The 120,571-nt window shown below is 43.9% G+C and overlaps 2 protein-coding genes and 1 non-coding gene across 4 annotated transcripts; 2 read left to right on the forward strand and 1 right to left on the reverse strand.

Annotated features, from left to right (window-relative positions):
* Positions 1-10,916: 10,916 nt before the first annotated feature.
* LOC102408664 (interleukin 18 receptor accessory protein) lies at positions 10,917-40,835 on the forward strand. Of its 2 annotated transcripts, XM_025260774.3 has the most exons (11): positions 10,918-11,246; positions 16,666-16,842; positions 17,627-17,948; positions 18,382-18,565; positions 25,796-25,946; positions 31,259-31,324; positions 33,185-33,308; positions 35,321-35,472; positions 36,558-36,695; positions 39,170-39,343; positions 40,074-40,835. In XM_025260774.3, exons 2-11 carry the CDS (start codon positions 16,770-16,772, stop codon positions 40,445-40,447), a joined length of 1,758 nt encoding a protein of 585 aa, XP_025116559.1. In that variant the 5' UTR covers positions 10,918-11,246; positions 16,666-16,769; the 3' UTR covers positions 40,448-40,835. The 2 variants fall into 2 exon arrangements, with proteins under 2 accessions (XP_025116560.1, XP_025116559.1); XM_025260775.3 differs by lacking the exon at positions 36,558-36,695 and having other exon boundaries at positions 10,917-11,246.
* A 7,160-nt stretch (positions 40,836-47,995) lies between these two features.
* Positions 47,996-112,906, forward strand: SLC9A4 (solute carrier family 9 member A4). Its single transcript, XM_006060664.4, has 12 exons — positions 47,996-48,865; positions 66,199-66,662; positions 83,696-83,955; positions 86,248-86,465; positions 89,884-90,086; positions 90,638-90,724; positions 93,001-93,071; positions 95,929-96,090; positions 103,060-103,156; positions 106,653-106,784; positions 108,044-108,131; positions 112,078-112,906. The coding sequence occupies exons 1-12, from the start codon at positions 48,610-48,612 to the stop codon at positions 112,431-112,433; spliced, it is 2,394 nt and encodes a 797-aa protein (XP_006060726.4). The 5' UTR covers positions 47,996-48,609; the 3' UTR covers positions 112,434-112,906.
* Positions 83,530-83,635, reverse strand: LOC112578307. Its single transcript, XR_003102599.3, has one exon. It is a non-coding gene; the product is annotated as a U6 spliceosomal RNA (small nuclear RNA).
* Positions 112,907-120,571: the final 7,665 nt, after the last annotated feature.

Genomic DNA, 120,571 nt, shown 5'->3' on the forward strand with positions numbered 1-120,571 from the left:
CAAACTCATGTCCATTGGATCAATGATGCCATCCAACCATCTCATCCTCTGATGTGAGGCTGGACATGACGCAAATAATTTAGGCCTTAAAATAAGGGCAGGTTTTAAGAGCTTTTTAATGCTAAAAGTTGAGCTAAAGGATTTTAAGTTTACCTTGTGGTGTTGCCTATGCAGTGGGTGACACAGGAACTGGAATGGTATCTCCCAGCTCTCGCAAGAGCTGCTACCTCTACACACCTCAGTGCCTGGGATTGGCTGGGGATGGGGCTGCAGGGCTGTGTGCAGGGCGGGGTGTGAGGTTTGAGCTATTGTAACAGTGTTTCAACCTCAGGGCATCCTTAATTATCCTTGCTACAGTTGCAGGCCTACCGTTGAAATCCCACTAAGATGCTACAGAGGGCTTGCTTAATTGGACCTATTTGTGGAAACTTCTTAAAAAGGAACTGCAAACAACCTTTTATCTTTCATGCCAGACACAAATCATTTTCTGTTTTTTTTAAAAAACAGTCTCAGACATTTATTGATTTTGAATGTTTAGACATGGGATAGGGACCAGATCAAATTAGTTATTAAGCAGCCAAAAAATTGAAGGTCACTTGCTCGATTTTTTTTTTTGAACCTTTTATTTTATATTGGGGTATAGCTGGTTAACAATGTTGTGATAGATTCAGATGGACAGCAAAAGGACTCAGCCACACATACACACGTATCCATTCTCCCCTAAACTCACCTCCCATCCAGGCTAACGTAGCCCATAATGTTACATAACATTGAGCAGAGTTTGCTGTGCTGTCCAGGAGGACCTTGTTGGTTATGCATTTTTAATATACTTGCTCCATTTTTAAAAGGTTACAAATTTAAAATGCTCCTCAGCTCAGCAGTAAAATAAATCAGCCTACCAATTTATTTGATCGGAGAAGGCAATGGCACCCCACTCCAGTACTCTTGCCTGGGAAATCGCATGGATGGAGGAGCCTGGTAGGCTATAGTCCATGGGGTCGCAAAGAGTTGGACACAACTGAGCAACTTCACTTTCACTTTTCACTTTCCTGCACTGGAGAAGGAAATGGCAACCCACTCCAGTATGCTTGGAGAATCCCAGGGACGGGAGCCTGGTGGGCCGCCGTCTATGGGGTTGTACAGAGTCGGACACGACTGATGTGACTTAGCAGCAGCAGCAGCAGGATCAAACCTACCAAGGGAGACACAGGTTCCATCCCTGGGTCGGGAAGATCCCCTGGAGAAAGGGCAACCCACTCCAGTATTCTTGCTGGGAAATCCCATGAACAGAGGAGCCCAATGGGCTACATTCCATGGGGTCTCAAAGAGACAAGACTGAGCACACAAGCGCAGACCTCCGATGGAGGGCAAGGCTGGGGCTGTGCAGCCAAGACACTTGAAGTGGGTCCTGGGTTTACTATTACCATGACCTCTGGCATCTCCTCTGACTCACCTGTGATGAGTTTTCCTCATCAGTAAAATTAGAATTTATAAGAATTGTACAGGGGGACTAAATGAATAAATATAAATGAAGCACTTACATCAGTTACTGGCACAGAATTAACACTCTGTAAGTGTTGGTCCTGCCACTTTTGTTATTAGTTGTTGCTTTTATTATTATTAGTTGCTAAGGCGTGTCTGACTCTCTGCAGCCCCATGGACTGCAGCTTGCCAGGCTTCCCTGTCCTTCACTGTCTCCCTGAGTTTGCTCAAATTCAGGTCCATTGAGTGAGTGACTTGAGGATATTCGTTTATTCAGAGAAGCATAGAGGAGAAGCATAGCTGTAGGATAAGCTTCATTGGAAAGGATATTTCCTCACTGGATGTGTGCAACTTTCAATGTCTAAAGACATATATCTGTCTCCTTAAAGTGAACCCAGTCCTCTGGGCCTTCCTGATGGCCTTAGTGGTAATGGCTGGGCCTGAAAATCAGTGAGAGAGTGAGAGCTACCAGCCTTACAGAGAAAGGAAAGAGCTGGGTAAGCTTGGAAGCCTAGTTGGATATATGGGTGCAGTATGACAATTCCAAAAAAATTTAAAGCAGATACTGTTTAAAACAGCTGTAGTACTACTGTATATAAAATAGATGATCAGCCAGGACCTACAGTACAGTCCGGGAAACTCTATTCAGTATCCTGTAATGACCTATGTGCGAGAAGAATCTGAATGGATATATGGATATGGATACATGACTCACTTTGCTGTACACCTGAAACTAACACAATATTGTAAATCAATGATACGCCAACATAAAATAAAAAATTAAAAAAATTAAAGGCAACTTAAAAAATTAAATAGAACAGCTGTGGTAGATACTACTGAAAATGAAAAATAAGATTTTCAGTATAAGAAAGTGATCTAACTTTTGTAGCACTACTTACAACTTTGTATGCCAGTTGTGTGGTTAAAAATGTAAAATGATTTAATTGCTAAGATTTATATGTGAAAATATATGGTCGTGAGAAATTTTATTCCTATCATCATTATCTCTAACACACAGAATGATTTGCTTTCTTATTATGTTTCTTTAAATACATTAAATGGATTTTGTAATAATGTGTTAAATGTATATATTAAATATGTGCTTTAAAATACATTAATGAATCATTGATGTTGTGCTTTTATTTTTGAAACATCTCAACATCTTTTTCACTTATTTTAAAATTTCAGGAACTTCTTTGGCAGTCCAGTGGTTAGGACTTTGCCTTGCAACGCAGGGAGTTCGAGTTTAATTCCTAATCAGTGAGTTAAGATCCCATATATCTCTCAGCCAAGAAGTCAAACATAAAACAGAAACAATATTGTAACAAATTCAATAAAGACTTTAAAAAAATGTCAACCCCTCATTCTCTGTGGATTTCCACCTCTTTGATAAGATGTGGGTCATTCACAATGAACATTTCCATCTATCTTTTTTTATGTCAGATTACTTTGTACATACTTTCTCAGTTTCACCTTCCATCCAGGAGCCAAAACTGAGCTTACTGTCATAAGGCCACCCAATGCCCAGCAGGAATATCAGGTTATTCACATGCCAGTTAATTCACGTGCATATTTTAAAATGTAAGTGCAAACATTTCCAACCAGGACCAATAAGTAACTGGCTGATAAAATAATGTCATTCTCTTTTATGACTTCATATGTCCTTACATGTGGAGTCCATCTCAGAAAATCAGAGATGAGTCCGCCACCTAAGATGTACAAAGAAACACTCCGTGTGTGTCCATTATGTGCTGGAAGTATTTACTAAATTATTCTGACAGTCTTTTAGAGCAGGTGGTGGTTAAATCACTAAGTTGTGTCCGACTCTTTGTGACTCCATGGACTGTAGCCCACCAGGCTCCTCTGCCCATGGGATTCTCCAGGCAAGAATACTGGAGTGGGTTGACATTTCTTTCTCCACCTTGCCATTTCCTTCTCCACTCTGAGAGCAGAGAGAGACCTTATTACCCAATATTCTAAAGCCTGGAACCTGAGACACAACCAATCCAGGGGCCAATCCTGAGCATACAGGTAGCTAGTGTGACAGGCTGGAGCAGAGAGGGTACCAAGCCCTCTCTTTGGAATCACCTGTTGGACAGTGAGACTTGAGGGAAGCTGTGGGCACTTCTTGGGGAGATCCATTGTACCAGAGGGTCTAGACAGTCTTGCAGAGAGGAAGCAGGGCTGCTTAGGACTGGCTCATGCTACGCAAGCTAAGTTGCTTCGGTCGTGTCTGACTCTTTGCGACCACAGGGACTGCAGCCCGCCAGGCTTCTCCGTCCATGGGATTTTCCAGGCAAGAGTACTGGAGTGGGTTGCCATTTCCTCTTCCAGTGGATCTTCCCAAGGTTATGGCTCAGAGGAGGATAAAAGAGTACAAGGGTTCTTCTAGGGTACTAGGGTAGGGATGGAGGGCAATAACACCCAAGTTCTGCACAGGATGGGAATGTACACTCGGCCGTGGTACCTGCTAAGATACAGGGAGTCAGGCCCCTGACAAGTACTAGCAGCACATCCAATACGGATGCTATTGGTTGACCAGCTGGCTCCAGAGGACTGTCAGCCAGGCATAGAGGAGGGTGAGCTCCCTGCAGCCATCATCAGCATGCTTGTCTGAACGAGACACCAGCACAATCGAGTTGAATCGCAGCTCTAAATGCTCAGGGGAAATAGCTCATCGCATCACCCCGGGACGAGTGCAGCTCTGAGGGAGGAGACCTGGGCTTTGGGGGGAGCCAGCTTCCTGAGCAGAAGCTGCTCTGAGAGATGGGCTTGGGAGCCTTGCAGGGCTCTTCAGAGAGTGGCCAAACCACAGCTCCAACAGGAAACGGGCTGTGTGCGCTGAAGGCAGGACACAGGGTCCCTGCAGACCCGCCTCCGGACCACACTGATAGTGATCACAAGCCGGGCTGGGAGGGCTGAGACCAACACTGTGTATCTGCGAGAGGCTTATGAAAACCAGCTTTCATCTCTTTGTAGCCTACCTTGTGGTTGCACATACCATCCGGGAAACATGTGATGCCCCATTTACACAATAGCCACAACTTGATGTGCAAGTTTAATAATTAATGGTGAGACCCTAGAGAAGCTGTCATACAGTGAAGTAAGTCAGAAAGAGAAAAACAAATATTGTATATTTATACATATATGTGGATCTAGAAAAATGGTACAGACGAACCTATATGCAAAGCAGAAATAGAGATACAGACATAGAGAACAAGTGTATGATTCCAAGGGGAAGAGATGGGATGGGCTGGGAGACTGGGATTGACACATATACACTATTGATACTACGTATAAAATAGATAACTAATTATTGTATAGCACAGGAAACCCCATTCAATGCTCGGTGGTGACCTAACTAGGGAGGAAATCCCAAAAGATGGGATATACCTGTATGTAATAGTGATTCACTTTGTTGTACAGTAGAAAGTAATGGCATTGTAAAGTAACTATACACCAATAAATAATAATAATACTTAATGGTTAACATATTAAAATCAACTTTCAAATTGGGTTTCAGGAATCCCAGGGCTCATGAGAGGTGTCTTATTGCATATCCAGGAAGAGGGATGGAGTGAGGCGGGCATATGGGTGTGCTGACTCCAGACCTCTCCCCACCTCCCACTCCCTCCAACCTGTCAACCAGACCAGCACTGCTTTTACCCATTTTTATTTTGAGATTTCATGTGACAATTTTATTTAGCAAAATCCAACATGTCTGAATAAGCCATGTTTTAGATGTAATGAATGCAATCAATCCTTTCTAACTAGATAGAAATGATTATAGAATTGTTTAGAAAGGGAAACAGACTCTAGGCACCGCCCTTATGGCAGAAAGTGAAGAGGAACTAAAAAGCCTCTTGATGAAAGTGAAAGTGGAGAGTGAAAAAGTTGGCTTAAAGCTCAACATTCAGAAAATGAAGATCGTGGCATCTGGTCCTATCACTTCATGGGAAATAGATGGGGAAACAGTGGAAACAGTGTCAGACTTTATTTTTGGGGGCTCCAAAATCATTGCAGATGGTGACTGCAACCATGAAATTAAAAGATGCTTACTCCTTGGAAGAAAAGTTGTGACCAACCTAGATAGCATATTGAAAAGCAGAGATACTACTTTGTCAAGTAGAATCTAGGTCTGTCTAGTCAAGGCTATGGTTTTTCTAGTGGTCATGTATGGATGTGAGAGTTGGACTGTGAAGAAAGCTGAGTGATGAAGAATTGATGCTTTTGAACTGTGGTGTTGGAGAAGACTCTTGAGAGTTCCTTGGACTGCAAGGAGATCCAACCAGTCCATCCTAAAGGAGATCAGTCCTGGGTGTTCTTTGGAAGGACTGATGCTGAAGCTGAAACTCCAGTACTTTGGCCACCTCATGTGAAGAGTTGACTCATTGGAAAAGACCCTGATGCTGTGAGGCATTGGGGGCAGGAGGAGAAGGGGACGACAGAGGATGAGATGGCTGGATGGCATCACTGACTCGATGGACATGAGTTTGAGTGAACTCCGGGAGTTGGTGATGGACAGGGAGGCCTGGCGTGCTGTGATTAATGGGGTCTGAGTCGGACATGACTGAGCGACTGAACTGAAGGCTAATCTTCCAAGGATATCTTCCAAAGTGTTAAGTGTTAGTCACTAAGTTGTGTCTGACTTTTTTGACCCCAAGGACTACAGCACATCAGCCTCCCCTATCCTTCACTATCTCCCAGAGTTTGCTCAAATTCATGTCCACTAAGTCAATGATGCTATCTAACCATCTCATCCTCTGCTGCCCCCTTCTTATGTCTTCAGTCTTTCCCAGTATCGGGGTCTTTTTCAATGAAAAACATTATATAGCATTATATGGCTCAGCCACACATAGTATTCACCTGGTCACAATGTTGTAAATATTCAACATTTAACTAAAATTATGGTATAGTATTTGGAGGCAGAAAGGGAGGGAAAATGTGTTTGTGGTAGTGGTGGGTTTGGGGGTTAAAGCACAACTTTCATTGTTAGGAAGCCATCAGGTTATATCTACAACTTTGTCCAAAGTCAAAGTTCTTAGAAAGGCAGGCTATGCTTGGCTTACTCATTAATCCCTCATCCATTTGCTGCAGCGTTTCTCACACTCTGCAGGCTCTGGATCCCCGACTCTAATGGAAACTCTTCACTCCCTCTTGACTGCTCTGCTATAGCCCACAGCAGCCACCTCTCTTTTCTTCTGAAACTTCACTTGGTTTTGTGAGATTCCCTCCTTGTTTTCATGTGTGAAGGTGTGCATGCTCAGTCCCTGAGTCATGTCCAACTCTTTGTGAACCCGTGGACTGTAGCCTGCCAAATTCCTCTGTCCATAGGATTTCCCAGGCAAGAATACTGGGCTGCCATTTCCTCCTCCAGAGGGTCTTTCCTACCCAGGAATTGAACCTGTGTTTTCTGAATCACCTGCAATGGCGATTATAGTCTCCCGTATCTTACTGAGACCAGTCAGCACGCCTGTCTTTTCTCCAGCCATATTTGGTGGTACATGTTTAACTAGGGGGTAGAGTTAGTATTTTTCACGCTAATACAATAAAATAGAGTGTCAAGTGAATAAGGGTATAGGCAAGTGACTGATAATGCTGAATGATGATAAAATTTAAGTTGGAAAATGCAGAAATGGCGGGTATCATATTGGTAAGATCAACAAAGATTCATCTGTGACCACACGATGTCACAAATGAATCCAAATTGGAGTGTTTAAGGGAATAAGCTGATAGGAGGAGACTGTCAGGGTGGAGGATGCTTGACATGGAAATTACAGAGGCTTGTCAATTACTAGTAACGGCAGGTGTAGGAATAAATGCCTGAGGTTGGTGTGAAGGACAAGACACTTAGAAGAAAGGAAGTTGAAGAACTGAGAGATCAGGGTGTTCCTTGGATCATCTAAGTGAATATGAAAATTCACTTCAGTTCAGTCGCTTTGAGACCCCATGAATCACAGCATGTGAGGCCTCCCTGTCCATCACCAACCCCCGGAGTTCACTCAGACTCATGTCCATCAAGTCAGTGATGTGATCCAGCCATCTCATTCTCTGTCGTCCCCTTCTCCTCCTGTCCCTAATCCCTGCCAGCACCAGGGTCTTTTCCAATGAGTCAACTCTTCACATGAGGGGGCCAAAGTATTGGAGTTTCAGCTTTAGCATCAGTCCTTCCAAAGAACACCCAGGACTGATCTCCTTTAGAATGAACTGACTGGATCTCCTTGCAGTCCAAGGGACTCTCAACAGTCTTCTCCAACACCACAGTTCAAAAGCATCAATTCTTCATCACTCAGCTTTCTTCACAGTCCAACTTTCACATCCATACATGACCACTGGAAAAACCATAGCCTTGACTAGACAGACTTTTGTTGGCAAAGTAACATCTCTGCTTTTGAATATGCTATCTAGGTTGGTCACAACTTTCCTTCCAAGGAGTAAGTATCTTTTAATTTCATGCCTGCAATCACCATCTGCAGTGATTTTGGAGCCCAGAAAAATAAAGTCTGACACTGTTTCCACTGTTTCCCCATCTATTTCCCATGAAGTGATGGGACCACATGCCATGATCTTCGTTTTCTGAATGTTGAGCTTTAAGCCAACTTTTTCACTCTCCACTTTCACTTTCATCAAGAGGCTTTTTAGTTCCTCTTCACTTTCTGCCATAAGGGTGATGTCATCTGCATATCTGAGGTTATTGATATTTCTCCCAGCAATCTTGATTCCAGCTTGTGCTTCTTCCAGCCCAGCGTTCCTCATGATGTACTCTGCATAGAAGTTAAATAAATAGGGTAACAATATACAGCCTTGACGTACTCCTTTTCCTATTTGGAACCAGTCTGTTGGTCCATGTCCAGTTCTAACTGTTGCTTCCTGATCTGCATACAGGATTCTCAAGAGGCAGGTCAGGTGGTCTGGTATTCCAATCTCTTTCAGAATTTTCCACAGTTTATTGTGATCCGCACAGTCAAAGGCTTTGGCATAGTCAATAAAGCAGAAATAGATGTTTTTCTGGAACTCTCTTGCTTTTCCCATGATCCAGCAGATGTTGGCAATTTGATCTCTGGTTTCTCTACCTTTTCTAGAACCAGCTTGAACATCTGGAAGTTCAGGGTTCACATATTGCTGAAGCCTGGCTTGGAGAATTTTGAGCATTACTTTACTAGCGTGTGAGATGAGTGCAATTGTGCGGTAGTTTGAGCATTCTTTGGCATTGCCTTTCTTTGGGATTGGAATGAAAACTGACCTTTTCCAGTCCTGTGGCCACTGCTGAGTTTTCCAAATTTTCTGGCATATTGAGTGCAGCACTTTCACAGCATCATCTTCCAGGATTTGAAATAGCTCAACTGGAATTCCATCACCTCCACTAGCTTTGTTCGTAGTGATACTTCCTAAGGCCCACTTGACTTCACATTCCAGGATGTCTGGCTCTAGGTGAGTGATCACACCATTGTGATTATCTTGGCCATGAAGATCTTTTTTGTACAGTTCTTCTGTGTATTCTTGCCACCTTTTCTTAATATCTTCTGCTTCTGTTAGGTCCATACCATTTCTGTCCTTTATCGAGCCCATCTTTGCATGAAATGTTCCCTTGGTATATCTAATTTTCTTGAAGAGATCTCTAGTCTTTCCCATTCTGTTGTTTTCCTCTATTTCTTTGCACTGATTGCTGAGGAAGGCTTTCTTAGCTCTCCTTGCTATTTTTTGGAACTCTGCATTCAGATGCTTATATCTTTCCTTTTCTCTTTTGCTTTTCGCTTCTCTTCTTTTCACAGCTATTTGTAAGGCCTCCTCAGACAGCTGTTTTGCGTTGTTGCATTGTTCTGGTGAGCATAACAGTAAGTGGAGGGCTAAACTTCAGGGAATGTGAAACTGAGAGGACCCCTGGAGGCATTCCCAGGGACAGAACCCCGAGTCCCCCACTCTTGTCTGTAGGAGAGCTTTAGCTGCCTAGGCTTTCCTTGAGTTCCAAAGAGCAAGTATAATCAAAGTGAGAAAGTGCAAAAACAAAGGATAGCAATAAAACAAAATGAAATGCTAACAGTTCAGCCATAAAACTAAGTCAAGGACCTTTAGTTCTTCCTCAAGGGCTGTAGATAAGATTGCCTCTCCTGTCAAGCCCTCTTCATTCTCAATTTGAGCTGTCAAACTCACTTTATTAATCACCTCCCTGAATCACTTTAGACTCAACTCCTAGGTCTGCATCAGGATCTCTGAAGCTTCACAAAGCCAGCTCCCATATCGCAACTCACTTGAATCTAGTTCAATTCAACAGGTATTGAGTACAGGCCATAGACAACCCTTATGTTTGGCCTTTCCCTTCCAATCTAGACACATCTCTTCCCAGGTCTTTCTTCTTCCTGCTGTGTTGCTCCCTCATGACACTGTGAGCCTGGAGCCTCATGTGCTTGCAATATTGTTCATCTGCTCCCTGTGACCTGTCTGGAAACAGGCCTGGAAGAAACCTCATTTTCTCTTGGAATTCTAGGCAGATTTGTGACCTGGGATGGATATGTTTTGGGGTTCATTCCTAGTTATAATAACTCACTCCCTTTTTTCTCCTCCATCTCGGGTAAACACTTATTTCGCCTTCATCCCAAAGTGAATGTAGTCTTCTTTTGCATTTTACATCATCCGCTAGATAAATGTAGAAAAAGCCCTGGAGCGTTCAGATGCTCAATGAATCAGTCTTATCTTGAGGAAGGATGGTTTCTAGGCTTAACCAAGAAGCTTAATCAAAACTCTTTCTGACCAGGGTGCTCTCAGAGAGTCCTCAGGTTCTTATTAAGTTATTTTATTTGTTCTATGAAAGGAACAGTAGTATTCTTAATTGGGATTTCCCAGGTGGCTCAGTGGTTAAATAATCTGCCTACCAACGTAAGAGACGAAGGAGACGCAGATTTGATTGCTGGGTCGGGAAGATCCCCTGGAGTAGGAAACCGCTCCAGTATACTTGCCTGGGAAACCCCATGGACAGAAGAGACTGGTGGGCCACAGACCATGGGATCACCAAGAGTCAGACACAACTGAGCAACTGAGCACACGCCACACAGGCTGTTCTTAATTATATGTTATATTTTGAATCTTTCCTTAATAAAAATAGGCACCAAAAAACCTTTGTGATTTTAGACTTTAAATTCGTTTCCATGTCTATATAAATAAATTATTGTTTCAAATAAATGTTGATAGAGTTTTGTTTTTTTTTTCTTTTGCAGAATTAAAAAAGTTAATCACAAGAGAAGCTTTAGATTATATCATAAAGGTTACATTTTGGGGAGTTTTACAAAACAAAACAGAAAAACCCAAAACCCACAGTTGAGAAGTTGAGTTGAATGCTAATAATCTGTACAGGAAATTCCTGTAAAGGAAGTAGGCTTACTCACTCTTTCAACTAAACCTAACCGCAAACCTTATCTAGTCAAGGAGGTTGGTCTGGAGAGAATTTTAGATGCTTCATCTTTCGGTCATTTCCTTCTACTGATAGAGGCAGTTAATTTGATTTTTCTCATTATGATCATGAATTTGACTATGTCAATGGTCATTTTCCTTTAGTAAAAGATTTTCCTTTTTTTTCTCTCCAGTTTTAGCTTATTATTTCTAAGCTTGTGTGAGTTAAGTGTATCTCTCTGGGCAGGATGACATACTGTATTCCTCTTTCAAAATGGATATGCTCATATTTCTTCATCAGATAGAAAAGCCGGCAGTCACTGAAATAAAGCCTTGAAGTTCCTTCCTCCTTTTCAGTGGCTTAAGGACAGGAAGTACAGGTAAGACATGAGTGTATTTTTTTCACTAGATTTCCTAACCAGCAAATATAATTTGAGAAAAGAACTTGAAACATTTTCAGGATGGGTTGCTAGCACAGTTCCTTTTCATAAACTATTTTATACTGATAGGTGTGGTATTGAAGTAGCAAATTTTATACCTCTCTATATATGGAGGCTTCACGTTATTAAAAAACTTGTGGTTACCAAATAAGCCTTTCTATAAAGCTTCAAGTATGTTGTGGGAAAGCTGGAGAGTAGAGGGGTTTAAGGTGGCTGATGAATTTCAACGCTTGTCTTGACCGCCTTAAGAGCTCTGAGAGTGTGAGCTACACTCTTTAAAAAAAATCATGTTTGGCTGCAGCAGGTTCTAGTTGGGGCACATGAATGAGATCTTTAGTTGCAGCATGTGGGACCTAGTTCCCTAGCCTAGATCAATCCCAGGGATTGGACTCTAGTATTGAATCCCAGGCCCCCTGCTTTGGGAGCTCAGCCTCTTAGCCACTGGATCAAGCTATACTCTTGATCTTCTGTAATTCCTAGACAATGGTATATAAAGCTACCATGCATTATGTGAGAACCATAATTATAGTAGTTGAATTAAATGGTTGCTATTACACCAGATCAGATGTCTACATGTACATGTGTTCTCTGTGTATAGTCACCGATGATCCCACGGGAAATTGTCTTTGACGGTGGGATTCCCCTACTTGAGTCTCAGATTCTTTGTTGATGCCTGCCCTTTCCTCTTCTTATTCTCCCACCAAAAGCCTGGATCAGCAAAAGAATAGTTTATCATCAACCAAAGATATTGAAAGCGTAGTCTTGACCAACTGATTGGGCAGAGGGGAGGGATTGTCAACCTCTGACAAAGGAAATATGGAAAGCAGGTGTGGAAGCTGTTTTGGAGAAGAGACCATTCAGATACTTGAAGTCACCCTGTGACTCTCATTTCCACTTAAAAATTTTATTTATTTGGCTGTTCCAGGTCTTAGTTGCAGATTGCAGGATTCCTAGTGTGGCATACAGACTCTTACTTAGTTGAGGCATGCGGGATCTGGTTCCCTGACTAGGGATGGAACCCAGGCCTTCTGCATTGGGAGCACAGAGTCTTAGCCACTGGACCACCAGGGAAGCCCCCTCTCATCTGCTCCTCTGAGATGATGACATATGGTGATAGGAAAATTAGTCTCTGAGACCCTCTTCATATGGACACAGATTGCTCTTCTAATATTTCTAAGATGTGCAATTATCATTAATAGTGGGGTCCCCTCTTCAAGCAATGTGAGCCTTGGTTGTCCATCAGTAAAACCAGAAAGACAACAGCCACCTTCCCAAGTGTGAGCAGAAAGTATGTAAAAGGGCAGGACCCTGTTAGATTCAGAGCTCCCTGGCTATTGTTTTACTCCTGTTTTATGAACAGACTTGCAGCCTGGTTTGGTTAAGTTGCTCAGTGCATGATAAATGTTTGATAAAGGCATCTTGGATAATTCCTTATGATTCTTGGAAGTGTTTTGGTGATGGTGGAATGGAAGGCATCTCATAGAAACTAAAAGATCTCAAAAAGGTAGATGTTGACACACAAAACCCATTGAGTTATCCCACATGGATGGGGTTTCCAGAATGGACCGGCTCTCATGTTCAGTTGACGGCCGTGCTGGCAATAACCGCCGTGCCCGAGCACAGACCCGCCTCCCCAGGCTCTATTCTTGCCCTTGAGCAGGGCTGCCCCGGGACGCTCTCTGGGTCACGGTGACGTCCCTGACACTTGTTTGTTTTTTCATTTATTTATTTTTGGTTGCACTGGGTCTTCACTGTTTCACGCAGGCTTTTCTCTAGTTGCGATAAGCAGCGGCTCCTCTTCATCGGCGTGCACGGGCTTCTCACTGTGGTGGCTTCTCTTGTTGCCAGCACAGGCTCGTGGCTCGTGGCTCAGTAATTGTAGCACGCAAGCTTTGTTGCTCCACAGCATGTAGGATCTTCCCAGACCAGGGATAGAAACCCTGTCCCCTGCATTGACAGGTGGATTCCTGTCCACTTTACCACCAGGGAAGTCCCCTGACACTTGTTTATAATATACAGCCCAATGTTCTTCTCTTTGAGAATCTCATTTAATATGGTTTGAAGAGCTCAGACATCTGAATTTGTAACAAGCGTTCTGGGTGATTCTCATAATGGAGATCATTTGAGAAACACAATCCCAGAGACAAAGGCATAGCCTAGGGACAGTCCCAGGCAGCCTGAGGTCCTATGCCAGCAAGTGAGCTTGTCATGGACAGAACATCTGTCCACTCAAGATTTGGATGGGAATTTCTGAGGGCTGGAGACTTACAGGTGTCGTGGTAGCCGATTTTCTATGATTGGTCATTGGTCATTCAATCATGGAACCATGGAATGTTAGAGCTGAGATAATCTTAGAAATCATAGAGGTTCATGATTTCCCCAGTCAGGGAGCTTTAAAAAAAAAAAAAAAGCATATTTCCCAGCCAAATCCCCAGAAGTTTGAGTCCCCTAGCTCTAAGGTGAAAGAACAGCTATTACAGTCCAAATAATTTATTTTGCAAATAAAAAATCCCGAAATGCAGAAGGAGGCTAAGTGTCTTAGCTAGAGTCACACAGCAAGTTAAGTGTCAATATTGATTTATTTTGACTCCTGAATTCTTCTGCATTTATTTGGACAATAGAATTGATTATAATTTATGCACGAAGATTTGTCCTAGGCTGTGCAGCCTACGAGACAGGCTCAGTTCCTGCCAGCATGGAGCTTTGATTCTAGTTAGGGGGAAAGTCTCTAAAACAAGATGTTTTTCAGACAATAATGAGTGCTAAGACAAAGCAATCCAACACGCGAGTAAAAAGAGAGATGGCTGCTGGCTGGGGCAGTGGGGAAGAGGGAGGGAGATAGACCACTTGATCATGCTGCAAGTGGTCAGTGGAGGTCTCTCTGGGGATGAAGCACAAGATAAGTCACGAGGGAGCCACATTAGGTCATACAGGGTTTGGTGTCTGATGCTTTGGAATGGACTCTTTATCTCATGGGTGGAGGGCTGGTGAGGTTATCAGCACAGAAATTACATTCTCAGGCCTGTTGTCTAGGCAGATGCTTCTAGGACTTGTTTCCAGGCAGTGACTGGAGATGGAGATATTGTCCCTTCAGTGGCTTTGTGGGCAAAGGAAAGGCAAGCAGAGGTGAGAGGCAGACCGCATCTTGAAAGGCAGTTGCTTATCCTGCCCTATTCCTTGATTACAATCTTGGTAAGAAGATAAGAAGAGCCACCCCTCACCCCCGCATTGTTACCACTGGGGAAAAGTGATGCGGTGACTCTGGTCCCTGTCCCTGGCACCCTAGGTCTTCCCCCATCTTGTGAAGCCCTTTCTTTGCTGAACATGCCCTCCTCTCAGCGGATCAGCCACCAGGTGGAAACATCCTGACTTCAGGTCCCACCTGGGCAAACGGATCTGGAGGGACCTCCCACTGTATATGACTCTGTTCGCCTCCATCCAAGATAATGTCTCTGTGGTTTTCTGGGTTTGCCTCTTCCTGCCTCCTCAGAGAAGTTGGTGCATGCTCTCTCTCCTCACCCTCACTTGCATTTGGCCTGCTCCCCCTCCCGCTCCTTCTCCTCCAAGGTGGAATGAAGTCAGCACAGGAGGAAACATTTCCCTGTCCTGTCTCCTGTGCGCAGGGTAGCCTGGGGAGGGCGTGGCTTGCCCCACTCCCCACCTTCCTTTCTGACTCCCTCGTCCCGGTCACCCTAGGCGCTCCACACTTGCGGGTCTGATGGGCTGTGGCCAAGCCTCACAGAAGCTGTCCAGTACTGCTTGTGCCCAGATTCTCTGTGGCTTTTACCATCAATACCGAGTCTTTCCTCCAAACTTCCTCTGTGCTTCAGGTCAGGGTGGTCTCCGTGTTCTGTTTCGCTGACATGGGTAGCCCCTTCGGCCATATGAGGATGCTGGGAAGGTGTCACTTACGAACCAGGAAAAGAGGCCTCACAGAAGGTGATCCTGCTGGTGCCTCGATCTTGGACTTTCCAGACCCCAGAATTTTGAGAAAGATGTTTCTCTTGGGTATATCACCCAGTCTTTGGTTTTCTGTTATGGCAATCTGAATGGCAAGAATACACGAAAGACCTGTGCCAAATAGGTCTTAATGACCAGGATAACCACGATAGTGTGATCACTCACTTAGAGCCAGACATCCTGGAGTGTGAAGTCAAGCGGTCCTTAGGAAGCATCACTACAAACAAAGCTAGTGGAATGATGGAATTTCAGCTGAGCGATGTCAAATCCTAAAAGATGATGCTGTTTGAGTGCTGCACTTAACATGCCAGCAAATTTGGAAAACTCAGCAGTGGCCACAGGACTGAAAAACACCAGTTTTCATTCCAATCCCAAAGAAGGGCAATATCTTCGAAGAATGTTCAAACTACAGCACAAACCATGGGGTCACAAAGAGTTGGACACGACTGAGCGATTGAACAACAACAACCTGAATGGACCCGGGTACGCACCCAGCAACCTCATCTCTCCTCTCTTTCAAATGGTTTGAAGCGTCCAACAGCCACTCTATCAACAAGGTGGACAAAACCACCGTGAACACAGTCCAGGGTCTGACATTCTACCCTGGGGTGACCTTCTTTCCTTTTCAGACTTCAGAGAATCCTTAGAAATGCCACCCAGCGACAATGCTCTCTGTTTTACTTGGGGCACAAGTCAGACATCCTCTGTTCTCTAGCATCTATTACAAACCAGCAAAGCACAGACATTCTCATTTATACACATGAGCTACAGGCCTAGCTTCCCTAACAAGAATCTGACATTTTCACTCAACTTGGATCATCTTTTCAGGAAAACTTTCTCTTAACTCTTTCTAAGCTGCTCACGAAAATATATGTGATTAGAAGTGAAGTCAAAGTCGCTCAGTCGTGTCTGACTCTGCAACTCCATGGTCTGTAACCCGCTAGGCTCCTCTGTCCATGGGATTCTCCAGGCACGAGTACTGGAGTGGGTTGCCATTGCCTTCTCCAGGGGATCTTCTCGACCCAGGGATCAAACCCGGGTCTCCTGCATGGCAGGCAGATTCTTTACTGTCTGAGCCACCAGAGAAGCCTGAAAAAATATATATTTGGTGAGAAACTTAAGAAAAGAAAAAAAAAAGTTTTCCAGGAAGAAATAGCATCAAAAGAACACACTGTACAGAGTATAAATTCAAGCAGGACCCAGAGTCGGAGATGCCCTTCCTCCTTCAGTTGAGTAAGAAGTGACATACACAGGGACTACCACACATCGCTGAAAATACCACTTGAGTGCAGGCATGTGAGGGCTCTTTGGGTAGGACCTGCCCTTTCAAAGCTTCCTGTGTGACTTGCATTTTGATCGCTGGTTCCAATTTCTTCATTTCCCATTTCTTGATTTACAGAAATGAAGAAGATTCTCAGGGTGGAGCTCTGAGGGGCAATATCCTCTACTCTGACCACAGAACCAATGTCCTGAGGCTGAAGCGATGACAGGGACGCAGGGAGAATGATGCTCTCTTTGGGCTGGATATTTCTTTGGCTTGTCGCACGAGGGAGAATTAGAGGATTGAATACTCCAGGTAGGGGTTTTTCACTTTTCCTGCTGACCCTATGAGTCTTATGTTCCAAGTTAAAAGTGACAGATATTCTGTAACACATGAGAAAATGATATAATTATACAGAGCACTTCCTTTCTGCTGTTAAAATGGGGGTGACGTTTTTGGGGAGACATGATTGGGCTGAACAGCTTTGAGTTGATCCCAAGCATTGATGGGGAGCCCAGTTACCCTCTCTGAGTGTTCAGTGGATGCAACTGAAGAGGAATTACAGGTGGGTTGGCCATCTCTAACAGGAAACCTCCATTACTATTAGTGATGCTGAAGACCAGTGGAAGGGAATTAGACCTGAACTTCTTTTCCTCACAAAATGGGAAATAATAAGAAGAAAGACCCATGGGAGCTTAATTCTTTGTGAAACCATATACTCTTTGGAAATATAAGTTAGAGTGTCTTCTTCTTTTTTTTAATTACAACTTTCAATATTTATTTAACAGAATAGGCAATTTTCCAGTCAGTGTTGGAAGATAAAGAGTTGCTTTTTTTTAATTGGAATGTAATTGCTTTACAATATTGTGTGGTCCTGAATCAGCCATATGTATACACGTATCCCCTCCCTCTTGGACTTCCCTCCTACCTCCCACCCCACCCCTCTGGGTCATCACAGAGCACCGAGCTGAGCTTCCTGGGCTGTGCAACTGTTTCCTGCTAGATATCTATTTTATTCTTTATAGTGTATATGCACCAACACTATAGAGTTTCACCTTCTAATGTGTTTCTGGGTTGTTTTGCTTATTGTGGTTTTCAGATTGCTTCACTGAAAAGCCGCTTAGAACATACTCTGCAAGGTGTGGAGAGGAGTTTGTCTTGTTTTGTGATTTGCCAGAGCCACAGAAATCCCACTTCTACCACGGAAGTCAACTCTCACCCACCCGAGCTTCTGAATACCTGCCCTGTAGTGGCAGTAAGAACCTATCTGATGTCCGGTGGTACCTACAGCCTCAGAATGGAGACCCAGCAGTGGAAATCACTCAGAATGCTCCTCAGGTCATCCAGGAGAAGAGCAGCCTTCATTTTCTGAGCACGGGGATAAATCATGCCGGGTTATATATTTGTAGACCTAGGATGAGGTAATGTCTCAAGTGCATTTCTCTCTGCAAACATCTCCACATCCTTTACTATCTGAATATAGCGGCTGTGTTCATGTTGTTGTTGTTGTTGTTCAGTCGCTAAGTCGTGTCTGACTCTTTGTGACCCCATGGACTGCAGCACGCCAGGCTTCCCTGTCCTTCACTATCTCCCAGAGTTTCCTCAAATTTATGTCCATTGAGTCGGTGATGCCATCTAACCATCTCATCCACTGTCGTCCCCCTTCTCCTCCTGCCTTCAATCTTTCCCGGCATCAGGGTCTTTTTCCAATGAGTCAGCTCTTCCCATCAGGTGGTCACAGTATTGGAGCTTCAGCTTCAGCATCAGTCCTCCCAATGAATATTCAGGGTTGATTTCCCTTAGGACTGACTGGATTGATCTCCTGTGTTCACGGGACTTTATTAACTTCCCTAGGAGCCCCCAAGAGAATGCCTGCTGTGTCCGGATGATCTTAGAAGTTAAGCCCCAAACAAATATGTCCTGTGAGAGTTCTGTCTCACATAAGCAACACCTTCTTCTTGGTAGTGTGAGCTCCATTTACTGCCCAGGTCTCAGCCACCAAAGTGATGCACAGAGTCCAGAGGTGACCTGGTACCAGGTAAGAATGACTTCTCTGAATCTGATGCCAGAGTTTGTTTTTTATGGTAATAGCTCCTTACGTACATTATAGAAGCATGGGTTTGAATCTGAGGTCTAGGGCAGGGGTCCCCAACCCCCAGAATCTAACACCTGATGATCTGAGGAGGAGCTGATGTAATAATGATAGAGATAAAGTGCACAATAAATTTAATGTGCTTGAATCATCTCAAAACCACCCCCTCCCCCAACCCTGGTCCATGGAGAAACTGTCTTCCATGCAACCTGCCCCTGGTGCCGAAAATGCTCGGGACCACTGCTCCAGAACTTCCCAAAGTGTGGCCTCATGTCTATGGAAAAGACCTGACTTCCTAAAGCAGTCTATCCCCTAGCAGCCACAGAGTCTGCTGTCCCAATCATTAGAACCACCCTCTTGATCAGTGCCAGAAAATCTTCTAAAACTCAAGTCCATGACATGGGAGGTTAAGACATAAACTATGACCACTCGCTCATGCAGAAAACCTGATTGTTCAAATTTACCGCCTTTGGAAAGCAAAGGGTATGGTTAAAGTGAAAGGTACACCCAACAAGTGTGTCTTGAAGGGTTTCTAGAAGAAGCAGGAGACTAGAGTACTTTCTGAAGAGGGCACATCTGGGCAGACCAGACAGCAAACACAAGGCCTCCCAGGTGACAGGTGTCTCGCACTGGTGAGTAGTGGGTGGGGGGAGGGCAGTGTTAAGCCAAAAAGGGAACAGGAACTAGGGAAAGACAAGTTACCAAATGATTCTGAGTTAGGAACAACATGTGAGTAAACTTCATGACAAAAACATTTCACATCTCCACTGAGTCTTATGGTTTCTCTAAGTCCTATCAGATACACAAATGCTGCATGAGCATCTCTTGTGATGTCAGTTGACCCCTGGGTGGCAGAATCTGGGAAGAGAGTTTAAATTGCCTCCTGCACTTGTAATGCTTGTTTGAAGTTCAATACTTTGCTTTAAGAAAGCATGCAAAAGTTTAAATTCGACTTCCAAATACATCTGTTTATTCATGTAAAATCATTATTTCAAATTGCCACTGATCAAATAACTTTTATGATTTCTTTAAAAAAATGTACTTATTTATTTGACTGTACCAGGGCTTAGTTGCGGCCTATGGGATCTAGTTCCCTGGCCAGTGATCAAACCCGGGCCTTCTGCATTGGGAGCACAAAGTTTTAGCCACTGAACCACCAGGAAAGTCTCTACCTGTTGGCTTTTTGTATTCCCAGACTCAGCATCAGATACTCCTGGAGGTAAAATTTTTGTGGGGTGAGATGCTATTTCCTCACTTGACTCTCTTGAGATTCAGTGACAGCCAGTGTTATGGCCATTGTAGACGTAAGTGAACAGGGAGGGTGAGTGTGTGCTTAAGGTCTCAATTTTATATTTTAAAGCAACACTGAAAACATACTGCCCCAGTGAAATCCTAATTTAAGAAACACCTTACTACAATGAACTATCATTTCACACTGGTCACCATGGCCTTCATTAAAACGTCTACAAATAGAAACTGCTGAAGAGAATGTGGAGCAAAGGAAACCCTCCGACGCTGGGGATGGGAATGTGAAGTTGGTGCGGCACTATAGGCAGCGCATGGAGGTTCCTCAGAAGGAAAACAGAGTCGCCATACAACCGCGCAACCGCGCTCCTGAGCACACGTGCAGACGAAACTCTAACTTGGAAAAATACGTGCATCCCAATGTTCATTGAAGCACTATTTACTATAGCCAAGATATGGAAGTGTCCATCCAGTGAATGGATAAAGAAGATGTGGTGTACACACACACATGCAGACAACACAATATTACTCAGTCGTAAAAAACAATGGAACATTACCATTTGCAGGAGCATGGGTGGACCTAGAGATTGTTTTACTAAGTGAAGTAAGTCAGATAGAGAAAGCCAAGTATCATATGATATCACTTATATGTGGAATCTAAAATATGACAAAAACGAACTTATTGATGAAAAGGAAACAGATTCGCAGACACAGAAAACAAACTTATGACTACCAAAGGAGAAAGGAGGGGAGGGATAAATTAGGAGTTTGGGATTAGCAGATACAAATGACTATACATAAAATAGATAAACAACAAGTTTCTACTGTATAGCACAGGGTCCTATAGTCAATATCCTGTAAAAAGCCATAATGGAAAAGAATAGGAAAAAGAGTATGTATATGTATATGCTGCTGCTAAGTCACTTCAGTCGTGTCCGACTCTGTGCAACCCTATAGACGGCAGCCCACCAGGCTCCTCCATGCCTGGGATTCTCCAGGCAAGAACACTGGAGTGGGTTGCCATTTCTTTCTCCAATGCATGAAAGTGAAAAGTGAAAGTGAAGTCGCTCACTCGTGTCCGACTCTTTGCGACCCCATGGACTACAGCCTACCAGGCTCCTCTGTCCATGGGATTTTCCAGGCAAGAGTACTGGAGTTGGGGGCCAGTGCCTTCTCCGGTATATGTATATGTGTATATATATATATATATATATATACACATACAGATGGCACCACCCTTATGGCAGAAAGTGAAGAACTAAAGAGCCTCTTGATGAAAGTGAAAGAGGAGAGTGAAAAAGTTGGCTTAGAGCTCAACATTCAGAAAACTAAGATCATGACATCTGGTCCCATCAATTCATGGGAAATAGATGCAGAAACAATGGAAACAGTGAGAGATTTTATCAGTTCAGCTCAGTCGCTCAGTTGTGTCTGACTCTTTGCGACCCCATGAACCACAGCACGCCAGGCCTCCCTGTCCATCACCAACTCCTGGAGCTTACTCAAACTCATGTCCATTGAGTTGGTGATGCCATCCAACCATCTCATCCTCTGTCATCCCCTACTCCTCCCACCTTCAATCTTTCCCAGCATCAGAGTCTTTTCAAATGAGTCAGTTTTTCGCATCAGGTAGCCAAAGTATTGGAGTTTCAGCTTCAGGATTGGTCCTTCCAATGAATATTCAGGACTGATTTCCTTCATGATTGACTAGTTTGATCTCCTTGCTGTCCAAGGGTCTCCCAAGAGTCTTCTCCAACACCACAGTTCAAAACCATCAATTCTTCGGTGCTCAGCTTTCTTTATAGTCCAACTCTTACATCCATACATGTATAGTGTGTGTGTGTATGTGTGTGTGTGTGTAACTGTTTGCTATACACCAGAAACTAACACAACATTATAAGTGAACATCCTTGAATTAAAAAAAAAACATTAATTTCATAACCTCTAAATTGTAGTAAGAAAAGTCAGTGGTTCTGTTCATTATTTTCAGTTCTCTCTTAAGAGCAAAGCTTCCCACGGTTCAAATGAATCCATCATCTGGGGTGATCAACATCTTACTATGTCAAGGTGGCTGTTCCCAGTCCTGGAAAGTAAGCTTGTCCCCAGTTATTTAAGTTGAAAATGCATTTGAAGTTTCAATGTTCATGTCCCTGAAATGAAAGCTATTGTTGCTTTCTGGTAAGCACAATCCACAGGGTAGTTGACAGCTTTCTGTATAAACCACTCTTACGGACAAAACCCTAACACCGTGTGACATGCACGAAAGGAAGTTTTATTTCTTTTCTGGCTTGGCTGCAAAGGTCAGGATGTGTTCAGTGGTGATGTAGCATCTGTCTTAAAAGCAGGCAAACAATGACTGTTGTTAAAATTGTATCTTTTTTTAAAGTTTTTATTTTGTATTGAAGAATGATGCTAAAGCTGAAACTCCAGTACTTTGGCCACCTCATTCGAAGAGTTGACTCATTGGAAAATACTCTGATGCTGGGAGGGATTGGGGGCAGGAAGAAAAGGGGACGACAGAGGATGAGATGACTGGATAGCATCACCAACTCAATGGATGTGAGTCTGAGTGAACTCCTGGAGTTGGTGATGGACAGGGAGGCCTGGGGTGCTGCAATTCATAGGGTCACAAAGAGTCAGACACGACTGAGTGACTGAACTGAACTGAACTGAACTGATACCCGATTAACAATGCTGTGATAGTTTCAGGTGGACAGCAAACTCATACATGTATCCATCCTGATAAAGATTTGGACAGGTCGTTATTTAGGTTATGTTTCATGAACTGCATGAAATGCATGCATTGCATGTGTGTGTGTGCACCTGTACTTACACACACATGCACACACACACACACACACACACACAGTATCATGGAAAGTCACAGACCTCCTGGAAGCGGCATATCACTAAAAGTGATGACATTAGACAAATGGGGCTTCCCAGGTGCTAGTGGTAAAGAAACAGCCTGCCAGTGCAAGAGACATCAGAGATGTAGGTTAATAATTTAATAATAAATAAATTAATCATAAATTTAACATTAATGATAAATTAATCAATTAACTCAAATGGACTGGACTGTAGCTCACCAGGCTCCTCTGTCCATGGGACTCTCCAAGCAAGAATACTAGAGTGGGTTGCCATACCTTTCTCCAGGGAATCTTCCTGACCCAGGGATCAAACCCAGGTCTCCCACACTGCAGGCAGATTCTTTACCGTCTGAGCCACCAAGGAAGCCCTAAATAAAAATATAAGGACAAATAACTGACATAAACAGAATTCATCTAGAGATGATGTTATATTGAGCTGGTCCAAAAGTTCCTTTGGATCTTTCTTTGAGATGTCATGGAAAAACCCAAATGAAGTTTTTTACCAAGTCAGTATCACTGGGAGAGCTTCCCTGATGGTGCAGACGGTAAAGAATCTGCCTGAAATATGGAATACCTGGGTTCAATCCCTAGGTTGGGAAGATTCCCTAGAGAAGGGAATGGTAACCCACTCTAGTATTCTTGCCTGGAGAGTCCCATGGACAGAGGCCACAGTCCATGGGGTCACAAAAAGTCGACACGACTGAGAGATTCATTTTTTTTAATATTAAGGGGAGTGTGTTTTTTGTTCAATCTTTAGTGAATCTTTGACCCAAGGCAGAATTAGAGCAGTGGGAGAGGCTCTTCTGGAAGGGCTTGGGGCACTGAGCCTTGGGTGCCCACGACACAGCCGTGACCTCCTGCTGGTAGGACTGTGCCCAAATGACTTTTCCATTGGTGGTTTAAGATGGCCTCACTCACACACCACAGCACTGACGTGGCTGCTGCATCCTCTCTGAACCCTGAGTTCCATGGAATTTTCACACATAGACCGCCACTTCTTTTCATTTCCTCTGGCCTCATTCTTCTTGTCCCTGGTACCCAGTGACATCCTGTGAGCCCAGGCTCATGGGGAGCTGGTGAGCAGATGAGACTCGCCAGACCAAAGGCTGATATGATGCCAGGGAGGGAGGGCGTTTTGGAAATTATTTCCAAGGTCCATACATTGGCCTATTCAATGGTTCTCACTGTGAAACTTCTGAACCCTTAGCAGCTTCCTACCCTCTGTGCAACGCTACCATCCACAGGGTATCAGAGGTGTCAGTTCTCTGTAGGACTCACTGATGCTCTTTACACACACTCACACTGATCCGCTCTCCTCCTTCCCTGTTTTGTTCATGACTGTTTCATGTCTGAGCAAAACAAAGAATTTCTCATGAGGCCCCAGCGGCACCTTTTTCTACTTGGATCATTTACGATTGTCTTTTTAGAAGGGCTTCCCATCCCTCTTGAGACAAATGGTTTATCTCTTTTCTTTGATGTTTCGCTGGAGTTCTGTCTCATAAAGTCTTGTTTTTAAATTTTAGTTTATTTTCGGCTATGCTGGGTCTTCGGTGCTGTGCAGGTTTTTCTCTAGTTGAGGCAAGCGGGGGCTACTCTCTAGTTTAGGTGTGCAGGCTTCTCATTACTGTGGCTTCTCTCGTTACTTCAATTGTTGCTGCACGGCTTAGCTGCCCCTTAGCGTGTGGAATCTTCCCTGATCAGGGACTGAACACTTGACTCTTGTGTGGGCAGGCAGATTCTTTACCACTGAGCCACCAGGGAAGCCTCCATCTCATAAAATCTTAATGATACACACTCAGCCATACTTACTTTTCATTAAAATAAATCAGGCTCGCTTAGTAATTACTCATCTTCCGCATGGCCCAGCTACAGTCTGGTTCCAACTCTGCATCCTCTTCTCTGTACTACTTTCTCATATAATTTAAAACCTACCTTCACCAATTTCTGTTCTTCAGATATATTACCATCTTCTCTAGAAGTTTCATCTCTGAGTTTTACCGCATGCTCTGAAGCTTCCTTTTAAAAGCTTCTTGATCCTTGAGATCCACTAAACACTGTCTAACCTCATCTGTCCCCCTTCTTGGTCTTGTTTGACTTCCTACCTGCAGTTGCCCAGCTCTGACCAGCTCTGATCTTCTTCTCAGCCCCTGGCCAACCTACTGGAAATTCTTTCTGGGGCCACAGGAAACACACCAGAGACTTGAGGAGGGGAATTCCTGCTTCTGCGAGTCAGCAGGCAAAGTGGAAGGGAAATTCCTTAATCAGAACATGAAACTCAGAATCAGAAAAATGTAGATGGATTCTCAGGTCTCTCATGAGCTGTACAATATGCAGTAAAACACAGACTTCAGAACCTCAGTTTCTCATCTGTAAAATGGAAGCATAGAGTCTGTGCAAACCCAGTCAGAGAATCCTTAGAATAATCATATGAAATATGCAGAGAAAAAACTTTGCAGTCTACATGCATTGTGGTTTAGTGGCTAAGTCATGTCCAACTCTGTTATAAGCCCATGGACTGTAGCCTGCCAGGCTCCTCTGTCCATGGGATTTTCCAGGCAAGAATACTGGAGTGGGTTGCCATTGCCTTCCCCAGGGGATCTTCCTGACCCAGAGATCGAACCCGCATCTACTGCATTAGTAGGTTGATTATTTACCACTCAGCTACCAGGGAAGTCTCTACATGGGTAATAGGTTATCATTATTTTATTACTTTTGTTTTTTTATCTCTTTTCCTTTGACTGCAGTGGTGAGAAATATACCATTGGAGTACTTGTTAGTACACTCTTAGTGGGGAGTTGGAAGGCCAGGTGCTATGTGAAGGTTAGAGAATTAATGATTACAAGACTAAAGATATACTGATATAAAGATATACTGATCAGTAAATATTACAGTGCCCCTAAAGAAACAAATACAGAATTTTTTCACAATTTGAGGGTATGAATTTCTGCAATATCCTTATACCTGACTGACCTCTGGTTCAAATTTGTGAAGTTTGGCTATAGCTGAGCTTAATATGAATAGTAATTCTCTGGTTATTTAATTTTCTTCTGTCTCGCATTAGAATGGAAAACTTCTCTCTGAAAAGAGGAGCAACGCAATTGAAGTGGATGAAGTTTATGTCTATCACCAGGGCATGTATGTGTGTGATTACACTCAGACAGATAATTCAAGTTCATGGACAGTAAGAGCTGTTGTTCATGTGAAAACCATTGGTAAGTGAGATTTTTTGGTTTCAATATTTGATATTTCAAGTCCAATTACTCAATTAAAGTTATCTTCTTTGGCTTAGTGATATTTTTCCTTTTGGGGGCTGAGGGGAAGAAGATAGTCATAGACTACAGTCATGAAAAGCCTGGAATATTGGTAAACATCAATTTTCCATTAACCCAGTGTCCATCCTCTGAGGAAGACCTTGTTGTGGATTATATTCAGTTGTCACAATTTGGGTTTTCTATGTACTGATTCTTTGTTTTGTGATAATATATATATATATATATATATGACTTTCCTGGTGGTTCACTGGTTAAGACTTTGCCTTCCAATGCAGGGGATGTGAGTTCAATCCCTGGTCAGAGAGCCAAGATCCCACATGCCTGCTGGCCCAAAAACCAAAACATAAAACAGAGGCAATATTGTAACAAGTTCAATAAAGACTTTTAAAATGATCCACCTCAAAAAAAAAAAATCCTAATTAAAAAATGAAAGATTCATGCACAGAAACAAAAAAGATTAAGTATTTCACACATGAAGAGATAATATGTTTGAAAATAATACTAAATGTTTCACACCCAGAGTTAAGCGACCCTCATGTGCCTGTCACCAGCTTCAACAGTGGCTTTTCCATCCCACTGTTTCTTTACTGAAACAAACGCTATAGATAGAGCTTGAGGTCTGGGTCCCCAGCCCTTCCCACTTCCTCTCTTTGTAGTTGTAGCCCACTGTTTCCATCTACGTGTTTATGCTTTTGCTACATATGTATATTTCCATTAATAAAGTAGGATATTGTTTCATGTCATAAAATGAAATTTGTGCTATAAACACATGGGATTGTTCTTAGGCATTATTTTGCTAAATTATACCCCCATGAGCAATGTACAGATTCCTATTTGTCCCAAATATTAATAATATTTGGTGGTTTCAGGCTTTCTATTTATTTTATTTTTTGAATTATGAAAGTATGATAATACGTTTATAAGAAACTTAGAAAATGCAGAACAAAGTTACATATAGTTCTACTATATACTACAATTACATTTTTAAGTAGATAGATGGAGATTTTTAGTTGGAGTTTGAATATCAAACTCTCAAAAATTAATAGAATGAATATACAGAGAAGCAGAAGGATATAGCAGACCTGAAAACCACTGTGAACCAATTCAACATAATTAAGATTTACACAATTTTCACACAACAGCAGAATATACATTCTATTCAAGTTTCCATAGACTATAAGCCGGGAGACATTGGGACATATCCAAGGACATAAAACAAGGTGCAAAAATTTCATGGTCTAAAGGTATTGAAATCATACAGAGTGTGCTCTCTTATCACTGTGGAATCATGTTAGAAATCAATATCAAAAGATATTTGAAAATAACCCATGTAGTTTCAACTGCAACGTGACACTTAGCAAGAGAGATCTTTGACTTGGCCATTGAAAGCCTCAGTAAAGTTAGAAGAGGTTGCAGACTTTCTGATTTGTCTCAGGTGGACTCTCTTTTTCCATTCCGATTTACGTTTCTCTGACGACTATCAAAGTTGAATACCCCGTCACTCGTTTCTTGGCCCATTGGGCTTATTCTTCCGTGACTTGTCTATTTTCACCCCAGGCTTTCTGTTGGGTCATTCTCATTCGATTTACAAATATCAGCATGGATAAACTATATGATATAATTTAAGTATGGCTGATCTCAAAACATAACCACACAGAATGGTTGACTTAGCTCTGAGTAAATCCATTAATTACTTTTACTTCCTCTTCTTTCATTACGAGATACAAACCACATGAGGCACCCCGAGACCTGTCTCCTTCCTGGCCCTGCACTCGCCACCACTGTCGACGTCAGAGATTTACATTTATAAGAGGTTGTTCCTTGGGTGAGGGCTTAGAAGGCAAATAGCCCACATGGAGCACTGGCTGCTCCTCCAAGTGCAGTTGCTCTTTCATTCAGGCATGATAACTCGCCCCATCAAACTTTCAGTGGCAGGATTTGCTTTTCTCTCTCCCAGAGGATACCTTGAAACATCCATTGCATCTTTTCACGCCTTCTCTGTCATCATTTCTGTCTTCCTCACTTACTCGTTCATCCTCTCATGTATTCATTCTCACACAAGTATTTGTAGAACATCTAATACATTTCAGGCACTGGGCTTGATGCTAAAGATGTAAGAGTGAGCATCTGGACATTTCTCTGACCTCTCAGAACTTTCTATCTTGTGGGACAAACCAGGAGGATTCAGGCTGCTACGGTTCAGTAGGATGAATAGAGAGAAAGGGAAGCAGTGAAGCACGAGGGAGGCCCATCAAACCCACACCTGGGTACCGAGGCCAGCCGAAAAGTGAGGGGCAAAGATAAATCTTGCCCACTGAAGATGGGCAAGATGCTATTCCAGCCAGAGTGAGCAGCACAGCTAATGTGCGAGAGATGAGAGAGAGCATGGTGCATTCAGGGCGCAGAAGAAAGTGAGTTGAGGGTATCTGGAAGCAGAACTGACTCCACACTGTTCTAGTAAGTCTGGACTTTGTTCAAGGAACAACCGGGAGCCATTGAGGGTTCTATGAAGGAGAGTGTCATGAATAGATCTGGTTTTGACATAGATCTCTCTGCTTATTGTGCAGAAAATGTGTTTGGGGGAGCAACAGTGGAGGCAGGAAGAAGAATTAGGAGGCTGCTATGAGGCAAGCAGGCAACTGCTGATGGCGGCCTGAACTAGGAGGGACGGAGGGATAGAGAGAAGTGAATGAACTCCAGAAATATTTAGGGAGTTACACGTAAAGGGGCTTGGGAATCAGGAGTGAGGAAGAGGGAAAAGGAGGAGTCCAGAACGAGAGCCAGGTTTTAAGTTGGGCAAGGAGGTGGACTTTCTGTAATACACTGAGAGAAGATGAGATAGAATGGGGAGGAATGGGGTGAGCTGGGATGGGATGGAACAGAAGTGGAAGGGCAGGATGTGGTATAGGGGGCTGGTAGAGGGAACAGGAGAGAATCAACAGGTTTGAATTATGCTCTTGAAAGATGTCTCTTGTCACTTTTGGTGGGGAGGGGCTGTGCTGGGTCTTCATTTCAGTGCATGGGCTTCTCTAGATGTGGCTTGGGCTTAGCTGCCCCATGGCATGTGGGGTCTTAGTTCCCCAGCTAGGGTTGGAACCTTGTCCCCTGCATTGGAAGGTGGATTCTTTACCACTGGACCACCATGGAAGTCCTCTCTGGTCACTGTTTGAGCAGACCTAGCAGAGGTGATTAGAAATGGCTTTATATGTATGTAAAAAACATGTGGATGGAGTTTAAGTGCAAGATGAAAGAGGAAACTCAAAGACGGTTTACTTTCCTGGCACGATGAGTTGGTAAACTGTGGCACCGTGCCATGAGACAGACGAACAAGAAGTGAGTATGAGGAAGAAATTCAGTGTTAGCCTTGAAAGGACTTTCAGTCACCAAGTCACCGTGACAAGTGGGTGTTTGGATAAACCAGACTGGGTGTAAGAGCTGGAGCTGTGAATGTGGGAATGGTTGGCATACAGTCCAGGGAGACGGGGTCAGGCTGGGAGTGAGGACAGAGAGGAGAGAGCCAGATCATCCAGCGCTGGGGGATGTGGGGGACGAGGAGCATCCTCACAGGAATTGAAGCATGGGTGCGAGGACAGAGGAAAACTGCCCCGGAACTTGGGGATAAGGTGTTACAAGAAGGAGGGAGTGAGGCTTGGCCTCATGTGGTGAGACCCGGGAACAGATCACTGGCTCTGGGAAGAGAAGGGTCATTATTTGCATCAGCAAGTGGGTATCAGTGGAAGGGCAGGGAGGGAGCAGTTAAGGAAGTGAAACTGATGACGCAGGAGAGAGAACCTTTCAAGGGCAGAGACGTCTCACGGGGAAGGTACCTGGAGCTGCCCCACGTGGAGAGCAGGTGGAATGAAGACCACCCGGAGAGAACCGCAGAGTGATATTCACCAGAGGCAGAGCGGAAGGAGGAGCCCACAGCGCTTAGTGCAGTGAGCAGAGACTGGGAGGACAGGCCAGCTTCGGGGCCCGGAAATGTGCTGCCCAAGGAGGAGAGGAGAGCATGCCCGGCAGCAGCCAAGGCTGCTTGCTGTTGTTTAGTCGCTCAGTCATGTCTGACTCTTGTGACCCCACGCAGGGTCCCACCAGGCTCCTCTGTCCATGGGATTTCCCAGGCAAGAACACTAGAGTGGGTTGCCATTTGCTTCTCTGACCTAGCTACTAAGAGGGAAAGCAAGTTAAAAACTCAGCTGTGCCCAGCAGATTTTTGTGCAAGGAGGTCATGGAGGTCACTAGCAACTTTGGCTAAAGGGCTTTCAGTGGAGAGATGGGAGCAGAAATCAGATGCGTGGGAGGGGAGGGGGAACAAATGAACACACGGTGCTCCTTGCAGAACTCAGCGGGGAAGGAAGGAGAAGGGGTGGGGACGTGAGCTGAAGGGTGTTTTCCCTCCGTTTTAAGATGGAGAGACTGGGAAATTCCCTGGAGGTCCATTGATTACGGCTCTGAGCTCTCACTGTCGAGGTTACAGGTTCAATCCCTGGTCAGGGAACTAAGATTCCTACAAGCCACTTCGGGGAGTGGCAAAAAAAAAAAAAAAAAAAAAAAAAAAAAAAAAAAAGATGGAAAGACTGAGCAAGGATAAATGCTGATGGGAAGACAGAGAGAGAGAGAAAGTCAAAGATACAAGGAGTAGGTGGTGTAATTGAAGGAAGGAGGTCCCTGAGAAGTAGGAGAAGAGTAGGAGGTGCCCAGAGTAGAAGAGGTGGATTTTCCTATCTTAGGAGATGAGGCATCTGCAGGAGGGAGTTTGACAGTGGAGGCACATTTGAAAGTTTGTGACAGGAAGTTGAGGGATAAATGATTCATGAAGGGCTGAACTCACCTTTATTTTGAAATAAATCGTAAATTTGAGGATGGAGGAAGAGGTGAACTCCAATCTGGCTGACCTGTGCATTTCCTCAGGTGGGTTCTCCTTCCTGTTCCATTTCTCCAGATGGACCACAAACCAATCTTGGAGGGTAAAGATGAGGGTTCAAGTCTGTGGTCAGCAAGCAGGCTGGCCTGGAAGAAAATGTACCTGGGCAGATATGGACTTATCAAGGACTCATGTTTTGCCAAAACCTGCAATCTGATGTCACAGTCATTTCTGGAAGCATGATTTTCACATGCAGACTTGAATTTCTAGCCTTATGGATTATGGATAAAATCTGGAAAAGTTCCCCCAAATTAGATCAAAATGTGACCCTGCAGACCAGGCCTTCAGATTTCCAATGCAAATAATGATTTCTATTTTTATCTTTTAGTGAAGAACACTAATCTCAAACCAGATATTCTGGATCCCATCAAGGACACCTTGGAAGTAGAACTTGGTAAGATGGGTGGGGTCATCACCCTTGAATGACCTTGTGCTTCTGGGAGCAGGTCTAAGTGTGGTTCAAGGAAGAGCATCAGGATTTCAAGTCAAACAGAACCGGGGGTGAATCTAGACTCAGCCACTGACAAGTACTGTGACCTTATACAGTTGCTAAATGTATAAGGTTCCCTTTGATTTTGTCAGCTTCAATAATATCTGCATCTTCCCACATAGCCAAAGAAGAACTGCTGTCTTCAAAACCAAGTGCTGATTGTGCCAGTAAAATAAATGCTACTTTAAGTGCTAATAAAGTATTTATCCTTGTAGAAAGAAAAAAAGTAATATTATCGTAAAAGACCACGGCGTAGCAGTTTCTTTTAGATGCGAATTACAGCTCCCCTGATGGCTCAGGGATAAAGAACCCAGGAACCAAAGCAGGAGACACTGGTTTGATCCCTGAGTCAGGAAGATCCCCTGGAGGGGAAAATGGCAACTCACTCCAGTATTCTTGCCTGGGAAATCCCACAGAGAAGATTGGTGGGCTACAGACAAGACTTGGTGACTAAACAAGAAGAAGATGATATTATCTCATTATAGAAAGAAACGTCAAAATGGATATGGTAAATTACCACTAGGTGGCGGTAGCGGTATACCCTGATAATGAACTAGAGCTACTGGGCTGGCTAAACGGCTCATTGGGTTTCCCCTGTAAGACCTCATGGAAAAACCCAAATGAAGTTTTTGGCCAACCCAATAGTACAGGCAACATCACAAGAATGAAAGGAAGGAGGAAAGAAGGAAGGAAAGCATTAATTAATATAAAAATAGCCAAGTTACCTATGTGCTGTGCTAAGTAGCCTCAGTCGTGTCTGACTCTTTGCGACCCTGTGGGCGGTAGACTCCTCTGTCCATGGGGTTCCCCAGGCCGGAAGACTGGAGTGGGTGGTCATGCCCTCCTCCAGAGGATCTTCCTGACCCAGGGCTTGGACCTGAGTGTCTCATGTCTCCGGCATTGGCAGGCGGGTTGTTTATGGTACCAGTGAATGTTAAAGTTATTACTTAAGGAAAAGCATTATCAAGGTGTAAAGGTGAGTTTTCAAATGAAGTCCCTAAACTTTATATGGTTAAAATACTGAATTTCTGGATAACCCTTCCCCAGAAAATGGGTAGAAAGAGGGCAGTATAGTTACGTGCACACCCATCCACAGAGCACAATTCAAAATAGAGCTGAATATCCAGATAATCACCAAAACCTCAGGATTTTCATTTAGCATGCAAGTGCTTTTGGCCACCTGATATGAAGAGCCGACTCATTGGAAAAGACCCTGATGCTGGGAAAGATTGAGGGCAGGAGGAGAAGAGGGTGACAGAGGATGAGATGGCTGGATAGCATCACCAACTCAATGGACATGAGTTTGAGCAAACTCTGGGAGATGGTGAAGGACAGGGAAGCCTGGCAAGCTGCAGTCCATGGGGTCGCAAAGAGTCGGACAACAACAAGAAATACAAATACTGCCTATAAAATATTCTTCAGGAACACCCTTGTAACTACTTTAGCAGCAGCGTCGGAAGACAGGGCTAGTCACTGAAACTGCTCATTTTCCTGGTGTTTATCCTGAAACCACATCAGAACTCTTAGTGTATGACCATGCCAGTCTTCATCTGGGTAAATATAGCCACAGGTTTGAGATCTATTCCTGGTTTTACACGTTTCTCAACGAGAGACGGGTAGACGGTTGGCTATGTCCGGCACGCCTGCTCTACCTGTGAACCTGACCGCCTCAGGGGACAGTTTCCAGGTGGCGTCTTCCTCCTTCACAGGGCACATCATTCTCACCAGCGGCCTTCCTATTTTCTGTGGCCCCTTCCTTTTCAGGAAAGCCTTTAACGCTTAACTGCACGGCACGATTTGGCTTCGAAATAAACTTTAATCCTGTGATAAAATGGTACATCAGAGATTCTGACCAGGAGTGGGAAATCAAAACACCCAAGGGCAGAAGGTAAGAAGGAAATGAGCCAACTTATTCTTTGCAACTCCCACGAAAGGCTTTCACCTTTAAAAAAACCCCTCAAATGTACACCCAGAGCTGCACACACACCCCCACAGTTGATGGTGTGGCCACTAGCACCAGCTAGTGGAGCAAGCAAAAGCATAGATGTGCAAAGTGTGAGTTAATTTTAAACTTGGGGGCCAAAGGCAGTTTTGTATGGGCTTCCCTGGTGGCTCAGAAGTAAAGAATCTGCCTGCCAAGACAAGAGATGTGGGTTCCATCCCTGAGTTGGGAAGGAGGAGGAAATGGCACCCTCCTTCAGTATTGTTGCCTGGGAAATCCCATAGACAGAAGATCCTGGCGGGGTATAGTCAAAGAGGGTCATAGAACTAAATATTTCAGTTGTTTTATTACTTTTTAAATCTATTTTTTATTTTTGGCCTTGTGACTTGTGGGATCTTACTCCCCTGACCAGGGATTGAACCTAGGAACCTGGCAATGAAAGCCCAGAATCTTAACCACTAGATTATTGGAAGTTCTCCCCTATCTCCTTTTTTTTTTTTTGGCTGCGCTGTGCAGCATGTGGGATCTTAGTTCCCTGACCAGGGATCAAACCTGCGTTCCTTGCATTAGAAATGCAATCTTAACCACTGGACTACCAGGGAAGTCCCTGAAGTCCCTTTTTAAAAATTACTTTAAAAGTTTTTATTTTTAAAAAAATTTTATCAGCTGTTTCAAAGTTCTGTTTGTAGAACAGTTTGCTGTGGCTGCTTTGCCCACCATGCTAATAAGCAGGCACACTGACCCAGGCTGCTTGAATAGACTCGGTGTGTCCAACAGACCGGAGAAGACTCTGCACCCATGCCAGACACTCCCATCCCCCGTGTGGTCCTCCTTTCACAGTGGGGTGAGTCAGGGTCCACACTCTGTAGTCCTTAATGGTCCGAGTGTATCCAGAGGAAAAGGCACAGGAATAAGCAGTCTGACCAAAATTATGAGACATGAAGGAATAGTCGACACAATCCGACCTGGAAAATGAGACCCAGAGATGGGATAGCTATTTTTTTCTTATTTTTTTATGCATGTCCACAGCAGCTTTATTTACAATGCTGTTGTTGTTATTGTTTAGTTGTTCTGTCGTGTTGGACTCTTTGTGACCCCATGGACAGTAGCCCATCAGGCTCCTCTGTCCACGGGATTCCCCAGACAAGAATATTGGAGTGGGTTGCCATTTCCTTCTCCACGGGATCTTTCTAACCCACGGACGGAACTTGCGGCTCCTGCATCTGCAGGCAGATTCTTTACTGCTAAGCCACCAGGAAGTCCTTCAGTAGAAGTTAGACATTTATAAATTGTAGTATCTCTTCTCAAGGGGAATTTGTCATGAAAGAAAGATCAGATGAGGCCCACAAGCAATTATCAGTTCGGTTCAGTTCAGTTGCTCAGTAGTGTCTGACACTTAGTGATCCTATGGACTGCAGCACGCCAGGCTTCCCTGTCCATCACCAACTCCCAGAGCTTGCTCAAACTCATGTCCATCAAGTTGGTGATGCCATCCAACCATCTCATCTTCTGTTGTCCCCTTGTCCTCCTGCCTCCAATCTTTCCCAGCATCAGGGTCTTTTCCAATGAGTCACTTCGTCGCATCAGGTGGCCAGTATTGGAGTTTCAGCTTCAGCATCAGTCCTTCCAATGAAAATTCAGGACTGATTTCCTTTAGGATTGACTGATTTGACCTCCTTGCAGTCCAAGGGGCTCTAAAAAGTCTTCTCCAACAACCAATTATATTCTAGTATAAGTGCTTAGTATGATGCTTAGCCAACTCCATCATTTTTAAAAAGTGGGTCATCCCTGAGTATCCTCCATCCTTCCAGCATCTCCTTGTACTATCTGACAGCTCTTCTGAAAGCCAAACAGTTTGTCTGCTTATACAAGTTCCAAAAACTGTTTAATGCATGTCAATCTTACCCAATGCATGTCAATGTTACCCAAGCGGTGTGCTATTTTGCCTCTTTTCCTAGTGTTAAATCCACCTTAAAGGATGAAGTCATAGAACGTGTTGTCCTCTTGGAAAAAGTTACTCAGAGTGATCTTCGCAGGAAGTTCATTTGCTTTGCCCAGAACTCCATTGGGAACACTACTCAGTCCATCCAGCTAAAAAAGAAGACAGGAGGTGAGCCTGAAGGGGGATGCAGAATGCACACAACTGCTTTTACCTAGGAGGAGAGGAACTTCCCTAAAAAGCAGTCATGGTGATCATAGCCACAAACATGCACTAGATGCCAAACTAAGCATGCACTTTGCTTATGTTGATTCACTCAATACCTTCACCAAGGCCACACAGCTGTAAGTTTCACATCGGTGGCCAAGAGCTGGTCCTCTTACTAATATTTTGCATACAGGGGCTGTGCTGGAGAAACCTATCATTTGTTCACTCACTCCTTAGTTCATTCACTCATTCATTCTTTCTGTAAAGACCTACAGAACATGCCCTACATGACAGGCATCACGCTGGGACCTAGCCCTCTTTCTTATTTTCCTCCCCTGGCTTCCAAATCCAGAGCATGTGATGGTCTGGACTTGGAGAGTGGAGGAGAGAAAGAAGGGAGATGGAGAAAAACGCCCAGTTTAGGAGTTACATGTATATATCACAGATTGTGGCTGGAGAGGAAATTCCTGATAAGGAATGGCTTTCAAATTTCTTTAAGAAGTTCAGAGTTGAAGGTGATATCATTCATTCACCGATGAATAGAGATGAGACAACAAGCACATTTGGAATGCTTGTGGGGCTTAACTAGGACGCAGGTAATGCCTGGCGCCTGTGGATGCTCTTAGAGGTGTGGGTTGAAGGTGCCGGGTGTTAGGTACTTTAGAGGTGAGAAAGCAAGCTGGAAGTAGCTCTGGGCTTCAGGAAGTTTAGATTTTAGTAGATTTGATAACACATGAAAGTAAATTATAATAAATGAGAGGGAAGCTTATCAGGGAAAAGTAAATAAAAGTAGTTTTTGTCAGCTTCCCCAGTCACCCCAATCAGGAACTGGCCATTATCCTGGGTTCTCTTGAGTTTATTTTATGACAGTTCCTTCAAGATGTGATTTAAGACATGTCCGGAATCAAGAGAAATGTTTTCAATGGCAGTGCTTCCGGTAAATCACCTCTGGCAGAGGTGCCGGGCAGGCGCTGTGTGAGTGTGAGTGTGTGGGAGGGCGCTCTGCCTCTGTGACTGCTCAGCTCACAGCCACGCGTCTCTGCCCTCAGTGGTGTTCCTCTACATCCTCTTGGGCGCAGTCACGGGCCTGGCAGGCGTGCTGACCGCGGGCGCACTGCTCTACATGTACTGGATTGAAATAGTGCTGCTCTACCGAACCTACTGGAGCAAGGACGAGACGCTCGGGGGTAAGACGGCCCGCCTCGCCTCTGCTGTTTCCCCTCTGAATGGACCTAGAGGGAGAGAGCTTGGGACACGCACATTCCCTGAGGGGCAAAGTCATGACCCCCAGCCTCTGAGGTCCTTCTGCTGGTCTGGTGGCTTTACACCTGGGAGGGTTAGGCCCCCGGGGGAGAAATGATCTCTTCTCATTCCAGTTACTAGGAATCTTGCCAACGATGCTACTGTAGGACATATTGGACTTAAAAATGACTCTCCACTCAACATCCTAAAGCAAGATGGTGGATGACTTAACATCTCCATGCCTCCTTCGTTCTCTCTTCTGTAAAGTAGGGTTGTAATCACAATGAATGCCATGTGGGCTTGGTGAATGGACACACTGAGGGTTAGAATAGCATGTAGCACAACGTAGGCACACAGGACATGTCTGCACCAGGCTTCCCAGGTGGCACTATTGGTAAAGAATCTGCCTGCCAATGGGGATTGGCAGAATCCAACCCCCTGGGTCGGGAAGATCCCCTGGAGAAGGGAATGGCAACCCACTGCAGTATTCTTGCCTGGGAAATCCCATGGACAGAGGAGCCTGGTGGGCTACAGTCCACAGGGTCGCAAACAGTTAGACACGGCTGAGTGACTGAGCACGCACCCATAGCTGCTTTACAGCATTGTGTTAGTTTCTGCCGTACAACAAAGTGAATCAGCTATATGTATACATATATCCCCTCTCTCCAGTAACACTATTTGAGAGGCATTATGCAAAGGGCTGGAAAATGAGCCAGTTGTGTCCAATTTCAGAGCCCAGAGGCTAACTTTTGAGATGTTCTAAAGTTTCCATTCGGAGAAGACAATGGCACCGCACTCCAGTCTCTTGCCTGGAAAATCCCATGGACGGAGGAGCCTGGTGGGCTGCAGTCCATGGGGTCGCTAAGAGTCGGACACGACTGAGCGACTTTCACTTTTCACTTTCATGCACTGGAGAAAGAAATGGCAACCCACTCCAGTGTTCTTGCCTGGAGAATCCCAGGGACGGGGGAGCCTGGTGGGCTGCCGTCTATGGGGTCGCACAGAGTCGGATACGACTGAAGCAACTTAGCAGCAGTAGCAGTAGCAAAGTTTCCATTTAGTTCTTCAGCACACCTTAGAATCTATGTGTATTTATAATAGTTGAGTCAACAACAGCATTTGTTGTTATTGTTATTTGGTCACTAAGTCCTGTTTGACTCTGTGTCCTCATGGACTGTAGCCCACCAGGCTCCTCTGTCCACGGAATTCTCCAGGCAAGAATACTGGAGTGGGTTGCCATTCCCTTCTCCAGGGGATCTTCCCCATCCAGGGATTGAACCCACCTCTCCTGAATTGGCAGGCAAATTCTTTGCTGCTGGGAAGCCCCAACAGAATCTTATGAGACCTTGCTGCTGCTGCTAAGTCACTTCAGTCATGTGCGACTCTGTGCGACCCCATAGACAGCAGCCCACCAGGCTCCCCCGTCCCTGGGATTCTCCAGGCAAGAACACTGGAGTGGGTTGCCATTTCTTTCTCCAATGCATGAAAGTGAAAAGTGAAAGTGAAGTCGCTCAGTCGTGCCCGACTCTTAGCGACCCCATCGACTGCAGCCCACCAGGCTCCTCCGTCCATGGGATTTTCCAGGCAAGAGTACTGGAGTGGGGTGCCATTGCCTTCTCCGTATGAGACCTTAAAATATCCTAAACAAGTTCCAAAATATAGTTCTCTATCTGAAAGGGAAAGGAATAAGCCTGCTGTAAGTGACACTAAACTCTTCATCTACATTATCCCAGGAAACTCTGGCAGCAGCCCGCCAGGGGTTGTTCGTCCCTGATTTTACACTTGGGGGTTCAAACCCAGGTACGTGTGCCGTCAGCGTGCTAGCGTGTTGGGCCCTCACGGGGCTTTGCTCTCTGGATATTATCATGCTTTGATGGAGCAGACTGTCCTTTGATGTGTACCTAATGAGACAGTGGGGCTGCAGCTACAGAGACAGTCTGGAGGAACTCCGGAGTGCGTGTGGTTTAATCAGAGAAAAAGCCCTGGCTGTTTGATCTGACCTCAGGGAAGACGCAGGAGTGCCTCATTGATTAGAATCTGATTCTGGGTGTACAGTGGATGCCCCTCAGCAGTGTGGTTCTGAAAAAGTGAACACAGATGCTGCTTTTGACTTTCAAAATCAGTTCAGGGCTTCCCCAGTGACTCAGTGGTAAAGAATCTGCCTGCCAATCTTGGAGATGTGGGTTTGACCCCTGGGTCGGGAAGATCCCCCTGGAGGAGGAAATGGCAACCCACTCCAATATCCTTGCCTGGAGAATCCCGTGGACAGAGGAGCCTGGCAGGTTACAGTCCATGGGGTCACAAAGGGTCCGATCCAACTGAGTAACTAAACAAGGATCCCAAGTCTCAATTCTTCCCCACTTACCATAAGGCTGGAGCTTAGGTAGGTATTCACATTCTTTCTTGTTCTCTTTCTCAGACCAAAAGGAGTTTGACGCCTTTGTATCCTATGCGAAATGGAGCCCCTTTGAGAGCGAGGCCTCTTCATCTCTGAGTGAGGAAACCTTGGCTCTGAATCTTCTCCCTGATGTTTTGGAAAACAAATATGGATATACCCTGTGCCTGCTTGAAAGGGACGTGGCCCCCGGGGGAGGTAGGTCTGCAGCTGGCAGAAAACGAGGAACAGGAGGAGAGCTACAGGCATGCACTCTCCGTGTTGTCCTCCATTCTTTCTCTTGGGCTACGTATCTTCTGGAAGGACTCATGAGCTTAGAATATCTTGGGCAATGACACAGAAAGCCATGTGTTGCAGAGACATGCTTCATCATGAAAAAAAAAAAAAAAGTCCGTCTTCAGAAAGCCCAGAGAGACTTCCAGAACAAAGATATCTTTTCTGGCTCCTCAACCGGAAGTTAGTTCTGTCTTCCCAAATGAGTGGTCCCTGTCCTTCCTGGGACTCTGCCAGCCACAGACTCAGCATTGGGCCCAGCAGGCTCCCGGGCCGGGCACCCATCAGATGTGTGGACCTCATTCATCCCACCATCCTCCTCTTCCTCAGAGGCCCCAACCCAGGAGCCAGGGACATTGCTTGCCCCTCCCTCATTCCAGTCAACCTGGTTCCAGTGAGTTTTGATCCTGGAGGGACTCAGAAGTTGAGGGGAGAGAACACAGGGGAGGAAGCTGAACTGACAGTCACTAGACATGGAGTATAATCCAACTGTCTGTAGAGTTAGTTGATGCAGTAGAAGTGATCGAGAAAATCAGGCTTCTTCTTTCCTTCGCCATCACAAAGACCCCTGCTGGGTGGATCTGGGAGATTCAGGGTTATGGTGACTCAAGGTGTAACAATAACAATTGCAAATAATTAAATTCTTTCTCTCCAGTGTACACAGAGGACATTGTCAGCATTATTAAGAAAAGCAGGAGGGGAATCTTCATCTTGAGCCCCAACTACGTCAGTGGACCCAGCATCTTTGAACTACAAGCAGCGGTGAATCTGGCTTTGGAGGATCAAACACTCAAACTGATTTTAATTAAGTTCTCTTCCTTCCAAGAGCCGGAGTCCCTACCTCATCTAGTGAGAAGAGCTCTCAGGGTTTTGCCTACCATCACCTGGAAAGGCTTAAAATCAGTTCCTCCCAACTCTAGATTCTGGACCCAAATACGCTACCACATGCCTGTGAAAAGCTCCAGGGGAGTCACGTGGAACCATCTGAGAATTATGCCATGGATTTTTTCTCTGGAAAAGACGCAGTAAGACAGAACCCACTGGGAGGAGCTCCCAGCCAGAAGGATAGTAAAATGGATGTGAACCGCCTCCCTCTGCCTCCCATCCTGCCCCTAGTGAGCAGAGACCTTGACGGATAGAACACACAGCTCACACCAGGCTGATATCACTGGGAAGGGTCCCGCCGGCCCCGAGCAAGCTTGGCCGGCACTGGAAGGAACGGAAGCTGTGGTGCAAGGCTCTGATTCCCTGGACAGGACAGAGAGAGGGCGAATTCTCCAGACTCCTGCACACATTCAGCCCACAAAGTCCCTTAGATTTTCCTAGTGGTGGCTGTGGACTGTTGTGTCTGTTTTGTATCATACACATCACTTTATATATCTTTGCAATCAAATAAAAACAAGTGATTAAAACTTTGCCTAAAGCATCTCTGTGAAGAAGACAATTCTTACTCTGTGTTCACCATTCACTGGAGCCCAGTACGCAAGGAGGAAAAGAGAAAACAGAGGTCAAGGACCAGACAGGACCTTGGTTCATCTCTAGTGTGTCCTTGTGGGAACTAGAAGGAAGATCCCCTTCTTCTGGGCTGACACAGCCCTGAGTCAGGACACAGGCCTTAGGGAGCAGAGTGGGGCTAATGTCAGCTCCTCCTTGTCGCCTGGCCTTTGTGCAGGGCCTGAAGTTCATGCTTTACTCTGGACCACAGGAAGTGGGGAACAATTAAGCCAACATGATCTGGCCAATGAGGAGACAAGGAATCGACCAGTGGTTTTGCATGCGTGAGTGTGTGTGTGTGCGCATGTATGTGTGAGTGTGTGTGTTAAGTCACTTCAATCATGTCTGACTCTTTGCAACCCTATGGATGGTAGCCTGCCAGGTTCCTCTGTCAATGGGATTCTCCAGGCAAGAATACTGGAATGGGTAGCCATTTCCTTCTCCAGGAGATCTTCCTTACCGAGGGATCTTAAGTGCAAAATATTGTGTTGGCCTGAAAGTTCATTCAGGTTTTTCTGTAAGATGTTATGGAGCTTTTTGGCCAAGCCAATAGAAAGACAGTGGCAAGAGGCAGCAGCCAAGACAACAGTCTGGGAAATAATTGTCTACACTGGTTGACAGATAGCAATATTAGGGCTTGAACAGTGCTTAAGTCTGAACTGTTGGCCCATTGAGACTGGTGGTCCCCATGTGCTTCCTGACCCACTGGTCTCATTGAGATCCTCATAAGTGATGGACCATCAGCTGGGGGACCAAGTACCTGTTTCTCCTAGACAAGGCTCATTTCATTCTCACCAGTGTGTTTTCCTGATGAGAGTTCAACCTGCAGTTATAACAGTGTTCTAGTCACAGATGGATGTGCACATGTCATGCTCTGTCTTCCCCATTTGTTGTTATGGTTCAGTTGCTAAGTCGTGTCCAACTCTTTGCAAACCATGAACTGCCAGGCTTCATGCCAGGCTTCCCTGTCCTTCACTCTCTCCTGGAGTTTGCTCAAACTCAGGTCTAGTGAATCAGTGATGCCATCCATCATCTCATCCTCTGTCGTCCCCTTCTCCTCCTGCCCTCACTCTTTCCCACCATCAGGGTCTTTTCCAATGAATCAGCTTTTTACATCAGGTGGCCAAAGTACTGGAGCTTCCCCAATAGAAGGGAACGATTCATTTGTGCAGTAAAGCAAAGCACCTTCTGGGCTGATTCACACATTCTGTGCCCCACTCACTGGTGTGAGTGTGATCCAGGTTTAAAGTCATTGTCATCTGGCCACTGCTTAGTGCCGGTGGGAAAGGCTCTGAGGTTTCTTTGCACAGAGGCACCCACATCACACAAACCACGGTGGCTTGGCCTCGAGCAGCATCCTTGTTGGGAATTTCAGTGATAAAGTTAAAGATGAGTTCAAGGGTACAAATTATTTCTGGACAGAGTTTCTTGTGGGAAGCCTCATTGCAGGGTCTCAGAAAGGAAGGAGGCACACTCTCATTGTCCCATGGTGTCATGGGGATGACCCGAGTCCTTGGTTTTCCGGTCGGTCACTCTCAGAGACCTAAGCCTCAGAAATCTCTTTCGGCCAGTTTATCCAGGTTTCTTTTATTCTAGAATAAGAATGGCCATAGCTGATATTTCCGGAGGTCCGGAGTTTTGTTCTTTTTAAAATACTTATTTATTTATTTGGTCTTAGTTGCAGCACTTGAGATCTTCAAACTTCGATTTGGCGTGTGAGATCTTTAGTTGAGGCATGTGGAATCCATTTCCCCGACCAGGGATCAAACCCAGGCCCCCTGTATTGGGAATGCTGAGTCTTAGCTTCTAGACCACCAGGAGGTCCTTGGAGTTTTGTTCTTAGATTAACCAAAGCTTATTTCTGCATACACACAAAAAAGAAACTAGGTCTACCATTTACAGAATACACTCTTTCAGGTGAATCGGTGCACTGAGAATGACAAATGAACATTTAGGATAAAGCTTTATTAATATTTCTTACAGGTAATTCAATCAAATAAGGTGGACAGCCAAAACAAGTTTGTGATACAGGAGATTGATGGCAATTAAACAATTGATCTTGGTAAAATGCAATGTGAAGGAATAATTTTTTCCCCCACCGCACCTTCTAAATAAGGTGCCCATAAGCTCTGCTTCTGTTTCACACCTGTTGTCCAAGTACAATTTTCATAGTGAGAGTATAATTTCTGATTCTGAAAATATGACCCACTTTAGATGGTGGTCATCTTACCTCTAGAGCACGTTGTAGAATGGTCTTTACTGACCCTGGGTGATATCTCAGGCAGATTGACAGTGTCCCTGGTCTCACCTGGGTTTTAATGCCCACACTTAGTATCTATATTATCACCTTTCCAGACTGCAGTACCAGATAAGATGGAGTAAGCATTCAACCACCTTTTCCCCACTCATTGTGGCTATGAAGCTTGGATTAGATGCATATAGAAATCAGTTTGGTTTTTCAAATATGACACAAACGAACCTATCTATGAAACAGAAGCAGAATCACAGAAAGAACAGACTGGTGTCTGCCAAGGGAGCAGGGGTTGGAGGAAGGATGAAGTGGAAAGTTGGGATTAGCAGATGTACGCTTCCATATACAGGACGGATAAACAAGGCCCTCCTGTACAGCACACAGAACTGCATTCAATATCCTACGATAAATCATCGTGGGAAAGACTATTGTCAAAGGTACATATGTACACATACACTCATAACTTACACTACTGAGTACCTGCTTGGTTTCAAGAGCCGAGGTCTCTGTGGTGGAGGGCGGAGGGGGGGGGGTGGCGGGGATACCGTCCGTTTTGATTCGTGGAGCTGTGGTCTCAAGAGGGCGTGGCTAACATCTCTTGACCCTTCCTTCTTTCCTCTTACCACCTGGTGGGGGCGCTGGAAGCCACGACGGGAAACGCACTGCAGGGTGGGGCGCTTAAGAGCACCGGCAGTCTCGCAGAGGGAGCCACAGGTGTATAGAACCTGAGAGTACCTTGCTGAGTGTAGACAGGAAGGCACTCAGGAAAGCAAACTCACCGCCAAGCCTCAGAGGCGTGAATCTGACCCTAAATAGAACAGCATAAACTCTGAGAACTGCACTATAGGATAGACGGCTTCCTGAGCTCCAGGGACCAGCCCAGACAGAACTGAAGGACAGTGAAAAAAAACTGACAGTGAAACCACAAGGCTGGTTAGCATTTTGGGCTTGAGTCCAACTAGGTCAGTTGCCTGATTAAACAAAGTGGCATCCTACATAGGATTTCATAAGATCCAGAGTTGCATGACATAATATTTCAAATATCCAGGATACAGTCCATTGAGAGCAAAACAGTGACATTTTCTGATGGAATTTTCAATGTAGGTAGACGTAATATCAACATACAAGGGACAAGGTAGGGGTCTTTGTGTGGTGGTAAGGCACACACAACTTGAAGTAGTAAAATATTATTTCCAAGTAGAAAGTGAGAGCGTAAATATATTTTTATTCCTCGTGTTGGGCTGTGCTCAAGTCATACTCTCTGCAACCCCATGGACTGTAGACCTCCAGGCTCCTCTGTTCATGGACCTTTTCAGGCAAGAGAACCAGTGGGTTGCCATACCCTCCTCCAGAGGGATCCTCCCCACCCAGGGATCGAACCCATGTCTCCGGTACGGGTAGGCGGGTTCTTTACCACTAGCACCACCTGGGAAGCCAGTGTGCAGGTGAGTCAGAGTTATGTGGCCGTGCACAGGGGCAGGGGAGGGGTCGGGGGGTATCCATCATGGGCCAGAGGCTTAAACTGCATGGTGTCCAGGACAGATGAGAGGCGGTTTCCTCTGTGTGTACAGCCTTGGAGGGGCACCAGCAGACATCACACACCCATGCTGCTGATAGATGGGGCAGCAAGAGGAAGAAAAACACGGAACACAGCAGCGGGAAACAGGAAGGCTCTCCGGCATGGTCCCTCCAGCTCCCTCTGCTGACGGAACTACACGGTGCTCACCATAAGGGATAAATGTTTCAGAAACTAAGTCCATTCCGTGGAGCAGATACTGAATGGTGAATCTGGGGCCAAGAGGTAATCGAGTGATTCCTGGCATAGTGTGCACCAATCCATCAATAGCTGTACATGCAAAAATTAAGTACTTCTCAGCAATAGAAGAGAATGTACCACTGAGACACACAACAGCTTGGCTGAAGCTCAAAGCGTGATGTGCGTGCATGCTAAGTCACTTCAGTAATGTCCGACTCTTTGTGACTCTGGACTGTAGCCCGCCAGGCTCCTCTGTCCATGGAGTTTCCCAGGCAAGAATAACCATGCCCTCCTCCAGGGGATCTTCTGGACCCAGAGATTGAACCTGAGTCTCGTATGTCTCCTGCATTGGCAGGTGATTTCTTTACCATTAGTGACACTTTGGAAGCCTGTTGTTGTTTAGTTGCTAAGTCGTGTCCAGCTCTGCCACCCCATGGACTGTAGCCTGCCAGGCGCCTCTATCCACGGGATTCTCCAGGCAAGAATACTGGGGTGGGTTGCCATTTCCTTCTCCAGGAGATCTTCCTGACCCAGGAACTAAACCCACATCTCCTGCATTTGCATGCAGATTCTTTACCACTGAGCCACCTGGGAAATATATACATGTATAAATGATTCAATTTACTGTAATAACACAGCATTGTAAAGCAACTATATGCCAATAAATTTAAAAAAAGAATCTAAAATGCATCTGGTGTCTATTTGTACTAAGCACTTTCCTCTCAGACATGTGTTATATCACTTAATCTTCACATCACCTTTAAGATAGTCACCATCATCACCACCATCACCATCAGAACCATCATCATCACCATCAATAAGGCAGTTGAAGCTCTGTGGTGTTTAGGAGACACCCAAGATCACACAACTTCAACTTTCTTCTCTCTACAAAATCCCTATTCCCTTAGGAAAGTGATCACATTAGAATTGAAGGCCGAGCCAGGAGCCACACTCTGGTGTGAAGACATGTTTCATTTCAGAGCTCATATTCACACCCGCCCCATCCACCAGCAGCACCGTGGTGCCTCTCCTCTGACGATGCGGAATCTCCCAGAGTATACTGCACCCTTCCACAGCGTCTCTGTTCCTCCCTGAGTAGTGGAAGTTTGACTTTGGGGAGCAGAGACACAGCTCAGCTCTTCTGTCCTGAGAGCAGGGTCAAAGCTTTTGACTTCACTCCAGCGCGGGATGCAGGCTTTCAATTTAGGGTGTGACGTGCCAGCCCTTGATCCGAAGCCATCCAGCTTAATTGCTAGTTGCGGGCTTGGAAAGCAAATGGTGTTTCTGGACAGCACTGGCCAATTCTCTATCACTGCTTTCTTCTCCTTTCTTCCTAAAAAAAGAATCAAATTTGAGCCCCAACAAAGCAACAAGAGCTTTGGGGCAAGCGATGGATACTTCAATTCCAGAAGCGCTGTGCGGTAAAGTCAATTATGCCGCCTACTAGGGGAAAGAAGAAAAGATGTGCTGATCATTTTGTTTAAAACTATTCTTGGAGGAAGGTGATTATCTAATTAACCATGGGCATGCACAGAAAAGTCAATTCTGCTCTTTCAGAACAGAAGTGGCTTTGTGAAACTGAGGGTAAAAAGGAAGAAAACCAGCACCCCCCACCTCAAACTTTGTTTCCAACTGTGCACAGCGGAGGTCCTAGGTGAAGAGAGACTTCTCTGCTGGGTACATCACCCCTTAATTAGTCTCTTGAGGGTGGACCGGATTTGGTCACTTAAATTACAAGGGATCCACTGGGAAGAGGATGTCCTTCCCTCCACATCACTGGACTCCACGAGCAGATGGGTTTAGAAGAGCAGATGACAAGGATCACAAGGCTTCTTGGGACCTGGCACCAAAAACGGTCAGAGGAAGCCAGGTTTCTACTGCTAATACAATAATCAGATGATTAAACCAAAAGCTTCAGATGGGTCATTAGTTTGCTGACCTAAAATGCCATAAAAATTCCTTTGGTGCTCTGCTTTGCAAGCTGAGTTTTCCCTCCATCATATTTCAAATCTATTTGTCTATGAACCTGGTTTAGATGACGATTACATGGTCACCTTAATCTCTGGGCTTCCCTGGTGGCTCAGACAGTAAAGAATCTGCCTGCCATGCAGGACACCCAGGTATAACCTCTGGGTAGAGAAGATCCCCTGGAGAAGGGAATGGCAACCCACTCCAGTATTCTTTCCTGGAGAATTCCATGGACTGAGGAGCCTGGGGTGATACAGTCCATGGGGTCACAGAGAGTCAGATACCACTGAAATGACGAATCAGTTCAGTTCAGTTCAGTCGCTCAGTCGTGTTCGACTCTTTGTGACCCCATGATCCGCAGCACGCCAGGCCTCCCTGTCCATCACCAACACCCAGAACTTACTCAAATTCATGTCCATGGAGTTGGTGATGCCATCCAACCATCTCATCCTCTGTCATCCCCTTCTCCTCCTGCCTTCAATCTTTCATAGCATCAGGGTCTCATTGGAAAAAATGAGTCAGCTCTTCACATCAGTTGGCCAAAATATTGCAGTTTCAGCTTCAACATCAGTCCTTCCAGTGAACACCTAGGACTGATTCCCTTTAGGATGGACTGGTTGGATCTCCTTGCAGTCCAAAGGACTCTCAAGAGTCTTCTCCAACACAGCAGTTCAAAAGCATCAATTCTTCGGCGATCAGTTTTCTTTATAGTCCAACTCTTACATCCATTCATGACTACTGGAAAAACCATAGCCTTGCTGCTGCTGCTGCTAAGTCACCTCAGTCATGTCCGACTCTGTGTGACCCCATAGACGGCAGCCCACCAGGCTGCCCCGTCCCTGGGATTCTCCAGGCAAGAACACTGGAGTGGGTTGCCATTTCCTTCTCCAGTGCATGAAAGTAAAAAGTGAAAGTGAAGTCGCTCAGTCGTGTCCGACTCTTAGCGACCCATGGACTGCAGCCTACCAGGCTCCTCCATCCACGCGATTTTCCAGGCAAGAGTACTGGAGTGGGGTGCCATTGCCTTCTCCGTTGACTAGTACTTAATCATTAATTGAACCTTCCAAGGTGTAGTACTGAGGCTGCCCACTAGGTGTCAGCAGTGTAACTGCCAGAGAACTCAGGGAACGCATTTCATTACAGAAGTCAAATCTGAACAAATAATTAAGTGTGGTTCAAGAGCTACCTGCAGCCTTGGCCATTCAAAACAAGGGAGCTAGCAGAGGGAGGAGAGAAGGAGCAAGTGCAACCCAGGTTTCTGGGAGAGAGGGAAGAACCCTCTTCCTGGTTAGGAGGGCCCTAGTGACACCTGGAATGAGAACCATGGTGTTCTTTTTAATTTTCGCTCACAAGATGAAACCAGTGTGCAGTGACGTGAGGAAACAGCTTTAAAGGAACAGGTATTTCTGCTTCATAAATTGCTCTTCGAATCACAATCGGATGGAAGTCACACAGGTAGTTAGTTCCCTGGGCTTTCTCGAGTCTGCTGAGTGACAGGATGCATTGAGTCAGAAGCTGTGTTGCCTGAACACAAATGCTCTAAAGGTGACTTGAAAACATCTGTACTTGGAACTCAGTGACACGCTTGGACTCTTCCTGGAATGACCCACGGGCTGTGTGTACATCACCTGTGACCCAGGTGGCGGCTGGTACACTCTGACAATCCTCCTCTCTTCACAAGAGTGGCGCATCAGGGCGCACGCCCTGAGAGAAGCCCACAGCATGGGCGTTCGGGGGCTTGTGCCTTTCTGTCCTTGGAATTGGTGCCTGTTGCTAGCGACCCTCCAGTGTTGCGGAGCATCTTCTGAGTTGAACAGATCCACAGATTCCTCTGCTCGGCGTGAGCTTAATGTCCGGTTTGCTGCTGCCAGCTCCCAGCCAGCCGAGACAATATCTGTCTTCACACTGGATTATGACTACGTGCAAATTCCCTACGAGGTCACCCTCTGGATACTCCTAGCATCACTTGCAAAAATAGGTAAGGCCCCAAGTGTCTTACCTGGTTTGGGGAGTTGTTTTCTATGTGAGATAATGTGTATGAAAATGGCTTGTAGATGGTGGGTCAAGTGGATATTAACTATTGCTGCTCTTAGATAAAAATTGTATTCTCTTGACTCAAGGGAAAGGCATTTTTGTCTGGCCATTTATTGCTTCAGGTTGTGCCATGAAATTTAAGAACCTACTTCTGGGCTCTGGGTTGTTTCTATTTCATCTCCTTTCAGGGTGATAGCCATGTGACATTATTTGGTATGTAAAAATCTCAAGTTCTGTGCGTTAAGAAATGCGGAGTAAAGTATGCTGACCTTGGGGTGATGCCCACTGGAAATTTTAGGACCCACATAATGATTCTTCTGTAAAATGTGCTTTCTTCATTCTTGGCCATGGAACCATGGGCTTCATCAATGACTCTTTGTTCATTTTTAAAAGTGGTGTGTGCTCCTTGAAAATTGACAGAAAGCAAGAAACAAGGCAACCAGTGGCAACTCATATCCCTCAGTGATGAGGGAGGGTGGGATTAGAGTTGGTATCTGTCAGTAAAATCTTGGTTTACACCTGAGCCAAGAGGAGCCAAGGGAGCACTTGTGGTTTCTTCTGCGATATAAAGTGGATTCAAGCTAATGGATGAAATTCTAGCCAGGGTTCTTAGTGCCTCCAGCCAAAGTGATAGATTCCACTCTGAGACCATTTAATCCCCAACTTCACCCCCTTGTCTCCTTAAAAACAGGTATTCCAGAGCGGAAAGCGGATACAATTATCTCAATGGTCAAGCATAGCATCTCCTTTGCCTTAGTGATAAACTTTGTTATTTGAATAGATTGTCTCACTGAAGGAGACACAGTGAAGTATGTGGGTGGCTATTTATATGTTTTGTCTGGAATGGCTGTGAAGTGTGGGTTAAGCCAAGAAATCAGACAGTTACCTCAGCATCCTGGCTATTTCATTGAACTCGCTCCTCGTGGATGTTGGGGGAACTGGCATATTCATTAGGCGCCCTTCATAACTGCCATTCATTTTGAGCTCGTAAGGTATGCAGATAAATTGTCAGTTTGAAGAACTCTTGTGTGGTCACATGACCCAATGACACAGAGGGTCTCACATTATTTCTGAGAAGTGCTCAAGTAATCATGGAGTTTCCCAAGGGATGATATTCTCGCTTCAGAGCTAGGGGTCTATCACCTTTCCTGCAACCACACAGATGCTAAGAACAGTCCAGGTGATCTTCTGTGACCTTGAGATGTCCTTTGTCAAAATGCCAGCGATCAGGAATGCGTAAAGTTGGTCCGGAACCAGGAAACTAAATCTGCCCCTGACTAGCTAGTCACGCTGTCTTTTTTTAATCTAAATTTGTTCATCTATGAAATTATTCCTAAAATCTCTTCTTGGTGCAAATAAGGATTTTCTAACGGAAAAGAAGCTTCCATTCTATACCACTAAACATTTCAATGCACACAGTGTATGTTTTATACCAGCAGAAAACACAGATAGTCCTTTAGAGGTGTTGCATGTGCCCAGACTATGTCTACAAGTTGAGAGTCCTGTGAGGATGCTGTTGTTCACTGAACTGCTGCCTAAATGTTCTTGATTTTCATGTGGATGCAACTCAACATGCTATAGAAAAAGAAAACTAAAGTAAGTTATCAGTTGGAGCATGCCTATTGAAAAACAATGTCATCTTTGCTGGCCTTTAAGAATTCAAATTATTTTTGTATTGTACATGAAAAGAGGGATTCCCTGATAGCTCAGTTGGTAAAGAATCTGCCTGCAATTCAGGAGATGCCAGTTCGATTCCTGATTTGAGAAGATCCCCTGGAGAAAAGAAAGGCCTGGAGAATTCCGTGGACTGTATAGTCCATGGGATTGCAAAGAGTCAGACACGACTGAGCGACTTGAAATGAAGGTCAAATTTAGTGAATGCATAGTGTGATCCAAGCACTGGGCTTGTAGCTTTACTGTTGTTGCTGTTCAGTCGCTAAGTCGTGCCCATTTCTTCACATCCCCATGGACTGCAGCACACCAGGCTTTCCTGTCCTTCACTACCTCCTGGAGTTTGCTCAAACTCATGTCCATTGAATCAGTGATGCCATCCAACCATCTCATCCTCTGTCGCCCCCTTCTCCTCTTGCCCTCAGTCTTTCCCAGCATCACGTCTTTTCCAGTGAGTCGGCTCTTCGAACCAGGTGACCAAAGCATTGGCGCTTCAGCTTCAGCACCAGTCCATCCCATGAATATTCAGGATTGATTTCCTTTAGGATTGACTGGATAACTTTATATATGATAGCAAATAATAATAATAATAATAATAATAATGACATAAAACTTTAACACTTAAGGAGTCCATAAAGATTTTTTAGATTCTATATTATAAAGCTTGAATCAAAATCTGATTAATAATTGCTAGTATTCATTCTTTTACTCAGTCTTCTACCAAGACACATGAATTGAGCGCCCAGGCAATGTGTGGGAATCATTTCGGTCCCCAGCTTCAAAGGAGAAGATTGGTGAGTCTAGCCATGCCTCATAGGTGCTCCAACAAGGGCCATCTTGGACTTTCAGGCAGGACTTAGTTATCTGTGGCCATTTAAGTTTCAGGCCCTGAAACTGTAAAGTCTAAAAGTGAGTGACTGTTTTGTCCATTATGGAAAGGGAGAAGAGTTGAGAAAGGTGAAATTCACAAAGTATTTCCCTGAAAGGGCCCTGCTTACAGGCTGAACCCTCTTGCTGCTATCAGTGTGTAGATGTGCCTTAGTTTCAGGCAGGTGATGTGGGCTCATTTCAGGAAACTCAATTCCTGGAAGCAGGACCATCCTGGGGGAGACACAGGGCCTGAAAATCACACTGGGGGCTCTTCTGCCTACCTTACATATTTTGAAAGTTAAGTGTGATTAAAATAAGCACTCATTGAAGAAGGAAGAGGAGCAAGAGAGGGGAGAGGAGAAGAAGGAAGCTGTTACTAAGAAATGGAGAGCGCTTCCCTGGTGGTCCAGTGCTTAAGAATCTGCCTGCCAATGCAGGGGACACGGGTTTGATCCCTGATCCAGGAAGATTCCACATGCTGCAGGCAACTAAGCCTGTGTACCACAGCTGCTGAAGCCTGTGCACCTCAGCCCGTCCTCTGTAACAAAAGAAGCCACCACAATGAGAAGCCTGGGCACCGCAACTTGAGTGTAGCTTCCACTCACCTTAACTGAAGAAAGCCCTCATGCAGCAATGCTGCACAGCCAAAAATAAATAAGAAAAAAAAAGGAAGAAACAGAGAAAGCAGCGCTCTAGAAGGAGAACGTAAACTGGTCTCGAAGCCAGTGGGCTGGGTGTGTGGTTTGGCGTGTCTCTGGATACCAATTAAAGTCCATTGTATTAGTTCAGTTCAGTTCAGTCGCTCAGTTGTGTCTGACCCTTTGCAACCCCATGAATCACAGCATGCCAGGCCTCCCTGTCCATCACCAACTCTCGGACTTCACTCAGACTCACGTCCATCGAGTCAGTAATGCCATCCAGCCATCTCATCCTCTGTCATCCCCTTCTCCTGCCCCCAAACCCACCCAGCATCAAAGTCTTTTCCAATGAGTCAACTCTTCGCATGAGGTGGCCAAAGTACTGGAGTTTCAGCTTTAGCATCATTCCCTCCAAAGAACACCCAGGGCTGATCTCCTTCAAAATGGACTGGTTGGATCTCCTTGCAGTCCAAGGGACTCTCAAGAGTCTTCTCCAACACCACAGTTCAAAAGCATCAATTCTTCGGCGCTCAGCCTTCTTCACAGTCCAACTCTCACATCCATACATGACCACAGGAAAAACCATAGCCTTGACTAGACGGACCTTTGTTGGTAAAGTAATGTCTCTGCTTTTGAATATGCTATCTAGGTTGGTCATAACTTTCCTTCCAAGGAGTAAGCGTCTTTTAATCTCATGGCTGCAATCACCATCTGCAGTGATTTTGGAGCCCCAAAAAATAAAGTCTGACACTGTTTCCACTGTTTCCCCATCTATTTGCCATGAAGTGATGGGACTGGATGCCATGATCTTCGTTTTCTGAATGTTGAGCTTTAAGCCAACTTTTTCACTTTCCACTTTCATTTTCATCAAAAGGCTTTTTAGTTCCTCTTCACTTTCTGCCAAAAGGGTCATGTCATCTGCATATCTGAGGTTATTGATATTTCTCCTGGCAATCTTGATTCCAGCTTGTGTTTCTTCCAGCCCAGCATTTCTCATGATGTACTCTGCATAGAAGTTAAACAAGCAGGGTGATAATATACAGCCTTGACATATTCCTTTTCCTATTTGGAACCAGTCTGTTGTTCCATGTCCAGTTCTAACTGTTGCTTCCTGACCTGCATATAGGTTTCTCAAGAGGCAGGTCAGGTGGTCTGGTATTCCCATCTCTTTCAGAATTTCCCACAGTTTATTGTGATCCACATAGTCAAAGGCTTTGGCATAGTCAATAAAGCAGAAATAGATGTTTTTCTGGAACTCTCTTGCTTTTCCCATGATCCAGCGGATGTTGGCAATTTGATCTCTGGTTCCTCTGCCTTTTCTAAAACCAGCTTGAACATCTGGAAGTTCACGGTTCACGTATTGCTGAAGCCTGGATTGGAGAATTTTGAGCATTACTTTACTAGCATGTGAGATGAGTGTAATTGTGCGGTAGTTTGAGCATTCTTTGGCATTGCCTTTCTTTGGGATTGGAATGAAAACTGACCCTTTCCAGTCCTGTGGCCACTGCTGAGTTTTCCAAATTTGCTGGCATATTGAGTGCAGCACTTTCACAGCATCATCTTTCAGGATTTTTTTTTAATTTAATTTTATTTTTAAACTTTACAAAATTGTATTAGTTTTGCCAAATATCAAAATGAATCCGCCACAGGTATACATGTGTTCCCCATCCTGAACCCTCCTCCCTCCTCCCTCCCCATACCATCCCTCTGGGTCATCCCAGTGCACTAGCCCCAAGCATCCAGTATCGTGCATCAAACCTGGACTGGCAAGTCGTTTCATACATGATATTTTACATGTTTCAATGCCATTCTCCCAAATCTTCCCACCCTCTCCCTCTCCCACAGAGTCCACAAGACTGTTCTACACATCAATGTCTCTTTTGCTATCTTGTACACAGGGTTATTGTTACCATCTTTCTAAATTCCATATATATGTGTTAATATACTGTATTGGTGTTTTTCTTTCTGGCTTACTTCACTCTGTATAATAGGCTCCAGTTTCATCCACCTCATTAGAACTGATTCAAATGTATTCTTTTTAATGGCTGAGTAATACTCCATTGTGTATATGTACCACAGCTTTCTTATCCATTCATCTGCTGATGGACATCTAGGTTGCTTCCATGTCCTGGCTATTATAAACAGTGCTGCGATGAACATTGGGGTACACGTGTCTCTTTCTCTCCTGGTTTCCTCAGTGTGTATGCCCAGCAGTGGGATTGCTGGATCATAAGGCAGTTCTATTTCCAGTTTTTTAAGGAATCTCCACACTGTTCTCCATAGTGGCTGTACTAATTTGCATTCCCACCAACAGTGTAAGAGGGTTCCCTTTTCTCCACACCCTCTCCAGCATTTATTGCTTGTAGACTTTTGGATCGCAGCCATTCTGACTGGTGTGAAATGGTATCTCATAGTGGTTTTGATTTGCATTTCTCTGATAATGAGTGATGTTGAGCATCTTTTCATGTGTTTGTTAGCCATCTGTATGTCTTCTTTGGAGAAATGTCTATTTAGTTCTTTGGCCCATTTTTTGATTGGGTCATTTATTTTTCTGGAGTTGAGCTGTAGGAGTTGCTTGTATATTTTTGAGATTAGTTGTTTGTCAGTTGCTTCATTTGCTATTATTTTCTCCCATTCTGAAGGCTGTCTTTTCACCTTGCTAATAGTTTCCTTGGATGTGCAGAAGCTTTTAAGTTTAATTAGGTCCCATTTGTTTATTTTTGCTTTTATTTCCAATATTCTGGGAGGTGGGTCATAGAGGATCCTGCTCTGATGTATGTCAGAGAGTGTTTTGCCTATGTTCTCCTCTAGGAGTTTGATAGTTTCTGGTCTTACGTTTAGATCTTTAATCCATTTTGAGTTTATTTTTGTGTATGGTGTTAGAAAGTGTTCTAGTTTCATTCTTTTACAAGTGGTTGACCAGATTTCCCAGCACCACTTGTTAAAGAGATTGTCTTTAATCCATTGTATATTCTTGCCTCCTTTGTCAAAGATAAGGTGTCCGTATGTGCGTGGATTTATCTCTGGGCTTTCTATTTTGTTCCATTGATCTATATTTCTGTCTTTGTGCCAGTACCATACTGTCTTGATAACTGTGGCTTTGTAGTAGAGCCTGAAGTCAGGTAGGTTGATTCCTCCAGTTCCATTCTTCTTTCTCAAGATCACTTTGGCTATTCGAGGTTTTTTGTATTTCCATACAAATTGTGAAATTATTTGTTCTAGCTCTGTGAAGAATACTGTTGGTAGCTTGATAGGGATTGCATTGAATCTATAAATTGCTTTCAGTAGTCTACTCATTTTCACTATATTGATTCTTCCAATCCATGAACATGGTATATTTCTCCATCTGTTAGTGTCCTCTTTGATTTCTTTCACCAGTGTTTTATAGTTTTCTATATATAGGTCTTTAGTTTCTTTAGGTAGATATATTCCTAAGTATTTTATTCTTTCCATTGCAATGGTGAATGGAATTGTTTCCTTAATTTCTCTTTCTGTTTTCTCATTATTAGTGTATAGGAATGCAAGGGATTTCTGTGTGTTGATTTTATATCCTGCAACTTTACTATAGTCATTGATTAGTTCTAGTAATTTTCTGGTGGCGTCTTTAGGGTTTTCTATGTAGAGGATCATGTCATCTGCAAACAGTGAGAGCTTTACTTCTTCTTTTCCAATTTGGATTCCTTTTATTTCTTTTTCTGCTCTGATTGCTGTGGCCAAAACTTCCAAAACTATGTTGAATAGTAATGGTGAAAGTGGGCACCCTTGTCTTGTTCCTGACTTTAGAGGAAATGCTTTCAATTTTTCACCATTGAGGATAATGTTTGCTGTGGGTTTGTCATATATAGCTTTTATTATGTTGAGGTATGTTCCTTCTATTCCTGCTTTCTGGAGAGTTTTTATCATAAATGGATGTTGAATTTTGTCAAAGGCTTTCTCTGCATTTATTGAGATAATCATATGGTTTTTATTTTTCAATTTGTTAATGTGGTGTATTACATTGATTGATTTGTGGATATTGAGGAATCCTTGCATCCCTGGGATAAAGCCCACTTGGTCATGGTGTATGATCTTTTTAATGTGTTGTTGGATTCTGATTGCTAGAATTTTGTTAAGGATTTTTGCATCTATGTTCATCAGTGATATTGGCCTGTAGTTTTCTTTTTTTGTGGGATCTTTGTCAGGTTTTGGTATTAGAGTGATGGTGGCCTCATAGAATGAGTTTGGAAGTTTACCTTCCTCTGCAATTTTCTGGAAGAGTTTGAGCAGGATAGGTGTTAGCTCTTCTCTAAATTTTTGGTAGAATTCAGCTGTGAAGCTGTCTGGACCTGGGCTTTTGTTTGCTGGAAGATTTTTGATTACAGTTTCAATTTCCGTGCTTGTGATGGGTCTGTTAAGATTTTCTATTTCTTCCTGGTCCAGTTTTGGAAGGTTGTACTTTTCTAAGAATTTGTCCATTTCTTGCACGTTGTCCATTTTATTGGCATATAATTGTTGATAGTAGTCTATTATGAGCCTTTTTATTTCTGTGTTGTCTGTTGTGATCTCTCCATTTTCACTTCTAATTTTATTGATTTGATTTTTCTCCCTTTGTTTCTTGATGAGTCTGGCTAATGGTTTGTCAATTTTATTTATCCTTTCAAAGAACCAGCTTTTGGCTTTGTTGATTTTGCTATGGTCTCTTTTGTTTCTTTTGCATTTATTTCTGCTCTAATTTTTAAGATTTCTTTCCTTCTACTAACCCTGGGGTTCTTCATTTCTTCCTTTTCTAGTTGCTTTAGGTGTAGAGTTAGGTTATTTATTTGACTTTTTTCTTGTTTCTTGAGGTATGCCTGTATTGCTATGAACTTTCCCCTTAGGACTGCTTTTACCGTGTCCCACAGGTTTTGGGTTGTTGTGTTTTCATTTTCATTCGTTTCTATGCAAATTTTGATTTCTTTTTTGATTTCTTCTGTGATTTGTTGGTTATTCAGCAGCATGTTGTTCAGCCTCCATATGTTGGAATTTTTAATAGTTTTTCTCCTGAAATTGAGATCTAATCTTACTGCATTGTGGTCAGAAAAGATGCTTGGAATGATTTCTATTTTTTTGAATTTACCAAGGCTAGCTTTATGGCCCAGGATGTGATCTATCCTGGAGAAGGTTCCATGTGCGCTTGAGAAAAAGGTGAAATTCATTGTTTTGGGATGAAATGTCCTATAGATATCAATTAAGTCTAACTGGTCTAGTGCATCATTTAAAGTTTGTGTTTCCTTGTTAATTTTCTGTTTAGTTGATCTATCCATAGGTGTGAGTGGGGTATTAAAGTCTCCCACTATTATTGTGTTATTGTTAATTTCTCCTTGCATACTTGTTAGCATTTGTCTTACATATTGCAGTGCTCCCATGTTGGGTGCATATATATTTATAATTGTTATATCTTCTTCTTGGATTGATCCTTTGATCATTATGTAGTGACCTTCTTTGTCTCTTTTCACAGCCTTTGTTTTAAAGTCTATTTTATCTGATATGAGTATTGCTACTCCTGCTTTCTTTTGGTCCCTATTTGCATGGAAGATCTTTTTCCAGCCCTTCACTTTCAGTCTGTATGTGTCCCCTGTTTTGAGGTGGGTCTCTTGTAGACAACATATGTAGGGGTCTTGTTTTTGTATCCATTCAGCCAGTCTTTGTCTTTTGGTTGGGGCATTCAACCCATTTACGTTTAAGGTAATTACTGATAAGTATGATCCCGTTGCCATTTACTTTATTGTTTTGGGTTCAAATTTATACACCATTTTTGTGTTTCCTGTCTAGAGAATATCCTTTCGTATTTGTTGGAGAGCTGGTTTGGTGGTGCAGAATTCTCTCAGCTTTTGCTTGTCTGAAAAGCTTTTGATTTCTCCTTCATACTTGAATGAGATCCTTGCTGGGTACAATAATCTGGGCTGTAGGTTATTTTCTTTCATCATTTTAAGTATGTCTTGCCATTCCCTCCTGGCTTGAAGAGTTTCTATTGAAAGATCAGCTGTTATCCTTATGGGTATTCCCTTGTGTGTTATTTGTTGTTTTTCCCTTGCTGCTTTTAATATTTGTTCTTTGTGTTTGATCTTTGTTAATTTGATTAATGTGTCTTGGGGTGTTTCGCCTTGGGTTTATCCTGTTTGGGACTCTCTGGGTTTCTTGGACTTGGGTGATTATTTCCTTCTCCATTTTAGGGAAGTTTTCAACTATTATCTCCTCAAGTATTTTCTCATGGTCTTTCTTTTTGTCTTCTTCTTCTGGGAACCCTATGATTCGAATGTTGTAGCGTTTAATATTGTCCTGGAGGTCTCTGAGATTGTCCTCATTTCTTTTAATTCGTTTTTCTTTTACCCTCTCTGATTCATTTATTTCTACCATTCTATCTTCTAATTCACTAATCCTATCTTCTGCCTCTGTTATTCTACTCTTTGTTGCCTCCAGAGTGTTTTTAATTTCATTTATTGCATTATTCATTATATATTGACTCTTTTTATTTCTTCTAGGTCCTTGTTAAACCTTTCTTGCATCTTCTCAATCCTTGTCTCCAGGCTATTTATCTGTGATTCCATTTTAATTTCAAGATTTTGGATCAATTTCACTATCATTATTCGGAATTCTTTATCAGGTAGATTCCTTATCTCTTCCTCTTTTGTTTGGTTTGGTGGGCATTTATCCTGTTCCTTTATCTGCTGGCTATTCCTCTGTCTCTTCATCTTGTTTAAATTGCTGAGTTTGGGGTGTCCTTTCTGTATTCTGGCAGTTTGTGGAGTTCTCTTTATTGTGGTGTTTCCTCACTGTGTGTGGGTTTGTACAGGTGGCATGTCAAGGTTTCCTGGTTAGGGAAGCTTGTGTCGGTGTTCTGGTGGGTGGAGCTGTATTTCTTCTCTCTGGAGTGCAATGAAATGTTCAGTAACGAGTTATGAGATGTCTATGGTTTTGGGGTGACTTTGGGCAGCCTGTATCTTGAAGCTCAGGGCTGTGTTCCTTTGTTGCTGGAGAATTTGCTTGGTATGTCTTGCCCTGGAACTTGTTGGCCCTTGTGTGGTGCTTGGTTTCAGTGTCGGTATGGAGGCGTTTGATGAGCTCCTGTCAATTAATGTTCCTTGGAGTCAGGAGTTCCCTGGAGTCAGGGTTTGGACTTAAGCCTCCTGCTTCCAGTTATTGGTCTTATTTTTACAGTAGTTTCAAAACTTCTCCTTCTATACGGTACCATTGATAAAACATCTATGTTAAAGATGAAAAGTTTCTCTACCATGAGGGTCACTCAGAGAGGTTCACAGCGTTACATGGAGAAGAGAAGAGGGAGGAGGGAGTTAGAGGTGACCCAAATGAGATGAGGTGGAATCAGTAGTGGGGAGAGTGGGCTAGCCAGTAATCACTTTCTTATGTGCACTCCACAACTGGACCGCTCAGAGATGTTCACGGAGTTATACAGAGAAGAGAAGGAGGAGGAAGGAGACAGAGGTGGCCAGAAGGATAAAAGGGGGGAATGAAAAGGAGGGAGACAGATCCAGCCAGTAATCAGTTCCCTAAGTGTTCTCCATCATCTGGAACACACAGAAATTCACAGAGTTGGGTAGAGTAGAGAGGGGTTAGGGAGGAGACACAGGCGACCTGGTGGAGAAAAAGGAGAGTCCTAAGGGAGAGAGAGCAGTCAAGCCAGTAATCTCGTTCCCTAGTGAAAAATGGGTACTGAAGATTGGGTTCTTAAAGGTACAAAATTGGTAACAAATACATAAAAGCAAAAATTAAAAATCTAGAGTAGAGTTTGGAATTTCAAAAATACGATGTTAAAGAAAAGAAGAAGGAAAAGAAAGAGAGAAAAAAAGAACAAACAAAAACAAACAAGGTCGCAAAAATTATAAAGAAAATATAGGTACAAAATTGATAACTAATACCAAAAAGCAAAAGTTAAAAATCTAGAGTAGAGTTTGGAATTTCAAAAATACAATGTTAAAAAAAAGAAGAAAAATAAAGAGAGAAAACAAACAAACAAACAAAAACAATGTCACAAAAATTATAAAGAAAATATAGGTACAAAATTGATATCAAATACCAAAAAGCATAAATTAAAAATCTAGAGTAGAGTTTGGAATTTCAGATATACAATGGTATATAAAAGAATAAGAGATAGAAACAGAGAAAAAAAAAGTCACAGAAATTATAAAAAAAACTATAGGTACAAAATTGATAACATATACCAAAAAGCTAAAATTAAAAATCCAGAGTAGAGTTTGAAATTTCAAAAATACAATGTTAAAGAAAAGAAGAAGAAGAAAAAAAACAAGGTCAAAAAATTATAAAAAATATATATATGAAGTTTGCTAAAGAAGAAAAAAATAGCGTCTTTTTTTTTTTTTTGGAAAGTAATAGGTTATAAAAGTGAAAATTAAAGGAACAATAGAGGACTTAAAATTTTTTTAAAAAATTAAAAAAAAAAAGAAAGAATGATCGTAAAAATACTAAAAATATATCTAGGACTTTCTCTGGTTTTGTTGTGAGTATTGTGGGTTCAGTTCATTTTTGGCTAGTTCCTTGGTCCGACTTATTTTTCTCAAGATCTATAGGCCCCTTCCTATCTAGTCTGTCGTAACCACAGGGTTTTAATCTATTGGCTGTAGCTTCCAAGGCGTTTCCCTCTGTTATATCTTCTTCTGTTTGCTGGTCTCTTCAGTGTCTGGTTTCTGCCCTGACACAAAGGGGACGGTGGCGGATACTTTTTTTTTTTTTTTAGGCTCACTTGTTCAGTCGCGCTGTGGGGAGGGAGGGAGGGATGCTGCAACCAAATAACACTGGCGTGCGCTCACAGTGCCTCAGCCACACTAGGTCTGCCCCCGCTCACTGCGCGTGTAGCCTCCCTGCCCACACTGCTTGGGCTCTAGGTTGTTCCGCCGGGAACCATCCGAGGCCGGCCCTGGGCTGCATGCACCTCCCAGGTCCAAGCCATTCAGGTTCAGGCACTCGAATAGTCCTCAGAGGCGCAGACTCGGTTGGGCCTGCGTTTTGTGCCCTTCCCAGATCCGAGCAGCTCAGGTGATGTGTTTGGCGAGCGCCATTGCTGCGACTTATTGCCTCCCCGCCACTTGGTTATCTGGGTGTAAAACTGGCGCACCTTCTCAGGCAGATGTTGACTGTCCAGACCCCCAAGAAGTTTTAGTTAGCAAAGAAGCCTGCTTACAGTTTTATAGATAATGTCTCTCTGGGGCTGCGATTGCCCCCTTCTGGCTCTGGCTGCCTGTCACCGGAGGGAGAAGGTCTGCAGCCGGCTATCTCTGTTCAGCCCTTTGTTCCGTGCGTGGGCCTGGCAGTGTCTTAGGTTAGGGCTGGCTTTTCACGTGGTCGATATCCCACAGTCTGGTTTGCTAGCCCAAATTATTTCGCTCAGATAGCGCTCAGGGTATTCAGGCCAGGTTCTTACTCTAAGCGATGCAGCCCGCGCCGCACCTCCCTGCCCAGCCCCCGCTTGCTAATGGCGTGTGCAGGCATCTGCGCTGCTTCTCCTCTGGGGGAGTTACCGTAGGGCTCGCAATCTGCGAGTTTTAATTATTTATTTTTTTCTCCCTGTTATGTTGCCCTCTGTGCTTCCAAAGCTCGGCACAGATTCGGCAGTGAGAAGGTTTCCTGGTGTTTGGAAACTTCTCTCTTTTTAAGACTCCCTTCCCGGGATGGAACTCCGTCCCTCCCTCTTTTGTCTCTTTTTTTGTCTTTTATATTTTTTCCTACCTCCTTTCGAAGAGTTGGGTTGCTTTTCTGGGTGCCTGATGTCCTCTGCCGGCATTCAGAAGTTGTTTTGTGGAATTTACTCAACGTTTAAATGCTCTTTTGATGAATTTGTGGGGGAGAAAGTGTTCTCCCTGTCCTACTCCTCCGCCATCTTGGCTCCTCCCCCATCTTTCGGGATTTGAAATAGCTCAACTGGAATTCCATCACCTCCACTAGCTTTGTTTGTAGTGATGCTTTCTAAGGCCCACTTGACTTCACATTCCAGGATGTCTGGCTCTAGGTGATCACACCATCGTGATTATCTGGGTCATGAAGATCTTTTTTGTACAGTTCTTCTGTGTATTCTTGCCACCTCTTATTTATATCTTCTGCTTCTGTTAGATCCATACCATTTCTGTCCTTTATTGAGCCCATCTTTGCATGAAATGTTCCCTTGGTATCTCTAATTTTCTTGAAGAGATCTCTAGTCTTTCCCATTCTGTTGTTTTCCTCTATTCCTTTGCAGTGATCACTGAGGAAGGCTTTCTTATCTCTCCTTGCTATTCTTTGGAACTCTGCATTCAGATGCTTATATCTTTCCTTTTCTCCTTTGCTTTTCACTTCTCTTCTTTTCACAGCTATTTGTAAGGCCTCCCCAGACAGCCATTTTGCTTTTTTGCATTTCTTTTCCATGGGGATGGTATTGATCCTGTCTCCTGTACAATGTCACGAACCTCATTCCATAGTTCATCAAGCACTCTATCTATCAGATCTAGGGCCTTAAATCTATCTCTCACTTCCACTGTATAATCATAAGGGATTTGATTTAGGTCATACCTGAATGGTCTAGTGGTTTTCCCCACTTTCTTCAATTTAAGTCTGAATTTGGCAATAAGGAGTTCATGATCTGAGCCACAGTCAGCTCCCAGTCTTATTTTTGGTGACTGTATAGAGCTTCTCCATCTTTGGCTGCAAAGAATATAATCAATCTGATTTCAGTGTTGACCATCTGGTGATGTCCATGTGTAGAGTCTTCTCTTATGTTGTTGGAAGAGGGTGTTTGCTATGACCAGTGCGTTCTCTTGGCAAAACTCTATTAGTCTTTGCCCTGCTTTATTCCATATTCCAAGGCCAAATTTGCCTGTTACTCCAGGTGTTTCTTGACTTCCTACTTTTGCATTCCAGTCCCCTATAATGAAAAGGACATCTTTTTTGGGTGTTAGTTCTAAAAGGTCTTGGAGGTCTTCATAGAACTGTTCAACTTCAGCTTCTTCAGCGTTACTGGTTGGGGCATAGACTTGGATTACTGTGATACTGAACGGTTTGCCTTCGAAATGAACAGAGATCATTCTGTCGTTTTTGAGATTGCATCCAAGAACTGCATTTCGGATTCTTTTGTTGACCATGATGGCTACTCCATTTCTTCTAAGGGATTCCTGCCCGCAGTAGTAGATATATATAGTGATCATCTGAGTTAAATTCACCCATTCCAGTCCACTTTAGTTCGCCGATTCCTAGAATGTCTACGTTCACTCTTGCCATATCCTGTTTGACCACTTCCAATTTGCCTTGATTCATGGACCTAATATTCCAGATTCCTATGCAATATTGCTCTTTACAGCATCAGACCTTGCTTCTATCACCAGTCACATCCACAACTGGGTATTGTTTTTGCTTTGGCTCCGTCTCTTCACTCTTTCCAGAGTTATTGCTCCACTCATCTCCAGTAGCATATTGGGCACCTACTGACCTGGGGAGTTCCCCTTTCAGTATCCTATCATTTTGCCTTCTCATACTGTTCATGGGGTTCTCAAGGCAAGAATACTGAAGAGGTTTGCCATTCCCTTCTCCAGTGGACCACATTCTGTCAGACCTCTCCACCATGACCCGCCCATCTTAGGTGGCCCCACGGGCATGGCTTAGTTTCATTGAGTTAGACCAGGCTGTCATCCATGTGATTAGATTGACTAGTTTTCTGTGAGTATGGTTTCAGTGTGTCTGCCCTCTGATGCCCTCTTGCAACACCTACCGTCTTACTTGGGTTTCTCTTACCTTGGATGTGGGGTATCTCTTCGCGGCTGCTCCAGCAAAGTGCAGCTGCTGCTCCTTACCTTGGACGAGAGGTATCTCCTCGCCACCCCTCTTGACCTTGAACGTGGAGTAGCTCCTCTAGGCCTTCCTGCACCCGCGCAGCCACCGCTCCTTGGATGTGGGGTTGCTCCTCTCGACTGAGGGACTAACACTACCTCTTTAGCCTTGAATTTCACACCCTTCATTGTTTAGCTCAAAATTATCTTGCAACTCTTCCCCTAATAATCTTCCCAATTAAAATGTGCTCCAGTCAGATTGTTGCAGGGAAGAACAAAATCTGGCTACAGGTCGGATCTGTTTCTTTTACTTTAACCTTTGCTTGTCGTTGCTTCTGTTTACGAAGAGGATACTGTCTGTACATAATGGCCTGCCTTGGTGAACCCAGCCCCTCGGCCTGAAGGTTAAACCAAAATGCCTTTGCTCAGGGAAACACCCTAACTGGGTCCACCTGTGGATTGCTACAGGACGGAAGAAATTAACACATGCCCTCCCAGTGCTAGCCATCCCAGGAGATATTTACAAGATTACAGGGCTTTTTACTTTAATTCCTCACCTCCTCTGTCTCTGTGTTTTAAAGAAACTGGCATCCAGACCCTCCAAAGAGCAAGTCTGGACTCAGTAACAAGGTGAATCTACTCAATGAAAGAAGATATTTTTGAAACCATCTAGCTGGGCTATTGGAGAAGGCAGTGGCACCCCACTCCAGTACTCTTGCCTGGAAAATCCCATGGACTGAGGAGCCTGGTGGGCTGCCGTCTATGGGGTCACACAGAGTTGGATATGACTGAAGCGACCTAGCAGTAGCAGCAGCAGCAGCAGCAGCAGCTGGGCTATTCCTGACTCTCCCCTATTTCTCTCCGAGTTCTCCCCTTCTAAAATGCCTTCCCTTCTGTTATTCGATTATGTAAGCCCTTGTTGTTGTTTAGTTGCTCAGTCGTGTCTGACTTTTTATGACCCCCCTGGACTGTATCCCTTGAGCGGGGATTCGACACCCAGATATACATGGTGTAGAATATCTGGCAACAGGAAGTGGAATGGGCTGGGAGATGGGGGGTGAAGTAGGAGGTCAGGAAAACACTGCAGTGAGTGGATGAGAAGTGGGGAGAACCTGCCCTCAGTGAAAGTCACGGGAGTGGAGAAGAGTAGATACGTGTCAGGGGCAGCGAGTGGAAGGTGTAAGTGATAAAATAGGTTGCTGATGCATGAGGAGCAGAGGTGATGGAGTCCTTATAAGAATGCCACTTGACTTCCTCTTAAGTGGCTGACTGGGTGGCAATATCATTGGTTAAATCAGGGAAACAAAGATTTTTCATCTTTATTTATCGGTTTGGTCAAGAAGGAGGTGTACATTTGGAAGGAGCTGGTGTTAAGTCCCAGTGATAGACATTTTTTTTTTTAAGTTAAAAATGCTTGTTTTATTTTTAGTTGAAGTGCAGGTGTATATATAAGTTACAGGTATATGACATAGTGATTCATAATTTTTAAAGGTTATACTCCATTTATGCATGGGTGCTAAGTTTTCAGTTGTGTCCAACTCTGTTCGACCCTATGAACTGTAGCCAGCTGGGTTCCTCTGTCCGTGGAATTCTCCAAAGAAGAATACTGGAATGGGTTGCCATTTCCTTTTCCAGGAGATCTTCCCAACCCAGGGATCAGAACCTGTGTCTTTCATGTCTCCTGCATTGGCAGGCGGGTTCTTTACCACTAGCACCACCTGGGAATATATACTCTGTTTATAGTTATTATAAAATATTGGCTGTATTCTCCATGCTGTACAATACATCCTTGTAGCTTATGCTTCACCTAATAGTTTGCACCTCTGACTCCCCTACCTATATCCTACCCTGGTCCTGTCCCCATCCCACTGCCACCACCGCCCCCCCCCCCCCAACTGGTAACTACTAGTTTGTTCTCTATACCTGTGAAGTTGCTAATTTTTTTGTTAAATTCGCTAGTTTGTCCCTTGGATCCCTCAAGACTCTTGCTTGAGCTTCAAAGGCGATTTTGCATGAGAGCCGAGTTCTCCCTCTCATAGCCCTCAGGATGGAGGAGGCAGAAAGCAGGAGGAGGCAGGAGGGCACGGAAGGACTGAGAAGATTCTAGAACCCGCACAGGCTGTGGGAAGTACTCGATCTTGTCAAGCTCCAGCCTTGACAAGGATGCTGAGGCTGGGGGGTGCGTGCCGGCTTGCCTGGGTACCCATCCATCCACGTGGCTCTGAAAGGCCCCTGGCACCCACCTCCCCTGGTGTCCCAGGGCCAGAGCTGGGTTACCTGCCCACCTCTCATCCTGGTTCTCTGCTCCGCAGGCTTCCACCTCAACCGCAGGCTACCTGGCCTCATGCCCGAGAGTTGCCTGCTCATCCTTGTTGGGGCGCTGGTAGGCGCCGTCATCTTCGGAACGGACCACAAGTCCCCACCAGTGATGGACTCGAGCATCTATTTCTTGTACCTCCTCCCGCCCATCGTCCTGGAAAGCGGCTACTTCATGCCCACGCGGCCCTTCTTCGAGAACCTTGGCTCCATCCTGTGGTGGGCGGGCCTGGGCGCCCTGCTCAACGCCTTCGGCATCGGCCTCTCGCTCTACCTGATCTGCCAGGTCCCGGCCTTTGGGCTGGGCGACATCAACCTGCTTCAGAACCTGCTGTTCGGGAGCCTCATCTCGGCCGTGGATCCGGTGGCCGTTCTGGCCGTGTTCGAGGAGGCGCGTGTGAATGAGCAGCTATACATGATGATCTTTGGGGAGGCCCTGCTCAATGACGGCATCAGCGTGGTGAGATGCACACACGGTCCCCAGGGAGCGGGGCCGGGGGTCGGGGGTGGGAAGCGGGCAGCACAGAGATGGGCCCCGGCGGCCTGGCCACATCTGCCACTGGGATCTGCAGGGTGCCCACACTGGCTTACTACACTGCTCACCTTCATTAGCTTCTAAGTTTTGTGTTTTTTGGCCAAGAAGGATGTGGGATATTAGCGCCTCCATCAGGGATTGAACCTGCAACCCCCTGCATTGGAAGGCAAAGTCCTAACCACTGGACTGCCGGGGAAATCCCCACTATCTCCTTTAAAGAGAGAAACAGAGGAGAGGATGCATAAGTCTAGTGAATTTGGTTTTTCACTTTGCAGAAACCCTTGCTAAAGGCTCTTCTGTGTTTTCACACTGGGTCGAGCAACATTATTGTTGTTAGTTCCTAAACAACAATATATATAAAATATATATAAAAGTGTCCAACTCTTTTACAACCCCATGGACTATAGTTGGCAGTCTCCTCTGTCCATGGGATTCTCCAGGCAGGAATACTGGAGTGGGTTGTCATTCCCTTCTCCAGGGGATCTTCCCAATCCAGTGGTTGAACCTGTGTCTCTTGTGTCTCCCGCCTTGGCAGGCGGATTCTTTACCACTGACACCTGGGAAGCCTGGGAGAAGGAATACTTCAGATTTAATGTTCTCTCAGCATCGGACCTCACATTTTAGATTTCTTTCTTAAGTCCTGATTTAGATGATGAAGTTAAATAAAAGATAGGGGTTGGGATTTAGATGATGAAGTTAAATAAAAGCTAGGGGTCGGGAGAGAGATGATGGCGGGTTTGCACGAAGGCATTGGCTTGTTTATCAGTCTCAGTTGTGTGACTCCCATAGAGAATGTGAGGGGGCACCTCTGCTTAGGAGTCCTCTGGGAGGGAAGCTGAGAAGGGTTTACAGGCCAGATCAGCACAGAGCATCAACCCCAGAGGTGTCTTTGGCTAGGGGTGCTAGAACATTCTAGACTGGCTGTTGCACTGCTGTTTCCTTATGTTACCATAAACCTTCACCAGGGGTTAGTCTCCATGATTTTATATAAACTTTGATGCACCTTTCTTATTTTTACATTGATATCACATCACATAACAAATACTAGAATGCACTTTCAGTGTAAAAGACTCCAACAGTACAAAATTATACCGAGTAAATAAAAGCCTCCATCTGGCCCTCTCCTCGCCCCCCTGGATCCAGTTTCCATATCCCTTCCGGTCTTTATCTTGAACACAGGCATATGCATAGTTAAGCATTGTTGTTGTTCAGTCGCTAAGTTGTACTGGAGAACTCCAGGCATCCTTGTCCTTCACTGCTGCTGCTGCTGCTGCTAAGTCGCTTCAGTCGTGTCTGACTCTGTGTGACCCCAGAGACAGCAGCCCACCAGGCGCCCCTGTCCCTGGAATTCTCCAGGCAAGAACACTGGAGTGGGTTGCCATTTCCTTCTCCAATGCATGAAAGTGAAAAGTGAAAGTGAAGTCGCTCAGTCGTGTCCGACTCCTAGCAACCCCATGGACTGCAGCCCACCAGGCTCCTCCGTCCATGGGATTTGCCAGGCAAGAGTACTGGAATGGGGTGCCATCGCCTTCTCTACCTCCTTGAATTTGCGCAGATTCATTCATTGAGTCGGTGATGCCATCCAACAACCTCATCCTCTGCCATCCACTTCTCCTCCTGCCTTCAATCTTTCCCAGCATCAGGGTCTTTTCCAATGAGTCACTTCACATCAGGTGGCCAAAGTATTGGAGCTTAAGCTTCAGCATCAGTCCTTCCAGTGAATATTCAGGGTTGATTTCCTTTAGGATTGACTGGTTGGATCTCCTTGCATCATTCTACATAAACTGGGTGGGATTATATCAGATGTGTGCTTAGATGTAACAAATCTTAGACTTCTTTCTAGATCTTTTCCACTGTTGCAGAGTGTTTCATAGATGACGTTTGCAATGATTTATTTAACCATTCCTCCATGGATGGATATTCACGTGGTTGCCAGTTTTTCACTTTCAAAAATAATACTGCAATAAGTATTCTTGTTTCTACATGCATCTCTGTTTTGTACTTGTGTGCCTTTATATAGGATAGTTTCTTGAAAGTAAAGTTTCTGGGTTAAAAAGTAGTTGTACCTGGGGGCGCCCCTGGTGGGCCAGTGGTTAAGACTTCACGTTCCAGTGCAGGGGGTACAGGTGCGACCTCTGGTTGGGGAGCTAAGATCTTGCATATGTCACAGCGAAAAAAAACAAAACAAAACAAAACATGAAACAGAAGCAATATTGTAACAAATTTGATAAAGACGTTTAAAATGGTCCATGCTGAAAAAAATCTAAAAAAATTAAAAGTGTTTAAAAGTAAGCACACTTAAAACGTTGAGAGATGCTGTTCTAATCACCTCTTCTTCATTCAGCTGGTAAAGGAGGGATTCCCACCCAAGGGTTCAGGAGTGACTCCAACAGTTAACAAATGGGACTAATGACAGTGTATTAGTCACTTATACTCACAGTTCAGGGGAGGCAACGTAACACAGCCCACAGGGTCACGTGGGAGCTGCACGCGGAAACAGTGAGCTCTCCGTGTCTGCAGAAGACACTGTTAGAAGGATGGGTACCTCCTGGGTCCTCGGGAAAGGTGTGCTTGACTTTCTTTTTAAACAAACATTTATTTGGTACCTATTTTGTTCTAGGCATTGTGCTAGCTACTTGGGTGGCAATAATGAGAATGAGACGAGGTTCTTTGCTCTTTTTTAGAATTTTTTTTTATATGGGAGCATAATTGATTAACAATGTTGTATTAGTTTCAGGTGTACAGCCAAGTGATTCAGTTATACATGTGTCTATTCTTTATCAAATTCTTTTGAGTAATTCCACAAGCTGGCAGGGAACTGGGCCCCAGTTCTCATGGACATGCAACTACTGGTCCCTGTAAGGAGCTTATTGGCTGGAGGATGTTAACCTGGTGTCAGGTTGCAGGGGGAGCTTGCAGTAGGGTCACTCAGGACCCCGCCCCTTTTTACCAAATATAATATTAAACCCTAATTTCAGTTTTTATGTACACAGCTGCCAAGATTTCCTGGAAATCTTTATGGGCTTATATTTCCATAGAACATGTGTTATTAATAAGTGCATATTTCCTTGTGTTGCTGTCAACAAAGGGCCTTGTTTTCTTAATGTTTTCCCATCTAATGAGAAAAAAAGGGTGACAAGTGTTTGTTGTAATTTGCATGATGATTAAGCATCTTTTCAACAACTGTAGATCTTTAGTGTTTCTTATCCTGCAAATTGGAAGTTCATGTCCTATCAGGATTGTCAGACTTAAATAAATATATAGGACACCAGTTAAACTTGGATTTCATATAAACTGAATCGTATTTAATAAGTGTGTCCCAATTATTGTATGCAAGCATTGATTTTTGTCCACTTTTCTTTGAGACCATTTGCTGGTCTTTTTTTTTTTTTTTTCTTTTTTAAAAAAAAACTTTAAAAAGGAACTTTTTAAACTTTATAAATTTTAAACTTTTGGATGCTACATAAAAAGCAAATATTTTCTCCCATTCTGTTCCTTAATCATTTTAAATCTCTGGGCTCCAAAATCACTACAGATGGTGACTGCAGCCATGAAATTAAAAGATGCTTACTCCTTAGAAGGAAGGTTATGACCAACCTAGATAGCATATTCAAAAGCAGAGACATTACTTTGACAACAAAGGTCCGTCTAGTCAAGGCTATGGTTTTTCCTGTGGTCATGTATGGATGTGAGAGTTGGACTGTGAAGAAGGCTGAGTGTCGAAGAATTGATGCTTTTGAACTGTGGTGTTGGAGAAGACTCTTGAGAGTCCCTTGGACTGCAAGGAGATCCAACCAGTCCATTCTGAAGGAGATCAGCCCTGGGATTTCTTTGGAAGGAATGATGCTAAAGCTGAAACTCCAGTACTTTGGCCACCTCATGCGAAGAGTTGACTCATTGGAAAAGACTCTGATGCTGGGAGGGATTGGGGGCAGGGGGAGAAGGGGACAACAGAGGATGAGATGGCTGGATGGCATCACTGACTCGATGGACGTGAGTCTGAGTGAACTCCGAGAGTTGGTGATGGACAGGGAGGCCTGGCGTGCTGTGATTCATGGGGTCGCAAAGAGTCGGACACGACTGAGCGACTGATCTGATCTGATCCTGTAAAAGTTTTAAATTTGTATGTAGTCAAACCTACTATCATATTCTTTTCATATTTTGCTTTCTGACATTGTACATAACCAAAAATCATGCAAACTTTAAAAAAATTTTCCCCCTTTTACAATTAATTAGTAAGTCACCTAGCATACAGTTTTTTAGTATTGTTAGTCATAATTTTATTTTCTCTTTTTAGAATTTTCATGTATTAGTTTTATTGAAGCTGATTTACAATGTTGTGTTAACTTCTGGTGTACAGCAAAGAGACTCAGTTATATACATACATATCTTCCTTTTAAAATTCTTTTCCATTGTGGTTTATCACAGGATACTGAGTATAGTTCCCTGTGCTCTACAGTAGGACCTTGTTCATCCTGGCACAATATTCTATTGTGAGAATTTGATCAAACTAGGTCAAAATAGATCGGAGAAGGCAATGGCACCCCACTCCAGTACTCTTGCCTGGAAAATCCCGTGGACGGAGGAGCCTGGTGAGCTCCAGTCCATGGGGTCACTAAGAGTCGGACACGACTGAGTGACTTCACTTTCACTTTTCACTTTCATGCATTGGAGAAGAAAATGGCAACCCACTCCAGTGTTCTTGCCTGGAGAATCCCAGGGACAGAGGAGCCTTGTGGGCTGCTGTCTATGGGGTCGCACAGAGTTGGACATGACTGAAGTGACTTAGCAGCAGCAGCAGGTCAAAATAGATAGTACTGGGGGCAGGGGAAGTCTTTGAAAATAATCCAAGATATGGGGGTGGATTCACCAAGTGGAAGAGACCCGCATCTGAAATTAGAAATCACTTCATTTATTTATAATGAGAATCTCTAAATGTAGAGCATGACTCTAGGCTCATCAGACGGGCACAAGCTTTCCTGCTGGGTGAGCATCTCAGAAAGCCAAGTTGTCAGCGAGTCGCCACAGGACCCTGGACTCCAGCCTGCCAGAGATTCCGAGTCCTCATTTCTCAGCATGTGGCCCTCAAGCTCTGTGCCTCAGAATCCCCCAAGTGGGTCTGATGGGCACTCAGACATCCAAACCCCACCCCAGACCCACTGATCCACACTCTCTGGGATTGGAGCCTGGGAATCTGTATTCTTAACCAGCATCTCAGACAATGGCTAATGTTTGAGAACTCCTGGTTCATGGCCTTTAAGTGTCAAGAAACTGACCCATCTGGATATAAAATGTTGCTACATCTGGGAAAGGACTGGGCTGGACTCATCTTGGAGATCCCCTTTCCCTCAGCCTTTCCTGCTTTAGATGCTTTCTTGCTTGGGGTTTTGTTACAGTAGAATCAGTGATGCCAGCTGGGAACCAGTTCCCCCTTCTAGGGCAGCCTCTCTGAGCTACGGTGCCTCCAGACGTCATCTCACTGTACTCATATCCAAGTCCCTTGGGGTCCCTTGCTGACCGTAATGCCATGTAAGGCCTCTTGGCAACCCATCATGAGGCCATTATTCTACTTCCTCTTCATAAATCTTTAGTGTCATGGTCTGTGTGCCAGGTGGAGAAGAATTTGCAGACACGAGACAGAATGAGAGGTGAATATCTTTTAGAGTAAGAGATGCTGTTAGAACTGTGGGCCATCGCAAGGGAGAGCCGACACCTTTCACGGGATAGTAGCCAATTATTGTAGCCTCAAGACAGAGGAAACTCCTGCAGGAAGGCTGGCATTAGGTGATTGGTTAGGACGCTATAGGGTGGGCATTTTTACCTAATATGGGGTCCGAGAGCTGTATGGTTCAGGTCAGGGGAATTCAAGACAACTGTTGCTATGGGGCTCTGCTGCCAAGTCACGTCAGTCGTGTCTAACTCTGTGCGACCCCATAGACGGCGACCCACCAGGCTCCCTTCCCTGGGATTCTCCAGGCAAGCATACTGGAGTGGGTTGCCATTTCCTTCTCCAGTGCAGGAAAGTGAAAAGTGAAAGTGAAGTGGGGCTCGGTCACTTCCAAAGGTGACCTCGGTACAGGGCTCCACATCTGTGGCCTTGGTGAAAGCCTTTACACCTGTGATCTTGGTATAGGGCTCCACAGTTAGAGAAATTTAGAAATGACAGTACCACCTCACTTACTTTTCATAGAACAATCTCTTTCTTGATGCAACCTATAAACTTTCTTGCCGAGACTAGTCTTTATTGTTGTTCAGTCCCTAAGTCATGTCTGACTCTTTGTGACCCCCATGGACCCTTTCCTTCACTATCTCCCAGAGTTTGCTAAAATTCATGTCTATTGAGTTGGTGATGCCATCCAACCATTCTCATCCTCAGTCTCCCTCTTCTCTTGCTGTTGGTCTTTCCCAGCATCAAGGTCTTTTCCAATGAGTCAGCTCTTTGCATCAGGCGGCCATGAAAACATGGGGCTCTGTTATCTCCCTGGCTGCCTCTGAACTTGAGACTCACTTCGTACTGAATTGTCTCTAGATTTTACATCTAGACCCATCACGGCTTGGGGGTTCTTTGCTGACAAAATTTGTTTGACTTTCCCAAAGTTTAATTGCTTCCACTTGGACTTTTTTTTTTAAATGATCATTTCAAAATAAAATTGCAATTTTCGGCTGACCAGAGTATCTGTGGAGGGCCCTGCTGTGACCTCCACCCAGTGAAGCTGCTGTGGCGTTGGCTTTGGGTTGAGATGGGGGCTTGCTCACACGTCACTCCAGGTCACTCTGTGGTCACCCACAGCACAGTGATATTAAGTGTGTGCTGGGGCCCTTCTGCATCCCTGCGTGAAATTGGAGAAGCTCGGGGCTGGATTTAGAAAGCAGTTTGACAGCAACTGGTATTTAATGCAGGGCAGTTGTATTTTGAGTGCAGGGCTTGGACTCACCCTTTCATTGAGGACGGCAGCCATCACACGCGGGCTCTTCCAGCAGAAAGTCTGAGTCAGCAGAGAGAGACCTGTGATTTGCGGGTGACTTGAGACAACTTTGCAGATCCTCATCCATGGAAGAGCTGCCTGGCGCTGAAGGGAAGATGTTGCAGAACCGTGGAAAAGAGTGATGACCCTGACCCTCCAAGCCTCTTGTCCACTTAACTTCTCCTTCTTGCTGCATATTTTAGGTTATGACTCTAATCATAAGAACTTCCTTAGTGGTGGGCAGAGGAAGCAGAGACAAAACCCAAATACCTTTTAAATAATGACTAGTATCCTCAGCAGATGCGTCCCAGGTGGCTCAGTGGTAAAGAACCCTCCTGCCAGTGCAGGAGATGTGGCTTCGATCCCTGGGTCAGGGAGATCCTCTAGAGAAAGAACTGGCCACTCCGGTATTCTTGCCTGGGAAATCCCATGGATGGAGGATCCTGCTGGGCTATAGTCCATGGGGTCACAAGAGTCAAACACGACCTAGCAACTAAACCACCACCCATCCTCAGTTGAATCTCATGGCCAATTTCATAGCAGAAAGAGAGAAGCAGCTGCTATGTCCAGGCTCTGTATGGGGTCACTTGTGCATTTACTATTTGATCCAATTCCTAGATTTTTACTGTCAGGCCTGAATGAATAACCATATTTCACAGATGAAGAAACTATAGCAAAAGGAGTAAAATTGCAGAAGGGCATCCGGCCTGGCCATGATGGACCAGACATGGGTGCTCAAGAAGGTCTCTTCCCATTATCTTTCCTTTTTTCTCATTTTACTTGTATTTGGCTGTGTTGGCTCTTCATTGATGCCTAGGCTTTTCTCTAGTTGCAGTGAGCAGGGGCTACTCTCCATTGCTGTGCATGGGTTCCTCATTGCAGTGGCTTGTGGTTGTTTTATATCACACCAGCTCAGGCCAAAGCCTTTGACTGTGTGGATCACAATAAACTGTGGAAAATTCTGAAAGAGACGGGCATACGAGACCACCTGACCTGCCTCTTGAGAAATCTGTATGCAGGTCAGGAAGCAACAGTTAGAACTGGACGTGGAACAACAGACTGGTTCCAAATAGGGAAGGGAGAACGTCAAGGTTGTATATTGTCACCCTGCTCATTTAACATATATGTAGAGTACATCATGAGAAATTCTGGGCTGGATGAAGCACAAGCTGGAATCAAGATTGCCGGGAGAAATATCAATAACCTGATATGCAGATGACACCACCCTTATGGCAGAAAGTGAAGACGAACTAAAGAGCCTCTTGATGAAAGTGAAAGAGGAGAGTAAAAAAGTTGGCTTAAAACTCAACATTTAGAAAACTAAGATCATGGCATCTGGTCCCATCACTTCATGGCAAATAGATGGGGAAACAGTGGAAACAGTGTCAGACTTTATTTTTTGCGTCTCCAAGGTCACTGTGGATGGTGATTGCAGCCATGAAATTAATAGACACTAGCTGCTTGGAAGGAAAGTTATGACCAACCTAGACAGCATATTAAAAAGCAGATATTACTTTGTCCACACAGGTCCATCTAGTCAAGGCTATGGTTTTTCCAGTAGTCATGGTTTTGGAGATGACTCTTGAGAGTCCCTTGGACTGCAAGGAGATCCAACCAGTCCATCCTAAAGGAAATCCGTCCTGAATATTCATTGGAAGGACTGATGTTGAAGCTGAAACTGCAATACTTTGGCCACCTGATGTGAAGAGCTGACTCATTGGAAAAGATTCTGACGCTGGGAAAGATTGAAGGCGGGAAGAGAAGGGGACGACACAGGATGAGATGATTGGATGGCATCACCGACTCAATGGACATGAGTTTGAGTAAGCTCCAGGAGTTGGTGATGGACAAGGAGGCCTGGCATTCTGCAGTCCATGGGGTCACAAGGAGTCAGAAATGACTGAGCGACTGAACTGAACTCATGGATGTCTGTGCTGGTTAGCTCCCACCTAGTAGGCATTTGGTTTTAAATATGGCACTGCTTCAGGTACTGTAGGCACTTTGTTATTATATTTGTATTCCTCCCTGGTTTTCCTGCATTATTTTGCTGAATAAGCAACAAGGTAAGGCCACCAAGGTTCCTATCGCCTCCCATACCCCATACCCTCTTCCTCCACCTCACTGAGGGTCTCAGCATCCCCCCTCCACCTCATCTGAGGGGTCCCTACACTCCCCCTCCTCCACCTCACTGAGAGGACCCCAAGTCTGCTTAGCCAAGGCTGAGATTTGAACCTCGGCAGCCTGGCTCCAGAGCATCTCTGCTTCTAACTGCCACGACATGCTGCCTCTTCACCCCTTGCTCACTGTCCCCCTACTTTCTTCTCCTCTAGTTTTTTTCCTTCCTCTGATAATGTCTTCATTGGGCATCTTGCTGCCACTATGGTCCATTCTTTGGGAGCGCAGTGGATGAGAGAGTGGTAGAAGGAGCCACTGAGAGTTTCTGAGCAGGAAATTTTGGCCAGCCACATTGGCGGGTATTTGACATACTTTTGCTTCTTGCATGCTGAGTCACTCAGTTGTGCCTGACTCTTTGCGATCCCATGGCTCACCAAGCTCCTCTATCCATGGGAACAAGAATACTCAAGTGGATTATCATTTCCTTCTCCAGAGGATCATCCTGACCCAGGTGGTATGGATGATGTCTTAAATTCAAAGCAAGCTAGGATGGCAGGGAACAGCTTACCAGAGGAAACTGTATCTAATTTGGAAGAGATTTTCAAAAACATTCATTTGGGGGTGAATTTTCCTCCATAGGAGAAGGCAATGGCACCCCACTCTAGTACTCTTGCCTGGAAAATCCGATAGACGGAGGAACCTGGTGGGCTGCAGTCCATGGGGTCGCTAGGAGTTGGACACGACTGAGCGACTTCTCTTTCACTTTTCACTTTCATGCACTGGAGAAGGAAATGGCAACCCACTCCAGTGTTCTTGCCTGGAGAATCCGGGGACGGGGGAGCCTGGTGGGCTGCCGTCTATGGGGTCGAACAGAGTCAGACACGACTGAAGAGACTTAGCAGCAGCAGCAGCAGCAGTTTCTTCCATAATTCTCTCTGGTTTATATTAATATTTTCCTGCAGCAAAGAAATCCTAGCTCCAGGAAGATCGCATTCAAGAGGCAGTAAATTGTGCCCGTGAGCATGGACAGGGAGGCCATATGCCCTAGTTCAAGTCCCGGCTTGTTTACCTGCAAACTGTGTGACTTCAGTTGAGTGACTTAACCCCTCTGACCACCAGTTTCCTTTCTGCAAACTGGAGCCAGGATGTCTGAGGGTTCAAGTGAGTTGATACACGTAAGCATTCAAAACAACACCTGGCACAGAGTTAAGTACAGACTTTCGCTGTTTGTAATATTATGATTTACAAGAAGAAACATATATATTTGGTCTTTGTCCTCATTCAGGGCATTGCTATTGTTGTTCAGCTGCTCAGTTGTGTCCAACTTTTGCAACCCAACCCCATGGACTGCAGCACGCCAGGCTTCCCTGTCCTTTACCATCTCCCGGAATTTGCTCAAACTCATGTTCATTGAGTCAGTGATGGCATCCAACCAGCTCATGCTCATTCAGGGCATTGAGCTCATTAAAACACTTGGAATTTCCTAAGTGAAGAGAGCTGAATTTGTTATGCTAATGAAGTAACTTTTGGAAAGCCCCTACATAGGGGAAGAGGGCTGGTTGCCAGTGGAATCAACCTTATAATTAAGGAGTTGGACTTCTCAGTCTCCCTCCTTAAGCTTCCCCCCTCTCACCTACAGGAAAGGGAGCTGAGCTGGATTAAAGTCAGTCACCCATGACCAGTGATTTAATCAACCCAGCCTATGTAACAAAGCCTCTGGAAAAAGCCTAGAGGATTGGCTTTGGAGAGCTTTCAGGTTGGCGGAGATTTGGGGAGGGTGGTGGTCCTGGGGAGGGCACAGGAGCCCCACAACCCTGCCCCCATCCTTTGTCCTAAGAATCTCTTCCATCTGGATGCTCCTTCTGTAGTAAATCAGTCATCAAGTTAGTAAGATGTTTCTCTGAGTTCTGTGAGCCATTCTAGCAAATTAACCAACCCCAGGAGGGTCTTCCCTGGTGGCTCAGAGCTTAAAGTGTCTGCCTACAATGCGGGAGACCTGGGTTCGATCCCTGGGTCGGGACATTCCCCTGGAGAAGGAAATGGCAACCCACTCCAGTATGCTTGCTTGGAGAATCCCATGGACAGAGGAGCCTGGTGGGCTACAGTCCACGGGGTCACAAAGAGTCAGGCATGACTGAGCGACCTTACTTACTTACTTAAGGAGGGTCTATAGCTGGTGAGTCAGAAACCCAGGTGACAACCTGGACTTACTTGTGCTGGACATCTGAAGCAGAGGAGGGGCTGTCCTGCGAGGCTGAACCCTTAACCTGTGGGATCTGACTCCCATCTGGTCCTGTAGGTAAACTGATGCCAGATGGTGAAATCAGTCCTCTGGGCATTTGCTCCAGGTTGGTGTGGAGGTGATGAGAGATGTCAGGCTGGTTGGTTCCTTGATGGGATCAGGGTTGAGGAGCAGTTGTGGGTGAGTGATCACTATTGGGCCTTTCCTGGTGACTCAGAGGGTAAAGAATCTGCGTGCAATGAGGGAGACTCAAGTTCCATCCCTGGCTTGAGAAGACCCCCTAGAGAAGGGAATGGCACTCTCCACATGAAAACCCACTCCATATTCCTGCCTAGAGAATCCCATGGACAGAGGAACCTGGTGGGCAAATGTCCACCAGTAATCCATGGGGTGGTAAAGAGTTGGACACGACTGAGTGACTAACACTTTGACAAGATCACTCTTAGTTCTGAACTGCTAAGTCTGAGATACCATCAGCCCACTGAAAAGAAATTTTCCCTAGTTTTAGAAATAGGAGTCTAGAGCCTGGAAGAGAGATTGGAGGGAAATGTGTATTTGAAAGTGATTGGCAGGTAGATGGTAACAGCAGCTATGAAGTATGGTCTGTCCTTTACCTACCATGTTTTAAGCTGAGAAGGAGTGTCAGGCTTTTTAAATTGAAAAGAAGCTCCTTAAAGAAACTTCTTTGCTGTGTCCTAAATCAATAAAATCCTGCCACTCTTTGTTAAATTTTCTGACCTTTTTTTAGAAGTAAGGTAAAAGCTTCTTCCCTTCTGTCATTTTTTAAAGCTTTTTTTCTAATTTAAATTGAAGTGTAGTTTATCTACACTTATCTGAAAGCTAGTTTCAGATATATAGCAAGGTGAGTCAGTAATATACTGAATATATGTGTGTATACACAGTATATTACACAGTATTTATATTATATTACATTAGTATATTATATTATATTAGTATTTATATTACACAGTGTAGTACACAGTATATTACTGACTCATCTTGCTATATGTATGTGTGTGTGTATATATATATATATACACACACACACACACACATATTTGTTGTTTTTTAGTCGCTAAGTCATGTCTGACTCTTTGTAACCCCATAGACTGTGGCCCATCAGGCCTCCCCGTCCTTGGAATTGCCCAGCATGGATACTCAAGTGGATTGCCATTTCCTTCTCCTGGGGATCTTCCCGACCCAGGGATTGAACTGCATCTCCAGTTTATCATTTGTATATCATTCCTCAGTAAAGTTGGTAAAAAAACAAATACCAGCACCTTTGAAATTGACTCTCTACTTCTGCTAAACCCTGGATGGTGGGCAGGTGTCTTTCATCATTATTTTCTGTGTTGAAAGACCTTTGCAAACTTTTACAGTGGTGTCCATAAAGGGTTACCAGTACTGTGATCTTGGGAGGTTGGTGAGCTTGTTAAAGGTAACAGAAAAGGACCACTTAATGAAACTTCTCTAAACTGTTTTTTAACAGCATGACTTCTGACATCAAATTTGTGCATGTTTTTCCCAATTCCAACCAGTTCTCCAAATCTTCAGATACCAACTTAGTGTCCTGCAATTTGGTTCAGTTCTGACACTAAGTATTCAGAATTAGCACAAACCCCACAGGTTAAGGGCTCAGTCCCATAAGACTCCTTGACCTCAGGCACCGACCACAAGACAACATACTTCTGACTGACTGGCTGTAAAATTGGGCGTCCCCATAACTCGCTCTTTAGGTTTGACAATTTGCCGGAACAACTTATGGAACTCAGGAAAGCAGCTTAGTTTTTATTTCCAGTTTATTGTCAATCTTAAAGGACTTCAACCCTGAATAGTCATTGGAAGGATTGAAGCTGAAGTTCCAATACTTTGGCTACCTGATGTAAAGAGCTGACTTGTTGGAAAAGACCCTGATGCTGGGAAAGACTGAGGGAGGAAGAGAAGGGATGACAGAGGATGAGATGGCTGGATGGCATCGTCTACTCAGTGGATGTGAGTTTAAGCAAACTCCAGGAGATAGTGAAGGACGGGAAAGCCTGATGTGCAGTCCATGGGGTCTCAAAGAATCGGACATGACTGAGCGACTGAACAGCAACGACCAGTTTATTGGAAAGTGTGCAAGTTAGGAACAAGAAAATGAAAGGAATGCATAGGGTGAGGTCCCGGGGAGTGTGTGCAGAGCTTCCGTGTCTTCTCCAGGTGCACCACCCTCCCAGCACCAACCTGTAAGCTTTCTGAACACTGTTCTTCGGGGTTTTTCTGGAAGTTGCATTACTTAGGCATGACTGATGACATTGTTGGCCACTGAGTATTGAAATCAAGCTCCAGCCTTTCTCCTCTTCCTGGAGGGTCAGGGAGTGGGGATGAAAGATACATCCTTACCATCACATGGTTGTTTCCTTCAGCAACCAGTCCCCCTCCTTGCGGGCAGGGTAAGAGGGAACCCCAGCAAGACTCACTTCATTAGTGTAAATTCAGGAGGGATTGAAAAGCACTCATTACAAATGACTCAGGGAATTACTAGATCTTTAGGAACTTTGTGCCAGGTACTGGGGACAAAGGAAAACATATACATATTTTTTTTCTTTTTAATATTTTATGTTTTTAAATTTATTTATTTGGCTGCATTGGGGTTTAGTTGCAGCACAGGGGATCCTTTTTTCCCTCCGGCATCTTTTAGTTGTGGCATGTTGGATCTTTAGTTGTGACTTACAAATTCTTAGTTGTAGCATGTGGGATCTACTTCCCTGATCAGGGGTGGAACCAGGCCCCCCTGCACTGGGAGCATGGAGTCTTAGCCACCAGACCACCAGGGAAGTTCTCCAAAATATATATTTCTTATTTTGTCCCGATTTTGCACCTGCCCACTGAGCAAAGAAGGTAAATCTGATTTTGTTTCCCCTTAGTGCCAGGGATGTGTTCGAGCGTTAGCATTGGCTGAGTTTCCCCTTCCAATATATTAAAAATATACACACATGATTGTGATTTGAAAGGAACCCAAAGAAAATCTTTCATAACTGTAATGACATTCAGAGCCATATAATTTGAAAGATAAGAATTGTTTTCCATGTAGTCATATGGATTATGTCTGTAAGTGTAGTCTTCTTAATTATACGTATGACTTTAGCTTCTGAAAATGCCATAGCCTCTTCCTGGCAACGCGCACTGGTGTCTGGGGCCAGGACTAGTCCTGTTGATTTTCCCAGGTCCTAGGAACAGATCAGGCTGCTTCTTATAATCTGTAGAGCAATGCAGAAGAGTTTTCTTTTGTGGCCTAAACATGCAAATCTTTGAGTCTCAATCATACTCCATGGGTTTCCTTGGGTTTAAGAGTCAAATAAACTCCCAGAGTCTCAATTAAACTCATTCAGATTTGCTTTTTGAGTTTTATGCTAGCTTCCGGCTTCTCATCTTGGCTTCACTCCTTGGAACATGAACACAGCTCCAAAGGTGCAATACCCAGGGCTTCTGAGACCTGCACATGGATTGCTCCAAGGTCAGACAAAAGGCTAAATCAAACTAAATAAAGTCACTGAGTTGGGATACAACCACTAAGTTTCTTTTGGATTCCTTTTGAAACCATAAGTCACAATTTTCTTGCAAAAACTCAGGCAAGGTTTTTCTTAGAGCATGGTTTTGCTTTGCTTAAATAATATCCGTGCCCGTGTACTCAGTCGTGTCTGACTCTTTGCGACTCCATGGACTATAACCCACCAGGCTCCTCTGCCCATGGGATGTCTTAGGCAAGAATTCTGGAGTGGGTTGCCATTTCCTCCTCCAGGGGATATTCCCAACTCAGGGATAGAACCTTTGTGTCTCCTGCATTGGCAGGTGGGTTCTTTACCATTAGCGCCACCTGGGAAGCCTTGTTACAGCAGCCCTAGGGAACTAACATAGAAGGCAGTGTGGCCAAGCTGCCCTGGAGCAGGGCATGAGGATCTGTGAGCAGAGGGGCCATTGCATGCCCCCCTCATGGTCCTTCTCCTCCGTTAGTAGAGTTCACTAGGTGAAGCCACCCAGATGAAGACTGGTAACACTTGAACTACTTTCAGGAATGTTGCTCTCTGCCAACTCACATTCCAAAGACAAAACCTGCGTTGGGTTGGATAACACTCTGGATCTTCATGTGCAAATGGACAGCAAAAAGTGTATGAATCGTGACAGCCATCCTGACTCCGGAGAGCAATAAAAGACTTTCATTGTTTATTATGGAGCCTATGTTGAAGGGTGCATTCAGAGCCAGAGGAAATCAAATGACACCAAACTCAGTGAAGAGGCTGGCGTGAAGCAGGTGCTCCGTGCTTTAAAGCTGTATTATACTTCTTGGGGCTGCCCAGGTAGTTTAGTGGTAAAGAACCCCTGCCGATGCAGGAGACACAAGAGACTCAGTTTTGATCCCTGGGTCGGGAAGATCCCCTGGAGGAGGGCATGGCAACCCACTCCAGTATTCTTGCCTGGAGAATCCCATGGACTGAGAAGCCTGGGGGTTACAGTCTATAGGGTCACACAGAGACAGACACAACTGAGCAAAGGACAGATTGTACTTACTCCCTGAAGCCAAACAGGTTTAAATTATTTGGAATGCATATAATTTTTCGCAGCTGTGTCAATATTTCTTCTTATGTAATTTATTGTGGTATATTATTCAACTAGACCCAAAGTTAAGAATCTGTGTGTAAACTAACTATGTACAAAGTAGATAACTAATGAGAACCTACTGTACAGCACAGGGGGCAAAAAAGAATTAAGGTACAATCTGTTTATAGAACATGTGTTAAGCTAAGCTTGAAAATGCATTCCAGTATACAGTAGGTGTAGATACATAGGTTTTGATTCCACCCATACGAGGTACCTAGAATAGGTGACTAATCCATAGCGTCAGAAAGTATATTAGTAGATTGTATGGCTGGGGACTTAGTGTTTATTAGGGACAGAGTTTAAGTTTAGGACGGTGGAAAATTGGGAAATGGATGATGGTGAAAGTTGTAGAACAATGTGAACGTACTTAGTACCACTGACTGCTGCTAAGTCGCTTCAGTCGTGTCCGACTCTGTGCGACCCCATAGACGGCAGCCACCAGGCTCCCCCATCCCTGGGATTCTCCAGGCAAGAACGCTGGAGTGGGCTGCCATTTACTGAACTGTGCAGTCAAACCTTGTCAAAATAGTATGTTTTATATTATGTGACTTTACCACAATAAAACAATTAAAAAAAAAAGAATCTGTGTGTAAACTGTTTTTCATTTGTTTCTTTAGAATTAATTGCATTAATTTTAATGAATAATTTAAACAAATTAACATCTGAATTCATGGTAAGGACTGGTTGGTATTACTACCTGGAAAATTTATATAGATGACTTTGTAAAGGCTACCTTGATTTCTTTTTCTTTTTTTTAAGATGCTTTAAAACTTTTTAAATTCATTTTTATTTTTTACCAAACTTTAAACTTTTTATTTTGTATTGGGGTAAAAAAACTATGGAACTCTTCACAAATTTGCATGTCATCCTTGAGCAGGGCGGTGCTGATCTTCTCTGTATCATTCCAATTTTACTATATGTGCTGCCAAAGCGAGCACAACTGTTTCTCATTTCTAATTTAAGTCTACTTTCCTTTTTCTCATTTTCTTTTTGTCTAGGTCTTGTATAACATCTTAATTGCCTTCACGAAGATGCACAAATTTGAAGACATAGAACCCGTGGACATTTTGGCTGGATGCGCCCGATTCGTCATCGTTGGGTGTGGGGGGGTATTTTTTGGTGCCATCTTTGGATTCATTTCTGCGTTTATCACCCGTTTCACCCAGAACATCTCTGCGATTGAACCCCTCATCGTCTTCATGTTCAGCTACCTGTCCTACTTAGTGGCCGAGACACTCTACCTCTCTGGCATCCTGGCGTGAGTACAAATGGAGGACCCACTCCCATCCCATAAGGAGAGTTTAGGACCACATCTTGTGGACCAGAATTGGGAAAGGCCTGACTTCTAAAGCTAGTCCTCAAAAGCGATGCAGGATTCAGGTTTCTTGAACTTCTGTCAAATCCGGTTCAGGTCCTTTGCCAAACAAATGTTCTCCCCAGCACCTGCGCTTGCTCTGTCCTGGTGATTTGCCTGAAGAGAGCTTGCTTAGCAAGTACAAGGTCAGTTTATAATGCTCAGAAAAGCTGGTGTGTAGATGAGCTGGGAGAGGTTCAAGGTTAAGGTCTCACTTCAGTTTTTACCTTTTTTCCTTGAAAAATGCATTATTTTAAAGGGAAGCATGCCAGGAACTACGTCATTCCTGGACTCCGCTTTCTGCTCTTTCACTTAAGTCACGTCATTGCTCCAGGACTGGACAGTGTGGAGTAAAACTCAAGAGATAGGATAAGACTAGAAATTCAGATTTTTTTTTTTCTAATGAAAATATTTTTGAAATATTTATCCTTGTTTAAATCTTGGAATCAGGCTTCTCAACTTGATTTATTATATCTGATCATGTTGCCTTTTTTAAAATGACATTATCCTCATACCCAGATCCTTGGGCACACTTTTATTGTATAGAAATATTTATTTTGATTACATACAGTAGTGTAAAGTCTAGGCAGCTTCCCTAGTGGCTGAGATGGTAAAGAATCTGCTTGCAATGCAAAAGACCCAGGTTCATTCTCTGGGTTGGGAAGATCCCCCAGAGAAGGGAGTGGCTACCCACTCTAGTTATTCTTGCCTGGAGAATCCCATGGACAGGGGAGCCTGGCAGGCTACAGTCCACGGGGTCACATAGAGATGGACACAACTGAGCAACTGACACTTTTTCTTTCGCTTTCACAAAGTCTAGGCACTCATCAGTCTTTCTCTTTAAAAGTGAATGTGGCTGGACCTAGAGTCTGTTGTACAGAGTGAAGTAAGACAGAAGGAGGAAGACGAATATCTTATACTAACGCATATGTGTGGAATCTAGGAAATGGTACTGATGAATCTGTCTGCAGGGCAGTAACAGAGCTGCAGACAGAGAGAACAGACGTGTGTACACACATGGGGAAGGAGAGGGTGGGAAAAATTGGGAGAGTAGCATTGACATATGTACACGGTCTGTGTAAACATAGCGGGAAGCTGCTGTTGCAGAAGCAGCTCAGCCTAGTGCTCTGTGGTGACCTGGGGGTGGGGGGTGGGGGGTGGGAGGAAAGACCCAGAGGCAGGGGATATCTGTACACTTAGGGCTGGTTCGCACTGTTGTACAGCAGAAACCAACACAACATTGTAAAGCAGTTATATTCCAAGTATAAATAACTAAATACCATCAGCGAAAGGAAATTTCTAGTTCTCATCAGGAAGTCGCAAGTCTAAAATTAAGTAACGATTCTGCCAATTGATTCAAATTAATGTATTTGGCTCATATAACCTCTCTTGCATTTTTGAAACCCACCTGATTTATTTGATACAATATACTAAAAGTATACATATATTTTGAAGAATAAAACCTACTATGTACTGAAAAAAAATTGAGCAAACTACTAAGGCAAAGCAAATCCTTTCTTTCCTTTCCAAACTTGCTAAGTGGCTCTAGAATGAAGCATTTTAAGTGGAAATGTTCTCATTAAATTTTTGTAGGGAACGTTATAGTATGAGGGGTCTGGCCGAATTATTCTTTCTGGGTGACTGCACTGGGTTTATTTTGGTTTAAGGCAAGTGAAGCTGGGGGTAAGAGATAGGGCTGACATAGCTTTTGATGAGAGCAAGATAGAAACAGTCCTGCTTCTGGCTCTTGCATGAAGTATACACCATTTTGTTTTTTGGAAACCATGCCACTCCCACCTTCCCCCATCACAGTCAACTTGTGCAGACCCCTTGGGTAGTGAGAAGAAGAAGAAAGAAAATGAACATTTGCAGTTGGAGATGTTCTGTTTGGATAAAAACAGGATTTGTGTCTCTGTGCCATCACGGGCTTCCCAGGTAGCTCAGTAGTAAAGAATCCGCCCACCAATGCAGGAGACGCAGGTTCGGGAAGATCCCCTGGAGGAGGAAATGGCAAACCACTCCAGTACTCTTGCCTGGGAAAAGCCCATGCACAAAGGAGCCTGAGGGGTTACAATCTATGGGGTCACAAAGACATCAGACACAACTGAGTGACTGAGCACCCACACACACCATCACCAAAAGAGGATTCTCCAGTGAGGGGCAAGGTCCTGAGGCTTCTCTCTGTTCCGGCTGCAGAATCACAGCCTGTGCAGTGACCATGAAAAAGTATGTGGAAGAAAACGTGTCCCAGACCTCATACACGACTATCAAGTACTTCATGAAGATGCTGAGCAGCGTCAGCGAGACCCTGATCTTCATCTTCATGGGCGTGTCCACCATTGGAAAGAACCACGAGTGGAACTGGGCTTTTATCTGCTTCACCCTGGTCTTCTGCCAGATCTGGAGGGCCATCAGTAAGACATGGCAGGGCCCACAGAGTCCTACCTGCTTCTCTTTTTATTTTTCTTATTCCTTCCTGCAAGGTTAAAGCATAAGCAATGAGATGATGCCAACTGGTTTAACTGGTTGGGGGTGGGGGTAGAGGGGTTGGGTACCTTATGGTGACCAGGAATGTTCTCTGGTTGGTTCCTCAATCAGTTCAAAATAATTACTAGCTGATAAGTGTTTTCGCTAAAACAAGGCTGGAGCCAGAGCACTTTTATTTTTTTAATTGAGCAGAGAAATTTCACAAAGACACATTTAAATATAACTCAGTACATTTACCTTTTGCTCATCACATCTTTGCCAATTGTACCTTCTTGCACCTTAAATTAGATATAGATTATAAACTGCAGGCTCTCTTTTACACTTTTGTTACAGGAAAAGTGAAATCTCACAAATTGTAGTCTATAGAAGGCAAATCCTGCTAGAAAACAACCTCCTAAATATTATAGATGGTTTTAGTCAAGGATTGAGTATGATGTATAGAAAACAAAGGAAGTGGATCCTTTTTTAAAAAAAAAATGCTTTGTAAAGGCAACTCTGCAATGTAACTCATTGTCTGTAGTTCAGTCCCTAAGTCCTGTCCAAATCCCTGCGATCCCAGGGACTGCTGCATGCTGGGCTGCCCTGTCCGATCATCCCTATCAAATATGCATCATTTAAAAACACGAGATGTCTTGTCAAAGGCCTTTTAATTTAACTTGTATATTTGTTTCTGGAATTAGTAAGAACACTCATTACTGAACCATAAGATTTCCTTTGATTAGAAGCAGTTATATTTTAAAATGGTTTTGACCAATATTTGAAGCATTTTTACATGACTTTGATAGGTAATTTCAAGCCAATTACTCAGAGAGAAATTAGGAGAAATGGCTGATAACTCATCTTGAATATATCCATTCTAAATTCAGAATGGTTTTTAGGATGTAGGAAAGAATAACAAGAATGCAGAAATATTAAAAACATTCATAAAAGTAACTGAATATGTGTGCCTTGGGTCTTCAGAGGAGACGAGAATTAAGAATACTCTGATATAAATTTATAATCTCACATCAAGTCTTATCACTAATTAGCTATTTGACCTTGGGAAGACAGTTAACTGTGCTTCCCAGGTGTGCAGTGGTAAAGAATCCACCTGCCAATGCAGGAGATGTGAGTTCAATCCCTGGGTTGGGAAGATCCCCTGGAGAAGGAAATGGCAACCCACTCCAGTATTCTTGCCTGGAGAATCCCATAGACGGAGGAGCCTGGTGGGCTACAATCCATAGGGTCACAAAGAGTTGGAGGCGACTGAGCACACATACAGAAGGTTAACTCCTGGAAAGCTTCTTCCCCAACCACAAAACAGTGTACGTGGACAAATTCCTTAGGTCCTTTTAAGTTCTAATACTGCAGGGATCTACAGAGTCAAGTTAATGTCAAGAGGAGCATCAGATTCAGAGCTTCAGCCCAGCCAACAGGAATAGAAACCATCTAGGAGATTAATGTTGTGGAGACCTCATCATGGTTGACCCTTGGTGACCATCCAGCCCAGCTCCTGTATTTTCCATCCAAGGGAAATGATGGAACAGTTCCCAAGAAAATGACTTGGCCACATCAGGGTGAGGGACAGAGCCAGGTGTCAGAGTCCAGCTCTCTGGCTACCACCTGACTCATCGTAGCTAAGAATAGTTCTCACTCACGAAGGGTTATAACGTAGAAGGTCATGTTTTCTGTTATTTATAAATATTGAGTTTCTTGAACTTTACCTTCATCTTCTGATATAAATACTGTTAGCATCTCCATAAAGCAGGTGAGGACACTGAGTATCTGACAAGATTAAGACACTTGTCCCAGGTCACATGACTAGCCTGTGGAGGAGCGGGGACAAACAAAGCAAAATGAAAAACATTAAATTGCATTGTCTCCTGCATTTTCAATGTCCCTACTATCAAAGGATGCTAGGAAAGAATAACAAGGATGTGGAAATATTTAAATTATTCATAAAATTAACTCTGAATATGTGTGCCTATTGGGTCTTCAGGGGAGAAAAGGATTAAGAATACTCGGATATAAATTTATAATGTCACATCAAGTCTTGTTGCTATCACTAACTAGTCATTTGACCTTGGTGATGGCGGTGGTGGTTCAGTGGCTAGGGCATGTCCGACTCTGTAACCCCGTGAATTGTAGCACACCAGGCTCCTCTGTCCTCCACCATCTCCCAGAGTTTACTCAAATTCTGGTCTCTTGAGTTGGTGATATTATTTGATCTTGAGCAGACAGTCAACTACTCAAAAACTTCTACCCCAAGCACACAATGGTGGGTGTGGACCAATTCATTAGGTCCCTTTCAGTTCTAATACTACCGCGATCTATAGGGCAGTAGAGTTAATGTCAAGGATGCTTGCTGAGATGTCTGTGTCATTAGAAGTCACATGACGATACCGAGTGCTTTATTATTCTCTGATTAGTCAGAGCTTAAGTGAAGGGACTGCTCTCACCAGGAAATCCTGCATTGGTTGTAACTCAGCCGTGTGGGCCACTGGGAGATGGAGAAAGATGTGATAGACAACACCTGTTTCCAATAAGCTCTCCCACCCTCCATTTCCACTTACTGACAGTAAGAAGCCCCCTGGTGACCCCTTGCCAACTTCCTTTCTTGTGTGCACTGAGTTTCAAGAAGAACCAAACCACCCACACAAGCTCTGCTCACCTGCAGAGAACCCCCCAGGCACTTCGAGGGCCCTTCTCACCTTCAAAGTCACACACCTCCTCTGCTGACTCAGTGAGAGTAGGAGTTGATAGAAAGGCTTGTACCCTCCAAGTAATACCATTGCTTTTCTTGATTTTGAAAGGCATAGCAAAGTTTACGAAAATGGATTAGAAAATAGATGCCATTTTTTATAGCAAAAGAATCAAGATGTATTCCTCTAAATACACAGACATGCTCAGTCACTGAGTCTTGTCTGACTTTATGTGACCCCATGGACCGTAGCCCTCCTGGCTGCTCTGTCCATGGTGTTATCCTGGTAAGAATACTGAAGTGGGCTGCCATGTCCTTCTCCTGGATCTTCCCAAGCCAGGGATCGAACCCTCGTCTCCTGCATTGCAGGCTGATTCTTTACCACTGAGCCACCTGGGAAATCCCAAATACACACACACACGGAAACACACACGCTTGTGAGCATCCCTGTCGGGAACAAGACCTCTGACTTGAAGCACTGCTGTGCCACAACTAGCCGAGAAGTGAAAAGCTTTGTAAGCTGATCTGTTGGGTGCGGACAGCGGGGTGTGATGGAATTCAGTTGCCTTGCTTGGGGGCGCATGGCATGACCTGTATTCACTAGCACTGCTGTGTCTCTGCTCATTCATGACCCTCTCCTCTAATACATATTCTCCCCCTTCTAGGCGTGTTTGTTCTCTTCTACATCAGTAACCAGTTTCGGACTTTCCCCTTCTCCATCAAGGACCAGTGCGTAATTTTCTACAGTGGTGTCCGAGGAGCTGGAAGTTTTTCCCTTGCGTTTTTGCTTCCTCTGTCTCTTTTTCCTAGGAAGAAATTGTTTGTTACTGCTACCCTAGTCATTATATATTTTACTGTATTTATTCAGGTTGGTAGATTTCTTTCCTATTTGAAATAAGTCTATTCCTCTCAGGATTGTGTGTTAAATTAATAAAATACCAAGACAAGGATACTGTTATCTGATTTTCAGATATGTGTTCAATACTGAAACTAAATTCCCAAATATGTCTAGATCATGTTTTGGGTCATCCCGGAAACTCTAAATTTCGATGACTTTTGAATAATAAAATCAAAATGTTCTTAGGTACAGGTAAATGATAGCACCTCTAATGTGTATTACTGAAAATAAGATTCAAGTTAGTAGTAGTTTTTATTTTAACTGGAATTAGTGCTTAGCAAACTAATGGGGGTTTATTTTAAAGAATGAAACTATGTCCTTGGTTTAAAATATAATACCTGTTTTTATTGCAGAATTTAAAAACATTAAATAAGAACTAAAGTAAACACGGGAGCATTTATTCAGGAGAAACTAGTATAAAACAAAGACATAAAAATTGGGAGTTTTGCTAATAGATTTGTGGTCTCTACAGTGACAGTCTTTGCTACAACAAAACCTTTATTTTGTTGTTTACAACACAGGGAATCACAGTTGGCCCTCTGGTCAGGTATCTGGATGTTAGAAAGACCAATAAAAAAGAATCCATCAACGAAGAACTCCATACTCGTGTAAGTTATCTCTTGGTCGTGATTAATAAGTTAGTAAGGTGTGCCCCTCGGTCGCCTATGGGAGTCGATTTAGAGGTGTGGCTATGTCACTAGACATGGTCTCTTTCCTCTCCAGCTCCACCGGCAGTATTGCCGTAGGAAATTATCACAAACTCAGTTGCTTTAATCTTACACTTATTATCTTATAGTTCTGGAGGTCAGAAGTTCACAGTGAGTCTCACTGGGATGAAATCAAGATCTTGCAGGACTGACTTTCTTTCTGAAGGTTCTAGGAAAGGGTCTGTTTTTTTCTAGATTTTTTTTTTCCATATAGGCCATTATGGGCTTTCCTTGTGGCTCAGATGGTAAAGAATCTGCCTGCCATGCAGGACACCCAGGTTTGATCTCTGGGCCAGGAAGATCCCCTGGAGAAGGGCATGGCAACCCACTCCAGTATTCTTGCCTGGAGAATCTCATGGACAGAGGAGCCTGGCATGCTTCAGTCCATGGGGTCGCAAAGTGTCGGACACAACTGGAGCGACTAAACAGCAACAAGTGGCTCTGGGGAATAGAAATGGGAACTAATGCGCAGAAGATGCACCGTGAGAAGCTTCGGTTCCTAATGAAGAGCATCGGGACAGTGGTTTCTCATACGGCACAGTCACAGGTGAATCGCAGACAGTAACTGGGACACTCGGCACAGGCGCTGTCCCGGAGATGCAGGCTTCCAGCCACAGGCTTTGAGACCATTGACCCACATGATGTGTAGTTTTCCTTCATGTCTGAGAGTCCTTAACCCTGATGCTGGAAAAACTGATGAAGTCAAAGTCAGCGCAGAATTTCATGGCCAAAGTCACCCATGGAAATAAAATAATTTTAATTCCAGGAAATCCAAACCGAAAAATTTTCCAAGCCCATTTGGAAGTATTTAACAGCTGGGGATAAGGAGTGAGCGTTTTAAAAGAAGTATTCCTCTAAACACAGCAGAATACAGCCCGAGTGCTTTGGGCTTCCCTGGTGGTTCAGTGGTAAACAATCTGCCTGCCAATGCGGGAGACACAGATTCCATCCCTGGTCCTGGAAGACCCCAGCGGCCTCAGAGGAGCCTGTGCTCTGCAAGTACTGAGCCTGTGCTCTAGAGCTGGGAGCCGCAGCTACCAAAGCCTGCCTGCCCTGGGGCCCGTGCTCTGCAACAAGAGAAACACCGCAATGAGAACACACGCTGCTACTAGAAAGAGGGGCCCCCAGCTGCCTCAGCCAGAGAAAAGACCAAGTGGCAGCAAAAACCCAGCACAGCCAACAGTAAATAATAAATACATAGAACTTAAAAAAAAATGTGCTTTAACTTGACTGAAGATTTTTGTCTCTGTCTTTATCCCCTCTATTCATTACATTAAGAAATTAGATAGTATACCTAAAATAATAGAACCTGGATATTTCACCCCTTTCGTATTTATCTCTTTTTATCACAAAAGATATAATTATTGGTAGAAAGGGCATAATTGTCTCAGAATTAATTGAGTATTTTCATCTACTTTCTCCCCACAATTTAGAAGCCATGATAAACTTCACTAACTATAAACTTAGATTATTTGTAAATTAATAACTTATAAAGAGATTGTGTTTTTCCCTAAATTCTTATAAACAATTTGGATAAAGCAAATGGAGTATAACTGGCGTGGATGGTGAAATGTAAATACTGAGACAAAAAGATCAGATAAAAACAGATATAATTCTGTCGTTATAATTTTGTTGCTTAGTCATGTCTGGCTCCTTTTGCAACCCCATGGACTGTAGCCCACCAGGCTCCTGGGAATTCCCAGGCAAGAATACTGGAGTAGGCTGCCCTTTCCTTCTCCAGGAGATATTATAAAAGAATATCTGTAAAACTATATTTTTAGAAACTGTATAAAAAGGGACTGGCATTTTCTTTTCTTTTTGCAATGAAATTAGAGCGATGATTAGTTATTAGGCTTTATATCCATGTCATTTCAGTAATGAGAATCTTCCTTGATCATTCTAGAAAGATAGTATTCATAGCAAAGCAAGTACCTTGTTTTCCTTGGAAGTTATGTGCTTTATTGAAGAACTTATCTACAGAGCCTTTGAATTGTGAAACTTGGTGGCCTTACTGGGAAAGGCATTGTAAGCTTTGGTTCTATCAACAGAGTGATAGAAAAGAAGATATGAGCTAGGAAACCAAAGCTGCCTTTGTTTTTCATGGCGTGTTAACTTTCCTTGTGTGTCTTGTAGGGTTAATGCTTCACTAGCAATCATTTCTCTGTGTTTGTTGTCAGCTGATGGACCACCTGAAAGCTGGAGTTGAAGATGTGTGTGGGCAGTGGAGCCACTACCAAGTGAGAGACAAGTAAGAAACAGCTTTCAGCCCCGAGGAGGGGCAGGTGTGACGTGGGGAGCCGCGGAAGCTTCCCCTGGAAGCTGAGCATGGAATTCTAGAGAATCCCGAGGAAGGGGACCGGGAAGACAAAGGGCCCGGGAGTCATGGCATATAGGAAGCAGGAAGAAGTCCTGGGAAATGGACTCCCAGGGGGTGGAGGCAGTGAACTTGGAACTGAGTGCTTTAGAAAGAATTAGTACAACCTGCTTCCCAGGTGCTCAGCCATAAAGAATCCACCTGCCAATGCAGGAGATGTGGGTTCAATCCCTGGCTCAGGAAGATCCCCCTGGAGAAGGAAATGTCAACCCACTCCAGTATCCTTGCCTGGAATATCCCATGGACAGAGGAGCCTGGTGGGCTACAGTCCCTGGAGTACAAAGAGTTGGACAAGACTGAGTGACTGAGCATGCATGGGGCAAATATATATAACAGAGGCAATTATAACAGAGGCAAATGCATAAACTATATAATAATGTGGGAGTGGGTTTGGAAAACAAGTGAGGCAGAGAATGCAGAGAAGAATGCAAGCCTGCCAAGCGTCAGCAATAGCAGTGTATTTCCAAGTAGTGTATCTCCCTTGCAAAGGCAAGGGAGAGCACGCCCTGGTTTGGATATGGTCAGAAAGATGAGACAAGGTGAAAGATAGGAAAGACAAGGACGCACTTTTACAGTGCAGAGTCCAGCATCTCCGTACAGCCATTGATACTATAAAGTTCAATTTGATCTTTAAGACTCATATCAAAAGGCTATTTATTAAATAAGAGCCTGGCCATACTTGGACTTCGGAAAGCAAACTACACAGTGATATGGAAGCTGGATTAGAAAGAGAAAAATTAAATGGGGAGACACATAGCATTGACACATATACACTACCATGTGTAAAACAGATAGCCGGTGGGAAGCTGCTGTGTAGAACAGAGAGCTTGGCTGGTGCTCTGTGATGACCTAGAGGGTGGGATGCGAGGGTGGGAGGGAGGCTCGAGAGGGAGGGGATATATTTTACTATAGAAATCGTGAGTATATTAACCCGATGTTTTAAAGCAATTATACTCCAATAAAAAGAAAGAGGGGAATTCTCTCTCACACCAGTTATCTCTCACATGATCTCCTTAACTGTCCTGTGTTGTTATTCTCATTTTAAAGATGAGCAAACCAATTCTGAGAAGTCAGTTAAACTGCCGTACAGTGGAACCTGGATGTGCATTTAGGTCTCTTGTTTTCAATGAGCCACAAAGCTTCCAGACTAGTGAAGGTCAAGAATTAGCAGAAGGGATATTGAAATACTTCTAGGGGAGACATGTTGGCTATGACATCAGAAAAGCAAGATGAGGCAAGGGAAAATGAGAATGACCACCTGATCTTCAGCTAGCGAGCAGAAGGAGGTAACAATATCATGGTTAAGTTTATAGACTGTAGAAGAATGTTCAGAGTTAATAGCAGATTCTGCTTAAGTGTCTCATTCTCACTCAACCCCTTTTGGAACTGAGTTTCAAGTTCAGGAGGAAACCGTGACTGGTGATAGAGATTGTAAATTGTCAGTATTTGGTACCCCAAGATGTGGATGTGGCTGAGATAACTGGGATCCTGAGAAGAAGGGAAGCTCCCTGAGGACAGGACTTGGAGAAGCTTTCCTTTTTTTCCTTTTTCCTTTCTTCTGAGGCAGGAAAGGAAGAGGAAGAACAGAGGAGCCTGGGAAGAAGTCATGAGAAAGGCTAGAAGGGAAGCAGGACATGCTGGGTTTATAGGAAGTGGCCACCAAGTCGTCCATCAGGAGGAGCCAGTGGCTAATAGCACAAGGGCAATGGTGACCACTGGTCTTGACCAGTACAAGGTCAAGGTGAGCCCGGGTTGAGGAACTCAGACAAGTTCTGATAGTTGAGGGCTAGTGGCAACAGACTGAGGAATAAACAGAAACCATTGCTTCTCATGAAGAAGGCTGAGAGATGACCCTTTTGGAGCCAGAGTGAGCCTAGTATGAACCAAACACAGATCACAAAGCCCATGAATCAGAGCCTGCTCGACCCAGAGGAGCTTTGGCTGATTAAGAGTCCATTCACCCCACAGACCAGGAGACCAGGTGACATTCCAGCAACCCAGGAAATAAAGCAGCAGACACATTACTCTTTGAATGGAAGATGGCTGGAGGTATTGAAAATTCCTCCTCCAAACAAATGGCTGACACTGAAGGCCGCACGGTCTCTGAGTGGCTCAGTCTAATGGGTCAGCCCGAGCTTTGAGACAATAGTCAGCGGCCATCAGCGTCTGGCTTATTCAGATGCTCCATCATTCAGAGTATATGTGGGCTCTCCCACCAGCCTCCACCTAATTGGCAGGATTCAAAATGATCTGCAGCATAATGAAGGAAACGACTGTAACTACCAGGCTATTTAAACTTATGGTTCTGGCTGAATAGGCCGGCATCGCTGTACACGCAGCTGCCACTGTTACCAGTTACTAGGATGGACCAACAAAAGCCCCGATCAACCCCTCCTTTCTTCTCCCACAATTGGAACTGAACTGGTCTCTCCTGCTTACCATTTAATGCCTACTTTTTGCCCTGATTATAGCTTGTCCCTTCCTTTTGTTAGGTTGATTTTCAATGTATTCAGGCCATCTGGCCTTTCTTTCTTTATTTAAAAAAAAAGTGTATGAATTCTATGATTTAAAAAAAAAAAAAAAAGTGTTCAGAGTCTATGAATTCCAGGCACTGTCCTGGCGTTTTTGAGAATAACACAGTTAAGTGGAAGCTTGTTTCAAGAAAAGTGTATATACTTGCATAACATGTACAGAGACCGAAGATTTCCAAAATATTGGTTTTCATTTTCAGGTTTAAGAAGTTTGATCATAAATACTTACGGAAAATCCTCATCCGAAAGAATCTGCCAAAATCGAGCCTTGTTTCCCTGTACAAGAAGCTGGAAATGAAACAAGCAATTGAGATGGTGGAGTCTGGGGTTCTAAGTTCTACAGCCTTTTCCACCCCCCATCAGTAAGTGACATCGCCCTTGATCTGGACCCTCAGAGTCAGAATTACAGAGAGCAGTAGCTCATTGTTCTATTTAAAGGTGATCCTAGGAGTGAAGAGGCAGAGATATAACAAAGCAAAAATGAGATGAATAACATCTACATCTTGGCACCTTGTAGCTTGGTCCATGCTCTATCAATTTCACCTAAAGTACTTTCTAGCAAAAAAAAGGAGAGTTTTTTTGACATCTTTCTTTGGGAGGGAGGGGCAAGTTAGTTTATAGACTATTTTTAGCACATTTTAGAGGTCTTTCTCTTCCTGGTCAGACATGTCTACCCTATAAGCCCTGCTGATGTGCCTCTGCTAGTCTTACGTTGCCTTCTCCCATGAGTTGTCTCTTCCTGTCTTCTATGAAAGACCAGATCTGCATCCTAGGATGCTAACTGGGATTGGGGGATGAGGGGGTAGGAGCAAGAGCTGTGGTGATTGGTGGGATATTTAAAGAGAAGGCTGTGTTTGTAACTGTGTCTCAGGCAAAGATCTGTGGCAAGTTGGGAGATGGCTTGAGTCTATGTGAGACCAGCTGTGAGCAGGAGCATGGAGGGGCCAGGGGACCTTAGGGAGTTGGTAAAGAGGCAGTGTAGGGAGGGGTAAGTCTGGTACATACTCCATCATTATAAGAGGATCCCCTTTGAAACCTGGTGCTTCAGCCAGAGCACCTGAAAGGCTATAGTCCCAAGAGCTGGTAGAAATTTTAGGCCTCTGATGGAGGCTTCCCAGGTGGTGCAGTGGTAAAGAATCTGCCTGCTGATGCAGGAGATATGGGTTCGATCCCTAGGTCAGGAACATACCCTGGAGAAGGGAATGGTGACCCACTCCAGTATTCTTGCTTGGGAAATCCCATGGACAGAGGAGCCTGGTAGGCCACAGTCCAGGAGGTGGAAAAAAGTGGGGCATGACTGAGCACATTGACACTGATCTGAATTTATAAGAATCCCTTCAGTGTCATAAGAATTATCCCACCCCCTACCAAGGATGCCCAGTTTTCCTCCAAGAAACAGTGCACAAATTGGGGAAAGTAGTCACGATGTATATTTAGCATAAGTGACTCCAGCCTCTCCACCCTGGCATCTTTAGAAGATCAGGAGTATCCACCTTCTCCTAACCTCCTCATGTTTGAAAAGCAAATAGACAAGAGATAAGAATAGACAGCAATCAACTTGTCCTCAATGCCTGAGTGTTATTTCTCACCCTTACTTGCTAATGAATCAGAAAAACCATCACCTTTCTTAAGTGGGAAAAATCCCAGTCTGGGGAAAAGATCTAAAGGAGCATCCCTGAGGGCGTCTCAGTATAAACAGAAAGCTTTCTGCCTTATTTCTTGGTGAGACTGTTTTTGTGGTTGGTTGGTTTGTTGGTTGGTTTTACATAGCTTTAAGGAAACTTCCGATCCTAAAATGAGAAGATGTTGACAAATATTAATTGGCAGTGATGTGATGAACCATATGAGAGCCTGAGACAGGAAGAAAAGTGGGAAATATTGATCTTGCCTTTGTTTCAAATGTTGCTATTAATATTTCATTCATCACTGATAATTTTGCATTTACTTTTATTTTCTACAGCATTGCACTCAAATCCTACTTCACTTTATTCCTGAACTTTTGGGCATCCCCTTACCCAAGGTTTCCCTGGTGGCTCAGACAGTAAAGCATCTACCTGCAATGCAGGAGACCTGAGTTTGATCCCTGGATCGGGAGGATCCCTTGGAGAAGGGAATGGCTGGCTACCCATTCCAGTATTCTTGCCTGGAGAATCCCATGGACAGAGGAATGTGGTGGGCTATAGTCCAAGGGGTCGAAAAGAGTTGGACACAGCTGAGCGACTAACACTTTCACTTTTTTTCACTTTTAATGCTCACCAGGAGAGGTGCAGGCAGTTTAGACCACGAGAAACATCCTCAAACATCTACTCACTAGTGATGTGAGGACTTGTCTGGGATAGGGGTGCTTATCTCAAATGAGACCAATCTGTTGTGAGCTAAAGCATATTTTGGATCTCTGTATTATTTTGTATTGCTTATAAGCAGGTGACCTCAAGGCAAATTTTAATCCAGTTTCATTTGGAGGCTGTGTTTGAATTGAGTCAGTTATTTTTCCGACATTCAAGATTAGTAAGAGAGCCTTATAGCTTAGAGATACCCGCTTCTGTAGCCCAAACTAGTTAGTTAACAGAGGTGGGAGAGGTTTTTTAAAATCGATATTTACTACAAGTCTAGTATTTAAATTGCCTTCATTTGATCTCATCAGAAATCTGTAGGACATCAAGCAAAGAGGAATTCCTCTCCTAAGATCAAAGCAGCTAATTTCTTAAAAAACAAACCTTCATACAATAATAGGAAAAAGAAGTGTGCACTCAGCTCGCTTTTTGTGATTCTCTATGAGAGCATAACAACAAGACGCACACATATTTTTTTTCTTTAGAAGTTGAAGCAATTGTTCTCCAAGAGGTTAAGATTTCTAAACTCAGTGACCTTCAGGAGAACACTATCCCCAGAAGTTGTCTATGGCACGCTGTAGATGATGCTGATTCTAGGGAATTCCATTACTTTTACATGCATTATTTTATTTGACTCTCAAAACAACTCTATTGCGTAGATAAGTATGTATTTGGATTATTATTCTAAATATGAGGCACCTTGCTTTACCCATGAACAGTAAGCTCTTCAGAAACATCAGTGGGTGGAGGCTCAAGCTGATTAAAAATATTTGGTTGCTATTAAAGCGCTAGTGGTAAAGAATCTGCTTGCAAGTGCAGGAGACATAAGAGATTCCAATTCGATCCCTGGGTCAGGAAGATCCCCTGGAGGTGGGCATGGCAACCCACTGCAGTATTCTTGCCTGGAGAATCCCATGGACAGAGCAGCTTGGCAGGCTATAATCCATGGGGTCGCAAAGAGTCAGACACTACTGAAACAACTCAGCACACAAAAAGATATTAAAATATTTATAATAAACGCATAGGCATAACACACTACAGCTATATGACTTCAGAATATTGTCTTTGCTGCTAAGTCATTTCAGTCGTGTCTGACTCTGTGCGACCCCATAGATGGCAGCCCACCAGGCTCCCCAGTCCCTGGGATTCTCCAGGCAAGAACACTGGAGTGGGTTGCCATTTCCTTCTCCAATGCATGAAAGTGAAAAGTGAAAGTGAAGTCGCTCAGTTGTGTCCGACCCTCAGCGACCCCATGGACTGCAGCCTTCCAGGCTCCTCTGTCCATGGGAGTTTCCAGGCAAGAGTTCTGGAGTGGGGTGCCATTGCCTTCTCCGAATATTGTCTTTAAAAACTCCCAAATACTTATAAGGTCATTTATAAAAAAAAAAAAAGCACATATTGGTTGATTATAATTTAAGAATTTTTCAATTGATCACATATTGCCAGGTGTAGGTTTACAGTCGTGCATGCTGACACCAAAGACTCTAGAATGAAGATTCTCACGCTGTGTTCACTTCTGTGATGGAATATTGTCTTGTGGGGAGCCGGGGCCATGATGAGTCCTCACTCATCCTCAGTGATGGTCACTTTGGTGACCTTTCTGAGAAGACAAAAGGCAGCCACACACAGAGAAGAGCTGTTGGTACCACTCTTTACTCAGTGGGCACATCCTTTGGGCAACATACATTTTCCTGGATTTCATGTATAAAGCTACTAAAGGAGCATGGATTCTTCCAGATAAATCCAGATATGTTCGATCTTTTGGGACTTCAGATTAGGGCATGAATATAACATCTACTGGATTTCATACCTACATTGCTGTGTTTAGAATTGAGGCCTCTTTTTAAAAATAAGTTTATGTATTTATTGTTATTTTTGACCACTCTGGGTCTTCCTTGCTGTGTGGGGGCTTTTCTCCCGCTGTGGAGATCAGGGACCACTCTCCAGTGGTGATGCTTCTCATCGCACCGGCTTCTCTTGCTGTGGAGCCCCGGCTCGAGTGCATGCAGGCTTCAGTACTTGTGGCCCACGGACTTAGTTGCTCCATGGCATGTGAGATCTTCCAGGACTAGGGATCAAACCCATGTCCCCTGCATTAGCAGGCAGATTCTTAACCACTGAACCACCAGGGGAGTCCCGAAAATTCTTTTTACATTATTAGAGCCTCTGATTTTTTTTTTAAAAGATTAAGAGAAATCTGAACCTTTTATTCAAACACATTTACATCCCAGTTTTCCCAGTTTGATCTTAATGGCCATGAGATTGCCAGTGACCTTTTCTTTAAGGTGATTAAGACTTCCTTTGTGTCTTCTTCCAGTGCCAAGCGTCTTTTAGTTTATAATTTTACTTTTTTGACTTAGAGATTACTGACATTCAGTTTTTCTGTGGTTTTTATCTGTTCTGTGCTCATGATATGATCATTTCAGGGGTGATTTTGCTAATGAAGTAGCAGGTAGGAAAATGTATGCATCACCTTGCTTGGGTCAGTAATTCTTCCTTGTAATTTTATAGCTACAGCCTCTCAGTGTGGATTAACATGAGGAAGTGCCTCTGGGACCCCTGCATTATATACCCAACCAGCAACCTAAATGGGCTTTAACTCAATCTGATCCTTCCCAAAATGGTTAATTATAAACTGGGGAGAATGCCAAATTAGATCTCCTATCTCAGGTTTAACTTTATCATTTCCTTTACCCATGGTTTTTCCCTCTTTGGTCAGTTTATTATGAACACACGAAGTGGAACTGTTTGATTAGCTGTAGTTTCTGTTTAGCAATAGATTCCTTCCACCATAATAAAGGCATGTGTGCAGATGCGGATTGTGGGAACATGTGGGTGTATCTACATCAGAATGAATTTTGTTTGAAGGACATTTAAATAGTTAGGTTGAAATAGCCTGATAATATTGTTTAAATCACTGAGGGTGGTAACTAAATATCAATACTGTTGATATTTTCAGTTCTGAGATATAGAAACTGATTTCACTGATTTAGTAGAAAGGGTATTAGTCCGTTGGCAGATCGCATTGCTAAGTAAATGCTGGCGTCCTGTGATTTTTCAGGATTCAAATGGTTGAAATCCTTTTACCGGCCTTACATTACTTACAAAATGTCTTTGCTATTTATTGGCAATGATGCTACTGTTTGGGGGGGAAAGGACTTAAAAACTGGCCTGTATTGAAAGCAGTAACTACTCATCTTTACGATCAATTATCCTAAGACCTTTAGAAGCATGTAATAAGAATCCACCTGCCCATGCGAGGGATGCAGGTTTGATCACTGAGTTGGGAAGATCCCCTGGAGAAGGAAATGACAACCCACTCCAATATTCTTGCCTGGGAAATCCAATGGACAGAGGAGCCTGGAGGGCTGCAGTCCATGAGGCCTCAGAGAGTTGGACACAACTGAGCATGCACGCACACGTGGAAAATAGTAAATTAGCACACATGTGCATTTCAAAAAACTGCAGCTAGAAAAGAAAAAAAAAATCACAACTCCTTAAGGGTTTATACCAAGATGTCAAGGGAGGTGACAGTATTAACGGATAGGTTTAATTTTCCTTAGTTCTCTCTTTTTTGTGTTCATATGTTCTACAGTGAGCATATAGTATTCATACAGTAAGTTTTTAGGAATTACAACCATTAGACCCAAGTGATTGAAATTGAATATGTATGTCACATGAGAATTCTGCACATAGCGATGTCATGACTGAAAACCTCCGAGGACAATTGTGCATTGTTGGCTAACCTGGCCCTGACTTGGCTTTTGAGCCCTTTTAGGAGGGGGTTGGGGGTGGAGGTGCTCATGGTCAAGGAGGCTAGAAGTCAACTGCTTCTAGAATCTCAGAGGGTCCAGTGTCTCCAAGCTGGGCTGGTTTTCCTGGTGGAGGTGGAGATAGTTTAACTCTCTTTGTAAAATATGATTTTAGTTTCTTCCCATTATTCTTTAACCCGAGATAAAATCCCTAAAGAGAGAATTCCAAGATAAATGTACTCAAAGTTTTAATACTGGATAGGTTGTTGTTGTTTAGTTGCTAAGTCATGTCCAACTCTTTGCAACCTGGGGCCTGTCAGGCTCCTTTGTTCATGGAATTACCCCGGAGTGGGTTGCCATTCCCTTCTCTAGGGGATCTTCCCAACCCAGGGTTCGAACCTGTGTGTTCTGCATTGGCAGGCAGAGTCTTTACCACTGAGCTACCTGGGAAGCATAAATTAGTGCTGTTCCAAATGTGGTGTCTACATGGTGTTATCTGTGAGCCTTCAAGGAATTAGCTAATTTGTGTTGACTCTAACAGTGAATTATTTGATTTACATTTTGTGGTATCCTTTCTAAGAATGGATTTTCTGATCATTGATTTTTATTTTTTTATAAACATATCTGTTCATAATAGATATGGAGGAAAAAATAACTGGTTTGTCGCCACTTTTTAAAAATGCATTAGGCAATGGAGGGACAAAATTCTCAGACTTGATTAAACTTCTGAAATGTTCAGGGAGAGACAAAGAGGAGGAAAAACTAATTATTCATAATGTTCTGTTTCTATGCTGCATGGTGGATGTGTGCATGCTTTATTATTATATTATTCTTTACACCTTACATATAGTAGAAATTTTTTATGGGCAAAAATATTTTGTAAGATTTTAAAATAGGAAATTTATATTGTTAATGTAAATAAGTGGTTTGATATGCTGGTAGTAATTTTTCCTAATGTACATTCAAATAAAAACAAGCCTATTAAAATTTTAAAAATTATATGTATATATATATATGAGTTAGAATAATTCTCACATAAAAGTTATAGACAAAGAAACCATATGTTCAAAATGCAAGTCAAGGCACATGTGCCAATATTTTCTACAAATTTCCTAAAACAATAAGAAAGCTTGTGGAAAAACAGGGGTTCTGGGTATTGGAACTCCTAAAAGTAAATTGATGGTTTTGTGGTTGTCTTGCCAAGATGAAAGAATAATGCTTGGCTTCCCTCTAATGATGTTTCCAGGGCCCAGAGGACACAAGAAACCAAAAGACTTTCCCCTGAAGACGTGGAGTCCATGAGAGACATTCTGACACGAAACATGTATCAAGTTCGACAAAGGGTGTGTATATAAGACTTGTGCCTACTGCTGTTCTTGGAACCGGTCCTCCAGATATCAGTTCTTGTTCGGGTTACCCTCTCCCAAGCAGCCTTCCTGCTGAGCAATTTCTCTCTGCTTAGTTTGGAAAACAGAAAGTTAATTCTTATGTTTCTGCAGCAAATTTGCGCCCCCCCTCTCCCCTCCACCGTGGTAGACAGAGAAATGCAGATCCAGTTGCTGGCCGTAGGGGTCAGGCTCCCCCAACCCTACAGACCTGACTTTCCAGGATCAGCAGGGCTCCCTCCCCCTTCAGAGACAGATGGAGCTTGTCCACCAGAGAAGAAATAGGGCCCCAGGATGCCAGTGGTGATGGAGCTGTCTCAGCATGATTGGTTGTAATAGAGCTTAGAAAACTGGGATGGTTGAGATTAGAATATCAAAACCACAGTGCTGAAAGCTTGAGGAAAAAAAGAGGGACATATCAGGGACTTCCCCAACAGCCCAATGGTTAAGACACCAAGTTTCTAAGGCATGGGTTCAATCTCTGGTCTGGGAACTAAGATATCACATGCCACGTGGCCAATATACATTTATCTATCTATCTATCTATTTCCACCTCCCCCCCACCACACACAAAAGAGACCTATCAAGCATACTTTTTATCAGTTTGGGGAAAGGTATAGAGGCTATTCAGGTGAGTTCTTTTGAAATTTTGATTTAATCAAATGACATTTATACCAATGTCCTCTAATTAGGAGCTCTTTAAGGTTGAGGATTCAGTGGAACATCCCAATTGTTGAGTAGGGTTATAAGTGAGTTTACTGCCAGGGCCTTGATTTTTGTGACTATGTCATGGGATCCCCCAAAATCATTTAGTCACAGTTTCTCATTTTCAAGTAGAAGATGCTGAGGTTAGAAGACTTGTTTTATTTTTTTTCTGTCATCATCATGTCTGACTCTTTGTGACCCCATGGACTCTAGCCTACCAGGCTCCTCTCTGCATGGGATTTTCCAGGCAAGAATACTGGAGTGGGTTGCCATTTTCCTCTCCAGGGGGTCTTCCCAACCCAGGGCTCAAACCCAAGTCTTCTGCATTGGATGGTGGGTTCTTTATCACTGAGCCACCCGGGAACCCCTAGCAGAGTTATCTCACTTGTTTAAGGTCACAAAACAAATTTGAGTTACGAACCCAGGTCTTCCAACTGCCTAGCCATGGCTCTTTCCATGACTTCAGAATTACATGATCTGGGGTAGGTGAATGTTTTCTGACTGCTGTTTTGAGAAGGTCAGTGATCAAGGGGAATGTGTCAGCAAAAGGCCCTGCACCTGCTGGAGGAACGCGGGTCAGCGGCAGATAGCACGCATCAAGTAAACCCAGCAGCTTTCAAATCTTTCCAAGTGAAACCATTTCAGCAAGACTATCACTTTCTGCTTTAGATAAGTAGGTAAGAACTTCCTGGTTGAAAGAACACCAGCCTGCTTAGGGAGGGTCACAGCCCCAGGGGTGCCTGGTACTGAGACTTTCCCCATGGAGGTGGAGAGTGAGGTTAGAGAAAGTCCTCAGTTGGTAAAGAATCCGCCTGCAATGAAGGAGACCCCAGTTTGATTCCTGGGTCAGGAAGATCTGCTGGAGAATGGAAAGGCTACCACTCTAGTGTTCTTGGGCTTCTCTTGTGGCTCAGCTGGGAAAGAATCTGCCTGCAATGCAGGAGACCTGGGTTTGATCCCTGGGTTGGGAAGATACCATGGAGAAGGGAAAGGCTACCCATTCCAGTATTCTGGCCTAGAGAATCCCACGGACTGTATAGTCCATGGGGCCTCAAAGAGTCGGGCACAACTGAGTGACTTGCACTCACTCACTCAGAAATAAGAGAGATACTGGAACTCCAACCCACCGTAAAATGAGGCTAACCGTCCATCATCTCTTTTCTTATCAGGTTCCCAGATAGTCATCTTTCTTCTTCTTTTATCAGGGCCTATTCAGTCGCCCTCCAGGTTTCTCCCTTCTAAGCTTTGTAGGATCTCCCTTCCTTGCTGAGATGAGCAGATAGGTGATAGCGAGTCCTGTGGGGAGAACATACATGGTAAACCCAGGGGCTCTACCAGAGACGACTTTTGCTCCCACTTTTGTTTCCTGAGAGAATGAGACTCACCTGTCCTGCCCTTTCTGTCTTTCCTTTCTCATCCCATCTTTTTTTTAATTTCATAATATATTTTATTTAACCCACTTTATGAGCTAATGGTAAAAGAACCTGCCTGCCAATACAGGAGACATAAGAGACATGGGTTCTATCCCTGAGTTGGAAAGACGCCCTGGAGGAGGGCATGGCAACCCACTCTAGTATTTTTGCCTGGAGAATCACATGAACAGAGGAACCTGGAAGGCTACAGTCCATGGGGTCACAAAGAGTCAGACATGACTAAAGTGACTTAGCATGCACGCATGGGCACACATCAAAAATATTTCAATGTGTCATAAATATAAAAATTACCAATAAGATATTTTATACTCTTTTTAAAAACTTAATGTCTTCAGAATCAGTATGTAGCTAATACAGTACATTGCAGTTGGAATTAGCCACATTTTTTCCCTTAAAGTCTCCTTTATTTTTTTCTTATTTTTAAAAAATTTTTGTTTTTTATTTGTGTCCTTGATTAATGATGTGTTAGTTTTAGGTGTACAGCAAGGTGATTCAGTTACACATCTATATGTGTCAATTCTTTTTCAGATTCTTTTCCCATTTAGCTTTTTACAGAATACTGAGCAGAGTTCCAAGAGCTATACAGGAGGTCCTGGTTGGTTATCATGCTGTCTTGACATAGGTTATGTGACTCCTCCCTCCAGCACGGTTCTCTTGTTCTCTTGAAGGAAAATTCAAGGATGCAGTTCAGGACAACTGTCTGTCTACTTCGTTGCTAGTGGAAGACCATTAGCAACACTGACTGTTCTACAGTGCTGAGGCTGGTCACAAAGGTGGCATCTACAGTTGGGCATCTGTGCCTCTGGGAGGACCACTCAGAGGGTCACAGGATGACAGAACAGCGGGGGCCACTGCCCCTGCGAGCCAGGGGCACGGGCTTCACCTGCAGCTCCGTCCTGGTGGGCTGGCCCGGATCTCAGACCTTTCCTCCAGAGCAGCAGATTGCATCCCTGTAATTGAGGCAGAGGCTCAGAGGGCGTGGCTGTCACCTTCTCCTTCTACGAATCATTTTTTTTAATATTTATTTATTTGGGTGCACCAGATCTTAGTTGTGGCACACGGGATCTTCCATCTTCATCACTTCCATCTTGCAGGATCTTTAGTTGCAGCAAGTGGACTCTTAGTTACCTCATGTGATATCTGGTTGCCTGACCAGGGATCGAACCTGGGTGCCCTGCATTGGCAGCCTGGAGTCTTAGCTTCTGCACCACCAGGGAGTCCCTCTACTAGCTTTTGTGCGTGACTTTCCCGTGGTCTCCAGAGCTGGAAGCCGTGCAGAGATGTCAGTACATGTTACATGCCCCCTCTTTCTGCAGACCTTGTCCTACAACAAATACAACCTCCAACCCCAGACAAGCGAGAAGCAGGCGAAGGAGATTCTGATCCGTCGTCGGAACACCTTCAGGGAGAGTGTGAAGAAAGGGCACAGCCTGCCCTGGGGGAAGCCGGTAAGGGGCGGACGCCAATTCACCCGGAGCTGGGCCAGTCCCCAACCGGGGCCTCCTCGGGTGACTCCTATCACTGTTTAAACAAACAACCACTCCCTTGGTGCCAGAGTAAGACAAAGCGAAGGGGGTACGGGACAGCAGACACCCGCTTCTCTGAGCCCAGGGCTTTTGAGGCCCAAGCTCCAACCCACACTAACGTGAGGCTAACTGTTCATTGTTTATTTTTAATCTGGTTCCTACCGGGCCTTTGGGGCCCGAACTGTCCCCGGGGTTGTTGTTGTTCGGTCAGTCAGCTGTGTCCAACTTTTTGCAACCCTATGAACTGTATCCCACCAGGCTCCTCTGTCCATGGATTTCCCGGGGAAGAATACTGGAGTGGTTTGCCATTTCCTTCTCCAGGGGATCTTCCTGACCTAGAGATCAAACCCAGGCCTCCTGCATTGACAGGTGGATTATTTACCACTGAGCCACCTGGAAGTCCATGGGGTATGTGGCAGCAAACTGCACCTGCTCAGGATGAGCCAGTGACTGGAACATACTCCCTGGACTGTGAGGCTAGACGAGCTCCCGTGGTGGCCAGAGACTGGACTCCAGGGGCCCTTCCATGGACGGGGGACCCAAGGATCAGGAAGCTTGCTTCTCTACCAGGAAGACACAGGGAGGAATTTGTTCTTGCCAAGATTCTTGGACCTTATCCTCATGGCACCAGCTGTGCATCTTAACTGCTCATTTTGAGGCCACATCTTGGGCTTCCTAGGTGGTTCATCGGTAAAGAATTTGCCTGCAATGCAAGAGACACAGGAGATGAGGGTTCAATCTCTGGATCAAGAAGACCCCCTGGAGAAGGGCATGGCAACCCACTTCAGTATTCTTGCCTGGAGAATGCCATGGACAGAGGAGCCTGGCGGGCTACAGTCCATGGAGTCGCAAAGAGCTGGACACAACTGAGCACACACCAGGCAATCTTAAAAGGAGACGCTGGATGGACGTTGAGTCTGGAGTAGCTCCTAATCTCTACCCTGATCCCAGTGGGGCCACGGGAGAAACTTGGAGAGGTTTATCATGGTCTGTTTCATCAGGAGAGGGAAGGGAAAAATATTGAAGGTGGAAGCATTGTTTTTCTTAAACTAAAGTAACTGAAAGGCAGTGATGCAAACAGGATGCTCCATTAAGACTCTGTATCCTTCTCCTTGTTTGCCATGTGACGCCCTCAGTTACAGGGGCTAACTCTTCTTTTTATTTCTTCTTGTTGCCCGCAGGCTGGTACCAAGAACATCCGCTACCTCTCCTTCCCCTATAGCAAGCCTCTGCCAGCAGGCAGAGACATGAAGGTGGCTGAATTCACAGGTAACTTGCATCCACGGCTGCTTCTCTTTATTTTCAGGCTTGTAGGTGAAAAGGCAAAATCAAGAATATTACATAAGTATACACATGACAAGCAAAAGAGAACACAATTGTTGTTATTGTTCAGTGGCTAAGTCATGACTCTTCGTGACCCCATGGACTGCAGCACTCCAGGCTTCCCTGTCTTCACTATCTCCAGGAGTTTGCTCAAACTCGTGTCCATTGAATCAGTGCTGCTATCTAACCATCTCATCCTCTGTCTTCCCCTTCTCCTCCTGTCCTCAATCTTTCCCAGCATCAGGGTCTTTTCCAATGAGTTGGCTGTTTGCATCAGGTGGCCAAAGTATTGAAGCTTCAGCTTCAGCATTAGCCTTTCCAATGAATACTCAGAGTCGATTTCCTTTAGGTTTGACTGGCTTATCTCGTTTCAGTCTAAGGGACTCTCCAGAGTTTTCTCCAGTACCACAGTTCAAAAGCATCAATTCTCCAGCACTTAGCCTTCTTTATGGTCCAACTCTCATATCCATACATGACTACTGGAAAAACCATAGCTTTGTTCATTGAATCAATAACTTTAGTGATAAACAGTGAAATTTATGTAATTTTTATTTATTGATAAATATTATTAAAATTTTTTTCAGCCATTTATAAATGTAATTATCAATCTTAGCTCAAGAGCTGTACCAAAAGATACAGCAGGGTGATATACCTGGGGGTCATCATTTGCCGACCTCTGACTTAGAGAAACGTAAAACGGGCAGTTTTTTGAAGTTATAGGATTTACCTATGGCTTATAAATTAGAAGAATTCTCCAAAGTTGGCTAAATTTTACTAAAATACTTTCACCAAATTTACTGATTGGATATTTCCCATTTAATATCTAATGCATCCTCAGTTGTGTCCAACTCTTTGTGACCCTATGGGCCACCAGGCTCCTCTGTCCTTGGGATTCTCCAGGGAAGAACACTGGAGTGGGTTGCCATGACCTCCTCCAGGGGATCTTCCCAACCCAGGGGTTGAACCAGCGTCTCATGCATCTCTTGCATTGAAGGTGGATTCTTTACCACTGAGCCACTGAGGAAGCCCTTAATATCTAATACTTAAATAGAATTTTAGAATTATTGAAATTGCCTATTGTGCTCATAAAAGCTAAGTTATTTTTAAATGTATATAAATTGATTTTCTATTGGCATAAAGTGACATATGATATGCCATGTTCTCTGTTTCAATATTACAAAATTTTTAAGACCAAAAATCACACTGGAAATTTAAATAAACTAAACACATAGGATTTGAGAATTAAACATTTGAAGAATGAATATAATTATTCCTTACAATGAAACTTTTCTGATATAAAAGCATGTTTGATATAAAATCAAAATCAACTAGTAGAAAAAAGCATAAACAAAGAAGGTTGAAAGCACTTGAAACCCCAACACCCAGATATAGTCACTGTTGAGTATCTTGGTAAGCATCCTTCTATAATTCTACCTATGTCATTCTGATCATTATCCTACAAGAACCTGCTTTTTTTAAAAAAAATCACACATAGCACTTCATGATACATTGTCACAGGATAGCCATTGTTTGGGAATTTTTGTAAATTGTCCAGTTCACTCAGCCCTATGTTATGGAAACATTTTGCTGTCAATAGATAGGAACCTAGTAATCATATTAATGACTTAATGATAGTCAATTATATGAGAGCCCCATGGGCTTCCCAGATGGCACCCTGCTAAGGAATCTACCTGCCAATGCAAGAGATGCAAGTTGGATCCCTGGATTAGGAAGATCCCCTGGAGGAAGAAATGGCAACCCACTCCAGTATTCTTGCCTGGGAAATCCCATGGACAGAGGAGCCTGGTGGGCTATTATCATAGGGTCACAAATACTCAGATAGGACTAAGCAACTGAGCATGCCCAAAGAGAGTTTTAGACTCTTAATTCTGTTTCATTGATCTAGTCATCTATTCCCAGGTCACACTCTTGTAAGTTGCATTATTTTATGATAAAAAGAGCTATCACACAAAAGCAAACAAACAAAACAAAATAACACCAGCTATAGGGTGTATAGTCGTTTAATTTTTAAAATTCTTCTGGGTACAAACAGCTGGTGCTGTTAGGTTGCTTGAATGATAGACAGCCTGACAGTCTCCAGTCATTTCTTGAGATGAATGTCAATATCACAAGCTATGGTAGCAGCTTCAACTCCTAATGTACAAATCTTAAATAGTCTTATAAATAAAATAACAGCAGAATATTAAAGGCTTACTATACCTTACAAAAAAGGACTTATCCCAGAGGTGGGGTTTGTTTAACATTTGGAAATGCATTTGCATTATTCACCAGGTAAATAAGTCTAACGGCTGTTTCAATAGATGCCCTGAAAGACATCTCACATATGCTCTCAATAAAAATGACAAACTCCTAGGAAAAAATATATAGGACTTACATGAAGAAAACATAAAACTCTACTTTTCCATGCTTCATTACCTTTTTGTAAAGAGGAGAATGTTGGTACCCCCCACAGACAAAAGTGTTGCCCTGAGTGAAGCCATTTAGCACAGATAAAACTCTTAGAACAATGCCTGCAACCAAGTAAGTGTGCAAGAAATAACCATGCTTGTGCTCCGTTGTGTCCAACTCTTTGCGACCCAATGAACTGTAACCTTCCAGGCTTCTCTGTCTGTGGGATTCTCCAGGCAAGAATACTGGAGTGGGTAGCTATTTCCTACTCCAGGGGATCTTCCTGATCCAGGGATTGAGCCTGAGTCTCCTGCATCTCCATATTAGCAGTTAGATTCTTTACAACTGAGCCACCCGGGACGCAAGAAATATTAGCCATTATGACTGTTACTACTGAGGGACCTCAAAGAAATCTTGACTTGGGTAGATAGGGGTGTTCTTCAAAGGAAGATGATGCTTTAAAATGTCAGTTCAATGTGAATTAATCTAGACATTAAATGAAATCTTAGTCCCAGTGAATTTTTTTTCCTTCAAATGTGCTCAATTGGTTCTAAATTTCATGGGTTCTTTTTTGTTTCTGTTGTTAGTTGCTCAGTTGTGTCCAACTCTTTGTGACCCTATGAACTGTAGCCTGCTAGGCTTCTCTGTCCACGGGGTTTCCCAGGCAAAAACACTGGAGTGGGTTGCCATGCCTTCCTTCAGGGGATCTTTCCAACTCAGGGATTGAACCAGGTCTCCTGCATTGACAGGCAGGTTCTTTACTGTCTGAGCCACCAGGGAAGCGCCTCTAAATTTTGTTACGTGAGCAAAAGGAGTTGGGTAACCCAGAAATCTGAGAAGGAAAAGTAGTGAAGTGGGACTTAATTTTATCAGAGAATTGTAATCAAATGTCAGATAATTGATAAATGAGATAATGCTCCATCTGTATCTGGGTACAATTGTTTGCACTCAATTTCTCCCTAAATCTGAAGTCTTTATCCCACAGGACAAGGCCAGTAAATGCCCATCAGGGCTCTAGGGGAGGGCGTGGAGGGAGGTGGCATTCAGCAGATAGTCCCCCAATGTCCCCACAGCTCACGGGGCTGTGACATGGGGATCACTGTCCCTCCCTACTCAGCCCGTGTCCTCCTGGGTTAGGACACCCCTTCCCTAGATGTGTGGGAACTTCCTGCTGCATTGAGGCCTACATACATTCTTCCAAGGCTCTTTTGCCTTTGGGGCCCATTTGGTGGTATAAATAGAGAGGTCCTGCCTGGACACCCCTCCTAAAGCCCAGGAAGACTGGGACAGGAGGAGCAAGCTCTATGGATGGACCATGGCAATGGGTGCCCAGCCATGTGACTTCACCTGATACCACAGGTGAGTGTAGGAGCTGAAACACCAGGAGGACTAGGCCACCCTCTTCGTTCCTGCATCTGGATATGACGTCCCCACTCTCGGATCTTAAGTCCTGTTCTTTCTTCCTTTCATCATACTTTCCCAGATCACGACGGCAGTGACTCAGAACTCCCTCCCATCACGTTCAACACACACTCTCCAACAGAGACGATTCAGGAAAGACGATGGACACCTGAAGTCATCCCGATGAAGAGCTTACGTGGAGCAGGGACGCCACCGCACTTCGGTTACCGAAGAAACGCTAGCCGAGAAGAGCACCTGGGCAGGGGCGGAAGGGCGATTTTGAGGCCCAAACCGCTCTTTCACGCAGTGGATGAGGAGTTCGAATCCGAGGAGGAGAGTGAGGAGGAGGCCCCAGCATTTGGGTCCCTACTGTCATCGGACCTCAGACCTGGCAGGGACTGCAACGTGTTCCACAGGCCTTTGCTCCAAAGAAAGTAGTATCGTGGTGTCATGTCCACCGGATTGTTTCTGGGTTTTTCCAGAGTCCATTGTCTGCTGATTATGTTGAAAGCAGGGTGTTCAGAGGTCTGGAGAGAGTTAGGGTTTTTGGAAGCTATTAGACAGCAAGACTCTGTATTCTATAAGACATGATTCTGTAAGACTCTATTAGACATGATTCTGTAAGACTCTGTAAGGGGGATTTTTCAGAGGGCCAGGAGCACACTTGCCGGTTCTGCCATATTCTCAGCTATGCTTCACAGTTGAATTCTCTGCAGAGGACAGACATCCATCCCCGCAGGAAGTACTCACCAAGTGTGCCCTTAGTGTAATTACTGAGATACAGGCAGGACTGGGCAGTAATTCCCCTTGGCCCTACTCATGTCTGTGTGTGCTGTTTCTCAGTCGTGTCTGACTCTTTGTGACCCTTTGGCCTATAGCCCCCCAGGCTCTTCTGTCCATGGAATTCTCCAGGCAAGAATACTGGAGTGGGTTGCCATTTCCTTCACCAGGGGATCTGCCTGACCCAGGGATGGAACTCACATCTCCTGCACTGGCAGATGGATCCTAAACCACTGAGCTACTAGGAAAGCCCCTTGTACAGCGTCGACGGTCCATAAGACATCTCAGAGCTGGAGGCACGTTAGAGAAGGTGGGATCAGACATTCTTATTTTCCAGGGGACAAAAGTGAGGCCTTGAGAAGCTGGCTGGTGCCTCTTCAGGGTCTGCTTCCCTCAGAGGCCATGGGCTTCCCTCTAGGACAAACGTGGACGCCAGGGGCTGACAAGGGCTATCTTACTGTCCTGGATTTCTGTTTTGTAAATGAGGTTAACTCAGGGTTCTGCAGCTGTGGTGGAGGTGACATCAGAGGAGCATTCTGTCTCTCTTCTTCCCAACCTGAGGTATAAGACTGCTTCTAGTATGTTTGTGCTGTGTAGCTCAGTCATGTCCTATTCTTTTGCAACCCCATGGACTGTAGCTTGCCAGGCTCCTCTGTCCATGGAATTTTCTAGGCAAGAATACCGAAGTGGGTTTCCATTTTCTCCTCTAGGGGATCTTCCTGACCCAGGGATCGAACTCGTGTCTTTTGTGTCTCCTGCATTGACAGGCAGATTCTTTACCACTGCTCCACCTGAGAAACCTAGTATGTTTGATAACTTTATAAATTAGGAAAAGTCATTTTTTATATAAATAAAATCAGCAAATATGTTGATGTTGTCAGGATTTTGCAAGTATGTTTTATCCACAAATAATGCAGGTGGTTTCTTGGAGTTTTTAATTGTTTTTTCCAAACTCAACTCTGTCAAGTATCTTATTTCTAACTCCTCCTGAGAAAACCCAGCCACACAGACAGAAAGCTCTTTCTTAGAACATCAGTCGGTGTTAATTGTTAATTGGGCCATAAGCCACTGGGAATGAAAGAGACACCCGCCTCAGTGCTGGCCACTCCTCTAATTAGCAAGTGATATGTTGTTTCATCTGCCCACAGTATTTGATTTAATAAATTCTTTTTCTTTCTGAGATTCTAACCAGCTTCCAAGCCAAGGTTGCTCAAGAAGTATGACAGGTAAGAAGTCACAATTCCTGCCCCACTCCCAGACATTTTACTCGGCAGAGAAACGAGAACTGTGTTGCAAAACGAATGAAGGGGGTCACTACTCTGTTTTCAGGCAGAGGAATGCAGATCTGAGATCAACATGCATATTTGTGCAGTGGTGTCCAACTATTTGTGACCCCATGGTCTGTAGCCGGCTAGGCTCCTCTGTCCATGGAATGTCTCAGACAAGAATACTGGAGTGGGTTGCCATTTCCTCCTCCAGGGGATCTTCCCAACCCAGGGATCCAACTTGGGTCTCTTTTGTCTCCTGTATTGGCAGGTGGGTTCTTTATCTCTAGTGCCACCTGGGAAGCTCGCAGTGGCTGTAGCCAAATCATTGATTGGGAGTGTGCATCTCCCATTCAGTACAGTGAAGTGAAAACATGAATTATCCTTTAAGCAATTATTTGTATTTCTGTATTTTATTTCTATTGACATATTATCTTTGAACTCAAGGAAATATGAGAAATAGAGCAAGTTAGAAACTTATAAAATAAAGGGTCACCTAGCATCAGGGCTCTGGACCAGTTTAAAAGGAAGGAAGGTTCCATGGGGTTTCATTTATTTTGTTTCCTCACTGGAGTTTTTTTGGTGACTAAGAGCAAGTGAAACTCGGATTCTGGGTTTCGCTGGTGTTCTGTTTCGCCGGTGAAGGCTGCCCTTGTTTTGAGTTTGTTCTTGTCCCGGATCCGGTTCAGGAGGCAACCCTGTTATTTAACTATACTGTATTCAAAAGGGACTGTGTGGAGGGGACAAGGGTGTCCCCAAAGTTACAAATGCAGAGTTTAAAAAAAAACAAAAAAAAAACAATAACAACGAATCAGAAAGAGGAAAGGTATTCTTAGAGGCCAAAAGGACAGGTCCTCATCCAGGGACCCGCCCACGGGAAAGTCACACAGAGCAGGCAGCACAAGCCAGCATGGGTTTAGCAAACAATGCTCGCTGCCTTCCACCCACACCCCGGGAGCAGAATTTCAAGTTCTGAATTTAGATAATACTGATGGAATTCTTGCAGTTTTGCTACACCACACTTGGGACTTCAGGCAGCTCTCTGTTAAAAATATCTGCAAAGACTATTCATTACATTTCAGTCATGACAAGAATGAAAATGAGTATTTGCAAAGTAGGGCTTCCCAGGTGGCTCAGTGGTCTGGAACACACCTTTCAGTGCAAGGGATGCAGGTTCCTTCCCTGTGTGGGGAAGATCCCTGGGAGGAAGGCATGGCAAGCCACTCCAGTATTCTTGCCTGAGAATCCCATGGACAGAGGAGCCTGGCCGGTTACACTCCACAGGGTCACAAAGAGTCAGACACTACTGAACAACAGCAATATATTTTATAGTATTTTTATTTTATGTATTTTATGTTTTGGTGTTTGCTTTAGTCTCTAAGTCATGTCTGACTCTTTTGCAACCCCACAGACTGTGGCCCTGCAGGCTCTTCAGTCCATGGGATTTTCCAGGTAAGAATACTGGAGTGGGTTGCCATTCCCTTCTCCAGGGGATCTTCCCAATTCAGGGATCAAACCTGGGTCTCCTGCATTGGCAGGCGGGTTCTTTACCACTGAGTCACCAGGGTGTCTCCTATTTATTTTATAGTATTTATATTTTATATATTTCATATATATTAATATAGATTATATATGTATATATATTTGGGTGTGTGTGTGTGTGTGTGTGTATATATATATATATATATATATATACACACACACACATCTTTGCAAACTGGAGATCCAGGAAAGCCAACGGTACAGTCCCACTGAGTCCAAAAAGGCAAGATAACCAAGAATGCTGATGGTGAAGGTCTCAATCCAATGGCAAAAGAAAATCATTATCTCAGCTCAAACCGTCAGACAAAGAGATCCAATTCATCTCTTCTCAGTTCAGTTCAAGCCATCATGGGTTGGATGATGTACATCCACAGTGGGAAGGACTGTCTGTTTTACTCATTCCACGAATCTGAATGCTAATGTCTTCCTAAACACCTTCACAAGGGTGAATGAAGAAATCAATGAATGAATGCTGGTGGCTTAAAAATATGTACAACCTGAGAGTTGCGAATTAAGTTTTATTTGGGGAAAAATGAGCACTGCAGCCTGGGAGATGGCACCTCATCTCTGAAAAACTGCTCCAAAGAGGGGGACGGGGGTGGGGGGAGGTCAGTATATATGTGGTTTTGATGAAGGAGGAGTATATGCTTAATTAAGCACATATTTTTTTGTAGAAAGTTTCTACTAGTCTCATGAAACTTTGCTAGTCATGAACAGTCATTACCATGAAGGATTTTAGTGTTTTTCTAGATTTCAATAGATACAGGAATCGGGCTCATAAAATCAGCTCCTGAGAATATCTAACTATCTGAAGACCTGCCCTGCCAGTTTCTCCCCTCAAGCACAGAGTGCCTTGTTTCTGCTATCCATCTTGAATTCCTTCAGGGAATGTTGAGGGTCCCCAGCTGCAGGAGCACATGGCTTTATCCTTGTAGAGGTAGATGGCAAGTGCCCACAACGGCAAGTCAACAAAACCATCTAAGTAGGCTTCTTGATTTATGGTCTGCTGTGGTGCACACTAACGTGTGCAAGGTTTACTATTGTTTTTTTCTAGAATCTAAAATTAATGTTTGAAATATGTGTGTGTTCAGTCGCAAAATCGTTTCTGACACTTTGCAACTCCATGGACAGTAGCGTACCAGGTTCCTCTTTATTTGGGATTTCCCAGGCAAAAATACTGGAGTGGGTTGCGATTTCCTTCTCCAGGGGATCTTCCTAACCCAGGAATCAAACCCGAATTTCCTACATTGGCTAGAAATCTAGCAATTAATTAATGGTAATTATTCTTTTGAAGTAGAACAAATACTACTTTCACTTTTAGAAAAATAACTTGTCTGAGACTACCCGGTTAGTGAAAATATGTGATATTGGTGATAAAAATAGATTCTGTAGTCAGACTATTTTTAATTGAAAATATGGTTTCATCTTCTCTAGCTAGGTGACCCCCAGAAAGTCACTCTACTTTTCTGTGCCTCAGTTTCCTTATCTATGAAAAGGGGGCAATAATAGTTACTATCTACTTTGTGAGATTGTGGTGAATTTTAAAAATTCTCCTTGAAGATCCTGAAAACAGGGGCTTCCTTGGTGGTCCAGAGGTTTAAAACTTCGCCTTCCATTGCAGAGGGTGCAGGTTCAACCTGTGGTCGGGGAGTAAGATCACACATGGCTTATGGTCAAAAAAACAAAACATAAAGCAGAAGCAATACTGTAACAAATTCAATAAAGACTTTAAAAATAAATAAAAAGTCCATAAAACAAAGTCTTCCACATGGTATGCCTTCAACTGATATTTATTTAGTATTTGCAAATGACCAGTTCACCTGATCCTATATGGAAATGTGGTTCCTGCAGTTGAGAGGTCTCAATCTGAGAAGTCAGAATTCTTGCTTCTCTGGTTGGGTTTTCTTCTCTAGACTTTCTCTAGCTCCACACGAGGGTTAATGGTCTGCCACTGAATCGTTCACTAGCTGCTTGAGGGCAATCATCAGGTCTTATTCATTTTTATTTCTTGAAAGCCTAATAGGGTACCTGCTGCTGCTGCTGCTAAGTCGCTTCAGTCATGTCCAACTCTGTGTGACCCCATAGACGGCCGCCCACCAGGCTCCCCCATCCCTAACACTTAGCAAAATGATTTTCATCTTTACATTAAACAGACTCAGATAAAGGAAGCATGCATATCAAGTTCTTGCTCCATCAGGGTTGTTTAAGAATTCTGTAGGTTTTCTGAGAGAGTGTTTGGTTTGGTATAAGATAAGGAAATGAACACGAGTTTCTCTGAAACTTAGATAGTTCATACAAAGGAGAATATGGAAACAAAGAAGCAATAATGGTAAATATGACTCAGAGAGGTAACCAGTCATACTCAGAAAATATAGCAGTACATCTCTGCATAGACTGCTAACAAGGAGAACAGGCTGAGTACAGGGTGGGGAAGTGTTTGTCAAAGGAGGCTAGAAAAAATGAGAATGGTGTTTCTGATATGAATGTTTAGGGCACTTGTGCCTCGGTATTATGCAAGTAATCCAATTACACACAACCCTGTGAATAAGTGGAAACTACATTTGGCGAATTTTAGGAAGGCATCCTCAGATACACATACCTCATGGTTTCTAGGGTTTATTTTAAAATAGTCCGAGTGGGAAATGTAACAAGAATTGCGAAGATCAAATGTGGAGGGAAATGCCGAGAAAAAGCGACAAAAAAGTTTGTTTTGGGGGCGTAGATATAGGCCAGGGTTTATGAGGGTAGCTCTGGAGTCTGACTGCCTAATTTTTTTATATAAGGTCCTATACTGGTGACTCAGATGGTAAAGAATCTGCCTGCAATGCAGGAGACCCAGGTTCTATCCTTGGGTGGGAAAGATCTCCTGGAGAAGGGAATGGTGACCCACTCCAGTATTCTTGCCTGGAGAATCCCATGGACAGAGGAGCCTGGTGGGCTATAGTCCAGGGGTCACCAAGAGTTGGGCATGACTGAGTGACTAAAACACACTTATATTGATTGGTTTTATGATGTTGGGCAAGTAATCTTTGGTTTTCTCATCTCAAAACTGATGATAGTGGCCATGTGATTTGGGAAATTAATAGACTTCTTGGGAGGCATTTAAGGTATGCAATAAACCAACTGCTCGATCCATGTATTCCTATGATTATTTCCCAACAAAATAGGGACAGTTTTCAAACTTTCTTTGGCCTTTTCATAATACTAGCACACTGTCATTTTTTTTTTTTGTTTTTTAAGTAACTAATCATAGCCTTTGATTCCCTTTATCCAGGAGAATTACAGAACCACTTCTGGTGAAAGATGAGGTATGCTAAGGTAGGGAAGGAGTCTGCTGTTGAACAGACTCTGGAAACCTTGGCTTTTCTTACCTAAAGACACTGTTACTTGTCACTGAAACAGTTGCACCCTTACACATCTCCAGCGCTTGCAGTGGGTGCAACTACTGGAACTCTGTAGCTTTGAATTCGTAAGTTCAGCTCTATGGATTCCATACTGATCTACTGATCTTAAATATGTAAATCAAAAGTCACTGTGTGTGTATGTATGGTGGGTCTGTGCCTAGACCCTATCATGGAGAAAATCTGAAAAAGAGTACACATCGTGTGTGTGTGTATCAAAGTGTTAGTCGCTCAGTTGAGTCTGACTCTCTGTGACCCCATGGACCCTTATTTTGCCAAGCTCCTCTGTCCTCAGAATTCTCCAGGCAAGAATAGTGGAGTGGGTCACCATTCCCTTCTCCAGGGGATTTCCCAACCCAGGGATTGAACCCAGGTCTCCTGCATCACAAGCAGATTCTTTACTGTCAGAGCCCCAGGAAGCCCATATCTAATATATATCTGAATTACTTTACACATGAAACTAATACAATATTGTAAATCAACTATACTTTTTAAAAAAAGAAAGAATAGCACAGAAAACTTGCTCAACTCTTAGCAAAGAGCCCTCTAGTTATTGTCCCACGTATATTCCAGTGAATAAGCCTGAAATAACTCTCCTCGGCAGCCTCTCAATGCTGCTTCAACTTGAGCTCCCTTGTTAACAGAGCAACTGTGAACACCATGATCAAGTACTCCGACAAGTCATGAGAGGAGAGTCAAAATTCAAGCAAGGATCATTTAATATCAGGAGTAGAAGAAATATTTGAAAAAGTGGAGATTCTATCCGTTCTAAAGATCTTCACAGTTGAAAACGAAAAAAATACTATGTATCTTAAGACTGCACATAGACAATCTAATGAAAATTGTGCATTATGGTGCCACTTCTGAAGGTCTTTCTCAAATAGTTAGGTCCTTATATAATTAAGTGTAGAGTCTGGGACTATCTGATGACCTCCTTTGAATAATGATCCCATGGACCCAGCCACCACCTACTTGTGGTCAGCATAATCCTTATCATCAGACAAGGATCAATCATGTCCTCCTGAAATCTCTGGCCATTAAGAAGCTTCCCAAGTTGAGAAGGCACCCCCTGAAATTCTATAGGAAAGAAATCCCCAAATTGTGGTGGAAATGACAACATTGTTTCCATAATGGATAAACATCTTTCAATGGGGGCGGGGGGGGAGCGGAGGTCCATAATGGATAACACTCGTTCAATGGGGGGGGGGCAGAGTTTAAAACTAAAGTTAAAGAATATTAGGAGATCTAATCTGTGATACTGATATCTTAATTAAGGAAACTGTGCATGTTTGCAACTGTATACTTCTATTGTTTGAGATTTTGAGTTGACAGAGACAAAGATTGACTTAATTCCAGTATAAAGTGAAAACTTAAGCGCTTGAAAACAGTCACATCATTTTTGAATAGACATCTTGGCAAGACTACAAATAGCAATGGAAAGTTTAGGAGAATTTAATTTTCTCAATAATTATAAGTTCTGATTCACTATCCACTTCTGTCCATGGAACTGTCCAGACAAGAATACTGGATGGGTTGCCATTTCCTTCTCCAGGGATCTTCCCCACTCAGGGATGAACTTGTGTCTCTT

The sequence above is a fragment of the Bubalus bubalis genome, chromosome 12 (genome assembly GCF_019923935.1).
Source record: "Bubalus bubalis isolate 160015118507 breed Murrah chromosome 12, NDDB_SH_1, whole genome shotgun sequence".
In the NCBI taxonomy this organism is placed as follows: Eukaryota; Metazoa; Chordata; class Mammalia; order Artiodactyla; family Bovidae; genus Bubalus; species Bubalus bubalis.

Coding starts and splice junctions, on each gene's coding strand:
- LOC102408664 (XM_025260774.3), top strand. CDS start 16,770: ATGATGCTCTCTTTGGGCTGGATATTTCTTTGGCTTGTCGCACGAGGG. Junction 17,949..18,381: donor ATTTGTAGACCTAGGATGAG/GTAATGTCTCAA, acceptor TAACTTCCCTAG/GAGCCCCCAAGAGAATGCCT. Junction 18,566..25,795: donor CAGAGGTGACCTGGTACCAG/GTAAGAATGACT, acceptor GTCTCGCATTAG/AATGGAAAACTTCTCTCTGA.
- SLC9A4 (XM_006060664.4), top strand. CDS start 48,610: ATGGGCGTTCGGGGGCTTGTGCCTTTCTGTCCTTGGAATTGGTGCCTG. Junction 86,466..89,883: donor CCAGATCTGGAGGGCCATCA/GTAAGACATGGC, acceptor TCCCCCTTCTAG/GCGTGTTTGTTCTCTTCTAC. Junction 108,132..112,077: donor GAAGGTGGCTGAATTCACAG/GTAACTTGCATC, acceptor ATACTTTCCCAG/ATCACGACGGCAGTGACTCA.